General features: G+C 39.2%; 1 protein-coding gene across 1 annotated transcript; it reads left to right on the plus strand.

Moving 5' to 3' along the window:
• Positions 1-653: 653 nt before the first annotated feature.
• LOC127651536 (ATP-dependent RNA helicase DHX15) lies at positions 654-53,844 on the plus strand. The gene is made up of 14 exons (XM_052137806.1): positions 654-813; positions 2,169-2,514; positions 5,947-6,140; positions 6,292-6,451; positions 16,204-16,422; positions 24,171-24,338; positions 38,271-38,357; positions 38,632-38,781; positions 40,804-40,912; positions 47,197-47,388; positions 48,628-48,750; positions 50,487-50,677; positions 52,684-52,853; positions 53,300-53,844. The coding sequence occupies exons 1-14, from the start codon at positions 746-748 to the stop codon at positions 53,415-53,417; spliced, it is 2,295 nt and encodes a 764-aa protein (XP_051993766.1). The 5' UTR covers positions 654-745; the 3' UTR covers positions 53,418-53,844.
• The last annotated feature ends 90,335 nt before the right edge of the window (positions 53,845-144,179 follow it).

Below are 144,179 nucleotides of genomic sequence, written 5' to 3' on the forward strand. Positions count from 1 at the left end.
ATTTGGTCTGGTCTCTTAAAATAAAATAAGTCGCGTTTAAAATATTACATAGATGCTACCCTTGTAATAGCAGACTCCATAAATATTCAAAATATTAAGAAGAAATGCACTTTCTGTGACATGGAAGAGACGATGTTCATCTTTTTAGTGAATGTCTTTGTGTTACATTTTTGGAACGAGCTATGTACCTATCTCAGAAAAAAACAAATGTCATAATATGTTTAAACACTTATCATATTATTGTTCTTTATAACAATGCAAATTCTCGTATATAGTACATTGTTAATCTCTTTATTAGCCTACACTTGGTACATTTTGTATACATTTGTATGCACATTTTTGGGTAAGAATCCGCTATTGTCACTTTTTCTGGTTGACTATAACTTCTATATTATGTCTTTGATGGGCATAAAAAACAAAAAATCATTGAAAAGTCAAGAAATGCTTTCATTGTTTAACCTTATATAGATTTTTTTCCTCACCCTCTGGCTTTTGTTTTTTTAATTTAATAATTGTTGAAATTTTTTTATTACTTTTTTTACTGTTCTTGTTCTATTATTTTTGACACAATTTCCTGTAAGACGTTTGGGATAATACAAAATTAAATAAAACAATTATGATGAGGGTAACACTTCCGGTCGCCATCTTGTCGTTTAGCCGTTTAGGAGAGATAGAGAGCGCGCTGCGGCTGCGTTTTGAATAACCGATCAAACTCTCCTCGTTTACGTATTGTTTCTATTACGAGATGTCAAAACGGCATCGCCTGGATTTAGGCGATGACTATTCGTCGAGCAAAAAGAGATCTTCTGACGGGTATGTTGAGCAGGAGGACTGTGTTTCGTTTGAAAGAGCGTCTAGGCTCTGTTAGCACGTTTAGTGACATTTACGAGTGTGGTTTTGATAATGCACAGACTGTAAAACCACCATTCTTAAATATTGCAACTATTAAAACTATTAAACATCCTTAAAATGGCACACAACACCAAATATGTTGTTATCATGCACAGTACTGTGTTGTGTGCCGGTAACACGTGTGCTGTCTAAGTCTGCTCGCGTGTACAACAGCGGCTTCACGTGCGAAAGAAAACACTCACTTTTTAATTAAAGTTATTTTTGAGGGGTGTTAGAGTGTGCATAATCGTTAGATTTGATTCCAAGTAGGTTGTTTGGATGTTGTTGACACCCCGCTAAAGCGCGGCCTACTATGCTTCAATATTAGATAGTCATAAGTAGAGTACCTTTTATCGAACTAAAATTAAATGTTATATTAATGTATATGATTGATTGAAAAGTAAGTAGGTTGTTATGAAAATGGGTTTACTTTAGCTGTAAAGGCGCATAGCCGAATAATTGATGTTACCGCCGCTAGGGCGTAAAAAATTTAAGTGAGTGAGTGACTGATAGATGTTTGTGGAATAATGGAATAAAACTAAATCCCAGCTGTTTTAAGCATCGTATTGTCAGATTATACAAGTTAGTGTTTTGTAAGAGTTGGCCAACTGTGTCAAATCAATTGCATGTGAAGAACGCACAGTTGTAATATAAAATTGTCATGAAAATCCTATAAATACGAGTGTGTTGAATGTCATCATTAACTTTTGGTTTGTCAGGAGACCAAAACCAGAGTATTAAAAGGAAACGTAAACTTAAAAATGAAAATTCTTACATAATTTACTCATCCCAACCCAGATGTATATGACTGTTTTCTGCAGAACACAAAGTCGTAAGAGTCCATGGGGTTAATTCATGACTTCTGAAGTCATCTAATTGATTTTGGATGAGTACAAACCAAAATATATACAGTGTGTTTTTCACAAGATGAGGCTTATTGATGAGGAATATAAAAAAACTATCAATAGAGATTTTTGCAGATAACCGACAGTTCCAGAAAGCAACTATCGACTCTGATTAATCATTAAAACAGATATATCGACTACCTCTAAAACAGACAATTTGTGTTCTGCAGAAGGAAAGAAGGTCATATGAGTTTAAGACATAATAAGGGTGAGTAAATGATGAGGGAATGATCATTTTGGGGTGAACTATTCCTTTAAAGCAGTTTTTTGATGTGTAATTTAATGCAAGATGGCAGTGTCCATGTTTGAAAGCACAAATCAGCTTTATTTGTTGTTAAAAACCTTATGCCCTTTTTCTCATATTCCCTTCAGAAAGGACCGTGACCGAGATCGAGATGACCGGTCGAAGGATCGTGACCGCGACAGAGACAGAGACCGTGATCGGGAAAGAGAGAGAGACCGAGAGATCAAGGTCCCGAGTGTGGCCCTCAGCTCCAGTGTGTCTGGTGTCATTGGGCTGCCTACCATGAAGCAGACCGCCATGCAACAGCAGATCAACCCCTTCACCAACTTGCCTCACACGCCACGATACTACGAGATCCTCAAGAAGAGGCTGCAGTTGCCTGTCTGGGAGTACAAAGAACGCTTTAATGACATCCTCACCCGTCATCAGAGCTTTGTGCTGGTTGGAGAGACAGGCTCTGGAAAGACCACACAGGTTTGTGGTGTGTCGACACTTACACCTTCATAAAAGCTAGTGTCAATTCTCTAATGAATGTTGTGCTGCAGCCTAAAGGGGGTCGCACACCGAACGCGCCGCGCAGTGCCATGTCTTTAAAATTCAAACACATTATTCTCTATGAGTGTACACACACCGGCGGCGCCATTCAGCGTCTGTCCGCGGCGCCCAGCTACGGCTTAGGACCTTGTTCAAAACCCTGCCGCGCCACAGAGCGCCATTTACATAGTTGTATATTGAATTTACATTTATTTGTCTCAAATCGTCGTTAATGTACATACTGACTTCACCCTGTGCTGCAATATACATTTAGTTTAACATTCCTATTTTAACTGCTTAAATAAAGTCATTGGAAAAAATATATAACAAACATAGCCCTTTTAAATCTTTCATTTTCCCCTGTTGTGCCATTTTTCAGTTCTCTACCATACTAACCATACTCTCATACTTTTCACTCGGGTTAAACGCTAGCTAAATAAATACTATTGTATTATGTAACATAGTTGCCAAGACAACGGATAACATTACAACAAAATAACAGACTTAACAACGTGATAGACACTTTTACTTGATTAACGTTCAAACATCAGCTATTATTCAATTAACATAAAAAATAAATAATACATCAAGTTAAAACTCACCCATCCTGCAGCTCTTCTAGACCTCTACCAGGAGTTGATTAAAAATTGAACTCCCGCGAATAGAATGTGCGCGTCCGGTGTGCGATACCTGCGAGTTGTTCTAGACGTGGCGCGGCGCGGCCCCCTTAAGAGTGTAGTACACTGAGCTACCTATATGAAGGTCAGTTGATAATGGAATTTTGAACTAGTGAGTGAATTTAATCAAATTTTGAAAATTCTACAAATGATTGGATTCACTCTCTAGTTGCACATGGATTACAACAAGCATGTGCAGTGCTATGGATTCACATTAGGGCTGGGAGATATATTGAATAGTCACGATATAATGGCAATAATTTCGCATATTATATATAGAAGTAAGCAATATCGAGTATCGTAGTGATTTTAATTAGCTTTTTATTTGCCCATTTTGTTTCATAAAGAGCGTATCAGTAGACTCATTTTACGATCTTTTCATGGCTACACAATAAATCAAAATAACATTAAAATGGTCATATGTGATTATTAAACTGCAAATAGTTGTCTGGCTAGCACAGGCTGTAGTTTGTTGTCATCACTTTGCAACACGTATCAGTGGAGTCCAACACCCAAGCAGGAACAGAGCTGGATCTGGCCGCCTCTGGTAACCTGAAACCAGTGGTTGAGACATGGAAACAAATAACACAATATTGGCTTTGATGCCATTCAATTTATTGCAGAGTTATAGATTATGTGAAATGTTACTGTTTCCGGCAGACCTAACTAAAGCAGCCTAAATGTGAGTTGATGGATAAATTAGGTGTATGCCTGGATAAACAGATTAGTCTTTAGTCTCAACTTAAACTGAGTGAGTGTGTCTGCATCCCGAACAGTGTTAGGGAGACTAGTCCATAGTTTAGGAGCCAAATAGAAAAGGATCTAGCTTCTTTTTTGGATTTTGATATTCTAGGAGCTATTATTGAATTATACTCAATTTTGTGATCGTAATGAACGTGATGGAATCTAGTGTGGTAGAAAGTCACTTAAGTACTGTGGAGCTAGATCATTCAAAGCTTTGTATGTAGTTTGTATGAAATTTAACAGGTAGCCAATGTAACGAAGATCACATTTTGCTAATTTGATCATATTTCTTGGATCTTGTCAGCACTCTGGCAGCTGCAATTTGAACCAATTTAAGTTCAAGTCATTGCAGTAATAAAATCTAAACACTAGAAGAGAAATGCAGCCAAGATTCTTGGGACATGTCCTAAAGATAGCAAGGTGTTAATATTTAGTAGTAGTTCTGAGATTACAGGGGATATTTCTTTTAAGAGCTTAGTTGGTATTGTATTTAACATGTTGTGGCTTTTGACTTTTTGATACATTTTGTTAGCTATTCATGATCTATGACAGAATTTATTTCTGAAGATTTCAATTTTATCAATAAAGAAATTCATGAAGTCATTACTATAGTGTTGCAACGGAATAAGTGAATAAACACCTAAGGTTGTTGTGGTTATTTTCTATGAGTTTGCTAAAATATGCTGACCTGGCAGCTTTTATTGCCTGACTGTAGTGAGAGACACTATCCTTCCATACACCACTCCGGCATCCAGCCATTCAGTGACACCAATCTACTATAAACCTTGTCACCACAATGTGCAGGGAGGTGGCCTGAGCATGGTGTCTGACATTGTTTTTGCAAGATCACACACCTCTTTAACATTATATTTAGTGATCTCTGACTGGCGAAACCAGACATCATTAGTGCCCACATGAATAACCATTTTAGAAAATCTATATTTAGCATTAGCCAGCAATTGTAAATTTGATCTGATGCCTAACAGGAACTGGAGAGTGGTGTTGCTTTGCTAAGTGAGTATGCTGCCGAGACGTCACCCAAACACTGCTGCGGGGGCTCTACAGCCAGAACCAAAGTGTGTGTTGCTAGCTGTACTAACTGCGTCCAAAACAGTATCTGCCGGCTTCACTTTCTCATTGACCTCAACTAGTGTTTGGATGCAGGTCTCCAACTCATTAACCTTCTCCATCAGCCTGTCCATCAGCAACCGGAACAGGAAGTGAAAAATTTGAGCAACCCTACCAAATCTAATCCTCACAATAGAAATTATAATTCCAATATTAAAATTGACTGGGTCCCGCTGCAATTTAGTCTCATGCAAAATTCAGTTTGTTTCCAAAAAAATAAGTGGATTCGTTTTAGCACACCTTATTCATTCACACACACACACACTTTTTATTTTTTTTATTAAATTATACAAAGGGTAATAATGGTTTTTATTGAGCTATTATGTATCATTGTATATAAAATATAAATCTTAACCTAAAAGTGCATATCAATGAAAATGTAATTGTGGAAAACTGGGGGGAAACATACCTTTCTAATTTTTAAATAGATTTTTATTCAGTATCATGATGGTTACTCTGATTTAAAGAAACAACAACAAAAAAAAACTTTTGAGCCATTTAAGAGAAAAATGCATAATTATTGAGTTTTTTATTGTCAATGGGCTGAAAATGATTTACATAATTTTTATAGCCATATCACCCATTCCTAATTCACATGGTTTTGAAAAGCCATGCTGAGCCTGTTTGTCGTTCTGACAGCCAAACCTTGCATGCCTTTGTCAGGGGGCTTCTCATTACATTAAAGTTTCAGTTGGGCTGTGTCTTGAGGTTTTGGTAAATATAGTGACAATTTTAGAAGATCTGAGTAGCCTGGCCTCTCCTTTGAATACATGTAAATTGACATGAATTAATCAGTTGTGTGTCAACTCTTGTTTCCATTCAGATCCCACAGTGGTGTGTAGACATGGTGAGGTCTCTCTCAGGCCCTAAACGTGGTGTAGCCTGTACACAGCCACGTAGGGTTGCCGCCATGAGCGTGGCACAGAGAGTGGCAGATGAAATGGACGTCATGCTGGGGCAGGAAGTTGGATACTCCATCAGATTTGAGGATTGTAGCTCTGCAAAGACCATACTGAAGTAAGTTATTGTTCAATTAGTTATACAGAACACCTGGTTTACGAAGTTGGTGAAAGTGCAAAAATTGTTGGTAATTTTTAAATGAATGATATTTGGCCGTTTCTGATAACACAAGTTGAAGATGACCAAATAATGTGTCTGCTGTTCACAGATACATGACAGATGGTATGTTGCTCCGTGAGGCAATGAACGATCCCTTGCTGGAGCGTTACGGTGTCATAATTCTTGACGAGGCTCACGAGCGTACACTAGCCACAGACATTTTGATGGGCGTCCTTAAAGAAGTGGTCCGTCAGAGGAGTGACCTAAAGGTATGTGATGGAGGAAATTCACAGACTTCCACCTGTTCAACCTTGATGTATACACTCATACACACATTGGATGCTTTGTAATTAGCTTTGTTTTGGGAGCCAATCTTTGATAAATGGTGTGATAATTTGCCCTAAGTTAATTATATTAATTGACCATATATATATATATATATATATATATATATATATATATATATATATATATATATATATATATTTATTTATATATATATATATATATATATATATATATATATATATATATATAAAATTAATATAATTATTACATATATTATAATTCAGACATCCTTTGAATTTTCCACGTGATGATTTGAATCACACATGCAACAATATCTGAGCTGTGCCATATTACACAAAATTTGTGTTACAGTGTAAATGCAGTCACAGAATACAAACATTTTAATTCTTGGGTTGCATAAACGTTTTTGCTGCTTTGAAGGTACCAAAGAGGAAAGTGGCCTTCATCCGTAACTAAGTAGTTTGGAACCACCAGAACTCTTCCTAGTGCTGGCCTCCTGGCCAAATTTAGCGATCGGGGAGAAGGGCCTTAGACAGGGAGGTTACCAAAATCCCGATGGTCACTCTGACAGAGCTCCAGCATTTCTCTCTGGATAGAGGAGAACCTTCCAGAAGAACAACCATCTCTGCAGCACTCCACCAGTCAGGCCTGTATGGTAGAGTGGCCAGACGGAAGCCAAAAGCCCGCCTGGAGTTTGCCAAAAGGCACTTGAAGGACTCTTTAAGACCATGAGAATCGAAATTCTCTGGTCCGATGAAACAAAAATGTAACTCTTTGGCCTGAATGACAAGTTTCATGTCTGGAGGAAACCAGGCACCGCTCATCACCTGGCCAATACCATCCCTACAGTGAAGCATGGTGGTGGCAGCATCATGCTGTGGGGATGTTTTTCAGCTGCAGGAACTGGGAGACTAGTCAGGATCGAGGGAAAGATGAATGCATCAATGTACAGAGACATCCTTGATGAAAACCTGCTCCAGCGCACTCTGGACCTCAGATCAGGGCAAAGGTTCATCTTCCAACAGGACAACGACCCTAAGCACACAGCCAAGATAACAAAGGAGTGGCTACGGGACAACTCTGTGAATGTCCTTGTGTGGCCCAGCCAGAGCCCAGACCTGAACCCGATTGAACATCTCTGGAGAGATCTGAAAATGGCTGTGCACCGACACTCCCCATCCAACCTGATGGAGCTTGAGAGGTCCTGCAAAGAAGAATGGGAGAAACTGCCCAAAAATAGGTGTGCCAAGCTTGTAGCATCATACACAAAGAGACTTGAGGCTGTAATTGGTGTCAAAGGTGCTTCAACAAAGGATTGAGCAAAGGCTGTGAATGTTTTTTTTTTGTAAATTTGCAAAGATTTCAAACAAACTTCTTTCACATTGTCATTATGGGGTATTGTTTGTAGAATTGAGGAAAATTATTAATTTAATTCATTTTGGAATAAGGCGGTAACATAACAAAATGTGGAAAAATTAGTTGAATACTCGTAATTGAATACTTGAGTATTCGTTCTGCAATAATTATTCAAAAAATAACAACACTCAGATTTTGCAAAATTTTGCTTTACTGGCCGTACATACAGTGAAATGCATGTTAAATCCTTAACACCTACACAGTTATTAATTAATGCATGTGCTGTGACACAAGATGATTGCATTTGATGAGAGAATGGTGTCGTCTGCCTCCAGGCGCAGTGAAGTTTGGAATTACTTTGATCAATGTGATCAACATGTCACGTGCAAGCTTTGTTTGGTGAAACTGAGCTATCATAATAGCACCATCACAATGAGAAATCAAGTTTAAACACCGAACTTGACCAATCGAATGAGGAAAGATGGCAGTCCGTCACTGTATTCACCACAGCAGGTAGGCACAGATGTACCCCTGCGTGTGAAGACTATTCACGATCAAAAAGATCACGAGAGATGTGTTTTAAGTTTTGTCAAGGAAGATGGGTTTAAGCAAGTCAAACAGTTTCTTGAGCCAGACTATGACATTCCCTCGCAGAAAACCATAACTGTCAGAATAGAGCTTCAATATAAAGCATGGTTCTCTTACGAGACGTTCTCTCGTATTGCGTAAGCTAGCTTACGCTACGGGAAAGATTCATCTTTTCTGAGATATTGAAGCCAAAAAATTATCCTTAATTTTGTATCATTTGTCAACTGCAGACCTTGAGCGGGCTAGCTAGCGAGCTCATTGGTTGCTCTGCGGAAACTGCTGCAGCCTATAGACGACCTTGGGCGAACTCGCGTCCAATGAGAGGCGCCCGCGCGCTTACTGCATCAAAGCCCGCCAAAATGGCCGTGGCTAGAGTGCATATAAGCGTAGTTCGTAGGCTGGAACCCTGATTTTCATCTCTTCAGCGAAGCTCTTCGCATCTCTGAACTGGAAGCCGCGTCGCCGTTCGAGGGGCATCGAGCGCTGTCCAAGCTTGCTAGAAGAAGCCGGCCGTCTCCGCCACCTTCAGCCATCCTGCGAGCTACGCCATCCGGCGACATATCCTTTTTTAGAGCAAGCTAGTTCTTAACGAACTTCACAAAAGAGTAACGAGCGTCTTTTTTAAGATGCCTCGCACCACTTGCGCTTCATGCCGCGCCCCTCTCAGCGCCGGAGACCGCCACATCATCTGCGCTCTCTGCCTGGAACTGGGGCATGCAGAGCTCGCCCTCGCTGAAGGCGGATGCGACCTCTGCGAGGAGCTTCTGATGTCGACCCTGCGGGCTCGAAGCGCTCAGAACCGAAGCGCCGCGCCGCCTTCCGTTCCGCCGTGCAGGAAAAAGCGCCGCTCCCAAAGGCTGCCAGAACCGGTGATAGAAGCGACTGCCTCGCCGGAGCCTCTCCCTCGAGCATCGCTCTCACCCTCCCCGCCCCCCCGGGACGCGCAGTTGCCGCCCAGCGGCCTCACTGCGGCCATCTCGGAGGACGAGGCGGAGGATAAGGGCTGTTCCATCATTGCTTCGGACAGCGAGGAGTGGTCAGGCTCCCACGCCGCCGCCTCGGCCGAGGAATCCAGCAGGACCCGCGCCGGAGTCGAAGGGGAAATAACACGCCGCCTCACACAGGCCGTCGACCGCCTCGGGCTCGAGTGGTCACCGCCCCCTGAGCAGGCTCCCAACAGACTTGACGGCTGCTTTCTTCAGAGCCGTCGGCGCGCAACATCCGCGGCCCGGGCCGCTCCCTTCCTGCCGGAACTCCACACTGAGCTTGCAAAGTCGTGGAACGCGCCTTTCTCGGCCAGGATCCATTCCCACGTCTCCACCCCTCTCGGATCGGTGGACGGCGCCACCGAGAAGGGCTACTCCTCCATCCCCCCTGTCGAGGATTCGGTAGCAGCACACCTTTGCCCGCCCTCCGCGAGATGGCGGTCTAAGCCAGTGCTCCCGTCTAAGGCCTGCAGAGCAACTTCCGCCTATGTTGGCCACGCCTATTCCACCGCCGGCCAAGCCGCATCTGCTCTGCACTCCATGGCCGTCTTACAGATCTTCAAAGCGGACCTTCTTCGGGAGTGGGATGAGAAAGGCAGGCACCCAAAGGCTGTTACAGATCTAAGAAGCGCGACGGACCTCGCCCTTCGCGCCACCAAAGCTGCAGCCCAAGCTCTAGGGAAGTGCATGTCCTCGCTGACTGTGACCGAGAGACACCTGTGGCTAACGCTAGCCGACATGGGAGAAGCAGAGCGCTCCACGTTCCTCAACGCACCGCTCTCTCCGACCGGTCTCTTCGGCTCCGCGGTGAGTGGCATCGTTGACCGCTTTTCAGAAGTCCAGAAAGCCACCCAAGCCATGAACCTCTTCCTGCCGCGTCGCGCTAGCTCCTCTGCAGGCCGCCCACGTGACCAGCCTCCTGCACGAGCCTCTTCACAGCGCCCAGCTCAACAAAGTCAGACTTCTCAGCGTCGACAGGGCGGCCGCCCTCGATCGCGCTCAGACCGCCGCCCCCCCGCGGGCCTCGGTCTAAGGTTGCGCTGAAACCTGAGCAACCGAAGTCCTCCTAGCCTTGTTGAAAAAACGACGGCTCAGTCCCGCCGCGGCTGGACCACCATCAAAGCTTAGCCCCTGGCAGTCCCCTCTCTCAGGCTACTACAGTGGTGGATTCAGCAGCCAACAAGCCGGTGATACTGCCCGCTTGCCTGCACTCAAACGCCGTTTTCACGGCGACCCAAAGAAATCTTGTAAAAAGCAAACATGCCTTATGTGTAGAAAATGTGCCAACAATCCAGTGTTCACCTCTACACACAAGCATTACACTTCCGTGTCCCGATCAGAGCCCACTCACATAAAGCGGACACAGCCCGCTCGAGTGTTAGAGTCAATAAACGCGCTCACGAATACGTCGGCGCGCCCATTCTCTGCCCGCTCTGTCACACGGCCAGCAAACACTTCTCTGTATGTAAGTCCCGTGCCCGTGACTATGCTTGCGCATCACTTAACAGATGTGACTCTTTCCCCATTCACCTCAATCGGAAAGTCACTCACAGAACAGCCTGTCCCTGCTGTCTGTGAGCAGTCATGCATAAGCACAGTAAGCGCGCTCTCACATTCTGTTCAGCGCGCTGTGTGCAGCAATCAGGGCGATTTGGCCATTCACCCTCTAGCGTTACGCTTCAAAGTGTGGGAAGCTATCCCAGGGATATCCAAATGGGTGTTAAGCACAATAAAACAGGGCTATTTGCTACAGTTCGATCGCCGCCCTCCCCGCTTCAGAGCGCTGCTCGATACTATTGTGAACACGGAAGCAGCCTGCATGCTTCGTTCAGAAATAGCAAACCTTCTGTGCAAAAGGGCCATAGAGAAAGTGCACGCCTTAGCTGAGCGAGTCGGGGTTTTACAGCCGTTATTTTCTTGTTCCCAAGAAAGACGGCGGCCTCAGACCAATATTAGATCTCAAGGGTTTGAACAAGGTGCTTGCAAAAAGATCGTTCAAAATGCTTACAATCAGGAAACTCCTCGCGCATACGCGCCAGGGGACTGGTTTATCTCTCTCGATCTGAAAGATGCCTACTTTCAGATTCAGATAAATCCCGTCACAGGCCATTCTTGAGATTCGCCCGACGGCCAGGTTTATCAATACACCGTCCTTCCGTTCGGCCTGTCTTTAGCACCCCGTAATTTCACGAAGTGCATGGATGCGGCGCTCGCACCCCTGCGGAGTCAGGGCTTGCGAATTCTGAACTATTTGGGCGACTGGCTGATTATGGCACAGTCACATACGGAGCTGCTGTCTCACAGAACAGTTCTCCTCAGCCATCTGAACAGTTTGGGTCTTGCAGTCAATTGGACCAAGAGCTCACTACAGCCCAGTCAGGGAATTTCCTTCCCTGGAATAGAACTAGACTCCGTGGCAATGACGGCTTGCTTATCTACACAGCGCGCGCGCCGTGTTCAGCGACTAGCCGCGTCCTTTCAGATAAACAGCCTCACGCCTCTGAAAAAATTTCAGAGAGTGCTAGGTTACATGGCCTCAGCCGCAGCAGTACTTCAGCTGGGTTTACTGCGCATGCGCCCACTTCAGCATTGGCTAAACACCCGCGCGTCTCGCCGGGCTTGGGCCACAGGCCGCCAGCCGATCAAGGTGACTCAGACCTGTATTTCAGCTCTGCAGCCCTGGACAGTGGCCGAATGGTATCATCGGGGAGTGACGATGGGAGCTGTATCTCGCCGAAAAGTCATCTCGACAGACGCGTCGTTGTCGACACGGGTTGGGGCGCGGTCTGCGAAGGCTCTCCAGTTTTTGGCCTATGGTCAGTTCAGGAAAAGCTCCTTCACATAAATTGTCTGGAAATGATAGCGGTCGAGTACGCGCTTGTGCGCTTTCTCCCGGTCATTCAGGGTCACCACGTCCTGGTCCGTTCGGACAACAGACCTGTGGTATCCTACCTAAACCGTCAGGGCGGTGTCAGATCCAGGAACCTCTTCCATCTGACGAAACGCATACTGAGTTGGTCCCAGTGCCACCTGCGCTCGCTGAGGGCGACGCACGTGCCAGGCCACCTGAACGACGGCCCAGACAGACTGTCCAGAGACAATATTCCTCCAGGGGAATGGTCCCTGCACGCTCAAACAGTCCAGAAGTTAAGGCGCATATTCGGCAGAGCAGAGATAGACCTCTTTGCGTCAGAAGAGAACTCTCACTGCCCAATATTTTTCTCGAAAAGCGAGGACGCGCTGGCCCAGGACTGGCCCAACCGCCCGCTTTACGCCTTACTTCCCGTCTCGCTATTGCCACAGGTAATGCAGAGGATCAGGGAAACTCGTCACTCGGTGCTCCTCATAGCCCCGGTTTGGGAGAATCAGACATGGTTCCCGGAGCTTACGCAGCTGTCACTGACAGCGCCGTGGCCCATCCCTGTGAGAGCAGATCTCCTCTCTCAAGCTCGCGGCACGATCTGGCATCCCCACCCAGAGCACTGGGCACTGCACGCGTGGGTGATCAACGACTACCCGTCGCTCTGCCAGAAGGGGTAATAAACACCATCATACACGCTAGAGCCCCTTCCACGAGAAGACTATGCGTCAAAATGGTCTGTGTTTTCAAAATGGTGCACCGACAGAGACCTGGACCCACGGACATATGGGGTGTCATCGCTGCTCGTGTTTTTACAAGAGCTGCTGGATAAGGGCAGATCCCCATCCACGCTCGAAGTGTATGTGGCGGCCGTCGCCGAACCCCTGCACGGCCAGTCACTGGGAAAAAATTAGCTGGTCATCCGCTTCCTCAAGGGAGCTAGAAGGATGAACCCCCCCGCGCCCCCCATCGGTTCCTATCTGGGATCTTTCTATAGTACTCGAAACTATGAAAGCCCCCCCTTTCGAACCGCTTCAATCCGTGGATTTGAAATACCTTTCACTCAAAACCGTTTTTCTGACTGCCCTGTCATCAGTCAAATGTGTGGGAGACCTTCACACGCTGCCTGTCAGCGCTGCGTGTCTTGAGTTCGGACCAAGTGTCTCCAAGGTCATTTTAAAGCCTAGACACGGCTATGTTCCCAAGGTGATCGGTACTCCTTTCAGAGCACAGGTCATTTCCCTATCGGCGCTGCCAGCATCCGATAGCGAACGCGACGCCAATCTCCTTTGCCCAGTCAGAGCACTGAGATGTATACTGCGCGCTCCGCCTCTTTCAGACGCTCTGAGCAGCTTTTCGTTTCGTTCGGAGGGCGCACCAAAGGTCTCGCCGCCTTGAAACACACACTATCTAGATGGATAGTGGACGCTATTGCTGCCGCATACGCGTCAAAAGACCTGCCATGCCCGTTGGGCATTAGGGCTCACTCCACTAGAAGCATGGCCTCATCGTGTGCATGGTCCAGCGGGATTTCCATTCACTTCATTCAGCGGGATTTCCAAATATTATTTCCCCACTCACAAGGGGTCCCCCCACCCCCGGGGCTCATGCAGTGGATGCTTGGCGCGCACGGCGTTGACAATGGGTTCCCGTAGCGTAAGCTAGCTTACGCAATACGAGAGAACCTCTCGTAAGAGAACGAATCGGTTACCTAACGTAACCTCGGTTCTCTCTAGATGAGGGAACGAGTATTGCGTAGCCGGCCGTGCTCGAGCCACGAGCGACTTTCGCTTCATTCAATGAAAACCAGGGTTCCAGCCTACGAACTACGCTTATATGCACTCTAGCCATGCCCATTTTGGCGGGCTTTGATGCAGTAAGCGCGGACGCCTCTCATTGGACGTGAGTTCGCCCAAGTTCGTCTATAGGCTGCAGCAGTTGCCGCAGAGCAACCAATGAGCTCGCTAGCTAGCCCGCTCAAGGTCTGCAGTTGCTGCACTGCGTTGACAAATGATACAAAATTAAGGATAATTTTTTGGCTTCAATATCTCAGAAAAGATGAATCTTTCCCGTAGCTTAAGCTAGCTTACGCAATATTCATTCCCTCATCTAGAGAGAACCGAGGTTACGTTAGGTAACCGATTCGTTTCCAATCTCAAAACTACTTTAAGCTTTATGGGCGGTACAATTCGTGGCCATGACATCTAAAAGTTGGACAGCATTAACTACAGGGTCCTATATCACTATATTGTGTCATTTTTTTCGGTGATGAGAAGGTGAACTCTTTGAAAGAGCTTCAACAAACTTGGTCGCTTAGCAAACCGTTATCTGTGTGTCCCTGCAACATCTGTGCTGGCAGAGCTTGTTTTCTCTTCATCCGGCCTTATTGTTAACAGTCACACTAAGGAGTTGACTTTCACCCGAGCATGTGGATATGCTTGTTTTTCTCAACAAGAATATGACATGTGAAACAATATAAACCTGATAACCATTATATGCTAAGTGTTTATGTATGTTCTGTACATTATTTTGGCAGTCTACTTTATTAGCGGTTTCTTTTTCTCTGCTTTGGGCGAACTTAAATGTTTTGGTCTATACATTTGTTTACACAAATTGCTTATTTAAAAGTTTTCAACAGAAGAAAAACACAGGATATAATAAGCTTGTTTTGAGTATAAATATAAGCTTGTTTTGAAATGAAGCAACCATAATGATAAAAATATTAATTTCACAACGTCTCTCTCATTCATTTACTTTATTTAAATCAACAAATACTTGTGTACTATTTTCTTATGAGCTCAAAAAATCGAATACAAAATTATTGAAAATTGCCCATCCCCACATATCACAAGACATTATTTGATGGTCATTTCAATTTGTGGGTAACCACTTATCTTATTATTCAATTTTAACATGTATTTTAAGGAGTTGCATAATTTGCTTTATTTGATGTAACACTGTGATGTCATATTGTCATAATTTGTATGGTTAAAAAAAAATGTCCTAACAATTCCCTCAATGTTAAAAAATGCCCCTAAAAACAAGCAAATGTTATAATGGAAAAGTTCATTTCCGACACTAGTCTAAATAGCTTCTTTTAGAAATGCTTTAGCCAATTGATACATAAATGCTTGCTATACATTCTCAAGAAAATAATTTAAAAAATGCATTTCCCAAAGTCACCAGTATTTAATGCTTTGGTGCTACTTAAAATATGTTTTTAAATATATAACAACAAAGAATAATATATGTTGATAGATGCATGTCACAAAAATGACATTTGCATGATTTTACTTGTTACTTTTCACACTTTAACAAGCCATACATTCTTCATCTGACTATTTCTGATAGACTACCAGCACCTCTGCCTGACTGGTGTGTAGCCATTCGTTTTAAGGCAAACTTGGCCTTTCTACTCGGAAACGCACATCCAGTCACTTTAGTTGTGGCAATGTGACTGCTGCTGGGTCAGCCCATTCGAAAGCCATCAGCCCAAGGAGAGCTGAAGCGCAGCAAGTTTTAATGGCTGGAATGTGCTGAACCCAATTCTCATAAAGCAGATGGGTAAATGACTACTTGTTGTCAGGAACAAATGTGGTCCGAGACTGTTAAATAAGATCTAGTTCACTCAAAGTGTTCCCTATGCTCTGTGTCCTTATCCAGCTTTAAAGTTTAATTTGCTTCAAGAGCAATTATAACATCTCATGGTGTGGAAAGGTGCAGGGTGGACCTCAGAATGGCTCAATGGTTTATTCCCTCCATTAGAATCATAATGTCTCCAGAAAGAACAAGATGTGCTCACTCTCTCTGTAGCTGTGACCTGGGCAAAACACAGCAACTCTTACTAAGGGCTATGTGGAATGATGTCCCATTAAAAGTCAATTCATAGTCAGTACCCTCCAATCTATTCTATCTTCCCCAGGTCATTGTAATGAGCGCCACCCTGGATGCTGGGAAGTTTCAGGTTTATTTCGACAGCTGCCCCTTGCTCACCATTCCTGGCAGGACGCATCCCGTGGAGATCTTCTACACGCCCGAGCCAGAGAGGGACTACCTGGAGGCGGCAATCCGCACAGTCATCCAGATCCATATGTGTGAGGAAGATGAGGGAGATGTACTGCTCTTCCTCACCGGACAGGAGGTAAGGCAGTGTCGCTCAGAGCCTTGTGGATTTGTGTACGATGTCCAGACAGCATTTTTTCGTAGTGGTGATGTGTGTAGTTAAAATGCTTGTTTCATCTTAATATGTAGTGACCTCTGTATGTAAGCCATATGTAGGTTGATTGTAAATACTGTTGCGCTATTAAAATATTGCTCCATTTGTTTAAAGGGCTTGAAACAGCGACTTTGGCCCAACAAATAAGGTGAATTTAGGTTATGACTAATTGTTTTGCCAACCTGTGGTAGATGGGAGGTTCATGAAACTTGCTTGAAAATGTAGCTATTTTGTTCCCACAATGTTGCAGAAATTAGACAACTCAACTTAAGGCCAGGCCAACACTTAATACATTTTTGTTTGAAAATGCATTAATTTCACTGCGTTTTGGCCCTCTATCCAAAATGAGACAGTGTTATTGTCCATCGAAAATTTTGCTTTTTGAAAACACTCCAAAGTAGATAAATTTGAATATGCAGTAGTTATCACTATACCATAATTTCAGTAGTCTGTACTAATACCAGTGGAAGTTCACGGTTCTCAATATCAATTTCTATACCACAGCGACAATATAATATGCTATTGAACACACTAGTTTAGTTCTCTTTAATATTTATTATTATTTTCCAGAAATTTTATTTCATTATCAAGAGTGTCTACCGTAATTTCCGGACTATAAGCCGCAACTTTTTTCCCACGCTTTGAACCTCGCGGCTTAAACAACGACGCAGCTAATATATGGATTTTTCCCGCTTTCAAATTGTATAAAAAAATAAAATAAAAAAAACACATTCTGTGACATGCTCAGTTTTTTGGCGCCATGAAGCTTTCATTAGACCAATGAAATTGCCGAACGGGTTAAGGTCAAACAACTTTTCTGTTTACTGTTTAGATTAAATCGAGCGTGCTCAAACTTCCCATCATTCTGATTACGGTAGTCATTTTGTCACCCTCAAGACACGGAGAAATGCATATGATGCAGCTTTCAAGTTGAAGGCGATTGATCTGGCTGTTGGAAAAAGAAATAGAGCTGCTGCACGGGAGACGTTGGAAACAGCAGCGTGATGAATTGACTCAGTGCAAAAATACAACTAAAGCTGAGGCTATTCATCTCCGACACCGAAGGAGATGACTTCAGTGGTTTCATGTGCACAAGAGGAGGAAGATAGTGACCAATGACTTTCTTGCTAGGCTAATGTTTACTGCTAATTTTTAATTTTTTGTTACAAGCCGTGTGTGGCAGCGGATGCGTGGTCAAGCGCCCGTCCGGGAGAGAAAAGCGGTAAGGGCGCTTACACCTAAGCTAATGTCTAACACCTGTGTCTAATTTCAGTAAGCGTGGGGAGAGCGGCATAAAAAGGCAGCAGAGAGAGTGTGAGTGAGTGAGTGACAGACAGACAGACACACGTCAGTCTAGTGTTGGCGCATAGAAGACCAAGAATTGAGAAACTTTATAAAATTGATTGTAAACATTGCTGTGGCCATTAAAAGCCTTACCTGGAATGTCAAGTGCCCTGCTTCACGTGTCCTCCTTGGGTAAACTGTCACACTGTTTACATCAAGTGCTGTTTTCAGCACTTGATGTAAGCACCCTTACCGCTTTTCTCTCCCGGACGGGCGCTTGACCACGCCCCCGCTGCCACACCGTGTTTCGTTAAAGCCTATTTATTTTTGTTACAAGCCGTGTTTCGTTAAAGCCTGTGTAAAGTTCATTTGTTTCAAAGTACCGGTAGGCACCTGCGGCTTATAGACAGGTGCGGCTTATTTATGTTCAAAATAATATATTTTTTTTAAATTCAGTGAGTGCGGCTTATATTCAGGTGCGCTCAATAGTCCGGAAATTATGGTAATCAGTTTATTCATAAATGTCTTTTTAACATATTGCATTTTTTGTTTTGCAAAACTGTTAATCGACAGCAGTCTTGTTTGTGAGATTTTGCTTTTATTATTACAGTGAGATATTACATTTTACTATACAGCTCTAATATATTTCTGTCACAATGTTTTTTTTTTACGTGTTTTTTGCCGGAAGCTTCACTTTTCCGGATAAACCACTGCTCAGTGTGATCATTGAAGACTTAAGTCATGTCTAAAAATCTAATTTCTTTACATTAACCTTTTAGTCTGACAAATGAAATATAGGACACAGTTTTGGAGTGTTTGTATTTTAGACAACTGGTATTTGTGTACTGTATGTGGTAATTTTGAAATGTTATGTTTTAAATTGTATTACTGTGAAGCACTTTGGTTAACTTCTATTTAAATAAAGTTGAGTTAAGATTAAAGCACAATTTACTTAAATATATAGTCTACATGTAATACGCACTTTACAGTAGATTTGTGCTCTGCTTTGCCATCTCATACAACGTGAATGACTGTCTGTTTCCAGTGGATAAGCGGTCGTATTTATCCATTCATTTAAAGTATACAGCTCATCCACACTAGGATTACAGCCTTTAGCGGTTTAATAAATCCCACTAGGCCATAATTTGATTAATTGCCCATTTTAGTGTAAAAGGAGTAACAAGAGCATACACTCAAAATAAGCCTGTGAGCATTTTACAGCTGTTGTGTGTCAGTCATACTGTGCACTGGTACCGAATAGAGTCGGTGCTTGGTACTGCAGAAACAGTGGTATCAGTAAATTTTATTATTTTAGTATTGACTAGGTACCAAAGTAAATGTACTTTTGACATAAATACTTGTAAGTTATTTTCCTGCCAAACAGGCTTTTTCAAGTGCAGGATAATCACCTCAGATGTGTCAAGATCCTGCCTTTCACAAGACCATATTGACATGTTAAATTTGCTCATCAAAAATATATGCTCTAAGTAGTCAAGAAAGGCTAAATATGACATTTATTATTATTTTTACTCTTTTGATCAACATTTCAACTATTTGCAACGATGTGCTTGTCTGCCTAACTGGTTAAACTCTTGTAAACGTCATGTTTAAGACAATGCATTAGGATTATTAGACATTTCGCACAGGCATGTTTTTTCCTATCTTTTCCTATTCAATTCTTTTTTTTTTTTTTTTTTTTTTTTTTAAACTATTCAGCTCCATAATTTATGTTTAACCCTCAGTGAAATAAGTCACTCCACTCATCCCTAGCCTTAGTCTTCATTTAAATTTTACTTTGAGGCAAAGTTGACTAGTTTTTATTATGTCATCATTAACGGAGATGAGATAAAGGCACATTATGATTAATATTAAATTATTTTAATAAAAACATACTGGTACAGTTTGATAGACATAGTTGTCAACAAGAAATGTCTGACAAAGGTTGCCGAAATGTTGGTAGTGTGGAGGATTTATCTTTCCTCTACATCAGCGGAGACACCTGAATTGGGTGTGTCAGAAAAAGGAGATATATAAAACGTACAGGGTTGGGAACCACTGCCCTACATTATTGTCAACAAATGTTTTTAATTTTTTTTTCATATATTTTATTTGCCATTTCAGTCAGAGTAAAACTGACTACAATAAATTCATATTTACAATGTAGTACATGAGTACAGTTAAAGGACATTTTTGTCAAGACTGGAGAACGTAAATGGTAATATTGTATCAGAAACAAATGGTCAGAGAAAAATTATGTATTTTGATTTGGCTATATGACTTTATATCCAAGATTCTCATTGAGCAACATTTGTCATTTGTGACATTTTCCAACCTGCCTCGCACACCTACGCACAGTTAAATAGTGCAGAAGAGATCAATGCTTAGATTGATAATGGCCTTGGACACAGCTGGCTGTGGCGTGAAGGCAAAAGCCTCTGAGAGATGGCAGAGTGTGACCCAGATTCAGCCCTGAAATTAAGCCATTTATTATCTTACGTCTCTTGCAACCAGTGCTCACCTGAGTGCAGCGGAGGGTTCAGGACCCACCAAAATGATAAATACGGTCACAGTTGGAGAATCACCAGCCTTCCATGCATGCTCGTGGCATCATTTTTGCAAAGATCAGAGACAAATTAACTTTTGAAAGCTTGCCTAAATATCTTTTGATGCTTTGTATAGTTATAGGCATTGTGGTAATATTTAGGGTCAATGTCGTGTTCCTTTATAAAACTGGGTAATCTCATAAACAACCAGTAATTCAATAATCATGAAAATAGCCATCAAAGCTGGCATGGTGTTAAGAAATAAACAAAATTCTAATCTGTGTAAATATTGTAAATGGTACAAATGATGCAGTTAAACCGTAAACATGTAACAAAAAATTATATTTGCAATATATTATCATATTTATTGATTGAAAACATTGATTTGTTCATTTTTAAAAAGCCAAAATAATAAACTAATAAAATATAATTAGTTAAATTAAAATTTGTATGTCTTAGGGGTTTGGAGTGCTGCACGATTAACTGAAATTAAATCGAAATGACGATATGACCTTGTGGGATTATTAAACTGCAAAGGGCTGCGATTTAAATAATTAAAAAGTCTGCTCACTTCATAGTTTATATGTGCTGATCTGTCCTCTCCGTGTTGTGTTTGAGCATTATTATAGTGTTTTCAGAGTGGTCCTGAGCTCCACAAGTTAAGAACAAATGTGCTCTGATTTTCGGTTTCATTTTCTTACGTGCTTTAGGCGTGTTATTTTTAGGCAAAACAGGAACCGGCGCATCCCGGGTGAAGCCATTTTCATTATCCTCTGCGGTAGAAGAATCTCAGTCTCCGCCGGGCACAGGTATCATAAAATGTATTCGGGATAAAAGATATGGTATAATTCTGACATCTTTATTAAATGACTTCTGAGCAAAATGTGTTAACAGTAGCACCTGTTGAGTTCAGAAACATGAGCTTTTCCTCTGTTATTTATAACTACTTTTCCTCAAAAAGAAATGTCTATCGAAGAACAGTTGTGCCTGAAATGACAATTTTCACTCTGTAATATAAAATTTGCAGGTTGCATGTGCAAAACTACCAATTTAAAACTATCAATTAACCAGTCTTGCTTTGTCTGAGCTAGGCGACAAGTTAGGGCAAAGGAACCCATGTATAAGGCTGCTTTGATTATTTTAGTGTATAACATATATAAAAATAGACTATTATCATACTGATAATTTTGCAACATAAATGGAGGCTAAAGTAAATTTGTTCAAGAAATGCTTCTGGGGCTGTACATGACACATGATAATTCACGAGTATTCCTAATGTCCCAATGTCATTGCATGTTATTTGCATATGCATCCTGAGATGGTCTGAGAGCATATGCAGCATTCTCATAGACAACTCTTCTTACAAACTGTTCCCAGATGAAAGACAGATAAAAAAAAGTGAAGAATTCTCCATTTGCGTGTTCCGCGAGACATGGTCACGCTGCGTGCTTGAGCACCAAAGTGCAGATGAACTTCTGAACAAAAAAGCAATCATGCAAGGCAACTGAGATACATCCTCCGCCACCTGGATTGAGGCGAGTCACTATGCCACCAGGAGGACTTGGAGCACATTGGGAATTGGACATGCCAAATTGGGGAGAAAAGGATGCGAAAAAAAATTGCTATTTGTAACTCTTTTATTCCCCGGCCCTACAATTGATGCTGTTTGTCCTCCTCCGTTTTAGAAGATTGAAGGTTCTTTTTCTTGCTACCTCTAATGCAGCATAGAAATGGAGGATTTAACTCTTATAGAAATGTCTTCACAAAGTTGCAAACAGTAATTAGTTTTAAACCACACAACCCTTCTCAGATATATTGCTGTTATTTGTTCAACTTGTTCAAATCGGTCGTAATTTAGCACTGATTGTGATTATCTTCCTCCTTTATATCCATGGCAACTAATTTGCATCTGCAGCATGTAGATTAAAGGGTCTACTTTATATATATTCATGCAGTATTCTATCATGCCCGTTGGGAGAAGCAAGGGGTCTGGAGTTGGTGTCCTACTCCAGGTGCAGGCTCTTCTGCTTTGGCACAGCCGTGTGTCCCTTGGCAGCTCGGATAGCAGTCATCCTGACAGCTGCTGCTTCCCAAGGGCTGATGGACTATTAATACTTGGGCTAATTTGATCAATCTATTCAGATTTGTCTTGTCCTGCATTGTTGTGGTAGAGCTTTGATTAAGATGCACATGCCCACTGGCGCCATTTTCTGTGCACATTGTTCCCCAGGGAGCAGTGCTGTGCATGCACGGACTAACGTGTGTCCACAACCCTGCACACTTATGTGCTTCAATGCATTTATGCATAAATGATCAGCTATGGGTGCTTAGATATGCAATGAAAGGGACTTGAGTAAAATGTTCATGAGATGTAACAGACTTTTAGGGCCTTTTGATGGCACAAAGTGCACGAGTGATACCGATTAATGGTTTATTATAAGCTTAGGTAGTATTAAATGGCCTGGCATTCTGTTCCACAAAAACTTGCTGTAGATCTGTCATTGACAGTTTGAGCCAAATGATTTCTCTTTTCTACAGAAGATGCAGTACTCACTTTGGCCTGAGGATGGTGGTACTACATAAGCAGTGACTTCTGAGTCGGGTGGACTGCATTGCTTTTAATGAATGAGTGTAACATGTTCATGCAGGAAGAAAAGACAAAGCTTTCTACTAGTAAACAATAAGCATTCTTCATTTGTGTCCAAGCTGTATTTTGTTGTAGCTATTAAAGGACTAATTTCTTAGGAATAGAATGACCACTTGTAAATGTGGTCTAGATTAATAACTTTTTTGACCAGTTGTATTTTGTTAGACATTTATTTGATAAATCTTTTTTTTATTTTAATTTGTTTTCACCATCCGAAATACATGTGCTGTTAGAGTGGCTTATTAAAGGGATGGTTCATCCAGAAATCAAGTCAAACAGGTTTGGAACAACATGAGCGCAAGTGGCATGAATGATAACAGAATTTTTTATTTTTAGGTGAACCATCCCTTTAACTTGGCAAAAACACATCCGAGCTGGTTTGAACAGTGGTATCTTTAATTTTCTGTGATGACTGTCATATATTTCATCATCTTGAACCACTGTGTTTGTAATGTTCAGCTTCACTTAACTGATCTGTTGAGATTTGCTCCTGGTTATGCATCATTGCAGCTCTCTCATTTCACATTAGCCCTACTACATTGCCATCTGGAATAATAAAGATTGTGTTGGAGTATACACGTGCCCTTGTGACTGCCACTGTTGAAAGCACAACCAAAGGGTTCTTACCCAAGCACTGTGCACTCCAGCTTATATTTTCTCACTTGGTTGACACAACTGGCACATCAAGTGTACCGCAACTAACCACCCAAGTCTCAGCGGTGCTGACGTTTCCAGCATCAGGGAATTGATCCAGTAGTTAATATTGGTAAAGGGTGGCTAAGCTGAATATCAATGGAAGCCTGATCCAAAATCTGCTGTTTATATGGACTGAAAGGAATGGTTCACCCAAAAATGAAATTTCTGTAATTTACTCACCCCCATGTCATTCCAAACCCATATGACTATCTACTTCGGAATAAGAAGACATTTTGAATAATTTAGACTGTGCTCTTGTTTCCGCACATGGATGTGAAAGGTTAAAGAGGCTATCAATCCTTAACATCATGCCTAACATTAAATTTTGATAGATTAAACGAGATGTTAGGGAGAATGTTAAGGACTGATAGCCTAAGTAAACAATAATACTTTATCACAAGTTTAATACTTGGGGTTAGGGGTTTGTTCAAAACACACCCAAAGTATGAGCAAAAATGACATGCATGTATTGTTTTGGGTTCTAACATTACTCTTCTTTCTAGGAAATTGATGAAGCCTGCAAGCGAATCAAACGTGAGATTGATGATTTGGGCCCTGAGGTTGGAGACATCAAAATCATCCCACTGTACTCCACCCTGCCGCCACAGCAACAGCAGAGGATCTTTGAGCCTCCTCCACCCCGCAAACCCAGTGGAGCCATAGGCAGAAAGGTAAACATCACACTGCACATCCCTATAGGGCTGGATATTGGCAACTACTTAAAAATGATACACATCATAATTTATTACTATATTATAATTGGATTGCAATTGAAACTGTACCAAAAGTCTAATAAAAAGAGAAAGATTGTGCAGTATCTAGTGTGGTTTGCTTCACTTTTGTTTACAGGAAATTAGATTAAAGAAGATTACAAAAAGTATTGATGCATGGGTAGGGCTGGGTATCATAAGGAATTTAACAGTTCCGATTCCTCCTAACGATTCTAGTTCTAGAACGATTCCAGTATCGATTCCAATAATTATTTTAGTACCTTTTTCTTTTTTAAGAATTATATGGAAATGAGAAATGCAATTCTTATTGTATTTACAACTCTCTGCTGTCTTTTATCAAATAATGAGATCATTTCAGATTTTTACAAAGCAGATCTAACAAATCAGAAATAAATTTAATACAATTCTTGTAAGCTGTGTTTGCAGACTTTTTAATGACATAATTACAATCCAATAATACTTTACTAACTATATTTAAAAAAAATCTAAACCTACTAAATTCTACTTATTGCAACAAAACCTCTGAATCTTTAACTATACATTGTCATATGAACAAGTCAGTAACTGCACGGTTTGATTTAACAGGTCATCATTAAACAGTAACAGATCCAGAGACAGTTTAAACTGTGTTATGTTGCCTAATGTTGCACTTCATGCTTGTGAGACTTGGACATTCATAACTTGCACATCAGTATAAGATTACTATTACTACTAGACTATAAAAGGAAGTGCATATGTTTTGTGCTGTAGATTCAAAAGAGCCAACTGAAGTGTTGTTCGATCTGTAATTAAATACACTGGTAGAGCTTTGTGTTTTACACTGTAGAGTCAGTAGAGGGCAACGCTGCTCCAGAAATGTGCTGCCTGAAACACTATCATAGTATTTCAGGAAAGTGTTCTAGCCACATCGATGAAAAAAGGGGGAATCGTTAACTGAACCGAAAGTCATGAAGATCATACGAGTCCAGTATATTTCAAAGAACGGAATCTGTTCTGAACAAGAACCGCTTCTCTAATCTGAAGTATTGATGCTGTATAACAAAATATGTATCACAGTTAATAAAAATTAGTTTATCAGCTCTAGAGTTGCACATGGATTGTTACCGGCAACAAACCATCCTTTTACTCACCGAATTGTGTATTGGTGAGATGTGACCGATATCCAAATTTGACATTGTGTGTTAGTAAATTGTCGTCACTGTCAAGTTCCTAAAGGCACTTTGAAAGTAGCCCATTTCAAGTTTTCTAGAACCATTCGAAAGGTTTGTTTAAAGAATAGATGGAATATTGGTAATTTTTTACTATAAATCTTCACCTAGAATTAGGCCCTCATGTCATTCTCTATTTGGCATACTCGAACTGGCTCATTTGATTTTAGGGTATGACTGGAACTGTACAACTAATCACATTAAAATAGGTGTGAGTTTAGAAATTGGAATAGTTTTGGGAAATCTAAAGTGTTGTCGGCACAGCTCTGCAACTGTGTTCAGTTATTCATTTAAAGAAGGGAAAAGGATGATGGAATGACTATCGGTTTTTGACAGATGGAAGGATGAGTAGTTAGGAATGGTAGAAATTAGTTTTCCTTTTTTGTCCCCTTCATCTTTAGCTTTGGTATAGAAATGACTCAACATATGCTGCTTTTGTCTGAATATACAAAATGCAGTGTCTTTTTTTTCTAATTTAGGAAAGGAAAATTACTCATCCTTTTATCATTTGGAAAAGTTGGAGCTGCATTCTTTTTTCTTAAATCTTTTTTGGACCATGACAGCTTGCTTTCACTCCCCCCTGTTTTGCTTTCCGTTTGTCTCTCAACATGAATATGGTCATTTGTCAATTTTGGCATGTTGGCTGTGAAAGAATGAAATGTACTCTAGATGCTCTATCAGAGCTCATTCACTGTAAAGTGTCTTTCATCCCTTACTCTTACCAGGGGGTTGTCTGAGTTATAGCAATTATGCAGACAGCACAAACTTTCTTCCTTTTGTTTTTGCGACTCCCATTTCATTGCTCTTTCTCTCAAATGAACCTGACGATTACAGTGTGGAAACCACCTGGATGCCTGCATGACTGGCCAGAGATGTGACAGAGTATCACATCTGATCATCGACTGAGTTTGCAAATATTTAGCTGAACATCTGATGAGTTGATTAATGAGTCATCGCCCCAGCCTCCCCTACAGAAAGTGCTCCGCATGTCGTTATCGCCTCCAAAGATTACTGACGTCCTAATGAACTAAATCAACTGTTCACTGATTTGAACATTTCTGCATTCTCGTTCCCCCAGTTTGATGGCTGTATATCTGTAGCAATAACCAAGTCTTTGCTGCATGCTTAGTTTGTGTTTTGATGAACTGAAGAGCATCTGTATCTGCCTGTTTCAAATATCAAGGATCTGCCTTGTCCTACCATTCCAGCCCTTCTTTACTGAGACATTGTGCCATTCCATCTCTCTCCTGAGCACTTCCATGTTCGTAGAGGTTGTGGATTTTTCAGCAGTTTGATTACTCGTCCATCAGCCACTGTTTGCTTCCAGCATTCAAAAGAAAATTAAAGTGGACATGGATTTACAGGGCCTGGTGTGAATATGCCGACACCCATGTGATGCGTCCGCACATTAACCAAACAAACGTGGGTGAGGTAAGAGGGGGAGGGGAGGGGGGTCAGTATTTGGAGATTTTTTTCCCTTTATATACGCCCCCTTTGGCAGACACATGGGGACAGGTGTGGATATTGTGTACACTGAGAGCCACACCTGTGCAATCACATCTTCCTTCAGGACAAATACAACAGATGCTTTTGCACTGCTGATGCATGGATTTATCAGACCGCATTAAACGTCAGCATATCACTCGTTCAGCAGTCATTACATGTAGGGAAATTGAGTACAGTCGCAAATTTCTGCAGTGGCATCCCTGTTGGTCCTGATTGTAGTGTTTGTTGGGTCGTGGCAAGATCTCCTTCATGCAGACTGCAAGTTTTTTTTTTTTTTTTGCTGTATTTGGACCTGGGCTGTTTAAGTCTGCTTCTGAAGGTTTACTCTTCTGCAAAATTTAGTTCCAACCCTTATTGTTTCCGAAGACCTTGATTAACTGGTTCAGATGTCTTTGATTAGGGTTGGAGCTAAACTCTGCTGGACGGTGGCCCTCCTAGAGCGGAGTTGAATAACCCTGATTAAGGACAATCTAACTTGAAGTAAATAAAGACGAGTGCTGAAACCGAATTAGCGTACTGTCAGAGTATGTACTGCATTTGATGATGAAGAACATACTTCTCATTTGTAAGAAAAAAAAAATACAAATTTCTTTGAAAGTGGTGGAAAAATCGATTCACAGATGCATCGCAATTCTTTATCCAATGATTCTAAAGCAATTCTTATAGTCATAATTCAATTCAATTTAAATCGTGGTAGCACAGTGCCGCTTATGTGTGCACCAGGGACAGCGTAAGATATGAGAAACACGTGCATATACTAAAGCCAAGCGCACACTACATGACTGATCACAGACTGGATGTTTCAACCACACATCGCTCTTCTCATTAAAACTGATCCTGAAATTCATTCTCTAGCTCACGCACAACAATGGGAGATTTTTATTTGTGATAACATATCAACAAACAACATGAAAGATGAGCTTGCACCCATTATTCCACTGATTTGCAAAGAACAGGAAAACTTGGAGACTGTGGTGGGGAGACGTGGGTAATGTTTTTATCTTCCAAAATCAATAATTTTTGCACTTCTAATTGCTGAGGAAACCGATGGAACAAAGCATTCCACATGCTTGATTTCTTAAATAATAATCCCACTATTTGTGTCGCTTTACAGACACCTGTGATGTGGAAAGAAGCTGACATCTGCACTCTCACAGATGCAGATACAATGATGTAGCCATCCTTGACCAGCAACCTCTATAGTTAAAATGAAAAGGCTTGGAATAGATTAATTCTAATTAATAATTTCATACTTTTAAATACAAAGATTAATGCATTTAAAACATCCAGTTTACAGTTTACAACTGTAAACATCCACAAATTATTTTAAACCTTTTGCACGAGTTTCGCACTGTACTGACTAATCCCCCTTTCATAATTGATCATGATAGATAAGATGCAATCATAAATTAAATTGCTGGCTATGTGTGCTGCCATGTTTTTTACATTGGAATGCAGCATTGGATTCGGAATTCAAGCAAAGATGGTTCTAAAAACGTAGTCTTCCACTTTGTTGCACAGGTAGTGGTGAGAATAAGTGACGGATGGAACGGTAGGTTAAAGTGGACAAACTAATTTATAATTTTTTTTGTTTGCCGTCAGAAATCATTGCTGCATTAAAACAGACAGTTGAAGTGTTTTGATAGAGAACCAGTATTTTCTGTTATATATTTTCATGTGATTTAAATAGATTTCTTTGATAAAAGGTTTTAAAAAAAGAAACTAGTGTAATAGAGTATCCCAGAGGACCGTTTATTTAATTTTATGGATATTAAAAGTTTCGCTCACAACTCATTCATACTAAATGTAAAGGGCCACTCTGTTAATAAATAAAAACAATGTTTATCTGTTTTTATGATGACAATATTGCCATCCAAAACTGTAACTACACAGTACACCAACAAAACAGTTATTTGATTTAAGTGTGGATTTTGTAGTTATTGCAATCTTCTCAAAACCTGGTTATTGTATTTTACCTACAGTCTAAGAAACCCAATTTTTGTTCTGACATGATACTTATTCTTTTTGGCATACTATATAGTAGGGTAATATGCATATTTGGTCACGAGGAACATCTTGTTTACTTTTAAATGTTTATAAAATGTTTTAATGAAATCTTTTGAAATTATATTCTTTACTCAAATTCAAGTTATAAAACATTTATCTTGAGTGTAAACCCAATACAACACTGTAATGATGCCAATGTAGGATGGCTGGAGTTCAGCAGTTTGGAGTTCTCTCCTTCTCATTGTTAATAACCCATAGGTACAATGGAAATTGTAGTATTGCTGATTACATTTTTGTTCAGTTCAATACAGAAATGGACCGCAGGAGCCGTCGCAGCTTGTTCGCAACTGTGTTGGGTCCATAGTCACTTGAGTCACATGCAGGGTCACACTTTATATTAGGTGTCCTTAACTACTATGTACTAACATTAAATACATACAAGTCTATGTATTTACTGTGTAACTACACGTTGTTCTGTTAAATTCCCACATTTACTGCTACTGAATTTGAGGTACGGGTAGGGTTGGGATTAGGGGTTAGAGGGGTTAGAGATTAACATAACAGAGATGTGGTCTGACCCCTAATTCCAGCATACAGACCGCTCGTCAGACGCACAAAACCGCTTCAGAAGCAGGTGAAAACCTGGCCAGCAGGAGCCATCTCTGCTCTTCAGGACTGTTTTGAGTGTACTGACTGGCACATGTTCAGGGAGGCTGCAACATATGGCGATTCTACCAACTTGGAGGAATACACAGCATCAGTGACCAGCTACATCAGCAAGTGCATTGATGATGTCACTTTCTCCAAGACCATCACCACACGCTCCAACCAGAAGCCGTGGATGACTGCGGAGGTGCGCACGCTGCTGAGGTCCCGAGACTCCGCCTTCAGAGCAGGCGATAAGGCAGCCCTAAGAACAGCTAGGGCCAAACTGTCACGGGCAATCAGAGAGGCAAAGTGCGCACACGCCCAGAGAATCCACAGTCACTTCCAGGACAGCAGTGACACGCGGCGCATGTGGCAGGGCATCCAGGCCATCACCAACTACAGGACAACATCAGTTGCCTGTGACAAAGATGCCTCCCTTCCAGATGCGCTGAACGAGTTCTACGCTCGGTTTGAAGTGCAGAACGACGTGATGGCGAGGAAGTCCACCCCTCCTCCCAACGACCAGGTGCTCTGTCTTACCACGGCAGATGTGAGGAAAACTCTACGTAGAGTCAACCCACGGAAGGCTGCTGGACCAGACAACATTCCTGGCAGAGTGCTCAGAGGATGTGCAGACCAGCTAGCAGATGTTCTTACCGACATCTTCAACATCTCTCTGAGCAGCGCCGTCGTTCCAACGTGCTTCAAGGCCACCACCATCATCCCCATGCCAAAGAAGTCTTCAGTGTCCTGCCTCAACGACTACCGTCCCGTCGCACTTACACCCATCATCATGAAGTGCTTTGAGAGGCTCGTCATGAGGCAGATTAAGACCCAGCTGCCCCCCTCACTAGACCCACTGCAGTTTGCGTATCGTTCAAACCGTTCAACGGGCGATGCCATCACCACAACCCTCCATCTGGCCCTCACCCACCTAGACAATAAGGACTCATACGTTCGAATGCTGTTCATAGATTTCAGCTCAGCATTCAACACAATCATTCCCCAGCACCTGATTGGAAAGCTGAACCTGCTGGGCCTGGACACCTCCCTCTGCAACTGGATCCTGGACTTCCTGACTGGGAGACCTCAGTCAGTCCGGATCGGGAACAGCATCTCCACCACCACCACACTGAGCACTGGGGCCCCCAAGGGCTGTGTGCTGAGTCCACTGCTGTTCACTCTGCTGACTCACGACTGTGCAGCAATGCACAGCTCGAATCACATCATCAAGTTCGCCGATGACACGACCGTGGTGGGTCTCATCAGCAAGAACGACGAGTCAACATACAGAGAGGAGGTGCAGCGGCTGACGAACTGGTGTAGAGCCAACAACCTGTCCCTGAATGTCGACAAAACAAAAGAGATGGTTGTTGACTTTAGGAGAGCACAAGGTGAACACACTCCGCTGAACATCGACGGCTCCTCTGTGGAGATCGTCAAAAGCACCAAATTCCTTGGTGTTCACTTGGCGGAGAGCCTCACCTGGTCCCTCAACACCAGCTCTATCACCAAGAAAGCCCAGCAGCGTCTCTACTTTCTTCGAAGGCTGAGGAAAGCACATCTCCCAACCCCCATCCTCACCACATTCTATAGAGGGACTATTGAGAGCATCCTGAGCAGCTGCATCACTGCCTGGTTTGGGACTTGCACCGTTTCGGACCACAAAGCCCTGCAGAGGATAGTGAGGACAGCTGAGAAGATCATTGGGGTCTCTCTTCCCTCCATCAAAGACATTTACAAAAAACACTGTATCCATAAAGCAACCAGCATTGTGGACGACCCCACACACCCCTCACACAAACTCTTTACCCTCCTCCCGTCTGGCAAGAGGTACCGAAGCATTCGGGCCCTCACGGCCAGACTGTGTAACAGCTTCTTCCCCAAGCCATCAGACTCCTCAATACTCAGAGACTGGTTTGACACACACGTGTCCTGAGTTGCACTTTAATTACTGTCACTTTATAACTGTCTGCTACCTCAATAACTGCTATGTGCATAGAACATTATCTCATAGTATGTTATGTTTACATTTTAGAAACTGTCATCTTTTTGCACTACTGAGTACTGGTCGGCGCTGCACTGTCTATTGTCCTGTTCATTGTCAGAAATTTGTTGTACTGTCCTGTACTTTTTGCACATGTTTGCACGTGCACTTTATATAGGTATATGTAGGGTTTTTTTTTATATAGGTATTTTATTTCGTTGTGTTGTCTCATGTGGTCCTGTGTTGGTCCTTTGTTGTTTTTATGTAGCACCATGGTCCTGGAGGAACGTTGTCTCGTTTTTGCTGTGTACTGTACTAACTGTATATGGTTGAAACGACAATAAAAACCACTTGACACTTGACTTGAGTTGGGTTAGGGGTAACGTTAACAGTGTAACTACAAATGCAATTAAATGCAAGTACTTTAAATGTAATTAAAATGCAACTACATGTATGTACATAATAAGCAGTCTTGGGGAGTAATGGAATACGTGTAACACGATTATGTATTTAAAATACAGTTTAAATAATTGATAGTTGGAATACAATCATGGATTAAACCATTTGATTACCGAAGATAATCAAATGGTTTTTATTTGATTAATTTAATATTTAGTCCTTTCAGATGGACATCATTTATACATATAAATGATGCGATCCAAAGTGCATTTGAACAGCAGTGAAGCACTTTCTTATGATGTGTTACATTCATACGAGCTGACAGGGCATTTGGAGCAGAAGATATGAAAACATACCTTGTGTAAATTTGTCAGTTTTACGCAAAGCTGAATCAAGAAAATTACCATCGGATCATAATTTCTCCTTTTCTAGTAAGATGTTTTATATTAGGGCATAAATCATATTCTTGATGATAATTTTTTTATTGTTTTCCTTTAAAAATATCTAAAAATCATTTAAACAAGATCAATTTGATTTATCTTGTTTTAGAATCAACACTGCATAAGATATTTAGGTTTTTCAGAGAAATGTCTTTTTAACATGTGTATTTTGTCTTATTTTACTGGCAGGGTTTTTATAGTCAAAACAAGTGAAAATATCTACCAGTGCTGTACAGCATGTAATCTGTAGTGGAATATATTTCAAAAGTAACCCTCCCAACCCTGATAAGTACTTTGTATCAAATGTTTAAGTACATAGTAGTTAAGGCCACCTAATATAAAGTGGGTCCCAATGCAGTTGAAAGGAGGGGCTCACTTATCCGTATTAAAGTAAAATGTGAGCAATTAAGTCTGTTGTCTTTTTCATGTCTAGTGCTGTCATGGCAGAGCCACAGTCAACTGTCAACAATTTAGCTAACTACCTGAATAAAACCTTATCTGGTTTAGTGGCACTGATATTTAAAGATAATTAAAGTAATGCAGGAACACTACCATGTATGAAAGTAGTGAGTGGTGGTGGCGTAGTGGTCCAAGCACATAACTGTTAATCAGAAGGATGCTGGTTTGATCCCCACAGCCACCATCATTATGTCCTTGAGCAATGCACTTAACTCCAGGTTGCTCCGGGGGGATTGTCCCTGTAATAAGTGCACTGTAAGTCGCTTTGGATAAAAGTGTCTACCAAATGCATAAATGTATGCATGCACGCAACCTCACGTTGGCCAAGCATTCATGTCTGCGTTTGCAGACTTTACATGTTGATTGTTTTTAGCCTTACTGTTGTTTAATTGATGATCAATTCATGTTGTCTTGCTGACTTAAAAGGCTTTAATTTTCACCAATCCTGGAATGAGAGACCGACAGAAGGGCAGCTTGATAGAATTGAAATTGCACTTGTTCAAGTGTAATGCTACCAATGTTAGCCTTGTTCGGTCAGCCAGCAAACTTTCTTCCAGACAACTTGCGCATGGATCATTGCCTCCTTAAAGATGCAATTTCTCAACACCTCATGGTTCAACGAGGACGAATAAGTACTCATAATGCATTTAGTGTTTTTTGCTGTGAGACTCTTTCCATAGCACTTGCCTTTTGATAATTTCCACGACTACCACTCTGGAATACATCTTTTTTTAAAGGTCTTTCCCAGGTGGCCATATTTTAAAAAAAAAAGGATTCAGACTGGTTTTGAACTCTAAGTTGTCTTTTATCAAACTCATGGGATGCTTTGAATCTCACTGTCATTCAGTGGTCTGTTAGGAACATGCTCTGCTTGCATGGGTCATAGCCCCCTGTTTTTAATGAATACTCCCAGCTTTCCATTAATATATAGGCATAGGATTTTCAGAAGCTGAATTACATCAGGTCAAAGATTGCATTAAAAACTAAACAGCCAAGCATTTTGTGGCTAGAGACACCTACGCTCATAAAAGGATTTAAGGGCCTTGGAAGCATTTGCTGGAGGACGCGGAATTACATTAAATGCAAGGATCGTTTCCACTGTTTTTTTTCTGTGTGCCATAGAGGCCAGAAAGTTTTTAATAATTTACATTGAATTGCTTTAAATTTTTACACAATGGCTGCACCCATAAGCAGGCTCCTGTGCAAAGATCTTCTTTGACACTGTTTGCCTTGTTGTACATTACTATCTGTCCTATGGGGTGATGTGACCTGTGTGATTAGAGCAAATGTAATTCACATAAGATGGGTTTTCATCCAACTACTTATGTGCATTTTGAAATTGTGCATAAAAAATCCTGAATAGAAACGCTTGATATGCAAATAACCTTAAAATGTAATGCGCTAGGAGGTGGAGGATTTTTCTAGAGGTTCGCATTGGTTAAAATGTGCATTAAGGTGATAAACGGTTTATTATATTACATGTTTTCATTATTCGTGCATGTGCTATGAGCGTGCGATAGCTTGATGTGACTAGCCCAATGAAAGGTCTGACCTTGGCACACAGTTCTTTGAACATAGCCTTTGTCATTTGGAAATGTTTAATCCACAGCTGGTCGATAAAGTGGGTCCTCACAATCCAGCAGACCAGTTTTGAGAGTGGGCGCTCCCAGGTATGCGGAGACTGGCGGTATGTGGGCATTGCAGCCATTTCAGCCCCATTATATCAGATATAACATTTACTCTGCAGGGTCTCCTGGCAACATTTAATAAAACTAAATACAATTGCAACAATCCTGCAAAATAAATCCCTGAAGCAAGGATGTCATTCAGATGATCCATCATGACAAGGTGGGATCCCACAAATTAGTGCACATGACGTTGTTGATGGAAACGCACAAACATTTGGTTTTCCTTAAGCTTAATTTTTAGAAATGCACTTAAAAATGTGAAAGTTTCGATGGAAACCCAGCTATAGACAGCCTTAAACTATATAGGCATAGGGGGTAATTGTAAACCAAAATAATCTGATACCAGGGTTCAAATTTACATTCCCTTGCATTCTTATTCTCTCTTCCAACCTGAACCTGTTTCTCTTTCTGGCTACAAGCCTTTTCTGTGTCCCATTAATTTTCAGAGAGAGTAAATGTTGCAGCAGACTATGATACTTTAATCAGCTGAATGAAAATCTGACAGCTGTGGGTTTCTCTCTCCACTCTTCAGTTTTATCATTCACAATGAAGCTGTTACATTCAATTAGCAATTAAGGTAATCTAGATATCCAATTTGCCTTCCAACTTGCTTGTAGTCAGGTTGTTAGGTTGCAACCCCAAAATGGATTGAAGGTTTACTTAATGCTGAATGCAAATAAAATGCAACAAACATGTAATTGTACATAGAATATTAAAATGGTCATTAAACTTTTAAAAGAGAGGGAAAAATGCTTTCCATATGTTTTGTTGAAGTTCAAGGCTCTGTGTCCAATCAAACTTATTGCATTGTGGTGCACATTCATCTGTCTTTTGGCTAATAACATAGTATTTAGTTCAGTGTTAGTTCTAGCTGGTAAATCACACTTTCATTTTCTTTTTCAATCTTCGCGATGTGAATAATTTAGAATTTTGTTCAGATTTATTTGAGATTTGCACTTTATGATAATATTAATCTTAATGTTTGATTTTAAGTAAATTTGTGTTTACTTTTGTACGATAAGCAGTTATGGGAATGTGTTGGGCCGCTGTTTGATGTCCTATGTGACACAGATCCAATCTGGAAGCAAGACCAGTTGAGAACCACTGGCGTAGGTGATGGGATTGTTTTTAATATAGCCTGCTCTCATATGCTGCCTTGAGATGCCTATGAAACATCTACATTGAATTTACTGTGTCCAGTGTGACTGTCTTTTCATAGATAGAGCTGATATAGAGATGTTTCTACTCCAACCTTCTTCCAAAGTTTACAGGTCTTCACAAATACTGTCATATCAGCATATCAAAGACAAGTCAACATTCTCCTCCTCAAAGACTCTTCAGTATGTCGCTATACCACACACGAAGGGCATGCGTACTGTAAACAGGCGAGACTGAAGAAGAGGGATGTGGCATGAATAATAGTGTCTTATGGTTGGGGGTCTCCAGGGAGAGGAAGATGGCTGCATGCTGTGCACAGACCTGTATCTTGCCGCCAAAAAGAGCAGTGGTAATGTGTCTGGACGGGCTGCTCGGCGGAAAGCAGTCCAGCTCAGCCTGCACACTCCCAATTCGACTTGATTGCAGCAACTGTTGCCTTACTCCCCTGTTGGGTTGTATTAGTCTTCTATCCTGTGACAGCTCGCTGAAGTGTCCTTAAGGATTTAATTCCTACTGATTTTGTTTTTTTGCTGCTGATTTTGTTTTTTTTTACTCCCCACTTGCCATGGAACTTTCTTTTAATTAGATTTTTGGTTTCCCCCTTAGCAGTGCATAACTTTAGAATTAACCACTCATGAAATGTTCTAAGAAAACTGATCTTGTTAGTGTAAACTGAGTATCTGTGTTTAGCTTTTGCACCACAGACCTCCACAGAATTATGCACAATAAAGAAAACACTTTGTGTCACTGTGCCAAAATGCTTTGCAGTATCACCAATTTGTTCTTGATTGGTTAGGTTTTTCAGACACTGATTCGCCAAAGTCAAGTTATAAAGGCTTAAGATGTGTCTGGGAATGGTGATGCGCTGTTAAGAATCCTTTTTAGGATTACTAATTTACTGATCTAATTACTTTGCTTTGGCAACTATTACTATTACTTGGACCCCGTTTACACCTGGTATTAAGATGCATCTCGGGTGATCTGATCACATAGTCAGCTGAGAGACTTCACTGTTTACACCTGGTCGCTTAAATGTGTCTCCTGTGACCACTCGTGATCAGATTTGGAGGGGAGGGACTCTGTTTCATGACAACATACATCAATCACTATGTCAGCTTGCTACTGCATGACATTAAAGCATAACAAAGTCAGAAAAGACAAAGAAAGTGCAGGGAATTTTTTTTAATGAAATTTAATCCAAGCACAAAAGCAAAATTTCGAGCAGAATTGCCTGTTATTTTAGTGGATTACCTGTATTTCCCTGAACTGCAGATGTTTATGCTTCTCATCTATCCCTGCATATCAACATCAGACACACTGAAGAAGATCTGTGAATTTCTCATGCTTGTGTATATATCCACTTTTTCAAATTTTCTGATTGGCCACTTATTTCTTTTTAAAGCCGCTCGTAACCGATAAAAGTTTAAACTCTTGTTTTCGCGCAGTGGTTGAATGACCGGTGAGGGGTGAAATGCTGCTTCTGGGAAACATATAGGATGGATTAGGGTTTACACCTCAAATGTGATGTGTTCACATGTGTTTTTGTCCAAACGTTGAATGCATCCAGCCTGATTTTTCTATCCGCGTGTATTTGAACATGTAGAATGCGCATGCGCCTGGAATTATTTGCACGAATGAGTGGATTCACAAGGTGGCAATACTCACAGTTGAGCCATTGCTTTCACGAAGAAATGCTTGAAGACGTAATCGCCAGTGAATAACAGGAGACGAACAACAACAATGGATGTGCACCTCAAGAGCACGTGTGTGAAGAATTCAGGAGATATAGAAGGTATATAAAGACTTTGTGTCTAAACTCCTGAAAATAAATTGTCCAGCATCTCATAGCAGTCATAGCGTGCATGCGCCAACTTCCTTTGTTTGTGCGCACCGTCAAATTGAGTATACTTTGACAGGCTCGCATTTGACAGTACACAGGCGCTGAACGTTGCGTCAAAATTAAAGTATACTTTGGGCTTTAATACGCTGTGTAAATGGGGTCTTGGAGTTAGTGATTTGAAAACTTAACCCTATGTATTACATTGTGACATAACTTATCTTGCACTACTTGTGCAATGGAAATAAATGACAGCTCCACCTTTTGATGTACAGAGGGCCATTTATTATTATTATTTTTCAGCAATAATACTTCAGATTTTTGCCTGGCTGATGTAAAAATGTGTGTGGGAGAACAAAACATTCTGCACACGGTCTACTGTATGTGATGGTTTTTGATCATCCTGGTCATTTTAGAACATGGCTAAAAAGAAACTGAACTTGAGTTTTCAATGAACAAACAAATTTTGAAAGGTGATACTAGATGTCTGAGCAAATTGATCTCAATCTTAATCTTTTTGTTTCTGCTCTCATAGGTTGTGGTTTCTACAAACATTGCTGAGACATCCCTGACCATCGATGGTGTGGTGTTTGTAATTGATCCTGGCTTCGCCAAGCAAAAGGTTAGTCTTCTCCTCTCTGCCTCACTTGTCTAATCTCGCCCAATCATCTGTTTCCCTCTGCCTCTGAATTCCCCAGATAAACCCAGTGGCGGGGTTCTGACAGCTACTCGAGATGGAAAAGCTAGTTATTTATTCTGCTGACATTTCTCTGGCCCAGCTGCCGCTGTCATACATGTAATCCAGTCAGAGATGAAGGATGGCTTCGCTTTGGCATATTGCTGTGGTGCAATGTTGAGCGTTTATTATTCATACAGCTCTCTCTTTTATTGCACAGGTGTATAACCCTCGCATTCGAGTTGAGTCTCTTCTCGTAACGGCTATTAGTAAGGCTTCAGCCCAGCAGAGAGCAGGCCGTGCCGGACGTACACGCCCGGGAAAGTGCTTCCGACTCTACACCGAGAAGGCGTACAAGACTGAGATGCAGGTGAGTGAAATGTTTGTGAATCTGTTTTGAATGGTTTACATACCAGTTACATTTATTGGCTTGTATTGAATCAATATTAGGTTGACCAGGATATGGCCTTCGGATTACCATGTGCCATATTGTGCTTGAAATGAGGAATAAATACAAGGAATAGTACACCCAAAAATGAAAATTCTCTCATTTACTCACCCTCATGGTATCCCAGGTGTGTATGACTTTTTCTTCTCGAACACATTTGAAGAAAAATCTCAACTCAGTAGGTCATTTAAATGCATGTGGATGGTGATTTCACTTTTAAAGCTCCAAAAAGATAGTCCCCATAAACGTCATTTATATGACTCTGGCAGTTAAATTAATGTCTTCTAAAATGGCACGATCGCTTTTGCGTCAGTATTTTCCATTTGTAAAATATCAACATTTAAGGACTTTTTAACTTTAATCACTTTTGGTCAGAAGCGAAAACGTGCTGGCACGTTAGACACATGAGAACTGAAGCACGTGCGACACACTGAAGAGCAGCGCTGTTTACAACCGAGTAGGAGGAACACTGTACAGAAGCTTTGTTGGTTTTGGTTTAGATCTGTATTTATCTGTTTCTTTACCCACAATTGTGCGTTTGTGTGCTTATTCTGGATGTTTCAACCGAGAGGAGAACGTGAGATTCATAACATGGCAAGACGAATACGTCACTTAAGTGGCCACGTGAACACTCTCTCATGAAGCTTACCGGAAGAGATGATTTGTATTTAAAAAGTACTTAAATATTGATCTTTTCTCACACCAAAAGTGATTGTATTGTTTTAGAAGATATTAATGTAACATCCGGAGTTGTGTAGATGACTTTTATGCTGACTGTCCGTTCTGACTGTTGTGCTGATTTTTGGAGCTTTACAAGTCTGTTCACCATCCATTTGCATTATAAGGACCTACTGAGCTGAGATGTTTTTCAATTTTTCTTCAAATGTGTTCTGCTGAAGAAAGAATGTCATACACACCAGGGATATCATGAGGGTGAGTAATTGATGAGAGAATTTTCATTTTTGGGTGAACTATCCCTTTAACTAGCCTTTTGAAGATTTTCAGCCTTCTTATCATACCTGGTTATTACGAAGGTCTTCGGTGCCATGTTCTTTGAACATGGCATACTTGGTTAGCCTGATAAGTTTCTCAATAACTTGGCATTAATCTGGCATATCTTCTTGAATCAAGAAGTATGGTGTAATACATTGGATGTTGCTGGGATAACATAGCTGGATAAACGTTCAGCTTGCTTTGAAGGTTAGAAAAAATCCCATGTTTATCCAGAAACTTTGCCAAGTGTAAGCTGTGTTTAAGGAATGGGGGCACATTTACTAAAGTGGATATGGTGAATGTTCTGTGAACTATGTCTAACCCAATTCAGTTTATAGACCACATGGAATCTAAATTGGAATTTTGTGGATTTTAGTCCATGTCTTTTAGCTATTAAAGCCATATTTATACCAGTATACTTCTAAAAGTTTTTATTTAACATAATGCATTTAAAATTAGTTGTCTTTTTCTTCTGTGAAAATAGAACCAAAAATGATTATTCATCTTAAACTATATAGATTTTTGTCCAATCTAATGCTTTCTGGGATGAGAATTTTTCTCTAGCTAATACCACCTCAACTGATTAGCAAGTAGCAAATTATGTTTAATGGCTGTGACATCAATAAAGCCTTTTGGCTATTCAAAACCCAGACTTTGTTTTAATAGGAAATACATCAACACAGGAAAGAAAGCAATGCTTGTCAAGCCAATTCACAGGGACTTTGAAGTTTTGACTACAAAAAAAGCTATTGAACATTTTATGGGGTCTTTAAAATATTGCCCATCTCTATGGATGACTAATTACATTTTTAAGCCTACTACATCGCTCCTCAAATGCAGCAGCCTCTGTTAACTTGACATATGAGAATGTGTTGGTGTGATTAGTAAAACCCTGGAAAATTAATTTTCCCTTTTCTATCCATCTCTTACTGTCCCCCTTTCTACTGACAGGACAACACATATCCTGAGATTCTAAGGTCCAATTTGGGCTCTGTGGTGCTCCAGCTCAAGAAGCTTGGGATTGATGACTTGGTGCATTTTGACTTTATGGACCCACCAGGTATGCAAAATTGTCACATAGGCGTTTTTGATTTTAATTTAAGAAGCAGGAAAAATGGGCAAGCGTAAGGATATGAGCAACTTTGACAAGGAACAGATTGTGATGGCTAGATGACTGGGTCAGAGCATCTCCAGAATGGCAGGTCTTGTGAGGTGTTCCCTGTATGCAGTGGTTAGTACCTACCAAAAGAGGTTCAGGAAGGACAATCGGTGAACTGGCAACAGGATCATGGGCGTCCAAGGCCCATTGATGCGTGTGGGTAGCAATAGCTAGCCCATCTGGTCTGATCCCACAGAAGAGCTTAGGGCTGGCTATCGAATTCAATACATTTTAGGCACCGACCGAATTGTCTCTAAACAATTGAGTTCGAAAAACGTCAGTGATAAGCATGTAGCATGCTAGATGTACCCAAATCTAAAAGTGCTGGTGATTTAGGCATAAAGGAAAAACACTAGTATCAGAAAATTGTTTTAGTTCCAGGGCTGAGAAACAATGTTATCAGTAATATTGTTAACACTGTTCTACATTACAGAGAAATACTAAACCATAATAATGAGCCTTTAAAATATAATTTTTACAAGCACGCACACAAAGCGGGCCACAACGACATCGGGAAAAGCTGTAATGATTCTGAATGTGTCGGGAAAAACTGCAAGAGTCTGTCTGAACATTTTGTTAAGTTATAGAGAGAAATGCACATTCGGGTTGAGCGAACAGACGATGATCTCAGGGATCAATGATGGTCAGAGTGATCACCAATAGCTGATGACTTTATTTTGCTCGTTTTTCCAATAATCTATGAAATTATTTTAATAGACATTGACACAAAGACATGCGTTTGAAGAAACACTCTATTACATTATTAAGTACAGATGACAGAAAAGCCGTATATGGGCATATATGATGAGCTGATACAGAGGCGGCAGTCTCGTGGAACACTCGCATCTAAGGATCTCACACTTTGTTTCTGCCTATATATATATATATATATATATATATATATATATATATATAATCACTTTATTATTTATATGCTTTTTCGTTTCGTGCAATTTGAATTTAGAAATGGTATTTGATTTAAGTTTTTCATTTTTTAAATTATTTAATTTTCAATGCAAAACCAATAAAGCAAGAATATTCACTAATCACTCAGCCCGAGGTTTCCGATGTAATTGGATGGACATATATACATATATCTCTATCTATCTATCTATCTATCTATCGTGAAGGAGGGAACTAAACTAATTTATTTACACACAATATATTTTCCTGGATAACAAAATACCCGATTGGTAGAGAATGCGCAGATGAAGCTTCTTTGCCAGAGAGACGTTCACAACTGTTGTAAAGCCATCTTTCAAAATTGAACAACCCATTTTAAATGCACTTATTTTTTTTCCAGTTTCATTTTAACTTTTAGTTAAAATAAACAAAAAATAAAGTTCAAAGTTTGAAATCAAGGTGTCTTGCTATATTGTGTAAACTTAACCCTAACCATGTTTAATGAAAATTATCCCATAGTGCCACCTAGCGTCCAACCTTCGGTAATACCGGTGTTCGTCGTTTTCCAGCAGATTTATTTTTTATTTTTTCCTCGACCAAAGTAACGAAAAAAGCATCGTTTAGGAACCTGTTTCGAAGTCAAGATATCGGTATCGATATAAAAAAAAATTGAACGATACCCAGCCCTAGAAGAGCTTCTGTAGCACAAATTGCTGAAAAACGTAATTCTGGCCATGATAGAAATGTGCCAGAACACACAGTGAATCGCATCTTGCTGCGTATGGGGTTGCGTAGCTGCAGACCAGTCAGAGTGTTCATGCTGACCCCTGTACACCACTTAAGCGCCTACAATGGGCAATGGGGACCTGAGTGTCAGAACTGGACCATGGAGTAATGGAAGAAGGTGGCCTGGTCTGATAAATCCATACATTTACCTGGGGAAGAGATGGCAGCAGGATGCACTATGGGGAGGCAGTGTGATGCTCTGCTGGGAAACATTGAGTCTTGCCATTCATGTGGATGTTACTTTGACATGTACCAACTGCCTAAAGATTGTTGCAGACCACGTACCCCCCTTCATTGCTGTGGTATTCCCTGATGGCAGTGGCCTCTTTCATCTGGATAATGCGCCCTGCCACACTGCAAAAATTGTTCAGGAATGGGTTGAGGAACTTGACAAATAGTTCAAGGTGTTGACTTGGCCTCCAAATTTCCCAGATCTCAGTCCAATTGAGCATCTATGAGTTGTGCTGGACCAACAAGTCCAGTCCATGGAGGCCCCACCTCGCAATTTACAAGACTTAAAGGATCTGCTGCTAATGTCTTGGTGCCAGATACCACAGGACAATTTCAGAGGTCTTGTGGAGTCCATGCCTCGACGAGTCAGAGCTGTTATGGCAGCATGAGGGCGACCTACACCATATTAGGCAGGTGGTTTTAATGTTGTGGCTTATCGGTGTAGCTTTAAATGTGTTATTGCTTTTAAAGCAATTTGGAGACTGATGTGGACATTCATTAAAACTGCATGATGGCCAGACTTGTGATTGCTGAATAGTAACGACTGGAAAGTTTATGTGATTGGCTCATCAGCTTTTCTGAAATGTTCATGACTGGCTAGCCTCCTTAAAAATGCTCTCTCATTGAAGCATTCTGCTTCCTAACATACTGATCAATTTATGACTGCTTCAGTCTATCTGACTCTGTGCTTAAAATCAAAAAGCATACATAAATTAGGGCTAGGCAATATAGCTTTAAATATTAAATCTTAAAAATGTAATGATTTTCTCCCCCAATCATCATTTTGACTGGACAACTTGTGTTGCAAAGTTGAAATAAACTGGTGTTTAATACAGTGTAGCAATGCATAGTAATAATTTTATCCACTTGTCATTTTTTTTAATTAAACCATTTGTAAATGTAAAATGCCAAGCAGGGACTTCGGGGAACATTTTTGAGTGATTATGCAAAAAAATTCTTCAGCCAAATCTTTGAAACTGACAGTTCGAAAGATCTGAATCCCACAAATGAATAAAACATCGCAAAAGATCACCATTTAATTTTAGGTTAAAATCAGATTCTATTAAAATGTGGAAGCATGGGTTTTAGATGCACTCAAACATATACAGACACATAAAGGAGGCTGTATGAATAATCACAGGGATTTATAATGCTGGGCGAAGCTGATGGAAGCCATTTCCCCACTGACATCTGCCAAATTTTCACTTGTAGTTTCCACCCAGTAATGTACATTTAGCTTTCTCTCGCAATGATTTTGCCTCCAATTAACATATCAGCACATTCCATACTATCATTAATGTCTAATATTGTGTCCACAGTGTGTAAATATATATATATATAACCGAGATATTCTCTATAGCTCCAGTACAGACTATAGTGAATTTTGCCAAAGTGTATTGCTACATCCTTTTAAAACAAATATAAAAAGTCTGATATACAAGATCAATACTCTTAATAACAAACTGACCGCTGCACTTTTGTTTTTGTTTTTTTAAATGAAGTTTTCCTGACTCATTTATACAGACAACCACAGTCTTTTCACCCTATTCAGCAAACTGCTCCAAACCTAAGGCAGTGCTAATTTTCAGTTAACATACAACTGGCCGTTAGACCCAAACTCTCTAGAGCCAAAGGTCAGTAATTGAATTTGTTGGTGTGTGACCAGTGTTGATCCATTAAGTAGAGGTTTCTCCCTGTAATTGAATTAGTGGCTCTGCTGTTTGGAACTTCTTGCATGTCAGATGAAAAATTAGCCCCCTTTGTTTTGAATTAAAAGTTAGTTGTTGTCCAGAGGACCACAGACACAATGATTTCACTGTAAGCAAACTGCTTTAATTTGCTTAGGCATCTCTTATGTTCTTAATTTTTTTTGCATAATTTTTAACATTGCTCATACTTTTATTCAAATCCCTAACACTTAACCCAGGGATGTGATTTTTCCGGATTAATCCGGAATTCCGGATTTTCCGACCTGAAAATGTGACCTACATGAATCATGTAGATCTGTAAAAAAAACTGGTGGTGGGGGGTTAGAATCGCGAGCTCCAAACCGCGCACAGAAGAGAGGGAGAGCGTGAGAGTCCCGCATGTAAACGCCCCCCGTCTTCCAATCCTAGTGACGACGTCCCTGTGAAGAACATCGCCGGATCGGATGATCTGGGTATGTATTATTGCTTGTGTCTATATAACAGTTATAACCTATAAGTTATTAATTTGAATTTGTTGTCGATTGATTAGATGAGCGATTTTGATTGATTTTCCACTATGGTAGGATGTTTAAGCTGCATTAACATTACTTGTATTTGCTAGCTATACAATAATAAGATAGCTAAGTTAGCTACTTCTAGCCACCCTTAAAACTTTGCTGTATGAATCGTTGTATGATGTATAGTCGTTTTCAAGGTTTTGGCAACTTATAAATTAATTTCTTGTGAATGGTTGTGACAGTGTTTTTTATGTAAAGGCGTTTCAGGCGGCTTGGATCCATGAGGTTGCTCTGCGCTACCTCATATACCGTAAAACTTAAAAAAAAATAGCCCAAATCGTCGAACTGCACCGGCTTGTATATGAGACAGGCCTTTATAATTTAGTGTTGAGATGTTGTTCATTGAGATGTTGTTCCTAGAGTCTCTAATCTCTAAAAATCTCCAAATGCTCCACGTGAAACTGCGGTCTTCCGACCTACTATCGTGTCAATTGATTTGGATTAATATGCGCGAGGGAGAGAGAGCAAGACAGCGCTCGTGTTGTTTGAAGACGTGAGTGCGCGCGCGGCCGGAGCTCTCTCTCTCTCTCTGCTCGTTTGCGCCCTGTCAAGCGCAGCAGTCATTCTTTTGCGGGACACAAATATGCTTTGGCGGCCGCCAAAAAGCGGACGATCTGACGGGTTTTAGAAGATTAAATACAACCCGAAACTAAAAAACAGACCCGGCCTCTATTTGAGATTACTCGCGCAGCACTTCTGTGCCTGTCTGTTCACATGAGGAGCCCAGTGACCCCGTGGATCCAATATGTTTAATGGCAGCGCAGACATGGAAAGTATTAACTTTCTAAGCTATAGCAAGTGTTATTCCTATCTGCGCTCACGCACCTCTGCTCTAGTTTTCAACCTTTCTGAAGAGCGGATAGACATAGATAGTCAAACATGTAAATATGAATATATTTTTTTATATGGATTACTTTATGTCATTATAGCACTAGAAATACGTTATCCTGTTTTTCTTTGTCAGACCAAATGGAAGGAATGTACTATTCTACATTCTAATGAAAATTTTCCATTATTCTTGATTTACAGCATACACGGACTCATGGCCAAGCTAGCACTGAACAGCCCTGAATTAAAGTCTATCGAAGAGGGGGTCAAGAATTGGTTTAAATGGAGCTGGTTGCTGGAGACTGTCCAAGTTGAGGGAGACACTTTCTCACTCAATATGTGTAGAGGCTCTAAAAAAGCTTGCTACAGTACAAAGGCTAAAGAGTCAGTCATACAAAAATTGAGGCCTTCTTTTGACATGAAAATTTAGCTGTTAAAGTTGGGTAAAAATGTAAAACAAAAATAAGTTAAAATATATGTTGCACATTAAGCATTTTAAGTTTGGTAAAAAAAAAATGTAAAGATATATTTTATTTTTTAAATTCAAATCAGTTGTTGTCATGTGTCATACTGTACAAAAAAAGTTGCTTGTTGCACATCTAGCTGTAAAACAAATTAAAATGTATTTTTTGTTCAAATAAGTTGTTACGGGTCCTGCTTTACTATATAGATCAGCCACCAGTTTGATCGGCCGCTGGGGGGGGGGTCTCAGTATATTTTCCTGCTTTTTTGTCCTTAGCCAATCACATGCCTATTAACCCGAAGTATTATACTAAGATGCGCATCTTGTCCTGCACCATTTGTGGTATGGACATGAACGATACCTCAAACCATTTGGCTCATTGAAGTGAGTTGTACATTTTAAGTGATTGCATGCATTGTTTTCACCTAGCAGGCAAAAATGGGGGGACAAAATAATCTCCTAGATTTACATTGAAGGGACTAGAATATCATAGATATGTTAAGCATTTTGACTTCGTCCAGTACGCAATTACCCATGTAGAAACCACCTACAACACCCTAGCATGGCACCTACAACACCCTAGCATGGCAAGTTTTGCACTGGCTGGGGTTTAAATATAGTTCAACATTTCCCCTGCCAATAGTTATTTTAATTAATGCCTTGTTATTTTTTCTTTTTGCATGTAATTTTGGCTATCCCTTTTGCCAGCTCCTGAGACGTTGATGCGAGCACTGGAGCTGTTGAACTATTTGGCTGCTCTGAATGATGACGGTGACCTGACGGAACTGGGCTCCATGATGGCTGAGTTCCCTCTCGACCCCCAACTCGCCAAAATGGTCATAGCCAGCTGCGAATTCAACTGCTCCAATGAGATCCTCTCCATCACTGCAATGCTATCAGGTAATGCATGCTTGCATATGTACATATGTCTCCTGTATATGATATTACACAGTGGTTCTCAACGTTGTTCTTTTTGAAGCTATATGGAATGTCAGTTTATATATTGTAGACCTATATCTTAATTTTCAAGTTCAGTTTTTAGCATTTAAAGTTAAATTGTTTTGCAAATAGCTTTAAAATATTTTATCATGAGGCCCCGTTGGAAGTGTATTGAGGCCCCTAGTGGGAAGGCCCCCTGGATGAAAACCATTGATCTAAGAGTTTTCCAAGAATGGCTATAAAGTTTAATTTATTTGATCATGTAATTTCAGTTAATTGCATCTCAAATAATTGTTTAATTCTGAATTGTCTGAATTGGCTTAGGACAAAATAAATGGCTTGTGTTAGACTCCTGTTTTAATATTTGCATTAAGTATCAAAAATGTCCTCCTCAAACTGTAATTCTATTACAAGGCAATCATAATGGTTACGAGATTATGAGTGCAGTTGGTCTGCTTATGCATTTAGCTACTTTGCTGATAGCATTATCTAGAGTGACTCTCTAAAGAAGTACTCACAAAGAGGCAAGTTGCATCATTTAATGTGTTGCCAAATCACAATGGTACTTAAAGAGTTTAATGGCTGTAATGCAGAGGGGTGGGGGAAGAGTAGGAAATTACATACCGTATTAGTGCTTAAGGTCTCGTTTTGCCACAATTTAGAGTTTCTGGCTTTGTTGGCCAGCTCTGAGTTTCTCCAAGACCTTCAAACTCTGATTGGACTCCGGCACACCCTGTTGTGCCCTTAAGTTCCATTATAACCTAAACTCCTTGACATTCGATCCACAAAGCCTCTCCAGTTCATTATGCCACCAGCATGTACTGGAAATGAATACAAGTAGCAATGTCAATCAGGTATGACTGTGCTGGTAGGTAATTAAATAACGGAGAAAGCTCAGACAGATGAAAACACGTGCATATGAATGAAGATCAGTTAAGCAATCTCGCCTGGCTAGGATGGTCCCTCAGAACATCAGACCATAGGTTTTACTTAATTTCCCAAGCTACCATTCCTTTCTTGCAGAATGGCAATTCAAAAGCAGTGAGAAGCAGCTCTTCCCCCCCACCCCCTCCTACCATTTGGTGTAGCGTACCCTGTGCCGTGCTCTAGCCTCAGAACTAGGCCTTGTGTCCTGTCTGGGTGAACGCTTGACTCATCCCTATGGGCGGCTATGTTGGGGCCCATACCAACCTTGTTTAGTCCCACAGTGCTTTGTGCGCCCCACCGAAGCCAAGAAGGCTGCTGACGAATCCAAAATGAGGTTTGCCCACATTGACGGGGACCATCTGACCTTGCTCAACGTCTACCATGCCTTCAAACAGAGTATGTATGCAATTCACACACTCACTCACTCAATTATATCTTGTGCTCATCTGAAGTGATTCCCTCCCCCCATTTTTAATTAGCCTAATTGCCTAAATCCATTATGACTAATTTCAAGTTGTTTTTGTAGGTGGCCAAAAATCTAAATTTTTGATCAAAATCAGTGCCTGCAAGGCATCACACGATTAAAAGCTGTTCAGAGGAGGCTACTCTCTGCATTGCACACTTACTGTATAGTGTTCAATGCATTCCACACTACATTAGCGTTCATATTTTGTATCGAGTTCTCATAAGTTTCTTTTCACCTAATCCTTTAGCTATATGACATTTAGCTCTTTGTGATCATATATGTTTTTCGAAGATCATCTGTCATTAATGCACTTGGGACTGGATTATATGTAAAATTATTGTGATCCGTTTGCAGTGATTTTGCGGACGATATCAAATTAAGCAGCTTCGTGGTAATTTTAATGTGCTTTTAATTTGGCTGGTAGTTTTGCAATCTTTTCTTCGGGGTGTTAGCGTTAAAACATGTTTTGATAGCATCTCGTTTAAACTTGGAGCGTTATTGTTGGAAAGCCTCAGTCATTTCTGTAAATTACGTCAAACTAGTTTAAGTTAGTTTAAATTTATTCCAACTTTGATTCAGTCATGTATATGAATGCATTTTTTATTGTATTGAAATGTTTTAGTAAAAGGAAATGGGCAAATATTGCCATTTATTGCTATGTATTATATTAGTTAATATAAATGTCAATTATTATATAGTGTAATTTTCCTTGTGTTCAATTAGTGAAAGAAAAAAAAAACCTTGAAAACATGCCTTGATTTTTTTAATTAGATTTTACTGTATTTTACCTCTTGCTTTAACCTCCTGAGAACAGAGAATAACTGCTGTGCATTTTTCATTTCCCTTTTTGATTTGTAACAAGTAGCACCTTGTAAACAAGCAAAAAACATTAGTTTTCTAGAGAAATTTTCCCCCTATGTGTGGACAGCGGGAATAAGTTGTGAATTAAACAAAAAAAAAACCAAGCTATAGAAATGTCATGTAGTCATCAAATGGTTTAAATAATTGGCCAGCATCATCCAATCACTGCTAGCCATGTTAAAATTTAGCATTATAAATTCTGAATCCAAGTATTGATTACCATTGAAAGTGCTTCATGGATATCAATGCCATGCTGTTACCACATGACTCGGTGCGGCAGAAGTTTAATTCTTAAATAACTGTAGAGTATTTTGAACGGTATTCAGTCGGTTATTATTAATGAAAATTTGGGGTTGGTTGTGTATAGTGAAGCCAAAATACAACTTCCACGCATGTGGACACTGGGTCGTAATAAGTTATACATTATAAATGTAATTTGCAACAGTGTAGTTTGATTGATGGGTGTTTCCTCTGTTTCAACCTAAAATCACCCTTTTTAGCAGTTTCAGACCGAATACATAAATATTGAAACGTATATTAAATATTGTCGAAAGGCTGCTTTATCTTTGCTGTATCGCCCAGCCCTAGTTTCACTATATGATTGTTACGTTTCTATACTTAAGCCTGCATCTTGAGATTTTAAGTTGTCATTTAGTTTTTTTAACTGCAGATGTAGTTTTGTACAACTGTCATGGATTTATCTGTACACTTGATTTAGCAGTGCTGGTCTGTGTTTAGATATGTTTATATTTTTAGATTATGCTTGCCTTACCTGGTTTTAATTTTGAACTCTTCTTGTGCAAAGACCATGAGTCTGTGCAGTGGTGCTATGATAACTTCGTTAACTACCGCTCACTGATGTCGGCTGATAACGTGCGGCAGCAGCTCTCACGCATCATGGACCGCTTCAACCTTCCACGTCGCAGCACAGAATTCACCAGCCGAGATTACTACATCAACATCCGCCGTGCTCTTGTCACAGGATTCTTCATGCAGGTGTGTGTCTTAGTGTTTGTCCATGTCTGTTAACTGTATGTTTCCATTAGTGGATATACAAATAGGCAAAATAACTGGGCATATTATGTCTAAAATGTTAGTTACATGACTAACTTGTTTATAGATCTGTTGAACAAAGAAAATCCATAGAAATGTTTAATATACTGCATAAATATATTTGTTTACATTTGCCTAATGACTAGAGAACAAAAAACTCCCTAAAATTAATTTGAAAGACCTGCTTCTAATTCTGCCTAGGGTTATGTTGCAGATTGCCAAGTTGTTTTAAATATCTATAATGTGTTCAAATTCCGCAGAAGGCGATTGTGGATATCTCTGCATGATATTGCTTAGACACCCACTGAGATGTATTATGTAGTTAGATTATATCGTCCATTGGTTTCTTTGCCTTTCCTCTTTTTATCCTGGTGAAGTTTTACCAACCCAGAGGCTTTAAACATAATGTGTTGGCACATCAACAGAAAACCATGTGGATGTGGCCTTGAGGGTCATTTTAGCAGATCTTGATAAATACACATTGACTATGGATAACCATATAATCTCAGAAAAATACTATGTAGCATTTGCCTAAAGACACAGAACTATGAGACTTTGCAAAGCCTTATAAACTGAACCACATCCAATAAAGTTGGATGCTGAATGGTCAATACAAAATCAAATGTTCATGTTCCACAAAAATGTACAATATAGAAATCGATGTGACACAAAACACATGTTCCCCATATTGCGGCTCAGCACCCATTGAGGCCAACTAAACCCTATTTAAATTTCAGGGACTATATCTTCTAGTGGATAGATAGAACACACTTGAAATTAATAAAATAGCATTAAAACGCATTTTTATCTTTTAGCACTGTGGACTTCAGACAGTTAAGTCTCAAACCATTTTTCAAAAAATCGTAATTTACTTTTTTTCTGCTAACACTTTTAAACTGTATTATACATGAGATCTGTCATTTTTGTCAAAGTGATGAAAATTCCCACCATAGTGCATTTGCCACCACATCTCAAACTCTATATTGTGTTTATTATAATTACTTTTATTTTTTCCCCACATACGTTTATTAAGAATACTTTATTATTTTGCATGAGAAAAAAATGTGTATGATGAGCCTTGAGCTCACCACACCCGCTCCAACATCCTGATGATAACTGGTTATATTTAGATTATATTTTTGGTGTTATAAAATATCTCATGTTCATATTCCAATCATATTCTTGCCAGAATGAAGATTGTGTAGTTATAAATTCTTCTTTAAAACTTTGTTTCCTGTCACCATTTATTTTTTTTATCTAATTATATTTCCCATTTTACTAATTTTACCTCATCATTCATTTCTTGAAATATTTTCTACATTTGTTCAATTACATTTTCTAATTTGTTAGTCTTACTTAATCATGTACCGCTAAAGGCCTTAGTTAATGTATAGTCCCAATAGTTTTCTAGTTCTAAACTAGGTTAAAACTAAACTAAAATATATCTAGTTTTAAAGTAGAACTAGAGTCCCCCACTTTATTATCCTCAGAATTGAAATGTGCCATTTCTGCTGGGAACACAGAATCACTCAAGCTTGCTAATGTAATGCATGGCTTTCTGTCAAAGTGCTACCATTTAAGAAATACACTAAGAAATCAAGCCAATTTTCGTCCTGCGTAGGGAAAATAAATGACATTTTTATCGAGTCTGTCTCCTGGAAGGGGGTACCTGAAACAAGTGACCTGACTAGTTGAATTACTCCATTAATATTGAAATATTTGTCAACATTAACCTTTACTGGCAAGACAAATTTGTGCCTTAGTGTATGAATTACTGGCCACTCTGTTGTCGACATCTCTGTTTGCATTGTGCTTTTATTGAGACTGATTGCTCAGGTTAATCTCGACATCACATGCCACATGTTTAAGTGCCTGAAAATACGGTAGTTTGTGCAGGTTTGTATCGCTTGTGGTTGATTTATTTGTTAATTTACCTCTATTTTTATCAGGTTGCTCACCTGGAGCGCACTGGGCACTATCTGACGGTGAAGGACAACCAGGTGGTCCAGTTGCACCCATCTACCGTACTGGACCACAAGCCAGAGTGGGTTCTCTACAACGAGTTTGTGCTGACCACCAAGAATTATATCCGCACCTGCACTGATATAAAACCTGAATGGTAAGCTAAAACTTGCACATGCAAATACAGAATTTGTTTGTGACAAACAATGTGATGTGGGTAATTCCAAACGGTACTGCAAAAATAATCACCACTGTCAAACCGATTTCCAGAAACTCCCTTCATCTTTCATTGCTTGTACAAACAGATGGTTCAGCCCCGAACTCACACCATTGGTGGAGCCAATGTTATTTGTTTGTCTGAACGGGCTGCTAAAACAAACGGTGGAATGTTTTAATAGCGCCACAGAACCACATTGTTTAGCCTTTAAGTGAATAGTCTCAAAATGGCTAAATTATAGTTCACTCTACAAGTTGGGGTAGGAGAGAATTTTAATTTAGAAAAAAATGACACTTCAGCTTTAAGAGAATGCCTCTGTTGGCAAAGTGTGGGAAAAAAACTGTTACTAAACATTCTGTACTGGGTTTTTTTTTTTTATCCTCTAGGTTGGTGAAAATTGCTGCACAATACTATGAAATGGGCAACTTCCCTCAGTGCGAGGCTAAAAGGCAATTGGAGCGCATCGTTGCTAAACTTCAAACCAAGGAATACTCTCAATATTGAATCTCCTCAATGGTTTAAAGACAATACACGTTTTGAATTCAGTATGCGCGTTGCAATGCTTCTTTGAACTCTGAAGATTTACATCGTCACACATCATCATTCAACATTAGGTTTCCGTCTGTGCTTTCCTGTTTTGATTTGTTGTTGAGATATAATTATTTTTTTATAATTCTTTTGCTCCCATTCGCTTCCATGTGTTTCTGCTCCTGATAATAGCATATTGTTAAATTGTCACTCAAGGCATTAAGGATTGGTTGGGAGCAAATGCTAAACAGTGATACTACCATCAACTGTTTTTGCATGAGCATTCATGTGGATGTTGACATTCCTTATTGACATTGAGAATTTAATGCTATTGAGTAGAGAAGTTTGTTTATTCTGTAAAGGAGCTTTTACTTCAATAATAATAAAGAAACAAACCCTTTATCAGCTATGTTTAAGCCTTGTAATGTTAATGAGTACTGTTATTATTGCTGAAATTCTTAGTAATTACTTATTAACTGTTATGGGTTGTTCTCTTTCATTATAATGAATTGATAAAAGTATCTATTAAGAGAAATATACACACCATACAATTATGCCTTATTGCTGCCTGAGTCATTTTCAGCAGTTACTCATGAGGAGGACAGAATTTGCCCATATACACTCTCAGCTAAGTAGTTTGCAGGTAAAGCAAATTCAACAAAACAAAGCAATATCTTGGCTCCTTCTAAATGAATATGTGCAAATCACCCAAACCTTTGTTTAAAATTCTGAAAATAGAGGGGAGGGGGGAGAGAAGTACGATCATATCATATTTGACCACAGTAATAGTTTTGATTAGGTGGAATAGAATTATAAAATTGTCTTCATTGAATAGATAGGTTTGCCCTCATAAATAGTTTTAATACATTTTCATAGGGTTCTGGGTATCAACACATCATTCTGTTGCGGTTGCTTGATTAATGTATGATTGACAAGAGGGAGAAAAATAAATGTTCCTCTATTGATAAATTGTTAAACTTTTATAGTAAACCAATCAATTTACTTCTTAGACCAGAATGGTTATTAATGAGCCATATTGTTTATTAGAGAGACATCTAAGGGAGGTTCTGCCCAGCAACGATTTTTAAAAGTGCTTTTGATCTTTTATATAACAAACAGACAAAGTACAACAGTCATATTTGTTAGCATTAAAGTTAGGGCTGCCGTGTTAAAATGTCAACATCAGAGATTAATGACATGTTTAATGCTATTGATTTTTAATGCACAACCCCAGTGTGACATTCCAACTGTTTTGTGTAATCTCCAACTGGTCTTTTATCTCAAGACTTTGTAATAGTTGGGAAATTTGTTAGAGCACTGCTATGAGTGTATAAGTTTAATACATGCAAAAACCCTGAATCCAGGCAGCTGTTTGTTAAAACATTATGGAGAAAGACCTTTAATTTATCACAGTTTAAATCTGGATAGTATAAGAAAAGTAATTTAGGGGCTTTCTATGGAAATTTTTTTATCATAATTTAACTCCAGTTCTAAATCACCAGTGTTTTTGGTCCCCATTCAAAAAGACCCTTCAGAGATTCATTTAAGAATGGGGTATATGCATGACTATTTTGGAATGAACCACACATTTTCATTTACCAACATGATCATGGGATGTAGCCATGTTGTTTTGGAGAGTTCCAGTACCCTTGGTTTGGCCACATTATCCAAACACGCCGATAAGCGTTATCTCCTATCAGACATTTTTGCATCGGCTCCAGCGTGTTAACCATCCTTTGTGATGTGATGCAGCAACGTGGGTGACATGGGTTCAGATCACATGTTGAAACCTGGAAGTCATTCACAAAATTAGTGATGAGCGCAATTCAGAGTTTGCATTTTTTCCCCCCAGTAATATTACATTTTTACTCCACATGTTGAATTAGGCATAGTCAATTGAATTACACTGGCCGATCAAAATGTAGTCCTCTAAAGAGCCTTCCCATTTTTAAAAGTTATAGGTTGTACGTCAGTCTTGGTTTTATGTTGCTACATATATGGCCACTGAAAATAAATGATCCCATATTTCATAATGTTCTTCCACAGTAACTGGATATTTGATGGCTTGCATAAGTGTTGACAGATTTTGTTAGATTGATGGCAACTTTTTCTGTATTTAGTCATGTAATTTGTTATAATTTCTCAGTGATTAGCCATGTGCAATGTCTAAAGTCTATTTTATATTAAATTCATGGCCAGGTAAATGCAGGTTTAAAGATAATTCAAGTTAACTTTCACATTCTCTGGTCTGTTTATTTGAATTTGTTTGCAAAGCATGAATTTTCCATGTTAAGTCATGGTAAAAGCTGACACACGGCATATTTTTTCACAGAATTCTTGAGATTATTCTCAAGCAGAGTAACTTCCCCTACTCAGATTCTTTGGGCCAGTTCCCCAAGCCTGCTGAGCTTGCTGGACTGTGAAACCAACATCACATTGTGCAGCTGGACATCTTCGCAGAGAGGCTCCTTAAACTTTTCTGAATTAAATTGAAGCATTACTTGAAGCTTGAACTGTCCTGACAGTTAAAATAATGATATTGCTTGCTCCTGATGGTGACAAAAAAGATTAAGACCTTTTTTCAGGGTTCAGAAAGAGCACCGATATTTGTTTCCAGACATATGAAAGACAGTGTCTTATTAATCCATGGTAATGCCTTTCCCCTTGGCCCTGAGACTTTAAAGTTTCATTGTTGTGTTTTTGCAGCACTTTCGATAAGAGAGAACACATAACCCAGGGGGTCTTTTTGCTCTATTTCCATATTAATCCATTAGTTGTAGATGAAGACCAAATCCATTTTTCACCTATGGCATTATACATTATGGTTATGTGAGAGGAAAGGGGATAAGCCATTTGCAAGGTGACACGTGAGGGAGATGCAAAAACTTCAAAAGCAACCTCAAGTAAGCATTTGCCCCCAATTGAAGTTTCAAAGGAATATCACCAGAAAGGAGGGGTACTTGCGTGGAGTAGAAGAGAAGGGAAAAGGAGTCTCACATCAAGGCTACCACGTGTGTAATATGCAAATGTAAGAGATTAGCATGTTTATTTTGATCGTTTCTGACTGTTGGGAAAAAAAATGTTCAGCCCCAAGTTTTTAAATAGATGGCTTTCTACTCAAAAGCACACATGTAACCTTAAAATTGTGCCAAAGATTACCATGGTTCGCTGAAGCCAATAGAAAACACATTAGTTTGAGCTGATCTAGAAATTATGTGGAATTGATCTAGAGGGGAAAGGGGTTTTGTCATACTGAGTGTTTCCAATTGATCCTTCCCAGCATAATTACCCAAGAAAATCATTATTTTTCTAAGCAGTCTTTTATTAGACTGGCCAGTGGCTTGTTGGAAGTTGGAAGCAAAACTCACAATTTTGAGTTTCTCATCATAATAAAACAAATTATAATACATTGTCATGTGTTTTCATTTTATTTTTTTTATTTTGTTATGTGAGCTATGTATAATATATCAGTGCCATTATTATATCGGCCAAGATAAATTGGTAAGTGGACTAACTTGACTATATATATATATATATATATATATATAGTGCATCCAGAAAGTATTCACAGCGCTTCAAATTTTGTTGTTACAGCCTTATTCCAAAATTCATTATTTTCCTCAAAATTCTACAAACAATACCCCATAATGACAATGTGAAAAAAGTTTGTTTGAAATCTTTGCCAACTTATTAAAAACGAAAAAAAATCACATGTACGTAAGTATTCACAGCCTTTCCCCAATACTTCGTTGAAGCACCTTTGGCACCAATTACAGCCTCAAGTCTTTTTGTGTATGATGCTACAAGCTTGGCACACCCATTTTTGGGCAGTTTCTCCCATTCTCCATGGCTCCATCAGGTTGGATGGGGGAGCATCAGTACACAGCCATATTCATATCTCTCCAGAGATGTTCAAATCTGGGCCACTCTAGGACATTCACGGAGTTGTCCCGTAGCCACTCCTTTGTTATCTTGGCTGTGTGCTTAGGATCGTTATCCTGTTTGAAGATGAACCTTCGCCTCAGTCTGAGGTCCAGAGTGCTCTGGAGCAAGTTGATGTCTCTGTACATTGCTGCATTCATCTTTCCCTCAATCCTGACTAGTCTCCCAGTTCCTGCCGCTGAAAAACATCCCCCACAGCATGATGTTGCCACCACCATGCTTCACTGTAGGTATTGGCAAGGTGATGCGCGGTGCCTGGTTCCTCCAGACATGACGCTTGTCATTCCGGCCAAAGAGTTCGATCTTTGTTTCATCAGACCAGAGAATTTTCTTTCTCATGGTCTGAGAGTCCTTCAGGTGCCCTTTAGCAAACTCCAGGTGGGCTGTCATGGGCCTTTTACTGAGGAGTGGCTTCCGTCTGGCCACTCTACCATACAGGCCTGATTGTTGGAGTGCTGCAGAGATGGTTTTTCTTCTGGAAGGTTCTCCTCTCTCCATAGAGAAATGCTGGAGCTCTGTCAAAGTGACCATCTAGGAAGAGTCCTGGTGCTTCCAAACTTCCATTTACGAATGAAGGCCACTGTGCTCATTGGGACCTTCAATGCTGCAGAAATGTTTCTGTACCCTTCCCCAGATCTGCGCCTCGATAAAATCCTGTCTCAGAGGTCTACAGACAATTCCTTGGACTTCATGGCTTGGTTTGTGTGTATATACTTAGAAAATATATTTTAGGACACTGTATTTTAAAGATAATTTTGTAAAAATCCAAATAATGTTACAGATCTTTATTGTAAAGGTTTAAACTATGTTTTCCATGCTTGTTCAATGAACCATAAACAATTCATGAACATGCACCTGTGGAACGGTCATAAAGACACTAACATTTTACAGATAGTAGGCAATTAAGATCACAGTTATAAAAACGTACGACACTACAGAGACCTTTCTACTGACTATTAAAAACTCCAAAAGAAAGATGCCCATGGTCCCTGCTCATCTGGTGAATGTGCCTTAAGCATGTTGCATGGAGGCATGAGGACTGCAGATGTGGCCAGGGCAATAAATTGCAATGTCCGTACTGTGAGACACCTAAGACAGCGCTATAAGGAGACAGGAAGGACAGCTGATCATCCTCGCAGTGGCAGACCACATGTAACAACACCTGCACAGAATCGGTACGTCCAAATATCACACCTGCGGGACATTTACATTTACATTTATGCATTTGGCAGACGCTTTTATCCAAAGCGACTTACAGTGCAATTATTACAGGGACAATCCCCCCAGAGCAACCTGGAGTTAAGTGCCTTGCTCAAGGACACAATGGTGGTGGCCGTGGGGTTAGAACTTGTGAACTTCTGATTAACAGCCCTGTGCTTTAGCCACTACGCCACCACCACTCACGTGACAGGTACAGGATGACAACAACATCTGCCCGAGTTACACCAGGAATGCACAATCCCTCCATCTGTGCTCTGATTGTCTGCAATAGGCTGAGAGAGGCTGGACTGAGGGCTTTTAGGTCTGTTGTAAGGCAGGTCCTTACCAGACATCACCTGCAACAACGTCACCTATAGGCACAAGCCCACCTTCGCTGGACCAGACAGGACTGGCAAAAAGTGCTCTTCACTGATGAGTCGCGGTTTTGTCTCACCAGGGGTGATGGTCGAACTCGAAAGAATGAGCGTTACACTGAGGCCTGTACTCTGGAGTGGGATCGATTTGGAGGTGGAGGGTCCGTCATGGTCTGGGGGGGTGTGCAGAGCATCATCGGACTGAGCTTGTTGTCATTACAGGCAATCTCAACACTGTGCGTAACAGGGAAGAAATCCTCCTCCCTCATGTGGTACCCTTCCTGCAGGCTCATCCTGACATGACACTACAGCATGACAATGCCACCAGCCATACTGATCGTTCTGTGCGTGATTTCCTGCAAGACCGGAATCTCAGTGTTCTGCCATGGTTAGCGAAGAGCCCGGATCACGTCTGTGACCTGTTGGATCGGAGGGTGAGGGTTAGGGGCACTCCACCCAGAAATGTCTGGGAACTTGCAAGTGCCTTGGAGGAAGAGTGGGGGTAACATCTCACAGCAAGAACGGGTCCATGAGGAGGAGGATATGAACTGCAATACTGACTGATACTTTGATTTTGAAGTTAAGTTTACTGAAAATAAAAGCCGTTGAAAGTGAGAGGACGTATCTTTTTTTTGCTGAGTATATATATATATATATATATATATTAGTTATATGAGGGGCTTTCTCAGCAAATATTTGTATATGCGATTAATCGCGATTAATTAATCAGGACACCATGTAATTAATTCGATATTTTTTTTTTTTTATAGATATTTCAAAGATATATTTTGGATATACTGACAGCATCTGAAACATAAATATTTTTACACATCTTTATAAATGTAAATATACATTTATATACACTCACCGACCACTTTATTAGGCACACCTGTACACCTATAAATACTCATGAGATCACGTTGGAAAATATGTGGACAAATATGAAAATTGCTATTCAAAGACTTTCTGTAAATGTGGTATTGTGTATCAACTGATCGCAAATAAGTCTGTATGTGTACACTTCTCTATAATCTTTCCATATAACTTTATTGCCAAAGTAGAATCAGAGGTCCTTGAGATTCTTTTCTAGAACTTTCCTTCAAACACAAATGTCCTGATAAACATAGAATGGCAAAATATCAAGACTAGTTCATACACTTGATTGTTTTGTTCTTCCAGGTGTCTTCTCATGTGTCTTATTTTTGTAAATTTTTAGGTGAATATTTTTTTAATTTTAAGAGAATTTCCATGATATCCCCTAGAATGCATGCAGTATGTAATTCATATATAAAGATTTGTGTTTTATGGTATTCAGTGCATTTAAAACAAGACATTGTACACTCACCTAAAGGATTATTAGGAACACCATACTAATACTGTGTTTGACCCCCTTTCGCCTTCAGAACTGCCTTAATTCTACATGGCATTGATTCAACAAGGTACTGAAAGCATTCTTTAGAAATGTTGGCCCATATTGATAGGATAGCATCTTGCAGTTGATGGAGATTTGTGGGATGCACATCCAGGGCACGAAGCTCCCGTTCCACCACATCCCAAAGATGCTCTATTGGGTTGAGATCTGGTGACTGGGGGCCATTTTAGTACAGTGAACTCATTGTCATGTTCAAGAAACCAGTTTGAAATGATTCGAGCTTTGTGACATGGTGCATTATCCTGCTGTAAGTAGCCATCAGAGGATGAGTACATGGTGGCCATAAAGGGATGGACATGGTCAGAAACAATGCTCAGGTAGGCCGTGGCATTTAAACGATGCCCAATTGGCACTAAGGGGCCTAAAGTGTGCCAAGAAAACATCCCCCACACCATTACACCACCACCACCAGCCTGCACAGTGGTAACAAGGCATGATGGATCCATGTTCTCATTCTGTTTACGCCAAATTCTGACTCTACCATCTGAATGTCTCAACAGAAATCGAGACTCAGCATCAACAAGGCATTTTCGCCCACAGGACTGCCGCATACTGGATGTTTTTCCCTTTTCACACCATTCTTTGTAAACCCTAGAAATGGTTGTGCGTGAAAATCCCAGTAACTGAGCAGATTGTGAAATACTCAGACCGGCCCGTCTGGCACCAACAACCATGCCACGCTCAAAATTGCTTAAATCACCTTTCTTTCCCATTCTGACATTCAGTTTGGAGTTCAGGAGATTGTCTTGACCAGGACCACACCCCTAAATGCGTTGAAGCAACTGCCATGTGATTGGTTGATTAGATAATTGCATTAATGAGAAATAGAACAGGTGTTCCTAATAATCCTTTAGGTGAGTGTATGTGGGCCTCACACAAGGCACCACATTTTTAATCACACGTCACTTAGTGTATGTGTGTGTGTGTGACTTAATATCAGACACCCCTCCTTCTATCCTCTGGGCACCAGCTAAGGAGTTTCACCATAACAGTAAAAGAATGATCCAAATGGACCACTCAAATTAAAATTATGTAAATTGGAGGAAGGATTCGAGATTAGCCTCACCCTTTAGAGCTCATCTATATCATCAACACATGGAACACACAGTTAAATAAAATGTGTTTTATTTACAAAAAGATAAACAAGAATAACTATCAAAAACTTCAAAATGGTACTAATGTGCAAATAGATCAAATAAATGATTAGGTAAACAAAGTGCATAGGATGGAAAGATGTAAGTGTTTGAATTGGATGTAGCGATGGTAAAGTATGTCTATTATCTTATGGACAGATAAATCGCTGTTTTTCTGTTAATTAATAAGGTGAAACCCTTATTTCCATTTAAACAAATAACTCAAATATTATTTGCAAGACATTTGATACACAGGTTATGCAATCTGAACATTAGAAAATCATAAACTGATAGTATACACTAATGCCAAGGACTCAGGAAAGAGGTTTAGTAGTGATATTTTCATTCACCTTGATCGATCGATGAGTTTGGTTACAGCTACGTCTTTCACTAGGGCTCAGGGCCACATTACAGTGCAGAAGAAGCTGGATTCCAATTCAACAGCCTTGGACATGAAGGAGCTGAGGAATGCTGATCTCCTGGAAGCACAGAGAGGTTTATTGCAATCTGGAACACGCAGATATACAGCCCTTATATCTGTGCAAGTTTCTATATCTGGAACAAACAGATGCACGAATCTTTGTCGCTGTAGTTATCTCCCTGGTATAGGGATTCTGAACTTGGCATTGCAATAGTCTCTAGTAGTGAGACTTGGTACTTGGTCGCTCTTCTACTGTCTCGCAGATGGAGAACTAAGTATGTGTGTGACTAAGAATGGAGTGAGACCAAACTGGAGAAGTGTTATAGAAGTGTATCCTTATAACGACCCTCTGGATGTGTACACAGGATTTTGATTATTATTCTGTTATTGCATAATATAAACTCGAACAACCGGGAACTCAGAACAAAGGTGCTGTTGCAAGATAGTTTTATACCTTCTTGATGTGGGGATTTCAGTTTGGCACTTCTTGTTTCAGGGTTATGATTTGCTGTTAAGATCGGTGGGGGGTCCACACAGTGTGGTTCACCCTCCCTTCTCTGTGTAGAACATTTGCATATTTTAAAGTACATAGTTTGAACAATGTCTGTAAAGATTCAACTATGCATTGTTCCTTTTCCAAACCTCTTCAAAAATACTTTTGGCATTTTTCTGAAGATATAGAGACCAAACAAGAAATTGAAAGATTAAATATTACACATGCATTCATTTATACCACCATGGTTCAGTTTGTGTGAACTATTGTGCTAATTGAACAACTGCAATGTACATAAACAGAATGTGAACAAACATGGAGTGGATGAGTTGCAATTGGTGTCCATGTTAGCAATTAAAGTTTGTGTGTAAAGAGTTGTCTATGGTCCTTCTCACCTTTTGTATTGGGTCAAACGACCTTAGGATGCGGGGGTTTAAGATGTTGCTAAGAAACCCCCCATGAACCAATGAGAAGTATTTTCCAATGTGTTGGAAGTGCCGGGGACTTAATTTCTGAATTATCTGGTAGTTGTCCAAATAGCTTATCTGATGGCTGTGCTTGGCATTTGTTTGTGTTGGTCCTGCCACAATCCAATAAAAATGGAGACACTCTTCTTTGCCTTGACTGTTGAGGGGCTCTGCCATAAACTGGCTCCTGGAATTTCATCTGTTCCGATGGTTCACCACAACATTGATTGATTGACTAAACATTAAAAATCTACAATTAAAATTGCCTTTGTTCTAATAAAACTAAATAGACATCTCCTTCCCCTTTTATGGTTTTAATAACATTTCTGTCAAATCATACCTGTTATGGCATTATAAGATTTTTGACATTTTCCATAGTGCTTCAAAGTACAACATTCTCAAATTAATTCAGGTTATGTGGTCTGTACAATCCAGTTAATCCTGGTGCATGATGAGGATACACACTCTACAGATGGGAAGCACATTTAGCGCTTAAAAAACGCTTTTGGGATAAACCATTGAACATATTAAAGGATTATTCCACACTCTAGATCATATTTTTATTATCCAGTAAAACTAAGAGTAGTCTTCATTTTAGCTATCGTGTGTGAAGTGGCCATTTATACAAAAAAACATCATGCAGGAAATGTCATGGGGGTTCTAACACCCCCCAACACACACACTCTACGGCGCAACTGCTCTGATGATGTTTCCTCAAGTTCTGAATTTTGGTTATTGTTAACATTTCACCTTCCTTTCATGTCGTCCTCCATACGCTTTCCTGAATTAAGTGGAGACAGGTGTCTTATCTTCATCGCACAGTGTTAGCAAAGCCAATCTCAGAGGAAGATGTCGTCTGGAATGTGACAAATCCATCTGTCCTGGTTTGAATTTGTATGCTAATTTGAAGTAATGGCCCCTCTGGTGACAGAGCGATAGAACAATTCAATCATGGCATCTCTGACAGGAGCTCACCAGCCTACTTGCGATAGGTTCCTGTGCAAAGTACCGCAGGTTGGTGTTGATATATTAGCCCTAAGGGGGAGAACGGACATCTTGCTTGTTTGAAATAAATGGCAAAATGGTGAAACTCTGAGAAATTAATCCAACCTCAGTTAAAATTAATTGTTATACCAAAGTGATTTTTTTTTTTTTGTGTTTTTTTTTGGCAGTAACGTCAAACCTCATTGGTTCTTGCAAGATGATGTCTTGACATTTGTTGGGATAAGAACCAATGAGGTCATATTGTTAATGTTATCGATGAAACTGCCACATTTTATTTAGTGCTTATATAAATGATTTGATTTGAGTGAATGACAACTTTCTGTTCATCATATAAAGTGATCACTATAACTTCACCACAAGACCTGGAATATAGTACATGATTCATATTGAGAAAATATGAATTTAAACATCGAGTCATATGGATACATTTTATGTTTCTGTTATGTGGTTTTTGGAGCTACAAAGGTCTGGTCACCATTCACTTGTGTTGTATGGACCTACAGAGCTGAGATATTTCCTAAAAATCTTCTTTTGTGTTCTGCTGAAGAAAGAAAGTCATACACATCTGGGGTGGCATGAGTGTGAGTAAATGATTACATCCTTAAAGGAATAGTGTGAGAGTGTGTATGTGAATGGGTGAATGAGTTCACAGTGTAAAGCGCTTTGAAAACCGCTATGGTTAAAAAGATGCTATATAAGTGCAGACCATTTTAGCAATAGTTCACTCAAGAATAAAAGTGATGTTATTCTTTACTGACTGATTAAATTTTAATCTGGTTCAAATTCTCTCAGATAAAGTATGTTTTATGTCCACATTTGATGTGATGTGTTTAGAAGCAACATGATTTAATGTGCACAAGCACACGTGAAATTTGAGAACTAAGTCAGAGAGAAAAATTTTCAGTGAATAATGAATAGTTCACACAAAAATTTTAATTCTTTCATAATTTACTCACCCTCATGCCATCCCAGATGTGTATGAGTTTCTTCTGCAGAACACAAAGATTTTTAGAATAATATTTTAGCTCTGTTGGTCCTTACAATGCAGAATGTTGATAAAAACATTGGAGAAGCTCCAAAAAGCACATAAAGGCAGTATAAAAGTAAACCATAAGACTCCAGTGGTTTGATCCATGCAGTCTAATTGATTTTGGGTGAGAACAGACCAAAATGTTACTTATTTTTTTCTATATGTCTTGCCATTGCAGTTTATAGGCATGATCATGATTTCATGCTCGATTACACTTCCAATTGCATACACAGAGAGCTTGAAATCATGATGGTCAAGGAGACTGCTGATATTATGATTTATAATGAAACCTAAGCCAAAACCAATTAGATTGCTTAAGAAGAGTTATATGGATTACTTTCATGCTGCCTTTATGTGCTTTTTTGAGCTTCAAAGTTTTGGTCACTATTCACTTGCATTGTGTGGACCTACAGAGCTGAAATGTTCTTCTTATAATCTTCATTTGTGTTATGCAGAAGAAAGTCACACACATCTGGGATGGTATGAGGGTGAGTAAATGAGAGACTTTTCATTTTTGGGTGAACTACTCGTTGTGTTCATCACATAAATCTACGGAATGCTGTTGAGTCTTGAAATGTAACACACATGCCACGTAGACTACTTTTATGATTTGGAAAAATGACTTTTACTTTTTGGAGCTTGGCACTGTGAATCATCATCCATTTTCACTGAGCAGTTTACAGTAGACATTATACAAAACATTTCCCTTTGTGTTCCATGGAAGAAAGGAAATGGTTTGGAATGACATGAGGGCAAGTAAATGACTGAATTTTCATGTTTGGGTGAATTTACCCTCACACAAAATTGTTTCGACCACCATGTTCAAACATCATTGGATCAAACACGCAATGAGGGAAATAATCTGGTGCTACTGACATTAAAGTACTACAGGTACAGAATCTAAGTGAAGTTGGCATGACTGTGACCCAAAAAGACATCATTTGCAGTCTTTCCCCACTATAACACACTGAGTGTAAAACAACATGGGCCTAATGAATGCAAAGTAAGCCATATGCATTTTGCATGTACATAAACCGACAAATTTTTCCAAGACAGTAAACTTGCACTTGTTGATGTGCTGACTGCATCAATTTAGGCCTCAACAGATGATTTATGTAAATTAACCATACATATTCTACGATGCAAGACTAGACTTGTTATTCCTTGCAGTTTCACTTATTTTCTTTTATTAAGTTTGCGATCTTTTTGGGATTGTCCCGTTAGACATACAATTGCTTTTAGAGGTATAAGAAAGAACACGCAAACAGGCACTAAGTGTTCTAGAGGCAGTGGAGGGATCCTTTATTTTTAGGAAGAGACGTCGTGCACGTGACGAAGCGGAGCTGCAGCGTCTCACAGTTGTCTTTCGTGAACCCAAGGACGACGGAGAACCGAGCCGGCTGGTGAGAGTCGTCGTGGGACCGAAACAGACGTTTTCACCGCATTAATATCTCAAATATTTGAGCGCACGCACGTAGACGATGGATGCTTATGTGCTCTCAGAAGACGAGCTCTTCTCCTCAACTTCACATGGGAGAATGCATTTGAGCAGGTAAGAGGGTCATACCTCGAGATGCTTACTCTGGTATTTCCTATGACTCTTTTTTATTGTCTCTGTATTCCAGCAAACGAATTAGCCTACGCAATGTTTCCGTCCCTCAATTTAGCGAAAGGTCATTTAAAATAGATACTAAAGAGTGTTTTGTTTGTAGATGGAGGGGAAAAGATACAACTTAAATTTTCATGGTAAGGGAGGGATAGGTATTACATGTGAGTTCTGTGCAATGTTTGTGAAGATCTCATCGATATTAACTTCCTCAACGTGACGGGAACTTCGGGAGTCTTCAGGTGTGAGTCTGCTCACGTGATCGATTAATTCACGCGGGTTTTTACTCGGCTAATCTCACAATATCCGGTACCATTTCACCACAACATCCAAATAATGAAATACGATTTTGTACTTTTTTTATTTTTTATTTTTTTTTATAATAATCCATAATAAGGACTAGTAAGATTTCTATGCTTTTCTGACATTATCTTCAACTAAGCACACCTTACCATAATAATGATGCAAAATCTGTAATTTCTCTAAATAAATAAAGTATATGCATATTATTTGATTTGTTGTACACTCAAAGAAATATGTACAACATTATTTATTTGAAAAATAACATTTAAAAACCTAAATATTAAGTTATATTAATGTAATTTTGTTCAAATGTACACAATTAAATTTGATGGAATTTTGGTATGAAATCGAAATGCATGAATCTTAAAAATAGGCTAAAATTGTTGTTTGAGTGCACTGCAATAAAAAACTAATATATATATATATATATTTTTTTTTTAACTCTTGAAATATTTGAAATTAAATTGCACCGGGCACAAAATGACTATTATAGTAAATATTTAAAGTTCTTTTAATGTAATTTTGTTAAAATGTACACAATTAAATTTGATGGAATTTTGGTATGAAATTGAAATGTGTAAATCTTAAAAATAGGCTAAAATAGTTGTTTGAGTGCACTGCAATAATAAAAAAAAAATATTTATATCTTACTCTAGAATTATTTGAAATTAAATTGTACCTAACACATCACATTTTACAGTAAAAATTACTGTATTATACTAAAGAGAATCACCATAAGGGGAATTAGACAAGTTCTAGATACATTATGGTAATGAGAACCTTGGAGATGAGAATAAAAAAATCTCAATCTGTTAAAAATATACTTGTTTTGTTGTGTGAAATAGACATTTTCTAATGTAAAATAAATTTTATTTGTATTATTTTAGATTTTGGTTGAATTGTGACCTTGACATATTTTCGTGAGATTCACCCTACTTTCAAGTCTCATTATGGACCCTTTTCACATTTCTTGGTTTTGGCACTTGGGAAGTAAATGATTGCAGGGTAAACTTCTATAGCGATGGATGGGAGATCACGACAAATATAATTTTTGCTTACCCTTATGCTCCAGCAACAAAAGAACAATGCCAATATTACAGGTGCATCTCAAAAAGATTTTCTAGATTCATTACAAATAAAGTGAAATATTTCAAGCTTTTTTTTTTGCTGTAATCTTGATGATTATGGCTTACAGCTCATGGAAATTGAAAATCCCGTATCTCTAAATATTAGAATAAAGAATTTATAATACAGAAATGTCGACCTTCTGAAAAGTATGTTAATTTATGCATTAAATACTTGGTCGGGGCTCCTTTTGCACGATTTACTGCAAATATTTATTGCTCAGTGGTCCAAAGTCCTCTTTTCAGATGAAAGTACATTTTGCATTTAATTTGGAAATCAAGGTCCCAGAGTCTGGAGGAAGAGTGGAGAGGCAATCCAAGTTGCTCAAAGTCCAGTGTGAAATTTCCACAGTCAGTGATGATTTGGGGTGCCATGTCATCTGCTGGTGTTGGTCCACTGTGTTTCTCAAGTCAAGAGTCAATGTAGCCGTCTACCAGGAGATTTTAAAGCATGCTTCCATCTGCTGACAAGCTTTATGGAGATTCTGATTGCCTTTTCCAGTAGGAATTGGCACCTGCCCACAGTGCCAAAAATACTAGTAGCTGGTTTGCTGACCATGGAATTACTGTGCTTGATTGGCCAGCCAACTTGCCTGACCTGAACCCCATAGAGAATCTATGGGGTATTGTCAAGAGGAAAATGAGACTGGATGTTTGATTTCCATGAGCTGTACAAGATTACAGCAATCTTTATGTGTAATGAATCTAGAATATATGAAAGATCCACTTTTTTAATTAAATTACAGAAAAAAAGTAACTTTTCCAATATATAATTTTTTTTTAGATGCACCTGCATGTTTTCACAATTTGCAAATGAAGAAAAAAAAAAAAACAGAGAGCGATGGATTATGACAGTCAAAAAAAGATCGCAAATTTACTGTCACTCAGCAGTTGTATTCGAAAATGTATCGCATCTGTGATGACATGTTTTTAAAACTAATTCCAGGGTAATATAATGCAAAGTACACTGTAAACCCTAATAAGTTTGGAGAACTCTAAATTATTGAGGCAATCAGTTACATATTTTTTTCTTTAATAGATAAACTCCCAAGTTTAACTTAATATAACTGTCAGATTTTTATTTTGTACTACACATGCATATTAATTGTTCTTGAAATATTGAGTAAGCTAACTCGTATATTTTGGTGGTGCTTAACTTTAAATGAAACTTTTTGGCTAAACTTAAAATTACCATGTAATCTCAACCGAAATGCGAAAAGTAGAGTGAACCAAACTAGCTAATATGCTAGTATGCTGAATGGACGCTAATTGGTATGAGTTAAACAATAGTGATGTCCGATTCTTGAAGAATCGTTCTTTTGAGTTGTAAGTAACTGGTCGAGCCGGTTCACAAAATTGAACTGAATCGAACTTTAGTTCTGGGTTGATGATGCAAGACGCACATGCATGCAGCATGTCAAACTGTCAGACTCAAAAAGAGCTGCGCCAGGCCCAATAACAGTAAAAGTTTGCCAAGAATTACCGGGGACTTGTGTGATGCTCCTTTTCTACCCGCTCCATATGGGACTCCAACTGGCGTCTCCAGTATGGGAGGCAGGTGCGCTAACAATAAGGCTAAAGTCACTAGTGCACCTCTTGAGGTCAGGAGAGTGAGGTTTATACACATTGCACAGCCATCTATCAGCTGGCTCCCATTACACTTGCAATGAGTTGAGACGGTTATGTCAGTAGCTGAATAAAAAGTTTATAAACCTACAGACTTGTTCTGTGTTATTTCAGAAATATTAAAAAAAGATTTGCTGATGAAGGTCTCGAATTAAGTAGGCATTTTTACTTGATGATGTTAATAGAAATTATCAGTAATATATTAGTTTCCTAGTTGCATTTGTATGTGTTGGTAATTTTCATGTTATATATCTGCAACAACATACTAAAATGACGCTAAAACAGCTATGAACGAGTCTAGAAGACATTAATTTAACAGCTGGTGTCGTGTGGATGATGTTTATGCTGACTGTCTGTGATTTTTGGAGCTTCAAAAGAGAAATCTCCATTAACTTGCATTTTAAGGACCTGCTGAGAAATGTGTTCTGGTGAAGAAAGAAAGTCATGCACACTTGGGATATCATGAGGGTCAGTAAATAATGAGAGAATTTTTTTTTTTGGGGTGAACTATCCCTTTAAGCAACATAGTCCATTCTACATGAGAACCTCAAGTGCCACTATTCAACATAATAGTAACCCCCAAAACTCTAACATAACAGAAACTCTTCAAAATAACACAACAAAAAACTAAACTCTAACAAGTCTACATCTTTACATTTACTTTGCAAAAAGACACTGTAAAGGGATAATTGGAAAGGAGGAGGCGAGAACCGGCTTGACAATATAAATAATAGTTTTAAAGACAAACTTAAAAGATAAACACACACATGACGGACATGTCCGTAAACTATTTCTCGTCGCACCACCGTCTTTCATCGGCCTTTGTCCCTCTCGGAGGCTTAATTAGCCTTATAAGGGACCGGGTGTGTATAATCACAACCCGGCCCCGCCCTCCGCCCTGCCACAGACACATTACTGTATACAACACTTAATTTTAAAATGTACTCTCCCTGTTGAGTGCCTGCTGGGAATTAAAAAATCCCTGCCCAGTTTCAGTTGAATTTAAGTTCCTGTAAATTTAAAGGGACAAGTTAATTTAACTTAAAAACAACAAAACAATTCAGGTGAACAATTTCACTTAAAATGTGTCAGTTTTGTGAACTCAAAAGAAAGAGAAAGTTCTAAAATACTCATCGTTTAATTTATTTAAAATATGTTTTTTATTATATTGAATTTTTCCCTACTCAAAATCAATTATTTTGAGCATTAGGGTTTACAGTGTATTATTTTATAAATGTACACAAAATTATTAAAAAATTGCAAATATAAAAATGTCCCTAGAGTTACGTGCATAAGGCATCAACGCTCTGTGAAAAGGGTCCATGAGCTCTAAATTTTCAACCTTGTGCTGACCAGCTTTAAAAAAAAAGATGACCACATCCACAGCTGTGTGCTGGAGCAGCACTGGTTTGCGAATCTGACTGATGTGGTTCACTTTCAAGCAACCGTCAATCCACAACACGGATGCCACGATGAGGTTACATCGAGATCAAAACCCTCTCCGTACCCTTGATATCAATAATGAATAAACACAATAGACAGAATAGGAAAATCCACAGCAGCGATTGCATGGATAAAATAAAAGCAAAGACGTTTTCAATCCTGTTTTGAAGCAATTCCAACAGAAATTACATTTTGGTACAAATCTACAGAGATGTTAGGTATGGATATGTGTGTCAGACTTGCTTTGACATCAGAGCTCTGGAGATAGTTCAAATGAAATTGCATTTGACACATATCAGTTGAGACGTGCTGCACAAAGTTTAAATGATGTATGAGTCTATTGTTGGTAGGAAAAGGCATCAGGAGTATTGGATTGTTGAATTTCATAGTGCAAGGGCTTTGTTTAAAACAGTTTATGCTGTAATGTCAAGAGAGGGTCAAGGCATGTACCACCCTAAAAAAAATTGTATTATGGTCTCATCTTTCCACTTGATGCTATATACTCTTTAGGGAAATAAGGTAGTCTCCTGAATATTGTGAATCCAAAAGCTAGACATATTTGATCAAAGGCTTTTTGTATTAAGCTTGTATTAACAGTGCTTTTCTGTAAAAGTTTAAAAACATGAAAAGTTGTAAATAAGTAGATAAATAAGTTTTCACTCTTGTGATATATAGCCATACAATTGTACTGTCAGTGCTGGGTAGATTACTTCTGAAATGTAAATGTTAAATTGTAATCAGTAACTTCATCTTTTTCAATTTTATGTTATCTAATCTGATTACTTTTGGATTGCTATTTGCATATTTTGATGAAAATCGAATCATTAATGCATTAATGCGATAGGTGAGGCTATAACCTATTTCAGGCTCTAGTTCAGTCCACTCTTTTAAAATTTTGTAAATTCAGTCAATTGCGCACTAGATTAGTTGATTAGTGTAACCAAGAATCAAATAATCCATAAAAAGTGTAATTTAAATCTATAATAAGTGTAATTTGTAATCTGATTATGCACATTGTAAAATGTAATATCAAAGTACAAGTACTTGATTTTTGTAATCTGATTATGTAACCCACAATTCATGTAATCTGTCACTACCTAGCACTGGGTAAAATGTATATATATACTGTGCCTTTGGTTTAGAAGAAAAATCTTGATTTGCTTTACAAAATATGTTTGTGCAAATTAATCTTGTGCTACTAATGGGCAATTCTCTGAATCACATTGCTAGTGTCCAAATAAAAAAAATTAAATGTAAAAATGTACAATTTAACCATAAGTAACCCCCTAAGGATTCATTGTTTGATTCGTGTTCAGACTTACATTTATCAAGGTAATTTATAACCAGAGATTCTTCCCATTTTCAGATCTTACAGAGCCAATTAATCTACTAATACACTGAGGGACTGTGCTCCTTCACTGGCCATGTGCAAGCATTTATGCCACAAAGACTAAATGGGGTAAAAGCATCTAAAAAAATGCTTTTGCCTGAATAGTAGAAGAAAAGCGAAAGAAAGAAAAACTTTGTGTGGGAGAATATACTTTTGCCTTCTGCTGCCTTTTTCTTACTGTCTCGGATGGACCAGAGAAATAAATAAATAAAAATAAGTGCAATGTTGACACTGTATCCTTGTGGCCAGATTATCCACTCATGCTTGAGCAGTGGGTAAAGCCTCTACATTATTCAGTCAGCTGTGCTTGGCGTGCCGGGCCTGGGCTGGGAGAGAGATGTGGAATCGCTGGGCACTTCTCACAGAGAGAGAGAGGTTCTATAGTTTAATTCTGACTCCTCAGCCTCCTTTGCTTGAAGCATATACAACCGCCTTAGTTCATAGGGAGCGAGATGACAGGTTCATTTATGAAGTGTGCTGTATTCTCTGGGGTAGCTCAAGTCTAAGAGGAAAATTTAAACAGCAATTGAAGCACTTTTTTTTAGTGAGAAAAAGCATCTGCCTCTTTTCAAGGCCACCAGTGCTGGTATTTCTCTTGACGTTGCTGTCCATGGTGCTGAAAATTTAATTATACACTTTCACGTGCGCCTTAGCAATTCCAGACGCAAACAGTTGTCTGGTGTCCTCTGCTCTTAAAAAACAAAGCATTCGGTTTGTCTCCACAGACACAAGCCAATGTCCTCCACACGACTTGACAAAGTGCATGGCATGTTGCTTAAAGTCTTACAGAAAGAAGCAGGAAACAATTCCATACCTTCTGAATATTGGTAGAATTTGTTTAGTTCTCGTCTCATGCATTGTGTTAGTTAATTTATTTTAGGTCTGTTTCTTTAGGAGTATTTTGGGTTCAATACAAAATTTGTGGCATTATGTTGATTATCACATAAAAAGCATTTAGAAGCGCCCCTCCTATTCTTTAAAAATGGCAAAAATCAAGGTTTCAGTGAGGCAATGGAGACTATTTTTGGAGGGTTTAAAGGCAGAAATGCGAAGCTTATAGTTTTATGAAAACTATTAATTTCTTTGGTTAAAAACTGTTTATAATTTGAGCTGTAAAGTTATAATCTTTCTTTTACAGTGGTTTAAGGGTTTATTGCATTACTATCATGGCAACAAAGTTGTTAAATTGGATATAACTTCACACAGAAAAGGTTGGTAATCGATTTTATGACACCAAGTCATGTTCTCACATATTGCTTGCATCTTGTGGCTACACTTTGGAAATGGTGAGTATTTTAATGTTTAGGGATTGGCCCCATTCACTTTGCACATTGTAAACGCCTCCCTGTAACCCAGATTCTTATTTTATATTTTTTCAAGAAAAGGAGGGACAAGTCAAAATCAATTTTAATTAACATTATGCCACAAATACTGTTGATTGAGCTGAGCTTTTGAACCCAGTATATTTCTTTAACATGAAATGTGAATGAGCCAGTTTCACAACTTCATTATTCAGCTTGCTTTACTTATATGCAATAAATCCACCATGTTTTTTGTAATTTTTATTGGAGTTCAAGAAATGTTGGCTGTATTTTTGACAGACAAAATGTATTTAAGCAAACTGAATATAATTTAAAAGAACTGACTAATATATTTTAATATATAATATCAATCCATTTAAGTTATTTTAAGTTTTATTAATAATAATGGCTCAGAGGTGTTTTAGAATGAAATGGCTCTGAGTTATGAAAATAGGCCTACTATAAATTCTTAAATTGTATATTTAATAAGAACTGTAAACACACACTACTGAAGTCAATTACATTTATGACACTAAAACAGCATTCTTTGCTACTGTAGTGCGCATTAAGTCATATTGAGCCTCTCAGTATTTCTCATCCTCAAATCATATTCTCAAATTGGGGCCCACATTTACCTAATCTTGGTGTCTAACAGCTTAAATCATCCCATCGTAGTGTCTTTTTCTTTGTGCCATATTGCAGTGCCATGCAAGATTGCTTATCTAATCAAGACTTCTCAAAAGAGCAGCTGCATGTTCATGCTGACCTGTTAAACATCTTTTTGTGTCTGTCTGATTTCTTTGTGTAGCATAGAAACGTGATCTGGAGATACATAATTTTTTTTATACCACAATGTAAGAGAACAAATGGAAAAAGAAACATATTTGTATTTTTTGTTTTAAGGCTTTAAATTGGCCACATTTTTTTCAATGAAAATATTGTCAATTAAAAATGTAACCCTGCTGAATGGTATTGATATATTAATTGAATTCCATCAAATTACAAAGACCAAAAAATTGTCTGCCTTATTCCAAGTGCAACCTTGATAAAAAAAAATGTCTGAGTTAGATTAAAATGATGTTTTTAGTTACTATAGTGCACCTTCAAAATCAACTCCACATCAAAAGTTATCAGTTTGCATAATGCATTTCCACCTTGATGCAGACTCCTAATAGGTAGAATAAGCAGAAAATAATTTTTGACACCCTTGCAATAACGTTTGAGGGTATGATATGATATTTGTCCTTCAGAATATTAAGTATTAGGGGAACTTGGACATACTAGTATGTTTTCAGTGTAAAGTGCATATTTTTGATGTTCACTCAAGGCTGATAAATGGGTCTTGGCACCAATGTTTTACCTGTGCATAGAGCAAAGATGATGTACCCTATGTTTGATCATCCCAATTGCATGTTAATTGCTTTTAGTAGGCTTGGTATAAATGTGTATTGCTTTCCCCCCACTGTGTCTACAGTGCCTCATTGTGGACTATGGCATCGGATACCCATACACATTCCTGCAAGAGAATTGCTTAAACACTCCTATCTTAGTCTCCCTTGCAATTACATCCCACATCATTTCCATTTATTTATTTATTACATGTAATGTTTCTGCAGGCTCTTGTTTTGGTGGCTAGCCTGGTCAGGTCTGGCCAACATCGGTACATTAATCTCCAAGGCAAGTCTGCAGAATATAGATTAAATGATTTTGGTGCTTTCCAGCTTCTTTGCAACGTAAATGTATTTGGTTTTAAAGCAGCCGGTAGAGCAAGCTGCAGGTCATTGCGAGAGGTTGGAAGAATTTTTATGCAGAGAATATTATGTTGCCACTTCTCGAACTGTCCTTATTCTGTTATGAAATAGATTTAGGCCTTGCGTTCTGCTGCTCCAGCACTTTTTTCATTTTTCTTTCCTTTGTTTTTTCTCCCAAGAATTTTCCTCTAGTTTGTCTTGGAGACGCTCATCGCATCTCCTTTAAAAGACAATACATTGATTAGGCCAGAGGGACTAATGATTACTAAGGTTTGTGTTTATCCTGATCCATAGTCAGCTTAGCCTTTTTTTTATAATGTCCAGTAGGACTTGCCAGCACCTATATTGTGATCTTCTCTACACTGCTTCTTAAACCCAGACAACATTTTTTTTGTGGAGAATGTTTTAGTTACTCAAGGTCATACTTTCATTTTTATATCCTTCTTTTTGTTTCTAAGTGGTGTGGGAGGGTCAAAACGACCCTTTTTTTTATGTTAACATCCTGTTTAACTAGCAGAGCAAGTCTCTTTGGAACAATTCTCCCAACCCTGTTTCACTTAGCTGTGGCTATGAAAGGAATGAATTACTACCTTACAATTTAATGAAAACTGTGCAGTACAGGGTGCCTGCAAGATTTAATCTCAGGAAAGGCACAGAAACTGCTTCTTTAAGTAAGTAAAGTACTGGACCCTTAATATTTAGGGAGAGTGTGGATTTGAATTCACGATTTTTAATTCTGAATTTCAAGAATTGATTTCAGGTCTGGTGAGTTTTAGTGAAGCATTTTGAGAAGAAAAAAAATTGTCTTAAACATGAGAAGAGATTATGAAGAATGTTGATTTTGCTTCTTTTATAAAAAATAAATAAATATGGAAGTAAATGAGGATTAAGGCTGTGAATCCCTAATATTCTGCCTAACTACTATGTGATAAACAGAAGAAAAAGCCATAGAACAACTGGTAAATGATGACAGAATTTCCAGGGAATTATCCCTTTAACATCTTGCAGTCCAATTAAATAATGAGTCAAGAAAGAGATTTAAAAAATTGGATATCATATTACTCAAAGTCTTTCTAGAAAGTTAGTCCACTGGGGGCCATCTTTGGAAGGCTATTTCCAGTCATGAGAGTGCAGATCCTATCTACTTGAATGGAGGAAGACCAAAATCTCAAAAACGGTTGGTCAAGATTACGATACAATTTTATAAGCCTGGAAACATAAATTGTGGTTCTTTACCTCAGATTCCACAAAAAAACCTATTTTCACGGCTTGTATTGCTAATGTGCATGCGCGTTCTCGAGTTGATCGACAGGCAATGTCTGTATCTAAAATATGATTGGCTCATTTACCTGTAAGTCGTGACTTCCTTTCTACATCTGTTGACTGCTGGGCGTTCCAATTTCTCACATTCATTTAAAAAGAAGTAGCTCTGCTAAATAGTCTCTGTATTATTTCAGGTCCATGCGTCACTGGAAATGGAAGATGAGGTCAATCGCATCGCATTGTAACATACAGTTTTGCGCATGTATACAGACAATTCACATACAGTATGTTGCAGAAATATATTAAAAGTAGAATGGTCATATGCTTTTCCAAACATAGCTGGTGACTTTTCCTTTTGTACTTTCTGCTCAGTTACTTAAACCAATGAGTGAGGAACTCAGTCACTGAATGACAGCAACTCGTGCACAGCACAACAGTACAAACAGTCCTGCAGCTACTGTCCAACTGCCTTTATTTATTCTTTTTTCTGACTTAGCCCATCAGTTAACATCAGTGGAATTCAGCGGATCAGCAAGTATTGCCGGAGTCCAGGCTTGTTAAGTCCGGCACTGTGGGGTTCCAATCCATAAGACTGGGTAATGCTCTGAGCCATCAGGACACACTAGCACACAAATACACACTGGAGACTTGACTCCCATTCTGTGCTCTCTCTCTCTCTCTCTCTCTCTCTCTCTCTCTCTCTCTCTCTCTCTCTCTCTCTCTCTCTCTTCCTCTTCCTCTTCCTCTGTCACATTCTGAATCCCCCTTTAGCAGAAAAAGAGTCACACTGTAGTTAGCTAATTGAACTGGGAGACCCTGCAGAGAAAAAGGGACCTCTCCAGAGTTATTCCACATCACTTCCTCTCACTTCCCCCTGTAAAAGCATAATACAATCAGTGCAGTGTTGGGAAGTAAATTACAAAAATGTGACTGTGAAGAGGATGCTCATGGCCCGGCCACACCCTCCTCCTCATTACTGTGATGCTACCACAGCGTGCTGTAAAAGTATCTTGCAACACAGTCTCATGACAACTCACAATAATGCATACAAAACTTAGAACTTTGCTTATCCAAAAAGGTACTTTGATTGCCTTCGAGATTAACCAAAGAACAAACAGAATTTCAAATCAATATGAAACAGGCATAACATTTTAGCAAGCCTCCGATCCAAAACATAATACTAAGAAAGGAAACACCCATGAACAAGTTTGGTTAATCATTCTGTTATTACTTATGCAATACAAATCACTGATGTATGCCACCAACCTGTAATAGGCTTCCCAAACTCCAATGTTTTCTTTCTTCTCTGGAACACAAAAGTTATTTTCCTATTAAAACCATGGCTAGGTTTAGGTTTGGGTTAGAGATTCAACTTAGGAAGAAAATGTATAACATTGTTCCTTGGTTCATTTATTTTTCTTTATGGGAGTAAGAGTCATGTATTTTTGTATGAGCCAACTCAATTTCAACTCGACCCTATATGATTTTCACAATCCCATACTAATATTACGACATAACATGAGACTGGGTTGGTATCTTTAGTTACTTAAGTTATTTTAAATTATACACTTTTCATGACACTTGTTGGAAAACTAACTACATTGCTGTTTTTTTCTATTATTTTGCTGCTGTTCATCACTATGTGGTGTGGGTGTATTCTATTGTAGTATTCTAGCTACATTTGCTAATAGTTAGTGTAGCTAACCACCTTTTCAAAAGAGTAGCTTGACTTAAGTTTTAGTGTTCCAACTACTAACTGCTTATAAATTATTGTAGCTAGTAGCTTTGCAAGCTACGATTTCAAAGTACCTTCCCTACCACTGAATCAGAGACCATACAAGGAGGTGAAGATAGACAGGTTGTGGAAAAATTAATGGGAGAAATCTCAATGCCTAATAAGTTTTCTGTAGGAATATAATTCCCACTTTATTGTTGATTTTGAAATATGTCACTAAAATGCAAGCTTGGCCAAAAGTTTAGACATTTTGGTGATTTGCTCTATTTAAGTAGATTGGAACTGTACTTGCATGCCTGTTTCTTATAGAAAGTAGCTGGACAAGGACGTTGCCAAGATGGCCGCCAAGTGGACTGACTTGCCTTAAAGGGACTTTGGTACTACCTAGTCCTGTCTGCACTTCTTCATAACTCTCTCAAATACGAAACCAGACAACCGTTCGATGGATTCCATGCCTTTGAGTGCAGACAGCAAACTGGTATCTATATTTGGTTTCTCACAATTTTCCAAATTAACAACATTGCTAAAAACAAAGAAGTGTGGAGTGAGTCATTCAGACAAGCAGCTGCTGTTTTGCATGTGCTATATTGAAAATAAACATAGCAGCAAAAGCAAATTAATATGATCTATTTGAGTATAATAAGACTATTTATGGCTCTCTCTAGCCCTAGAGGCCAGTAGTAAAAACCAAGGCAAGCTGTCAAAGGCAAGACTAGAGGCCTGTTTAACAGTGAAAGCTTGAATGTGACTGATTTTAGATGACCAATCAGGCAGAGAAAGGCGTTCTGTTTAGCATTTTGAGCCAGTGTAATAGCTTGTGTTGTACTGCCTAGTTAGAACATAAAGATACAAGGTATCTTTTTATAACCCAGAGATGGATGCATTGTTAATAACATTGCTGGTTTTATTTCAGTCAGAAAACCATTAAACTATTGTTTGTCCTGATTGCTAATTACCTTTTTGATTTCCCACTTTAATGTAAGCAGATTTCTCTTAAGGGTGTATCTGAAACAGAATCTTTGGCCAGTGAGCCTTGCTTGCCAGTGAGAGTGGCTTAAAGGATTGTTTTTAAAGTGAAGATGCTTTTGAAGTAAACTGATTTAAAGATGTCAAGGCACTATTAAAGGATAAAGTGATTTTAGCCATTTTAGAAACTGGTAAAACTTTACAATAATTCTCCATTCATTAACAACAGTTAATACATTAGGTATCATGAACAAACAATTAAAAACATTTTTTTACAGCATTAATTCATCTTTGTTCAATTTCATTAATAAAAATACAGTTGTTCAGTATTAGTGCATTAACTATGTTAACAAATACAACTTTTGATTTAGTATGCATTAGTATATGTTGAAATTAACATTAACTAAGATTAATATGTGCTGAGAAAGGATTGTTCATTGTTAGTTATGTTAACTAATGTTGTTAACTAATGTTAACAAATGGAACCATACTTTAAAGTGTTCCCGAAACCCCACAATCCAGAGAAATGCGCACACTTGGAGACCGATGTAATCAGAGATGGAGCAGATTAGGTGAGGGGGAATTACACTTGGCGTTTCCGGGAGTAGGACCCCATACAGGCACTTATATGAGTATAAATGGCCTGCCCTATTAACGTGCAAAATGATTGACAGGGAGAAAGTCCACTGTTTGGCTAAACCAAGGACCTGACCACGGCCTGTGGGCAACATTTTTTGTCAATTTTTTCAGTGCCCAGCGCTGTTACAGAGACAGGTGATGTTTCATGACTCCTATTTCAGTGATATCTGACTGGTAATGGGGATGTTTTCTGTATGTCATTTAATAAAAACAATCACTTACAGCACCTTTAAAGGTGGGGTATGTGATTTTCTTTTTTGACCATTTTTTCAAAATAACTTGAAATCCTATTCCTAACCCACTTACTGGCTGTAAATTAGAAGCACTGAAATGAAAATTAAGCAATTTAATCATCTGTGGAACGGGCAGGACTCGAAAAACTCCAGCCAATCATTTTCAAGACCATCTAGAATCATTGGACAGAAAATGTGTCAATCAAACGGTCGTACCATGCCCCCTCCCCCACCACCCTGGCATGCGTGTCCCGTTCGATGCGCATACTCAAAGCTCGTGACCCAGTAACAGGAAGCGATTGTATTTATGTATGGAGAATAGAGCTTTTATAGTGCTAGTGGGGTTGTTCCACATTTCTATGAATCCTGTTTTGAATAGAAGACCGCTGTACAGACGCCAGGGCTGGCTATGTTCTTTTTTTTTACAGTTATGAGAAAATCAGCTCTACACCTTTCAAGAGTGGTATGCGAACCCCTCCTCCTGCTGTGTCAACAATTTGCTCTGAAAAATTGTCTGATAGGTGAATGCACTGTTTGACTAGTGAGTCTAGAACACTGCTAGAACACTGCGCATCTGAGTTTTCAGCTCGTGCATGATTGCGGCGTCCATGTTTTCGAATGGGTGGAGTCAGGGCCAGCGTTGGAGGAGAGAAGGTAGGACCTTAGAGTTGTGTATTTTCAAAATCTGCCGGCCGTTTTGCAAATCACATACCCCACCTTTAAGTCACATCATTGTTTTAGATTAAATTCAAGTGAGCTTTAGAGATAGATAACCTATGAATATTTAGATAACCAAAGTTTCTTTCTCTGTAAAAATGGAATCAAAAGTTTAAAAAGACAAAATATATCTATAATGAACTGACTTATTTCAGGAACTATTCTTTCGATCAATAATCAGCTGCCAAATCACATACACTGGGCTGTAGACTGTGAAGAACACATCTACAATGCCTTAAAATTCTACCAGATGAAGGCATTTCAGAAGAAAGGATATAAGTCAAGTCAAGTCAATTTTATTTGTATAGTGCCTTTCACAACACACATCGTTTCAAAGCAGCTTTACAGAATATCAGCATTAACAGACGATAAGAACTGTAATGTCTATAAAGTTGATTAATCATCATTGTGTAATTTAGATAAAATACGATTTTTAATAGTGTTTAAAAATAATTAAATGATAATTGTATTAATAACCCCAGTGAGCAAGCTGTAGGCGACTGACAAGGCAGTATGTTTTAATGTTCAGACACACTCAAAGAGTGGGTTAGCCTAAAATCTGGAATGTTCCGCATAGTTCGCCCCTTATCATTGTCACTAGCTGCTCAGAGACTGGTACTTTCAGTCCTTCTTCAGCAGTAGAAACACCGTTGTATAGTTGGATTTGTGCTTACTGCCCCCTGCTGATTGATACTGGTAAAAACATGGAGGTGGCACTTGAATCTTGAACTGCTCCGTTGGTAGGACAATTCCTTATAACAGAATTTACGAACGGTTAGGGGACATTATTAATACATTTTTTAACATGTTATTTTTTATATAATTAATCACACTGAATTAATTTGTTAAATCGACAGCATTAGTTCTAATACACCAGTATAAAATGAAACTACACTGCAATAATAGTATTTTTACTCTATAAATAAAGTTTTAAATAGTTTTTTAAAGCAAATTATGATAATAAATGCAAATTATAATAACATCACATGTAATTTTGCTTAAGTAAATGTGTCTTGTTTTAAAGTGATATTTTTGGTGGATGTTTTGGTATTTTTACTGAAAAAAAGTTGTTTTAAAAGTAGTTACCTTGCCTTTAAATTGTCTACATGTTAAGTTAAAATAGTGTTGTTTGAAATGCTCAAAAAGTAACGATCCTAGACAAACATGCAAGTTACAAAATTTCTTGCAATCGTTAACTTTATACAATATACTGTAGACTCTGGGTTTTGGGTACTAGATAGTAGATAGTATCTACTAGATACCCAACAGCAGCTCTTCATGACCATGCACATTGTAAATTACCTTTACCACTAGCAATTCAATCTGCAGGTCTTGAAGACATAGGCAATCTACAAAGAAACAGTTTTAAGTTACAATTTTCAGTGTCTTGCTGCCGGTCTGTCTTAATGGAAAGCTATTAATGCTGGAATGCCTGAACAAATGCTTCGCCTCGCAGGAATCAAATTTGTTATCGAGGGCATTTGTTATTGAAGTGGGGAGTGTGCTGCTATTTTGCACATATGGGCATGAATAATTTCCCCAAATCCAGCAAGTTTATTTATGGCGCGAGGCTGTGTGTTGTCTCTCTAATGCAGGGGTCGGCAACCTTTTTGATATGGAGTGCCATGTTTTATTTTCCTGGTCAATGGCTGTACCGATGCCCCTCCACCCAAAAAAACAACAACAACAAACCAAAAAACATGCAAACATTCACACTTGTGAAAATATTTTTATTTTGCATTTTTCTAATTTAATAGTTTATTTTTCATTACAAATGATTACAGCATAATTGTTTGAGTGAAATTTTTTTGCAAAACCTGATGATTATGATGTAATCATGATCCCGTATGTGAATTTTCACAGAGCATCTTAAGTGCTTTAATGAAAGAAAACCTTATTTTTGTACAACATGAGTTAACACAGTTAATGTCACAAATTTGCTTATTTGATTACTGATCACGAAATTGTGTGGAATCTTAAATATTTCTTATATTATGTCATTGTAAACATGTATTCACTAGCACGCAACAGTGAGAGAGGAGCAGGCTATTTTATTTATACAAAGTTTTTCGTACCTGCATTCCAGTCTACATCTTGGTGTAATCCCTTCTAAAAGGAAAAAAGAAACAAATGAAACACTGAATGTTGGCTGTCATCTGCGCAAAGCAGGCGCATTTAGTTGTGTGATTAACCAAACATAAAGCGCTACCGGCTCATGATGTGCGAATGACTTGCATGCGCTGCACGAGTCTGTTGGGTATACTGCAGTCTCAACACATTTTAACTTTTTGTTCAGACTCCCATTCAGCTCATGAAAATACACTGCATGACCATGAGGAAATATTACATCAATATGTAGATTGGAATGCAGGTGCAGAATTTATATAAGTAAAATAGTCCATTCCTCTCGCGCTGTTGCTGGTATGCCAGTGATTACCCCTCCACGTGCCAATGCTGGCACGCATGCCATTGGTTGCCGACCCCTGATTTAATGTTTTATTGGCTGTGAGTGTTCTCTTGCTATGAGAACATCCTGACATCTTTGTGTTTTTTATTTATTTTTATTTTTTTATAAATTGTTTGTGGCTTAGTTGTGGCAGAAAGATTTTCTAACTAGTCTGTGTAATATTAAAGGTGCACTCAGTCATTTTTTCCCCATTAAAAAGTTTTACTCCTAAAGAAATGATTTGTAATTTTGAAACCTATGTATAAAATCATGACACTCACATGAGATGAGAACTCTCAGTCATAGTCATATCAGTAACCTTATAAAAGTTGTTTTATTCTACATGGGGCAAGTGCGGCCTCATGGGGGCAGCCATTTTAGAATCACATGACCAGTTGAATACTACTCAATCTCAATAACCACCTTGTTATTGGACACTTTCACTCTTTAATTAAATTAATTATGGCTGACTGTGAAAAGTGAAATTCTACAGTGGCACCTGTAACTGAAAACTATTGATTATTCATGATGCTGCATCCACACCACTAGGTGTCCAAGTCCAAGTTGACACAAAAGCTACAAAGAGCTTCTTAAAAGACCAGTTTGTACTTATCTAGGGCCAGTCAAAAACATTAAATACACACTGTTTTAAAAGTATAGTCACAAGAAAAACATTATATATGTTAATTAGGCATGTCAATCGATTAATTACATGGTGTCCTGCTTAATTAATCAGGATTAATCGCATATATTTGCTGAGAAAGCCCCTCCTATAACAATAACTCAATATATAATTATTATACATATTTATATCAATATATAATTATACATAGTTATCTTTAAATATTTAAAAATAATAATATATATATATATATATATATATATATATATATATATATATATATATATATATATATATATATATATATATTCAGATAATTAAAATGCTTTACATTAATCATTGATAAGGCCATACAGAAAGTGGCTTTAGAATACAATGTACTGTTTACTACCATATTATTGATCATAAGTCAATCATTGGCATACAGGTCACAGCAATCTATTACACAAGTGAATTTGTCAATCAGTTGTAGATTTATTATGAGGGCTTGTTTAAGAGCCCGTCAATTTACACCTACGTCAGACGTCTCGGGTGTGTTGCGTCATAAACATAAAATGTTTAGGTCACTGTGTCAAGTTAAATATAGTTTAATACTCAATCTTTAAACACATCTTGAGATCCCTTAGATTGCATTTGCGCTCCTTCGAGTGTTTTGAATGCAAGAACGTGACGCATGTTTGTGTTGTTCTGCCTACTGAAGTGTTTTCTTCACTGTATAAACTGTGCATTGCTCATACAGCTAAAAGTTCACTTACTGCCCTCTGGAGTAAACAGGTGGTACTGCAAGCTTGCATTTCTCAGGAATCTTCCTTATTATGGTCCGTGGGCATGTGATTAATTGCGTAAATTGTTTTAACACGTTATTTTTAAATACATTTATCGTACTGAATTAACGCGTTAAATCGACAGCCCTAATGTTAACATGATTTTAGTGTGATAATTGCTTACTAACAATATCTGTGTAAAGTTCATGACAACAAAACCCTCAAATCCTGATGTTGGATATAACTTTCCACAGATTAAGTTTGTGAGCAATTTTTACATACTTAAAACATTCTAATTTGCAAAATTTTCACGTCTTGTGGCTATTCTTTTGAAATTATTTATATTTTAATGTTTATGGACTGGCCCCTTTCACATCTGTTGCAAATGAGGGGCAAATCAAAGTTCCTTTTTTTTTGTAGTAGTAGTAGTAGTAATCAACATTATGACAAATGCTATTTATTGAGCTTAATTTGTATTGAATATTCCTTTATTACATTTTAAATGTTTGATTTTAAGGACCTTTTAGTTTACTTTTGTATAATAAATATTTTGGTGCCATGTTTCTTTGCCACTTAATGTCCAATGTAAAATCTGGGTGCTGATGTTGCAAACCATGATTTTTGAGCTTGTAAAAATTAGCATTCAAACATGCCTTTGTGTCTTCTTGACATTCATATACCTTTTTAACCATGAGGACGACCCTCCCATCCCCCAGCAGCACTCTAGCAAACCTGTATAAAGTGTAATCTCAGTCCCATACCTTGATCCTGCAGTGTTACATTAGCTAATGAGGAGGACGGCTTGGAAGCAACGCCTCATAAAATGCTGCAATGGCACTTTTATGGAACACCACGTCCTATATGTTCCTGGTTGAGGACACAAACAGTCTATAGAACTAGAGAGAGAGAGAGAGAGAGAGAGAGAGAGAGGGAGAGAGGGAGAGAGGGAGGGAGGGGAGAAACTGGTCACCTTACCCAGGGCTCATTGTGACAGCTGGCAGCTACTGCAGAGTCACCTGAGACGCCAATAGGAAATCAATATGCTCACTCTTTAATTGTGTAAGAAAAGAGATTCACCATTTACGGCAGCAGATAATCTGTTAGGACAACTTCACTTTGGTTCCACCATCACAAGCGCTACCTCCGACCACTTGTGATTGCTGATCATTGGACAGATTATGAAAATGGAGCGATCCAGCTGTATTTTCAGAGTATATTTGAAATGCATACTATAGAGCCAAAGTGTTCCTGTATTAAAGGGGAAAGCTACAGGTATTTTAAACACGGAAGCATTTTATTTAGTTTACGGCAAGCATCAATATTATTAAATCTCCTCCTTGGGGTTTGGGATTTGAAGAAGTATTGCACTTTAGCATGTAACTTGTCCCACATGTTTGTGCTACAGATTAGAATGATACCTCAAATCATGTTGATTATTGAGGAGATGTATGCTGTTACTTTGTTCTGTGATCGCACTTAGAAACTTTGCCTGGCGGACAATAAAATGGGTGGAAAAAAGAACATGGACTTGTAGACATTGACGGAAGGACCCAAGCCATTTCCAGGGACCAGCATATTGAAGAGACTAAGCATAGAAAGTTAGAAACCACCTAGCAACCCAGAAAACCTTAGCAAGCACATAGCAACGAGCGGAATATCTTTCAGATCACCTCAGCAACCGCATAGCAATGCCCTGGCATTATGTTTTTCACAGCCAATGAGGGTTATGGGATTTGGACATTTTGTGAGCTATATTCAAACTTGCATCATCTACCTGAGCACCATGAGCCAATGTTTTGAATGTCTGAAAATGTGGCACTGATTTGATAAATCATTTTTAAATAGATTTTTACCAGTAAGTGTTCCTTTGCTGTAGCTCAAACAGTCAGTACATGTGATTTTAATTTCCTCTTAACACATGTTCCACTGTGTATCTACAAAATGCAATTTAAAGTGTAGTTCACCCAAAAATTTTAATTCTCTCATAATTTACTCACCCTCATGCCATCCCATATTTGTATGACTTTCTTTCTTCCACAAAATGCATTTGAAGAAAAACAGAAAAATATCTTGGTTCAGTAGGTCCTTAAAATGCGTGGATGATGATCAGACTTTAAACCTCCAAAAATCACAGACAGTCAGCATAAACGTCATCTATACAACAGCAGTTACATAAAAGTACTTTTTAGCTATAAATCATCACTTCCGGTTAGTAGCAGTATGCAAGTTCATGTCACAAGAGGGCTAAGTTCACGTGGTCACTCGTGTGAACTATGCATGTTGGCATGTTACGGAAGTAATCTCATACTTTTCACATGGTTGAGACATCCAGGATTAGCAAACAAATGCACCATTTTCAAAAACCAAAATCCAAAACCAACTAATTTTCTTTCCAGCGTTCCTCCTACTTACATAGTTGTAAACAGCGCAGCTCTTCCGGGTGTATCGCACGTGCGTCAGTTCTCGCATGAACATGCTGAAGTGATTACGCCACACGAATATACTGCTGCGGACTGGAAGCAATGATTTATATTTACACAGTTCTTAAATATTTATCTTTTTTTTGCCGTAAAAGCAATCGTTTCACTTTAGAAGACATTAATTTAACTGCTGGAGTCTTTTGGATGACATTCATGCTGACTGTCTTTTGATTTTTAGAGCTTCAAAAATCGGCTCATCATCCACTTGCATTTTAAGGACCAACTGAGCTAAGATATATTTCTATTTTTCTTCTAATGTGTTCAGCAGAAGAAAGAAAATCATATACATCTGGGCTGGCACAAGAATGTATAAATTTATGAGAGAATGTTTGGGTGAACTAAGCCTTTTAAGAAATACATTATTTAATTAGACAACATAATATGTTGTATTCCTTTCTTTTAGGCACATCTACTGATTTTCCCCAGAAGTTACTTGCATACAACTTTAAAATATGAAAGTCAGATTTCATTATGTTTTGTTTGCTCTTGCATTTTTTTTTTTACCGTTTGTTCGCTTCATCAGTGTCACCGGTAGGTGCTGAGATGCAGAACCATCCAGAATGTGCAAGCTCTCCTGCCACATGCTGTGTCTGTACCTTTTCATGCATTTCTTATTACCTATTGCCTAGGGAGTCAGAAAGATCCAGAACTCTGATTGGGCCCCTGGTGCCTAATCAAGTGCCGTAGCCACAGTTGTCCATTTGCATCACTTGATAAAGGGACTTTACCACCACAGCTGCCCTTCATCTGTCACTTGTGTGATTTCTGCCCTTTTGCGCCACAAATTTATGCTGTAGAAGGCATAAATAGCTCCAACAAACTCTGCATTAATGGCAATCATTATATTAGTCTCTAAAAATATGAAGCAGACTATGTCTCCATAAAACAAACAGACGTTTTCGCAGAATAATGCACAATGCAGTACTTTGCAGAAAAAAAGCATCCTTGAAATACCTGAAAATACATGCTAATTACAAGCACACTGGAGTATTCATGGACACTGGGAGTGTGAAGGTCTTTCTCTCCCTGATTGTTTTCTCTCCATTTTTTTCTTTTCCACTGAGCCAATTTGAGGTTACAAGGTGATTAATAATGTATACCTATCTGTTACGCCAGGAAAATCATAAGGACACTAACATCCCTACAACAGGGTAAATCTAATATTCACCCCATCATGTGTCAAGTTTGGATGTTATTCTTGTTGAAATTCCTTTTCTGTCAACTCATGCTAGTCTGGGGATGCACAGATCTGATTTGAATTCTGAGCAGGTGATTTGTTTTTCACCTGTGTTGGGCCTCATGTGCTCAGATAGGAGACAAAGGCAGGCCTACACACTGTCATAAAGCCTGACTGAGGCCTGTAGGAACACTCAAAGCCTGACAACATAGAATCAGCTGCCAAAATCAAACAAAGGGAGTCCAAACAGACTACAGATCCCATCAAGCCTTGCTCACTTTACACCTAGGTGTGAAATGCTGAAGGATCGAACTCTCAACTCGTATTGGATGAAACGCACGACAGAATGCGTCCCTCAACCATGATGTCCTCAAGAGTATAAAACTCCGGAGATTCCTCCTAAACTTGCTTCCAGCGACAGTATGCAGCATTTCTAGTTGCAGTCCTGCTGCTTCCTTCTGTAGCCTTGTTGCCCAAGGAAGTAACATACCTGAACTTTGGCCATACAATCTCCATCCATGTTCCACCGAGCATGCAAACGGATACGAAGGAGACCGCCGAGCAATTCCTTCTTCCCTTCCTTCCACTGAGTCGACTTCACTGATATCTGCCAATCCGCCGAAAATTTGCCGCCATACCACCTGCCGACAGTGCGAGGAAACGGCCTCCCGTCATCATCTGAGCTTTGAGGAAACAAGTCTAACGACGGATGAACACACATTCTACCAGCGTCCTCGCGTGATTCAAGTAAGAGATTTACTTCTGGGCAGAGATATATTATTATACTGTGTAATTCTTGTGTATCAAGGTTATTGCTTGTACAGTTTACGGACTGCTGAGTCCGCTCATTACTGCTAATAATACTCAAAATATTACTGTAACTTTTACCACAAACGAGATTTGCTGTGTTGTCATCTAACCACGTTGGACTCTTTGTGCATTTCCTCCATTGTGGGTGAGACCGGCACACTGAGTTTATCCATTAAAGAACCAACAACTGCGGCGGACGGAATACGAGCCATTCACCACGTCTTTAAGTGATAAAATTAACTAATGGTTGCCATCTCTCCCACGATCGCTAAACCGGCTTAGGTGCCATTAACCGGTTGTACTGTCTCTCTCTTGTACTAACCGCACACACACACAACCCCTCACAAACATACCCGCACACACCTTCGGCGAACAGATAACTTTGCTATAGAGCCTAACCTTGTCCCTAATTATCGCACCAGCGGAGGTATGTGTTATACGAGCAGAGGCCATAACCAGTTTCTCAACCCGCATTCGCTGCCGCATTCTCTGGCCGGAAACCTCGCGTGACACTCTCCATGAGAGCCATGTCCGCCATTTTGTGCACTCCTTCTCTCCTTACACACCCACACACACACACACACACGCACCTCTGCCCTCCTCATCTATTATAGGCTTATTTGTTACCATATCTAATCATGTTACTGTTTAGTTTGTAGTTGGAAGTCGGAAGTTTATCGACTGCATTGTATTGATTATTAATTGATATTACTGCATCAATAAACTTTGTTATAATTTAAAGAAAAGTGTTTTGATATTGTTGTGCATGCACCAGTGCCAAGGGCTGGCAGGGGAGTGCTCGGATTCATTGTTTTCCTTTTGAATGTCGATGTTCTCCAGATGTCGACTTTCCTAAGAGAACAATCCTACAGCTACAATCTGGGAATACAGCTATACTGTCTGGTTATTAATCGCTGATTCCAGGGTAGTGCCCCAGCAATATTAATATTCTGTTGATTTTGATAATTGATGGTTATCTATCTTATTATTGTTGATTTCAAGGATTAATAAGCTAATGCTGGTTCTAATCAGTGCTCTATTGATTTTAATAATTAATAATTATCTTTAGATAATTATTAATTAACCAAACCCACTCCTGAACAAAGCCCCAACACCTGCGACGGCTCAGATTCAGTCTCAATATTTAGATCAATGTCTTTCTCTTTTTTACTAGTTTACTAGTCTCTTTCACTCACTCATATTTTCTTCAGAAACTTTACAAATTTAATTTGATAATGTGGCAGCTTTTAAAAGACTTATAGGGCCTACTTTTAAAACAGTGGTTTGCCATTCTTGAGGGAAAAGCTCTCTCTCTCTCTCTCTCTCTCTCTCTCTCTATCATGCTAAAAAAAGTCCATGATTTGATATTTTACGCTAATTTGGGGTTCAAACAATCTGGCCATCTGTCCAAAAAATAAAGAAAAAAAAGGATCAGTGCACTCACACTGAAAATGACTTCATTTGGTATTCACTAAAGATAGCTTTTTAATTTTGTAACAGCCTCACAATATAAACTTCCTGCCACTCATTGCTCCCCGGGAATTTACATATAAAGTGTCTGATAAGCATATTTATGCATTGGCTGTGTGAGTTTGCACATTATGATGCTGAACATAAAAGGGGGGAGGGAGGAAGCAAGCGATTGTGTTTTGGATATCTATTTAAAAAAAAAAAAGACAAAAATTGATGCGTGAGGTATGGGGATAAGGGATGGGTTGGGGGTGATTGTTGGAGCGAGAGAGAGAACCCATGCAGGAGATCCGTCTCAGCATTGTCAGGAGGATTTACAGCGCAGGTGTGCAGCCATCAATCACACCAGCGTATGCCAAAGACAACTTTGTGTCTCGCTACCATTTGTACGGCTGTCCACACAAATTGATCCTTAACAAGATGCCTCTTCTCCCCTCCTAAAGGGAGGCTAGCCTTTTAACAGATCCATGAGTGCTGTGCTTGTTTACCCTAATGTTGGGGAGAAATTAAATGTGACACTTTGCAAATGGTTGCTTCCAGCACACCAAAGACAATTCTCTGATGTTAACCAACTATGATTGTTTTGCTACCTTAATATTCTGCTTCTGGCTTTGATTTGTAGGGGGTAAACGTATGTTTGGTTTACATAGTTTAGATGAATATTATTTACTGAACTAAGTTTTTCATTTACTGAGATGTTTTTATAACCTTTTATGGTTTCACAATGGTTTTTCAGGGATCAATAGGGGTTTAACCTTAAAGGAATAGTTCACTAAAATGTGAAATTTCCATCATCATTTACTCAATTCAAAATTGACCAATGTTGTTCTAAAGCTGTATGACTTTCTTCTGTGGAACACAAAAGAAAATGATTGGCAAAATGTATGTCATCCTTCCCTTTACCAGGACTCTCTAAAAATTCACTGCTTCTGTACTTGTGTATCAGTATGCATGTGACAAATAAAACTTGGAACTTGAGCTTGAACTAACAGCATACTGATATTGGAGGATTTATTAGGTATTGGAAGTTAATTTAGTCATAATAGAATAAAACACTAAGCAACGAGTGGCTGTGCATTACAGTGATTTCACCACAGTTCACCCTGTTGTTATGTTCCTGTCATTTTGACCCGGACAATATTGTTTTTCTCTGAAAACATAAAACCATTTGGACAATTTTCTTAGTTTTATTGGTTTTATTTCATACGTGGGTGTGTGTTTGCACACACAACGTCCTTGGACATATGCACACTCTCTCTCTCTCTCTCTCTCTCTTTGGTGCCCTTTTGTGAATCGTCTTTCCATGTACACTCTTTTAGGAATATTTCAACTTTTCATATTATGTTGTTAGGGCTTGTTAGAATAGGGATAGTCTGCTGTAAGTACGTCAATGTCAGTATTATATTGTTTCAGTAAGTAATGAGGAAGAACGTGACAAAAGGCCAGTGTGTCAGTGGGAATTTTATACACTAATACTCACTGCAATTTGGCCTCTGACTGAAATAGATTTGGTCATTGCATTTTACTAATTTAAACCTTTTTAAAACTAATTTAAACCTACATTTTTTGTTTTGTTCAGATCAAGCAAGTAGTTATTATGTTATTATGTAATTATTTTTATATTGTTTTTCTTGCAGAGAGTGCTCCTCACTGGCCCAGTATAAGCTCAGATCAATTAATCCATCAATAAAAATACATTTATTTAATAATGTAAAAAATAAGTTGACAAAAAGATCTAATGCATTATAGTGTGATAGTATTATGCAATATGAGAGATTTATAAACAATCTTAGTGGGCCTAGATTGGACAAACTCAACACAAGGGATAATGGGTGTTCTTGGGCGTGGAGTTTTTTATTTTTTTTTAATAAATAGTCACATTTCTTATCATAATAATTGTATAATTGAATAAACAATTCTTCCACTAGCTAAGAATGTTCATGCTGTTTACAGTTGTTAAGGAAATTAGCAATATGACGTTTTATATAGAATGTCACAGGTGTGCGTATATCTAGCCTGATATCACTATTATCCATTACTACTCGTACATAACATTTAATTGTACAATTTTGTGCGTTTGAATAGGTGCTGAAACATACATATTTTTACGTATTTAGTTTTAGAAATGTACACGTATTCACAAATTCTTTATAAATATATTTGTTTAGTTATATTTTTACAATTTTATAAATGTTTAGATCCATTATGCCTAATTCTAAACCTAACCGATTTTTAACTATTTAAAAAAAACAACTCCAGTTAAGCATGCAACCTCGGTTCCCTGAGATGAAGGGAACAAGACATTTCTATGGGAAAGTACTTTCCTCGACGACCTAAGTGAAACCCTTGTAGGAAAAACTACTACCCTTTGAGATGTTTTGCTTAGTTGAAGTTGCAAAATTGCTAAAATACTTAATAAATAATAATGGCTTCAAACAGGTTGTATGGCTGTTGGAATGGCTGTCGATATATTCTCTCCATCACTCTACTTTGTCTACCTTTCAGTCTTTATCATATTACCCAAGTTAACTTAAGCAAACTGGTGTAGCTATGAAGAAACCAGAGCCCAGCTTCCTGCTGATGCTGCACATGCTCGGTCTTGTTAGCTTCAGCATGATTTGAGATGAGGAGAGGACAATAGACCTCCAGAATCAAAGAAACAGCCTGTACTTGTGAATTATTGATGCCGATGATTTACCACCCTCAATGGATCTGCCAAGAACTGAAGGCTTCCTTCCGTAATTCTATACATATGAGTGTTGCTAATTCGAGCTTGTGAAATTGGAATGTTTTTGCGGCAAAGATTGAATGATCAAGAAAGTATTTTCTTTGCCAAGAATTAAGCTAGTGATTATTCCCCTAATCAGTCTAGCTTATTCCTTAATGCCTCGTTTTAGAGTGGGTCTTAAAACTTTAAATTAACATTATCTCTTCATCTCTGGAGGGTGAATCGAAGCCCAGGGAGCGTTTAGTCTTATTTCACTGACACATATGACCAGGATTGGGAATGTGGTAAGCAATAGAATGACTTTGTCTATGGCTGCAGGGAATTGATCTGTTCAGAAAACTGTTTTAAATGGAACACTTTACAATAAGGCTTTAACATTATTAACATTAACATTATTCACATTATTTAATGAAATAGTTTACAAAACTCAACAATAAACAATATTTCTAAAGCAAATATTTATTTTGTTTTGTTAATTTCTATATTCCAATATCTATTTATTTACATTATAATTTGTAAGTGTTAACTTTAGTTAATGGATTATGACCTGACAATGAACAATAAAATATATTATTAACATTAAACAAGATTAATAAATACTGTGTACATTTTGTTCATTATTTCATGATACCTAATGCATTACTTAATGCTAATGTATGCAACTTTATGTGGTATTACCCTGCTTTTTAAGTTTTTGAAGCAGGTGTTGAATATCTTTAACAACATAATCAAACCTCAATCAATGTCCTCCGTGATAACCTCAGTAACTTAACATATTTAATATATATTGAATTTCATGAACCTATCCTTATTTCTATAATAATTATAAAAATGTTTATGTCTTTGGCCATTTGTGATACACAGTATCTCACAAAAGTGAGTACACCCCTCACATTTTTGTAAATATTTGATTATATCTTTTCATGTGACAACACTGAAGAAATGACACTTTGCTACAATGTAAAGTAGTGAGTGTACAGCTTGTATAACAGTGTGCATTTGCTGTCCCCTCAAAATATCTCAACACACAGCCATTAATGTCTAAACCGCTGGCAACAAAAGTGAGTTCACCCCTAAGTGAAAATGTCCAAATTGGGCCCAAAGTGTCAATATTTTTTGTGGCCACCATTATTTTCCAGCACTGCTATAACCCTCTTGGGCATGGAGTTCACCAGAGCTTCACAGGTTGACACTGGAGTCCTCTTCCACTCCTCCATGATGACATCACGGAGCTGGTGGATGTTAGAGACCTTGTGCTCCTCCACCTTCCATTTGAGGATGCCCCACAGATGCTCAATAGGGTTTAGTCTGGAGACATGGGGTTGGACATACATCTGGGTCTGGCGCTGATGTGGGGGTCTCATTCTTGGTCGCAATGGGGTTCATTCCACTCTATGCTGAAGAAATCGGGTTTGATGTGATGCCACGTATCTTCTAATGCCAGCCCTTTGTTTTGAGAGGTAAGGCTTGAGACTGGCGATGCCTTGGGGAAATTTCTGGAGGCAATTCTTTGTTTAACAGTTTCCGCCACACACACTTGACACCATCTGAACCAAATACGTTTATCTTGGTCTCATCAGACCACAGGACATGGTTCCTGTAATCCATGTCCTTAGTCTGCTTGTCTTCAGCAAACTGTTTGCAGGCCTTCTTGTGCATCATCTTTAGAAGAGGCTTCCTTCTGGGATGACAGCCATGCAGACCAATTTGATGCAGTGTTGCACATGACACCAGGGAGGGAAAATGGCTAATTGGACCCAATTTGGACATTTTCACTTAGAGGTGTACTTGCTTTTGTTGCCAGCGGTTTAGACATTAATGGCTGTGTGTTGGGTTATTTTGAGGGGACAGCAAATTTACACTGTTATAAAAGCTGTACTCTCACTACTTTACATTGTAGCAAAGTGTCTTTCTTCAGTGTTGTCACATGAAAAGATATAATCAAATATTATAAAAATATGAGGGGTGTACTCACTTTTGTGAGATACTGTAGATACTTTTAAAGGAATATTCAGAGTTCAATACAAGTTAAGCTCAATCGACATATTTGTGGCATAATGTTGATTACTACAAACATTTATTTTGTCCCTCCTTTTCTTTAAATAGATCTGGGTCACAGTGAGGCACTTATAATGGAAAGGAATGGGGCCAATCCATAAATGTTAAAATATTTACTGCTTGAAAGGATAGCCACAAGATGTAAACAATATGTGTGTTTAACATGATTTTAATGTAACTTTTCTGTTGTATATCTAATTTGACCTCTTTTTTGCTATGATGAGGATGTAAATCTGTAAACCATAAAATGTCAGTAAAAACGATGATTTTTTTCTGCGCTACGACTTCCACACATGATGGGGAGTCGCAAATCTCCCTTGTGGAAGGCCTCGCTTCAAACCCCCGCCTGATCATTCCAGCACCAAACTATTGCAGCCATGATCTTAATAGATATACAAAAACATTGACAGAGATCAACCAGAACTTTCTACGGACCCAGCCAAAGAACCAAACAATGCAATGAAATGCAAGTACACCTCCAGACTTTTGATAGAAAGTGCTGGAGATTTTTTTAAATACTTCAGATAACCCGATTGCAAATCAAGGTATACTAAATGAACTATCGATGGTTCAGGGCATGGTCTATAGACTTCATAAAGTTCAGTTATCTGTGTTACAGATAACTTCAAATCACCTTCTGTCACAGCTCACCTTCTGTTACAGCTCACCAACCTGTTTTATGTTTGTCTATGTGTGTTAATTTAGTTTGATGTTGTAGATTAGCATTAAAGTCTTGTTTGTATTCAAAGATAATTTGACTGTGGTATATTTTGATAAATAATCTTTTCAATTGATTCACATTTTTAAATTCTCTGTCTCCCTCTGACTTTTCTCTCCTTTCTGTTTACAGTCTAGAGACCAAGCCTGTTAAACCACTGATAATTCTGGTTAAAATATTTGTCATTGTAAAGTGATTAATGGAAAGGAGGAGGCGAGAACCAAACTGTCCCACTGCAGTCTCCAGTCAGCCTTTATCCCTCTTGGAGGCTTGATTAGCCTGATTAGGGGCCGGGTGTGTAGCATCACGATCTGGCCCCGACCACCGCCCTGTCACAGTCATCAATAAGAGCCATCTTAAAAGTAAAATCAGTAACAACATTTTGTGTGTTCTCCTTAGTCTACCCTCAAGCAACTACTCTCTCTTTGTGTTTATCAACGCAATCCAAAATCTGGCAAACAAATGAAACCACATCTGAAAATAAATTGCAGAGAGAAGCGCCAGGTAACCATCACTGCTCCCGCCCCCAACTGTGCCTTTGTGTCATCTTGGGTAAGCAGATCAACTGTACCTCAGAAAACAGGTGTATGGTGTCAGTCGTGCCAGATTGAAAATAAATTAAATTACACTTCACTAGCTGCCCACATTCACTGAAAACAACACTTAGCTTTTACTACCCTTCATTTGTGTCTCCACACACTGAAGCCAACACCTAGCTGTAACACTACATCTAGTCCCTTAACCCTGTGCAGATCTGTGGCAGCTCTCTTCCTAGTCATCCACTACAGTGTGCCAACCAGTGTCATGCTGGGAAAAATCTGATGAAACTGAGCAACAAGAACACCGCCCATATGACACAGGAAGTAAACGACCTAAAGCTGCAGTCCACAAGTCCACGTGACAATCTGGCATTGTGTGGGTTTCTGCGATCGTGAGTGCTTTTAGGTTCTCCCTACAACATGAGCGCTCTCTGTGTCAATCAAACATGCATGCTCTCCAGGTGCTATGCATGCTCTCCAGGTGCTCTCAATATCTCATCATTAGTCACACGCTATTCTGTGATAATTAATGTTGGTCACAATACCACTAATAACAGATGTAACGGTTTAAACTTCAAAATGGCACAGTGTCGTCACACATTTGCTTAATAAATAGCGATTTGTGTAACAACAAGATGCCTTAGACAGTAAACAAATCATAGATATTAAAGATTTCTCAATGGAGCAGTTTTAGCGCTTGTAATTGATATATTGTTCTTATTTTTGAAAGTATCTCTGCTGTGTGTGATGCTCTCATGATTTTTGGTTGCCAGTATGTCACAATGACCTTTTTGTTTAAAAACATTTATTATTATATGTTGTAACTAACATTAAGTTCATTCTGGTCTTTAATGAACCAAAGAGAGCGCATGTTACACCACTGTTTGTCTCTCTCCACTGGCTGCTGGTTGATGCACGTATTAAATTCAAGGGTTTGATGCTGGCATACCTAAAATCATTTATGCAGGTCTACACTCCTGCCAGAAGCCTGCGGTCGGCTAAGGAACGTCGCCTTGTTGTACCAACACAAAGAGGCACCAACACACTTTCCCGGACTCTCAGTTTCATTATGCCACGTTGGTGGAATGACCTTCCCAACTCCATCCGTGAAGCTGACTCACACTCTGTCTTCAAAAAATGACTAAAAACACATCTTTTCCATGAGCACTTAACCAGTCACAAAAAAAATTAAAATAATTCTTGTTGCACTTAAATCTGTTTTGAATGCTATTCTGATGCTAGTAAAACTTTTGTAGTATGGAACTTTTCATACAAATGTCTCCTTAAGATGATTCGCTTATGTTTTCCTCTTTTGTAAGTCGCTTTGGATAAAAGAATCTGCTAATGGAATAAATGTAAATGTAGTTCATCTTATCTACATTTATGCAAAATAATGTTAACAAATGGAACCTTTTTGTAAGTGTAACAATAATTTTACTGTGTGGGGCATAAAAATATAACTGCAGCATATAACTTGCAAAAGTGTGGCAAAGGGCACTTTAAGAAAAAAAATGTATCGGTATCGACCAATCTTGGTGTTAAAAAGTCTGAGATCATATCGGCCTCAAATTTCCTGATCAGTGCACCACTAAACACATGCCATGTGCTGCATAGACCAGCTAGAAGCTGAAGCCCAAGATCAACGCAAAGGGCCCGAACAATTGAAACTAACATCAACAAGAGAAATCGAACGACTCCAGGAATCCCTGACAGCTGCCAAGCAGCAGGCTAAAGCCGCCTAAGCCACCCTTACGGGTTAAGGCGAGTGCTTAGAATGGACCGGCATCACATAGCAGCACCCCTGTTAAACAAAGCAGCATCCTCCAACCATAGGCTGCCATATGATGAAAGAAACAAGGGCCTGCAGCACAAAACCCCACTGGCTCTCTTCCAATAACCCCTCGCCAACAAAAGTAAAAGGGTGAACATCCCAATGAACCCTGAAGCAGCACCTAGAATGGATTTTAAAGACCTCAACAAGCTGGCAAGGAACATTGACAAGTTCACGCCAAATCTGGCTGACGGCCACGAAATCCATGCTTACCTCCGTGACATAGACATCCACCTCAATATGAGGCCTCAGATGACTAACATAGACACTTTCTACATACTGTGGATAACATCCAGTCTTGAGGTGCAACGTTTTCTTGACAGACAGGAAGACCACACAATTTCTGACTACCAACTTCTAAGAGAGGCCCTGATTAAACAATTTTCAGACTCAGAGTCTGAGAAAGAATTGCTTACCACCCTGAACACCAAATAGGGCCAGAAAGAGACCATACACACCTACTACAATCAACTGTGACAAGCCTTCTTCAAGTCCCGGAACAAGCCTGAGATGGAAGAAGAAATCAACTTAAAAGTCATCTTCCTCCGAAACCTGCATCCCACGGTGAGCTATCATCTAGGAGTCACAGCCTGTCCTCACACGATGACAGCGCAACAACTGCGTGACTTAGAACATAAGGCTTATGTTAAACAAATAATTGCCAGTCTCAAGCCTTACCTCTCAAAACAAAGGGCTGGCATTAGAAGATATGTGGCATCACATCAAACCCAATTTCTTCAGCATAGAGTGGAATGAACCCCATGGCGACCAAGAATGAGACCCCCACATCAGCGCCAGACCCAGATGTATGTCCAACCCCTTGGAGAAACTGTGGAATAGACCACATCCCTCAAGAAATCCAAGAGAAAGGACGACATGGGAACCCATATGGACGTTTCAAGGCAACCGACGATGAAAGTAATTTCAACAATGTGCAGACCTACACAAAACTGAGCCTGCACAAGATCAAGATATGCCACCTGCAGAAGATTCACCAGAAATGCTAAAGCTAAACACAGCATACTTCAAGCAGAATCCACCCAAGGCAGACCATAAATACAGTTCATATGCCTCCTGTATCGAACAATGACAGGAACACAGGTGCCAGGCACAACAGTGACCGACATGGCACCGGCTTATGGACCAAAAACTCAGCCAATAGCCTTAATCACATCCTAACTCACAACATCACTCATACAGAAGCTCATGACGAGTCATATATAGACATCAAGAACTGTATGACAGACTTCCATGAACTGTGGCTTCATCAGCACCCACAGTCACCAAGAGGATCCAGATTAGCCAAGACACAAAGTGCCAATCTTCAAATGGGTCCACCGAAACCAAGTCAACAGACGAGCTCTGAAAGCCCAGAAAAGGGGGAGCTTGAAACGGTCTGACACCCAGCTAAAACAGTCTGACATATTCATACAACACATGTGTTGCAATACACCACTAACACATCCAATCACTATAGGCAAAATTCAAACTGTTTTTCCCCCTAGACAAAAAAAAGCAGACATTACTTTAAGGTTCCCGAAAACCCTATCTACCCTACACTACGTTCATACAAGTACACACTAACCACTCAACACTGGTTAACTTACCACACATTATGATCACTCTAGATTCCTCTTAAATAGGCAAAATGCTAAAGCTAATCCAATTAGCCAGCAAGAATGTCAATGGCACTACATCAGGCTTGACTCCTTATGCTTTTCGTTAACGAGCCACCATGAATTCATAGAGCATTCCGAAAATCTTTTGCGAATAAGACATTTATCAAGTCAAGTCAACCTTTATTTACAGAACACATTTAAATACAACAGAGGTTGACCAAAAGCTTTACAGATCAAACAAATAAATAATGACAGTGATGACCTAAATTTACAGAGAATGTCCTTTCTTTTAGATAGGAGGAAGACCACTGGAGGGCCATACCCTGGATGCCAACCATACACAAAAGTCGATTGAGAAGAATATTGTGATCAATAGTGTTGAAAGCTGCACTGAGATCTAATAAAATGACAGGTGAACCTGAATCCATGGAGAGAAAAATATCATTATTGACCTTCAACAATACAGATTCAGTGCTGTGCACGGGTCTGAAACCAGACTGACATGTATCTAAAATGTTAAATGTATTTAGATAGGAGTAGAGCTGTGAATAAACGACTCTCTCTGGAATCTTGGAAATAAAAGGCAGTTTGGAGATGGGTCTGTAATTGTTGTGTATTGCTGTATCCAAAAAAGTTTTTTTTAACAAAGGATGTAGAATTTCATGTTTAAAACTACTTGGAACAACTCCACTTGCTAAGGAGCTGTTAATTATACCTGTTAATCAGGAACCGGTAGTTATGAAAACTTCTTTAAGAAGGCATGGCAAAAGAATATCCAGCTTGCAACTGAAACACTTTATCTTGGAGACTACATCTGCTAACCGTACTGACGTAACTGGTTTAAAATGAGTCAGGGAGCTGGACGGGCAGGGTATTAGAGGTTGATCAAATTACCTACAGGTACAATAGCTCATTTAATCTGCTCAATTTTGTGAGTAAATTTGTTTAAAAATGTTTCACAGGTCTCTTGGGTGGTGTCCAGAAAATAATTTCTTGTTCGATTGTAGAATTGATTGTTTTGAACAATACTTTTGGCCGATTTGCATTATCAGAGATTAATTTAGAGAAAAATATAGCTTTCGCCTCCTTTACAGCTCTCTGATAGTTAGTTTAACACCTGTAAAATGTCATAAGAGACCTGAAGCTTGTCTCGTTTCCACTTGCACTCTGCTTTTCTGCACTCTTGTCTAAGAGTGCTGGTGACATCATTTAGCCAAGAAATGAGAAAAAGTAGGGAGAGGATAAGTAGAGGCAGACTCGAAAATTATTGAATAATGGTCTGAAATGCCAATCTTAAGACCTCTAAGTTGGATACAGAAAGACCATAAGATAACAAAAGATCTAATGTATGACCCATATTGTGAGTAGGACCAGTGACGTCTTACAAAATTTAAAGACTCTGTGTGGGAGAGAAATTAATTTACCAGAGGTTTTGATGGACAACATAAATGAATATTAAAATCCCCCAAATCAGTAGTCTATCCCCATGAGACACTAATCCAGAGAGAAAGTCAGAAAGTTGTTGGATGAAGTCCTTATTAAATCTGGGATGTCTGTACACAAGTGCACAGAGAGCTAGACACAATATGTCAATCTTTAATAATTGGACCTCAAAACTGGAATACATGTTCATAGGCAGCATTCTGCATTTAAACGTGTTTCTAAAAACAGCGACAACATCACCTCCTCACCCTGATGTCCGTGGGAAATTTAAAAAGTCACAGCCTGGTGGTGTTAGATCTCCCAAGGCCATTTGTTCACCAGGATTCAGCCAGGCCTCAGTGATGAATAAAAAGTCCAGAGAGCGAGATATAAAAAAAGTCATTCAGAATAAAAGACTTGTTCAGTATTTATCGTGCATTAAAGAGGGCCATCTTAATTGTGGCGACATCTGTGTTTTGCGGTGAAATAAAAGATGTGCGTTTCAGCAAGCTGGAAGATTGATACCCTGTTTCACATCACGTTCACCAGTCGTAGGGTGACGGCATGAAGACCAGATGGCCAATATGTGGTGATTGTCAGAGGGATCAGTTGGAAATCTGCAGGGATGTTGGTGTGACCCTTGATGGACATACCTGGGGTGATGCACAATTCCAAGAGCAGCGCAATAGTTGTAAACTCCATATGACAGGCGGTCCGAGGAATTCAAACACCATAAATCCAGAGATGAGTTGAATAAATCCATGTCGGAAGAAAGATGATTGCATGAACCTGCAAACAAGCAGGGAGCTCTCTGCTGAAACTGGTGATATCCAATAGCAAAACTCCAGCAGGCCAAGATGGGCAACAGAAGGCAGAACATCCTCAATGAATCCATCAACACGACCCAAATTCAAAGTCCATGCGCTCCTGCAACACTGGACATAAACGATGGACAGTGAATAAAGCAGCCTATTTAAGACCGCACGTAGCAGTCTTGGTGAAGACCATCGGCAATTTCAGCAGCGTTTATTTACTTTGAGGTAATCCAGTCAAACGAGAGGTGTAACATAGATTTCAGAAAAACTAAAAAGTCAATAGTCCATAAAATTGTCCATAAGAGAGAAACATAAAATTCGATATCCTGAGGTCAGTACTACAAAAGGCCACTAAACAAAAGCATCTAAAAACATTGAAAAGAAGTCAGAGAGCAGTGGCAGACAAACATGCCAGCGTTCACTCTACTGGAAGTGAGGAGTAATTTGCCCGTGATATGCCATGATAATGTAAAGAAACAGTCCCAACTAAATCGAAGAAACTTACTACGTTATGGTACACAACTGAACCACGTGGATCATTTTCTATAAGAACACGATCCTTCGTGTTTATGACTAGCCTTTTAGTACTTCCAGAGTGTCAAACTAAGCTCAGTCTGTCTTGTTTTATATGGGTACTCCTTCACCCTTAGTTCTGAATTGCGACAGAAACAAGGCGGAAGGAATTCACCTAACTGAACTGACTCTAACCGATTAAATTTCACAAACGATCTCTCGTATTCACGACAATTCAACCCAATCATATCAAAATGAGCCTTTACTTGTTTCCGAACCACTAAAGATAGTTAACCTGTTGATACGCAATTTCATCGCACTCGGGAGTGACGTCACTCTGCTTACATTTAAAATATAATTTACTGTCTATAAATGTAATTAATGTTAACAAATTATACATCTTTTCAAAGGTCTAAGGTTCAACATTTATATCCGTTCTCTGTTTCACGATAGCAGTGCTCCATAAACAGCAACTTAGTTATTTGTGCCAGGAGTACAAATGAAAACATGTAATATACCTTTGTTATGAAATCACGATCGCCAGATGACTCCAGTTCGCCACACTTGGGTCAATTGTCCATGTCAAGCGTGTAGTTTTATTCACAGTAGCCAGGAAGTGCGGTCTTCAGAGAAAAAAGCTTGCAGGAACCTCATTTTTTGTTAGATTATTTTCAAATTTGAAACGTAACTTCTTTAGACGTGTGGCTTTGAGAACATTGTATTTCTGGGTTGTCTTGGCACTTTTATTATTGGTTTTTTAGATTATAAAAACATGTTTAGCACAAAATATTTCCAATACTTCAGCTTCTCTAACTTTAAAAAATAACAACATATATTAATACTGAAACTTGGGAAATAAAGCCCAAAGTGTCTTCTTTCAAAATATACTACAACTGTGTCCATACACCAAAGGGTTCAGAAAATACAACCATTTAAGTTCAAGATGATTCTAAAACCTGAACATTATCCATGTTGAAGAGTCCAAATAGCACCAAAATGGCACCAAATCATTTCATGATTCTTCTGAACACCAGAACACTTACTGAATAATTCATTATTTTGCACCAGTGCTTTAGATTTGATGGAGGTGTTGTCTTGTTTTTTGTTTGCGTTTGTCTTCTGCCTCTTTTCCAGCAATCGCAGATGATTGTTTCCACTTCAACCTTCAGCGATCGAAGGGGAAACATGTAAAATCTGAGGATCTCAGAAAAAGAAGAAGAGTAAGATAAATTATACAGAAAATTATTCCGAAATTCTTCATTGTCATAAATTAAAGTCTCTGCCAAGATGGTGCCATAAAATCTGAATCAACCCTGTGTCAGAATGCACATCTGTCTATTCTGAACCATCGTCACAACAAAGGAAACTATTTAGGATAGCACATAAACTTCCTTCAGATCCTCACTCAAGTTATGAATCTGGAAATACACCCACACTTAATGGTCATCACATGACATGGCCATCTGGGCCATCTGCAGGAGACTCCCAAGAAACCCTCAGGATTGCAATGGAAAGCATATAATCCTAGACTAAGGTTTATTGGCACCTGCTGTATATTTAATGGAGGAGAATTGTTATTCAGATTTCTAGTCTGATCATCTGTCATTTATCCTTCATATAATGGTGGTCGAACGCGGCCAAGATTCCTAAACTAATTTACAGTTTAAGTCAGATGTTTACATACACCTTAGCCAAATACATTTAAACTCTCAATTCCTGACATTTATTTGTAGAAAACATTCCCTGTCTTAGGTCAGTTAGGATCACTACTTAATACTTCATAATAGTAGAGAAAAAGCTTTTATATCTTTCATTGCATCCCAGTGGGTCAGAAGTTTACATACACTTTGTTAGTATTTAGTAGCTGTAAGAGTCATAATTTGAATAATTAAAATTTAACACCAAATGTATAAAGATTTGAGTAGATATTTAAATTAGTTTAGGTTTATGTTATCTATGTACATTTGTCAAGCACCCCCCACTGTTTATTGTATAATGGTTTGCTCCGTTTTTGTATTGGACTGTCTTAACGCCTTTAAGATTGGGCATTTCCTACTTGATTAGCACGTTTCCTTAAGAACGAAAGAAAGACGGAGCAACACAGTTTTTGACCGGAGTTTATTTTCGTCTCTGTTAATTGTGCAAGAATTTTCAGTAAACGATTGAACTTGAATGAAGACCCGAGGCAGTTCTTTGCCCGAGAGAGAAATGAGGGTTTGCCACCCCCATGCTTCACGGTTGGGATGGTGTTGTTCTGCTTGCATGCCTCATGCTTTTTCCTCCAAACATAACGATAGTCATTATGGCCAAACAGTTAAATTTTTTTCATCAGACCAGAATACATTTCACCATAAAGTAATATCTTTGTCCCCATGTGCATTTGCAAACTGTAGTCTGGCCTTTTTATGGCAGATTTGGGGCAGTGGCTTCTTCCTTGATGAGCAGCCTTTCAGGTTATGTCGATATAGGACTTGTTTTATTGTGGATATAGATACTTGTCTACCTGTTTCCTCCAGCATCTTCACAAGTTTCTTTGCTGTTGTTCTGGGATTGATTTGCACTTTTTGCACCAAAATACGTTCATCTCTAGGAGACAGAATGTGTCTCCTTTCAGAGCGGTATGATGGCTGCTTAGTCCCGTGGTGTTTATACTTGCGTACTATTGTTTGTAGAGATGAACGTGGTACTGTCACGATTGAAGGAAGTCACGAGAGAGGGATCTAGATGCAGCTAACTTTAGTAATAAATAAATCAAATACCAAAAACAGGGTAATCACTGGAACAGGGCATGACTAGGGAATAAAACAATTATTACAAACAAGATAGCAACCAGAAAATGAACTGGAGAAATACACACAACAACTGACAAAGACTGAGCAAACATCAGAGCATTATATACAAAAGGATACAGGAGGTAATGGAAAACATGTGAGAACATTTGGGAACAGCTGGCAGTGATGAGGGCAGTGAATTATGGGAAATGTAGTCCAGAGAAAACAGAAGACAGAGGCTAAACACAAGGAAAAACAATGGTGAATCATGACAGAAACCCCCCTTTAATGGGCAGCTCCTGACGCCCAAGGAAGGCTGGTAAAGGAGGCAGGGCAAAGATGGAGCCTGAGACCAAAGAGGCCAGAGCAGATCAGGAAGCCGGCTAGGAGACCAGAAGAGAACAGGCAGATGACCAGAAGACCCAGGAGACCAGAGTAGATCAGGCGGACGGCCAGGAGACCCAGAAGACCAGAGCAGATCAAGCAGATGGACAGGAGACCAGAGCAGATCAGGCGGATGGACAGGAGGCCTGGGAGGCAGCCATGGACTAGGGACTAGTTCAAGAGGCCTAGGAGGCTGCCGCAGACTTGGGACTGGAGCCGTGGAAGACTCTGAGGTCTCTAGGGGCAGAACCATGGAATGCATAGCTGTGGGAGACTCAAGGGGCGAAGCCGTGGAAGGCGGAGCAGTGGAAGACTCGAGGGGCGAAGCCATGGAAAGCTTGAGGCTAAGAATTCTGGACAACTGGGAACTGACCTCCATGGTTGTGAGCATGGACAGAGACTCAGGAACTACCTCCATGTTCGTGAACATGGGTAGAGACACGGGTATGACCTCCGTGGTCGTGAACATGGGCAGAGACTGGGGAACGACCTCCGTGGTCGTGAACATGGGCAGAGACTGGGGAACGACCTCCGTGGTCGTGAACATGGGCAGAGACACGGAAACGACCTCCATGGTTGTGAACATGGACAGAGATTCGGGAACAACCTCCTTGGTCATGAACATGGGCCGAGATTTGGGAATGACCTCTGTGGTCATGTACACTGGCAGAGATTCTGGAACGACCTCTGTGATTGTGAACATGAGCAGAGACTCGGCAAAGACCTCTGTGGTCGTGAACCTGGGTAGAAACTCGGGAATGACCTCTGTGGTCGTGAACTATGGCAGAGACTCGGGAACAATTTCTGTGGTCGTGAACATGGGCAGAGACTTGATAGTAGAACCCCTTCTTCTCCTCCTCCGCTTCCAGGCGGCAGTGGACACTGACTCAGTGACAGACAAGGCTGGTAACACTGGCTCTGGGATGGACGAGGCTGGCAACGCTGGCTCTGGGATGGACAAGGCTTCAAGCTTGGTGGCTGTGGCATGCGTGGGTATTGGCTTTGTGGCCGTGGCAGGCATGGACATTGGCTTGGTGGCCGTGGCAGGCGTGGGCATTGGCCGAGTGGCCGGGGCAGGCATAGGTGTTGGGTCGGAGGCTGGGGCAGGCGTGGAGCAAGGAGTTGCAGAATGCTCAGAGCAAGGAGCCACGAGAGGCTTGGCTATGATATGGCATGGAGCAGACTCTGACATAGCTGTGACATAGCATGGAACTGACTCTGGGATGGCTGTAACATTGCAAGGAGCAAACTCGGGCATGGCTGTGACATGGCGTGGAGCAGACTCCAGCGTGACTGTGACATGACGTGGAGCAGATTCCGGTGTAGCTGTGACATGGCATGGAGCAGACTCAAGCATGGAAGGCTTGGAAGCCGGGATCAGGGTATGGAGAGGAGGATCCTTTGAAGCAAGAGTTTCTAAAGTTACCTCCACGTATTCCTCTCAAGCGTAGTCTCATGTATCCAGCAGTTCCCTCCACCGGTGAGCTGTGAGTCCGATCCGATAAATGGATTGCAGGTTGGAATAAGCATATCCTGTGAGGCTGGCAAAGCAGGCGACCTTCCGTTGATGTAAGAGTTTCTTGCATTCCTTGAATCTATCACGTTTATCTCTTGTCGAATTCGCAAAGTATTGGAACAAGAAAATGCTGTGGTTCTTCCAAGAAAGCCTTCATTTATTCCTCACGTAACACAAGATCTTTAACGGATGATCTAAAATTTTTGGCCAGAATTGATTGGGGCCTTGGAAAGAGCTCGTCTAGGAATTTTACCATATCTCGGCCTTCCTTATGCTCAGGAATTCCAACAATTCTGATGTTGTTTCACCGATTAAGATTCTCCACATCCTCCATTTTTTTTCCCATGGAAGTGATCGATCAACGTATTACAGCAAGATCCTCCAAGTCTGCTACAACCTTCATCATCATTGCTAACTCATTCATCAATTCATGCCGGATTTCTTTCAGTTCACCGACCGAATTAAGTCTGGAGCTTCCGGCCTGCCACTGAGGTGAATCTGCCTGAGCACATAAGTGTATTTTAATATCTCCAGAGCCTGAGGATTTTGAATTCCATGAAATATTGTCTCCCCAAAACAATTAAGGATCAGGGTGTATTCAATCTCACCAGTTTGTGACACAAATATTATTAAAACTAGCAAAGTGTGCAGTGCTTGCCGTTCACATGTCTGACCCTCGCATGGCACCCATGAGACCTCAAAAATTAGTTTTAATGACTTCAGCCTAAATATATGTAACCTCTGAATTCAACTGTATATATAAAATCCTACATATTATTGGTGGATAAATGCAGGCATGTTTAAATCTGCTCATTACATTTAACATTCCATTTATACAATTCTTACATGTTATTGGGGATAAATGCAGGTAGTTGTAAATATACCCTGCCACAAAGTCACTAATTTCCTTAAAGTGTCACATCTTTAAACCCTCCAAAAATGGGCCCCATTCACTTTCATTGTAAGTTCCTCCCTGTAACCACAATTTTGGCTTTTTTTTTTTTAAGAAGGGACGTGTCCAAATTCTGTGGAAATCAACATTATTCCACAAATTCGGTTTATTGAGCCTGGAATTTTCCTTCAAACTGTATTTTCATAGCTTTAGCTTCAGTAAATGCAGATGTAGAAAACTTTAATATTTTCAAGAATATTGTTTCTAATACATTGCATTAATGCTACTTCAGCTGAAGCTTTGACAAGCTGATATCCCAATATCTCCCAACATATTTTGTCACTGAGGTAAGAAATATCAGCATCTTTAAATGAAGATAAAATCTGCAGGGAGTCAGTATGCAGGTATTAATTGAAAACGCTCTCTTATCTTCATTCAAAACACACCAGTGGTGATTGTAGAGGGAGTGTTCTTTGCTCACTTTCTGTATATAATTTAATCACAACTTGAATAACAGTTGTTTTTCATGCTGCTAAGAGAAACAATGTGAAATCTTGATGTATTGATGCATAGAACAGCAATAAACTAATTCAGGAACACAGTTCTCAGTTTGTTTGGGATGTGTAGCTACATACATAATACGGCATGCAATAAATGTATATTAATCAATATTAGTAACAGAGATTACAGTATTAAGGGAAATAATCTTAAGGGAAATAATCTGCGGAGGACATGGCGCATTCTAAAATTAGAAACAACTGCTTTCTATGAATGTATGCCCTAGCTACGACTCCGGAGGCTGCTCAAATTTCTACCGTGCCATGGATTACAACTTGCATATTTTGCATTAAATTCGAAAGGTATCAAAGGACATAGATTATTTAATCTAGTGTTGTTCATTCTTGAAGAAGGGAAAAACCTTGGTAACCTGAACCGCATCAACGTGCCCTGTTTGATACCTGTGTCATGTCCTTGCCGCGATGCGCCTTAAGAATACTGGCCACACCCGTAATGTAACAATTGAGTCCCGCAGCTACCGTGAATAAAGTCATAGCCTCTAAATGGCAGTTATAAACATAAATCACTAATAATTGCTTTGTGTTGTTAGACCATGGTACTTGCTCTTACATTTATGTGATGAGAGAGATAGTGCTTGCCGAAGCATGTATGCTGACACACAGGCAGAAGTTCTTACAAATTCACAGTAATGGTGAAGATGCCACATCAATTTGTGGTTGAAATAATTATTGCCTTTAGTGCACTTGTATACTCTGCGATCTTGACTAAGACATAGGCCGAGACCCAGACCAAGACAATGAGTAATGAGATCCAGACCAAGACCACGTTTATATGGTCTCAAGAGGGACTACAAAATCAAGACTCCAACTCTGGTTCCATGGAATAATATCATATGGGTTTGGAACAAAATAACGATGAGTAAATGATGACAGAATTAAAAATAAATTGGTGTGAGCTAACCTTTTAAAGGAATATTCGGGCTCATACAAGTTCAGTTCTATCAACAGCATTTCTCACATTACAGTGATTTGATATCCACTGGTGATAACTTGAATCCTCAATAAAAAGTTAACACCATTGGAATAGAATTAACCTAAATAATGTTATTGAGGGTTTCAAATAATGTTTATTGTTTAAGCTGTAAAGTTGTAAAATCAGTGATTAACCTTTTTGACTTCAAGGTTTCATATTGTCCAAGAAAATATTGAAGGCCCCATCCCTCTGAAACTAGGAGTAGTGACAGATTATACGTTTATGTGGTGTAGATCTGCATCTTGATTTTTAGCTGTTTTTATCATTTAAATTAAGTTTGATTATTTTAATATAACACATTTTTATATTTGAAGAGCCTAGTGGGCCTGGCCCCCTGCTTGATAATTACTGATCTAAATCATTATTTTTGCGGTGGGTATATTGTTCTAGGGGGATGAACTTCACCACCAATCTTATTCTATTTCCTTCTCTTGTATACTCAAGGTTATTATTAGAGTTAACCAGTTAACTGGCTTTACATAGTCCTGACAAGAGTGGAAAGATTGAATTGTAGCTTTGTATAAGCAAGATTAGTAAGTGACTCTATCACTAGTTTCATGTCAACACGGATAATGTTATAAACACTTGTGGCTATAACAAGATAAAAGGCTGTGCACTTAATTTATTGCATTGCCCCATTTACATCCATTGTATATGCCTTACTATAAGCAAGATTGTTTTGGAAAGAAAAAACAAAATGAGGGATGAGTTGAAATGGTAATCCACAGATGCTGTCGATACATCTTACCTTGCATTGAACCTGTAGCATTCCATTAAGCACAATGTAGTTCACTTGTAAATCACACTAGCACGTGGTGCTCTATTTTCGTGAGAGCGCTAATTCTTAGCAGAATTGTCATTCAAGCGCAAAGTGTAAGTGGGCATGGGTGAGAGTGTTTGGGCCATCTGCTGGTGTATGCATGCAAACTGTGGGTGTATTTGCTCGTTACCCAAGATATAGGTCATTACGTGAAGACGTTTTAAAACCACCTCTGTTTTCAGTGCAAAGTCTAAACTCTGTTTCTGCATTCGTAGTTTGGAGATTCCACCAGCAGGTGGTAATAAAGTTCATTTCCAAACTCTAAAACAATTGTATTTATGTAATTCTCCACCTGTTGTCATAGTGATTTTTAAGTCACTGTAAATGGGACCAGTGAAAGAAGATGGGTAGGGTAAAATGTATTGATTTGGGGAGGTTGTTTTATATGTTTTTTTGATCACTTTGTTATTTTGATTATATTTTAATTTCGTTTGAAGTGTAATTTGAAATAAGAAATATTTTTGGTATTAAGTTTTTGTGTTTCAATAAACTAATTACATTTTTAAACCAAAATCGACATTTAGAAGTGTGTGCAAAAAGCAAACAAATATAAAACGATCCCTCGATCTGATACAGTCACTGTTAATACTAGCCTTAATCGGGGGCCTGGGTAGCTCAGCGAGTAAAGACGCTGATTACGACACCTGGTGTTGCAAGTTCAAATCCAGAGCATGCTGAGTGACTCCAGCCAGGTATCCTAAGCAACCAAATTGGCCCAGTTGCTTGGGTGGGTAGAGTCACATGGGGTAACCTCCTCATTGTCACTATGATGTGTGGCTATGATCTCGCTGTCAGTGGAGCACATGGTGAGTTGTGCGTGGATGCCACAGAGAATAGCATGAAGCCTGCACATGCGCTAGGTCTCCGCGATAACGTGCTCAACAAGCCTTTTGATAAGATGCATGGATTGGAGGGTCTCAGACATTGAGGCAACTGAGCGCATTGGGAATTGGTAATTCCAAATTGGGGGAAAAAGGGGAGAGAATAAAAAAATACTAGCCTTGATCAATGATTTATAAAACTTACATTATCTATGTAAGAGTCTAAATTCAAATCCTTAACCACATGTACCATGCATGCCACTGTCAGAAATATGCCTGACATTCTACAAGGATGTATTTAATGCACAAAAGAAAGCAATTCCATTTCAATTCCAATTTCTATTCTTCTAATTAATTTCACACAGTCCATTTACTCTACCAACTTCTTATAAATGTGTTTTCTTTGTTTATATTGTTGTTGCTTGACACAGAATGGACTATATAATATGATGCAGTTGGTTCAATAACTGGAGAAGAACCTCACAATTCAATCGCACTTGACCCAGCACATTAGCGCTTTGCGTGCACAATTTCGCCAAGCCCACTTGTGCCTAAACTTAGTGCATACTTGCATGAAAACACCAAAACTTCATGGCAACCCATTGACTTTGCATGCATGACTTAAAGCATAGCGCTAGCACTCTTAAAATAGGGCCTGTGGTGTTAAGTTCCACTAAAATAAAGTTGTACATTGGATGATGGCAACTAAGAAAGGCATGAGAGACTTTTATTCTCAAATGTTAGCACAAAAACGATGCCTCAGGTATTAAATTGAAATGTATTTCCCTTTATCGTCCCTTTAAAATGTCACTGTTTACAGCTTACTGGCTTTGTGTCAAATTAAATGAACCTTAATGTTTCAGAGCAGATGTAGTGACTTGACAGGCCTTCCTTCCTGAAAAAATAGCACACTTTAAGTAAAACTTCTGCTTGTCCTCATCGTGAAATTGGGGTGGCAGCCATAACTAAGTCAAAACTCTTTCATGGCCTTGGCAAAAAAAAAAAAACTGCCATCTGCCCTAAAGTTGCTTGAACCTGTCTAAGTACTAGAATACATGAGTGCTTTATCAGCATGCAAACAACAGCATGAGCTCTTAGAGAGTGGAAGAATTCACATTCTCTCTCTTTCTCTCTTCCTATATATATATATATATATATATATATATATATATATATATATATATATTTATCCATCCATATTCATTCTACAAGCCTTGTTCAAAGCACATGAAATGAATGTGGACATTCTCTACCTCTTATGTCTCCTGCAGCTATACCTACAAGGTTGTTCAGCAAAGATATTTTGATAGTACCCACTGAATTCTTATTAGTGGTGCTTGGCAAGACAAACACTACTGCTCATGCTCAGGGATTTGAACAAATTCTGAACCTTAGGTATAACACTATAATGGACAAATATATCTCAAATATTTTTTTGTATATAACATTACAAAAATGTTCCCCTGCCAAACAATTAAATGTGTATTCATGACTTGAACCATAGTTAGGGAACAGAATGTTATACAGACTTAGGGGTGGGCTGTTTTAACATGGGCCAATTAAGCAATTTTCTAGCTACTACCTAAAAATGATGGGCGAGTCAAAATTATAATTTTTTGGTACACAATATTATGCCACAAATGCTGTTAATTGAGCTTCATTTCTTTATATCTTGTACTATTCCATACATAAGTTATACTATTTTATTCAGGTTGAATTTTTAAGTATATTCTCTCTTTGACAAAGCTCAAAACATATTGAAATGAGAACGTACGTTTTTGGCAGCCGACGTGTTATTTTGTAAACTATAGCTGCTCAAAGGGAACAGCAGTAAGTCAATTCTGTTGAGGTGACAAGTGCACAGGAATTGCCTGGTAGCTAATCATATGCTTGTTCATGACTGTCTAGATGAGCAGCTGCAATTTACACCAGGTGAAATGAGCTAGGTATATCCCTTATCCTTGAGCTTATTTACATCTCTACATCCCGTTCACCTGCCATCACCATAGCTTATCGCCACACTGGCCCGTGATTTAATCACCAATGATCATTTACGAGCCTCGCCTTTGGTGATAAATATTCAAATGAGCTGTCTTTTGTCAAGCTCTGAAGAAGTGTGTGATTTGTCCCTCTCTCTCACCCCCTTTTACACTGCAATTCATTGCCACCAGTCTGCGTCACCCATTTTCTGCAAAGCTCTCCATTTGCCAAAGTATGATTAGAATGGCTGGTGATGATGTACCTCATGCAGGTTACATATTCAATCATCTACATGCATGTCAGTTTAATAGTCTTTTACAATTTGAAGATAATAATTGAGCTGCTTCTAAAATACCACAGATATAGACAATATATGTTCATTACAGGAGGAAATTCAGGTGGTGTCATACTACATACAGGTATATCCAAAAATCAGGTCAAAGAGCATGGGATGGGGCCCACTTTGGAACCATGTCATTATGTACTTTCATTTTGATTTTGCATGATCTTCGGTAATCCAGGTTAGATTTCTTGATATTGGAAGGATCTTTATTTTGTTGAGTTTTAAATGATTATGCTTTTGATAAATTAAAAGTTCCAGAATGGGCAATTTTTTGAACCTAAACAATCTTCAAGTGCACAAATGGACCTCATTCCTGGGTTTGGAACATGCAACTAAACTATAGAAGGGTAAACAAAGAATTAAATGGGAAACCACAGAAAACATTATTGTTTGCTCCTAGAAGCAAAAGAAAAACAATAAATATTTGTCCACATTGAATTTCATGACATTCCAAAATAGGGGAAAAGAAATGGAGCGATGGATTATAGCAGTTATAAGAGTGAACAATGCCAGAGAATGATTCCAAATTCACTCAGCAACCCCAATTGAAACCCCTTAATCCCTCAGCAACCCCAATTGAAACCCCATCGCCATGACTAATTTGTTGTTTTCTATTAGTAATGCCAGGGTAATACGACACAAAGATATAGAGATATTAATGTACATTAGATTATTTAAAAATAAAGTTTGATAGACTAACCCTACTAAATCCAGGTGGAATGTATCATCATTCAGTGGAAAATTCTATTGCATATGAGACTGCTTTGTTGCTCGAGTGCTTACATGAAACAACTTTTTTGTACCTCAGCATTTTTTTATCCTCTCTCCTGCTCACATCTTTGCTGACAAGAAATAAGTGATAATAGTAATAGCCTTTTATTTCATTGTGCCTTTAATTCCTTCTTTATCTCTCAAGAACTTAATAAAGCCTTTCTAACTCACTGTCAAGAACTAAAACAAACAAGGTGTGCTGGACCTGATGGAGAGGACCAATTTGGGCCCATCTTAATAGAATCTATAATAAGCGTTCAACTCAGCCATGATAGAATGCCACTGTATCTCTTGATAACGTTCCAAGCTCTGAGCACTCGTGACACAGCCTGATGTATCTCCACTGATGGGTTCCGTCTGAGACTTGAGGACAGAAAAAACTGGGGCAAGTGTCCCTTTGGTTTGACCACTCTATTTGAGAATGTCAAGGCTCTCCCTTGTTTTCAAGATATTTTGTCTGTTTCTTCACAAATTTCTTACAAAAGGTTTCAAACGGTCTTGCAGCCTGACCCCATAGGAGAACCTTTTATTTATTTATTTATTTTTGTTTATAAGTTATGTGGTTCTTTAGAAAACCACCCATGTCCTGATACTTCGAAGAATCCAGGAGGGAATCTAGTTTGATACATAGAATCAATACACCGATCTGAAGAACCTACTGTATAATGCAACATCAAGAACATTTGTTATCTTGAAAGAATTATTTAGCCAACACATGAAGTTTTGTGGGTTATGGTTAAGGTTACTAAAAGTAGTGATGATACTAAATTACAGTATATACATTTCTATATATATTTTTTAAAGCGTGTAGCCTTTTCTGTGACAATGTAATGTTTCCAACAAGTATTTGGTATTATTAAAGAACATTCCTCTCTGTATCTCTCAAATTTGAGAGAATTTGGTTGGTTCAGACAACTATTTTTAAGTACAAAAATACAGGATATTCAAAGAGACAATAAGAATATTGTTGTTAATAGTGCTAGTAGTGAAAGAGTAGAATAGTGCAAAATAAAAGATTTGGTTAAATACTGTTATTTGCTTTTTCAATTCTGTGTCTTTTAGTTTTACTAGTTACTTTTATTGTAAATACATGCCCAAGTTTGACTGTCACCATAATTTAATGTATTCACAAATTTTACTTAGAGAAAAAATCAAGAGAGAGAGGAGATAATGGAAGAGATGATGTTTTGGCCAATTACATTGTATGTTTGTACATTCAAGACTTTGCAATGGATTGCATTTGTTGCATGGGACGAGAAACATATGCAACAGCAATTCTGAATAAGTTGGGACAGTATGAAAAATGCTAATAATAACAAAAAGGACTGATTTGAAAAAATTTATTCACCTTTGGAATATTGAAAGCACAACAACTAAACATTATATTATGTTTTAACTTGTTAATTTCCTTGTTTTTTTTTTAAATGTACAGTCATTTCAAATCTGATGATTGCAACATGCTTGTTGAGATGGGCGATTTAAGACTAATAACAATTTGACGAGTTAAAATAACAAGGTGATGTTAAACAGGTGAGGAAATTGTGCAATAGTATATAAGGAGGATCCAAAACAGCCTAGTACTTCAAGAGCAAGGATCATTTGAGATATGTCAATTTGCCAAAAGATGCTTCAGCAAATAATCCAGCTCTTTGAGAACAATGTTCCCCAAAGACAAATTGAAAGGAGTTTGGGCATTTCACCCTCTACAGTGCACAATATAGTTGAAAGATTCAAGAAATATGGTCAAATCTTGGTGCGTAAAGGAGCAAGACGAAAACTACTTCTGAATACGCATGATCTCTGATCCCTCAGACGTCACTCTCTTAATAAACATCATTCATCTGTAATGGATATCATAAACATGGGCTTGGGGTTACTTTAATAAACCTTTGTTAGTCAACACCATTCGCCGCAGCATCCACAGATGCAAGTTAAGACTTTACTATGCAAAGCAGAAGCCATACATCAACACTGTCGACTTCTCTGGACTTGATCTCATCTTAGATGGAAAGTAGAACAGTATAATTGTGATTTTTGGTCCAATGAGTCCATATTTAAAATAGTTTTTGGAAAACACAGCTATCATGTTCTCTGGGCCAAAAAGGAAAAGGACCATCCAAGCTATTATCAGCATCAGGTCCAAAAGCCAGTGTCTTTATGGGCCAGGGGTGTGTCAGTGCCCATGGCATGTGTAACTCACACATCTGTGAGGGTACCATTAATGCAGACAGATATGTACAAATTTTGGAGCAGCATATATTACCATCCAGCAGCGTCTTTTCCAGGGACGTTCTGGAATTTTCAGCAAGACAACTTCAAACCACATACTGGTCAAATAAGCAATGAAGTGCACAATAAGGCAGCTGAAGACCAACATAATGGATGAATGGGGTAAAATTCCACTTTTTAAACTTAAAAAACTTGTGTCTTCTGAGCCTAAGTGCTTATGAGTGTTATTAGATGAAATGGTGATGTTTCACAATGATAAACACTCGACTGTCCCAATGTTTTTGGAGTGTGTTGCAATCATCTGAAATTACTGCACATAAAAAAAACCAAATAAAAAACAATGAAATTCACTTGGTAAAATGTCATATAATGATTAGTTGTAGTGCTTTTAATATAGCATTGAATTAATATAATTCACTCATTGTTTTTTATTAGCATTTTTCATACTGTCTCAACTTTTTTGGAATTGGTGTTGTAGAAAGATCAGAATAATAAAATGATGGCTTGAAATTGCAGGCTTTCAGAATAAAGTTTTTGACAATAAAATGCTGATATTTCTCACTTTGTGCTCAAAGTTTTGAATGAATACATCACATCTGGTTGGGTGGTTGCATAAGGTCTAGTCACATAAATTATATTTCAATGCATCCAAAGCTCCGGATCCAAAAACTCCTTGATAATTTTGCTAGGATTGGTCTCCTTTGTATTAAGCCATTGGTCCAGGGAGTGTCAGAAGTTTCAGACTTCACTACAATCCTATGTTGACAAAAAAGTTTCATTAAAAGTAGAGAAGGATTTGTGTCCTAGAAACAAGTCTGGCAGGCTTAAACAGCTCGAGTTGTTTCATGTATTGACGTTGCTGACCTGCTCATTCTCTCTTTGCCTTTTCCACAGTGACTGCAAGTTTCAGACTCTTTTCTTGCATCTACCACTTGAAATCTGAGCAAACCAACTTTAATTTCACGGGCACCTGTTCCACCGTGTTTGGGGGGAAGAAACAGACAAATTACTGTGCTTGTGTAACCACTGGGTTCTGGCCAGAAATTCACAGGAAGCAGAACATTTTCAACACAAGCCTATTCTCCCATGGCTTGCGCCTTGATTGCGTGTGTGCAGAGTTATATGAGGTGTTCACGCTCGGCATAGACTGCAGAATGAAGAAGGCCAGAGAGTCAGTCCATTTCAAGTGTCCATTCACTACCATGCTTGTTTAATGTATAGACATGGACCAGAAGACAAATAGAAGTACAGCCACAAGACTTATTTTCTTGCCCACAGAGAAATATGCATTGCAGAGAGGTTAGGCTGTGGTGTATGTGCATAGTAATGTATAAAAAAATAAATAAATGAAAACCAAACTAAGCAAGCATAAATGTGTGTTTATAAATTCTGTGTGTTTTTTCCATCTTTGTATTATTGACTCCGGTGCCTTTTCCTTATCTGCACATAACAACGGAAAGAGACAATGGCAATTGCTTTTTGAAAACTAAAAAATCAGCATTACTCTTAATGCATTGATGCCAAATGTGGATAACCGTGTTTTCATGCATGACCACAAACAGCACGACTAAGCATTTATCCGCTCATGCAACGGCCCAGATGAAACGATAATGAATTTGGCCAATCAAGTCTTTTCCAATTGGATTAAGACAAAGCCAGTCAAATGACAGGCCATGGCCGTAAATGGGGTTTTGTTTGTTTATGCCGCTGAAATTTACTGACTCATCATCCCTCGAGGCACCAAGTCAGCGATTGTGTGGAACTAGTTTATCCATTTAGTATTTAACATTTTGTGCAACTGGGATGGGCAGCTGACTTGTATGTTAATGGGAGATGGCTAAGACTCTTTCATTTAAAAGGGAAGTCTGTATTTTCTTATGTTAAAATACTAACTCCTATTCCAGCTTAATTGGATAGTTCACCCAAAAATTTAAATTCTCTCATTATTTACTCATCCTCATGCCATCCTAGATGTGTATTTCTTCTTCTGCACAGCACAAATGAAGACCTTTGAAGGAAATGCAAATGATGCAAGTGAAATGTGACCAGAACTTTGAAGACCAAAAAGGCAGTATAAGAGTAATACATAATACTCCAGTGGTTAATTCCATGTCTTCTGAAGTGATATGATAGTTGTGGGTGAGAAACAGGTATTTAAGTCTTTTTTATATTGTAAATCTACACTTTCACTTTCATATTCTGGAGTAGAAGTGACTTTCACATTCAGCCACCTTCTGGTTGGGGCAGGTCATTGGTGGAGATTGATGTTTAAAAGGGACTTAAATATTGACCAGTTTCTCACCCACACCTATCATACTGATTCAGAAGATATGGATTTAACCACTGAAGTCAGATGAATTACTTTAATGCTTCATTGATGTCATTTTTGGACCTTCAGAGTTCTGGTCACCATTTTCTTGCATTGTATGGACCTACAGAGCTGAGATACTCTTCTAAAAATCTTCATTTAAGTTCTGCAAAATAAAGTCAGTCATACACATCTGGGAAGGCGTGAGGGTGAGTAAATGATGAGAGAATTTTAATTAAGGGATAGTTCACGCAAAAAACAAAATTCTCTCATTATTTACTCATCCTCATGTTGTTCCAAATCTCTATGACTTTCTTCCATCTTTGGAACAACAAAGGAAATGTTGGGCAGAATGTTCAGAATGACGACCTCAGTCACCATTCAATATCCTTGCATCTTTTTGCCATACAATGAGAGTGAATGGTGACTGAGGCTGTCAGTCACTAATATCTGCCTGGTCATCCATTACTTGGTTGATTTCCCTAAAAGTGTAAAATGGTGGCTCTGTGACACTATAAAAACATTGCTTTGTTTTGTTGAGCATCCTGACCAGCCCAACATGGCAACATTAGCTCAACCAAGAGTTCGAAATGGGACTATTTTGGCTAACCAATAGACGTTAGGGCGAGTGTTCAGAAACCTCTTTGCAAATAATCCTTATTTTTGCAATTCCATTTGGTGACACTAGTGCTGCAGAAATTACACACTTCACCTTTAAGCACTTTAAGTCTTTCTTTGCATAATACCATTCACAGACACCAGGAGGCAATGTTTACATTGAGCAGGTATGTTAGCTTGTCTCAAATCCCTACTGCATGTTTTTTTTCTCCCTCCACTAGACCCCACTCTTCTTCTTTTCCACTTCCCCCCTCTTTTCCTTTCTGTTTATCGGTAATGTACACCCGGTTAGTCACTGCAGATGTTACTGTAATGATGCAGAAGGCTCTCACACAATCAGATAGAACGGTGAAGGAGTCAGGCGAAATTAGACAAAATTACTTTGTCATTACCCTCCTCATTGCTCCTGTAAGTAGTCTGCATTTGGCTGCGATTTTAGCAGAGTTGTACATGTGGTGTAATGTGGCTTTTCCCCAGCTAAACCTTTGACATTCACTGGTTTGAGATGTTTTTTCTCACTTTCATTACATTATTACTATTCAGGCTCTGAGGATGCTGATTGCAGAATAACAATGTGTTACAGAAATGATTCACAGCTGTACCACAAGCAAAAACACACACATGCACACACACACTGTACTATTACTCCCAAACCGTTCTTGTGTTCCCTCTGTGCTCAGTCATGACATCTAGTGGGAGCTAATTATTGCATATTGACTGATTAGCAAGGTGTGCCTCATTTAAATCTGTTTTATGTTTTTTTGTGAAAATATGCTTTAATTTTCTAAATCACGGCTCTTATGCATCTGAATCATTCTCCAGAGATGTAGTCATTGAATACATTTTATTAATTTAGCACGAAACAACATTCACAAACCCTTTTACATACATAATATGGCTTATTTCCAAGTGAAACAGGATATTCAATGAAGAAATAAAATTGGGTCTTGATTCTATCAGGAATTGATTGGGTCGTGAAAAGTGGCCGTTCCATACCAGAGTTTGCTGTAAATTGTGGAGGACTGCTCTCTTCCTGAAACACAGCCTGGACCAATTGGTTGAAACTTTAGAGGCCTTGGTGACATCAAATGAAATGGAATTACGTTTCACAGCAAGTTATTACATTTTGATGAAAGATTACGAAGACTTACATTTATTTCTTTTTTGAACTGCATGCACTGATGTATAGCGCACAAAAAGAACATGAACTTGTATTAAGAAAGTAATAAGGGGTTATTTCAATGTTGACTCTACAGGTAATTTTCTTAAAATACTTTTCCTATCCCAACTTAATATGTAGAGACAACTTTAAGTAAAGCATTTTCTTGTTGATTTCCCCAAAACGTGTTAATACTGTGACACTGTGGTGCTGACAAAACATTGCTCTGTTAGTTTGAGCATCCTGACCAATCTGACCTAGCAACACTGGCTCAAGCAATGTTAGTTTAGGGGTGAGACTGTCTGTTTAGTGACAGTGTGGTGCCACTATTGGTGCAGAATGTGTGGTGCCACTATTGGCGCAGAAATGACATAATTCACCTTTAAGCACACTTTTCACTTGAGTTTCCTTAAATCAAATGGTTCTAGAATTAAAAACGAATGCTTAAACTCTCTCAATGCTGCAAGGCTTTCCAAGAACTGTGATTGTTATACAGATTAGAGTACCTGAAGATCACAGTGATTGGTATAATCCTACTCCTTGACTAGATACCAGGCTATGTGCCAAAACTCTACAGTATATGCTAGAAATACAAGGATTTTTAAAAGACTGCAGCTGGTATTACACAGGCGCAGGTTCTAGCCACCATTTCAGCTTCACTTAGAGGAATGATGGGCTCACTTTACAAAGAGCCTTGGAAATGAAAGAAGCAACCTTCTCACAAAGTGCTTCAATCAGATACCTAGAAAGGTGGAAGCTGGCGGTGCCAGAGATATAGATATGAGCTACGTAAACCATGTCTTTCATATGATTGCTCACATGATCAGTTGTCCAGCAGTGTGTATATGAGTTTATGCGACCATGATACACAAGCTGTATTCGGTCACTATGAACATTTAGAGATAATTAAAGGGATAGTTCACCCAAAATGAAAATTCTGCCATTATTTATTCAACTCCATAATGTTCCAAACCTGTCTGATTTTCTTTCTTATATGGAACACAAAAAAGAGATGTTGGGCAGGGTGCTGGCCTCAGTCACCAATCACTTTAATTGCATCTTTTAAAATATAAAGAATGTGAATGGTGACTGAGGCTGTAATCCTGCTTAACATCTTGTGGCAGGGCGGAGGGCAAGGCTGGGTTGTGATTATACATACCCGGTCCCTTATCAGGCTAATTAAGCCTCCGAGAGGGATAAAGGCCGATGGCAGACGGTGGTGCGACGAGAGAGAGATCGTTTACGGACATGTCCGTCGTGTGTGTGTGTGTGTGTGTGTGTGTGTGTGTGTGTGTGTGTTGTTGTCGTCTTTTGTTTAAGTTTATAATTAAAATATTATTTATATCATCAAGCCGGTTCTCGCCTCCTCCTTCCCATTGAACTACATTACACATCTCCATTTGTTTTTAACTGAATAAAGAAAGTCATGGGAGTTTGGTACAACCCGAGGTTAAGTAAATAGAATAAAAGTAATTAATCTGACTTCAATGGTTAAATCCATATCTTCTGAAGCAATGTGATAGGTGTGGGTGAGAAACTGATCAATATTTAAGTCCTTTTTAACCAACAGTCTCCACCTTTAACCTGCCCCAACCAGAAGGTGGCTGAATGTGAAAGTCATTTCTACACCTTTCTAGATGGACTGTGATGGCTTGAGTGACAATCTGTGACCGCGCACAGCTTGACTTCTGCTGTTGTAGAAGTCCCATTCAATAATCTCTCAATGAATTACACATTATTTAGAATAAAACACAGTAATGTAAAGACAGGAATGCTGTCCATTGTAACAAAGTAAAAGTATTTTAGTATAAGTATAAGTTACTCAAGAACATTTAACAGAGTAAATGACACATTACCAACCACCTCTGATTTTTTATTTCTTTAAAAAGCCCTTATTTTGCAATGTTTTTTTAAAGCATATTACCTGTAGTGTGTACTTTTTATAGACCCCATTTCCTGTGTTGTTCTGTTATAATTAGCTTTGTATTGCAGCCAGAAGTCTTACTGTGAGTTACCATAACCTCATCTTCCACTCTCAGACACCCTTTCCCTCTTCCAAGTCAGCAGGGGTAGACAGACACTCAGATAAAATGGAATGTGTTCTCTTTCACCCCAGTGGAGTCTCTCTCCAATAGTCCTGTTGGCCTTATATAGCACACACTACTCCCAAAATAACTTCCATTTCAGTAGAGTACAATGGTGGGAAGGCATCTCACCCATGCAGCCCAAATAATTCCATGCCAGGCTCCGAAGACCTTGCGTGCGTCATTCCAAAATTACCCCTTCCTGACGTCATGGCTCCATACTCTTGCGTGAGTGGATATAGTGATTGGATCCTTGCCAGCTGTGGTAGGTGACTGCAAGTGAGGTCTCTGTCATCTTGTGCCAGTCTCTTGGAATGGGCACGATGCCAGCAAACACTTGCCTTGCAAAGACACACCACTAGAGGAGGTGATATTTGGACAGATCAGTTACCCAGTTGGTATACCTGCGAGAAGTCATGAATAAACCCTTAAAAAGCATATTCTCAATCAAACGTAAAATATTTTAACATCCTCAAAACATGATAAATATACTATCATTTTAAATGTTATTTAATTTTAAGCAAAATTACATAAGACCAAGATTTCTTTTTCTTTAAGAGAATATTTCCTCTACCCTATCCTTTTTATTTTTCTTACCACACTGGCAAATCATATTTATTTTTCTTGTTTTAAAGCCGAAGTGTATAACGTATGCACTACTAGAATCACAGTATGTGTGTATACATATACACACATATATGTGTGTATATATATATATACTGTATATATATATAAATACACACACTGGCAGCCAAAAGTTTGGAATAATGTACAGATTTTGCTGTTTCAGAAGTAAATTGGTACTTAAATTCACCAACCTGTTCACAACTGATCACAAAGTATAGTCAGGACATTACTGATGTACAAAACAGCACCATCACTATTTGACCATTTTTATTTTTGATCAAATCTAGACAGGCCACATTTCCAGCAGCCATCACTCCAACACCTTATCCATGAGTAATCATGCTAAAATGCTCATTTGATTTTAGAAAATCACTTGCCATTTTATCAAACAGTTGAAAGCTATTTGGTTCATTAAATGAAGCTTAATATTGTCTTTTTGTTTGTTTTTGATTTGCCGTAGTATGCAGTAGACTGGCATGTCTTAAGGTCAGTGTTAGGTAAAAACACATTTTGCAAAAAAGGAACAGATTTCTCTAGAAAATTGTCATTCAATCGTTTTGAGAAATTAAGTCTATTTATTTGATTTGTCACAAGTTTTTACATCGGATGCCCTTCCTGATGGGACACACATACACAGCAATTTAGAGTCTCCAGTTCACTTATACTGCTTTTTTTTTTACTTGTGGGGGAAAGCAGAGTAGGCCAAAACAACTAAACAAGAGGATAAGTACATGAGAGACTCTAGTTTGAGAAATAGATGCCTCACATGTATTCAGCTGACAGCTTCATTGAATTCTACCCGCTCAACACCAGCTTAATGTACAACAGTAAAGAGAAGACTCAGGGGTGCAGGACTTATGGGAAGAATTGCAAAGAAAAAGCCACTTTTTAAACAGAAAATCAAAAAGAAAAGGTTAGAGTGGGCAAAGAAACACAGACATTGGACAACAGATAATTGGAAAAGAGTGTTATGGATCTTAACCCCATTGCGCTTTAGTGAGATTATCTAGACTGTAAGGTGCGTGAGAAGTGCCCGACAAGACAGACACATCTATGGCAAGTGCTACAGGAAGTGTGGGGTGAAATGTCACCTGAGTATCTGGACAAACTGGCAGTTAGAATACCAAGGATCTACAAAGCTGTCATTGCTGCACACAGAGGATTTTTTGATGAGAACACTTTGAAATAGTTTTTTTTTTCTTTATTGTAATAGTAATTTTTCATGTTAGTAATGATATGACTATACATTGTGATCTGTTGAATGCCACTTTGGTGAATAAAAGTACCAATTTCTGTACATTATTCAAAACTTTTGGCCGCCAGTGTATATATAGTGTTAACAGCATTTATACTGTACATCTTGGTTTAATGTAAATTAATGAAAACATTGCTCGTTATTAGTTCATGTTAGATAATAATGCATTAACATATGTCAACATGTACAAATTTTAATAAAAAAAAAAATAGTATATGTTGCAATTAACATTATACAACAGGGCTCAGTGCTTGGGCCACTTTTCTTCTCTATATACAAAACATCAGTAGGACCCATCATTCAGGCACATGGTTTATCTTACCACTGCTACGCCGATGACACAGAGCTCTACTTGTCTTTCCAGTCCAATGACATCACAGTGACTGCTCGAATCTCAGCCTGTTTGGCAGACTTACTGTTCTTTATTTATTGGTATATATGCAGGAATGAATCCAGGACAAATGAGTAGTACTACATTAACACTCTAGTCACTCCTATTAACTGATATGGATATCACATATCATTAACACAATAAACATATTATTAAGTATATTCCCTGAAAACAAGTCTCATTATCTTACATACATTTTTCTTCTCAAGTAAATTAATCCTGTTTTAAGGATGTATAGATACTTGTACTGAAAAACAAGACAAAATACTGTTTTTTGCAGTGTGGATGGATTTGATTTGCCACATGCAGTCATGGGATTGCATCCCCACCCTTTGGTTTGACTCCTTCCTTTCCAATTTCCACAGCTCAGTCAAGGGCAAGATATTTGTGTCAGTGGTTCATCTGACGTATTGAATGTCTGTGATGTAACTGAGACCACTACTTAAGCTCGATCTCCATCAGGCACCGGTAGAGGACTCAGCAGGGGCGTAGAAGTGTGTGTGTTTGTGTGTGTGTGTTTGTGCATTAGGTTATGGATGTGCCCCCTAAGAATAGCACTGATCACAGAGTTGCGTCTCTTTTGCTCCCTGCCATTTTTAAATTATTGACTGCAGATGCTGCCAGCCTCCCTAAGATCATTGTAACCCCCGTCTCTCCCTCAAGCCAGGAAAATAGCGGCTAGGTTATTAAAAGAAAAGAAAATTTCCCAGGATTGTTTTATCATCCTGTTACTTTTGCTGCTCACACATACACTGAGGTGTACCTGTTTGAAGATAAGCTATATATTTAGCTCCGCACATGTACTCAAATTGGTAGCAGCATACACTATGTATGTTTATCAGCAGAGACTGGATTTCATTTCGCTCACAGTAGCTGGGGTGTTTACCAACAGAACTAATGCCATCTCCTCACCCTTCTAGAACTTCTTATTTCTGTAGTAATGAAAGCAAAATAAGAAACTACAGCCACAAAGTTCTGACAATGCTTTTGTGCTTGTTTTTAAACTATGATATTACAAAATGTGACCACTTTTATAGTTAGTTTGGCTTTTGTCTCTTTCTGGTATCTTATTTATTTGTTTAAATTCTAATTTAATCCTACAGATATTCAGCAACAGCATTCAAACTAGATTTTTACATTTTCTGAAGAAAATGTAAGTGGTGATTGCCTGTGCAAAACTCGGTGCCATGATGTTAGTGTTCAAAATTGGTGCCAGGGCATTGTTGTGATGTTGCTTACTGGCCAAAGTCCAAAGAGCCCAACCTTTCTATATATTCTGCTTTGTAAAAAGTGCAACAGTTGTGTCATGATATAAAAAAACAATATTCTATTTATTCTTAATTGCTTACAGACTTACTGCAAGTTCCAAAGTTTATAATAGATGGAATGGGCTTCTGCTGAAGCCATCAATCAATCTGTGTTATTTAAACTTTTTTTTTAAATGGTGCTAATAGCTAAATGTATGATAAAGAACTACAATACCTATGATCTAGCAGAGAAGATCCACCAATCAGTGAATCACGGGAAAAAAACGCAGCAAAGGAGCTCAGCAGTGACCGCCAACTTCCATGATGCACTGCAAATGATGGAACCGAGTCGGTTGCCCTACTCTCTTAAAATGCGATAATAATTGTATATTTGAACGTTTTGCAATAAATTTAAATTTTTTTTTCTATACTCATCAGCAATAAATTAATAGCTTAACATTTTTCCAGCATTTTTATTTTGATTACGCCATTCGCAGTATTGAATGGTATTGTAGTTCATTCCCTTATTTTAAAGAGGCTAAGTACACAGTCTTGGACCTTTGTATTTCTGTCTGAATTTCAAATACTTTTTGTTCTTAAAATCAAAGTTTTTTAGAGCTGTTTTGTTTGGTTTATGACTTAGAACTGTCAGGAAATGTAGATGAGGACCCAAGTTGCAGAGGTGAAAAGAGGAGTTTATTGATGCAAACACACAAAAAGGCGACTGAGCAAAATGTCCATAAACAAACTGTAGAACCGAGCGGGCAGAAACCGTATTTGAGAACAGGAGATGATAGATGAGGGACACCCCGGCGGCGTGCTGCAACGATGGCATTAGTTAAGTAAACAAACATGTAACAGTCCAGCAATAATCCACAGAGGTAAATCCAAGTGGTGAAATAAGCATAGGAATTGTCCAGACTAGAGAAACAGAGCGAAAGCTAAACAAGACATGCAAGACTACACGAAGAATCTGACAATGAACACGACAAACGAGAGGAAATATATAGGCAGGGATAAGGGGACACACGTGAAGACAATCAGCTGTGAGCCGCGTGAATGAGCATTTCCAAGGAAACGCAAACTGTGTCGCCCGCATGGCAGAACGAACACATGAGGGAAACAAAACAACAACACGTAGACACACAGGAACTCCGAGTGATCTCATCCGGACCATGACAAGAACTCTTTTATAAAGAAATTAATGACATAACTATGGATAAAATGAATGGGACAAAATACTTATGGAAAGGAGGAAAATGCACGCATATCCAATTCTTCTACAACTGGTGCCGAAACAAGGCAAAAAGCATTGAAAAAAAAGTAGATCTGCACACTGTTTTACAATTTCCTTTTATTAATTTAGAAACGTTACTGTTGTTTTTTAATAAAAAAACGGAAATAATTAAACAGTGTGCGGATCTACTTAAGTTTGATAAAAATACTTCTGGAACCAAGATGACTGAAAAAGTGGGATTGGCACTGAGGGTCCCTCCTTTAGTGCACATTTTCAGCTGGCGAAAATCACAAGTGCAATCCCTCAGAAAAGTTTAATACTTCGTTTGATACTATCGAATCCCTAATCCTATATATGAACAATAGTAATTGAGATGCTTGTCTCTGCAAGTGCCACTAATTAGGAACAACATTACAGATGCAGTAAATGACCAGCAGAAAAATCCTGCATGGGAGTAAAAATCCTCAGCTTGAAAAGCTTAACCTATTGCCTTCATTTATTGAGTCTTGGGGGTGAATCATATGATCTCTTATCAGAGAGGCTGGAACAGTGAGAAGACATTCAGACCATTCAACTGGGTTTAAGAGAGATAATAACAGGGAGGCTAGCCATTTATTTTGCTTTAATATGGCAACTGTGTCAGCAGCTTTTACTTGCCTGAGCAAAATATGAGAAAATAAGCCATTTTACTGTGTGGTAGCTCGCTGTAGCTCCGGGGTCTATCAGTTTAATGCCTTTGTCTCTTGCTGGCTTGATTTTAAAGTCAGTTTAAAGGATTTTCACATGATGACTCTAATTGTGAACATTACCTTTTACAAGATTATTTCAAGATTCTACTTTCACTTGTATTTATGTAATGGCTGAAAGTGCTCTTCAGCATTTATTTAAGATTAAAATTGCATTTTGCCTGGAGTCCTGTTCCTTTTAGATCTTTCATCTTGGCTCTTGATTTCAGTGTAGGTAAATAGACGTCCTTCAAGCCTTAGAGGTTTTTAACTGTTCAGCTTAACCAGAATAAGAGGCACCCTAAGTAAATAGGAACTACAGAGAAAAATCAGACATAAGGCTGATGATATGAATCGTGTGAATGAATCACAGGGCTGATCAAAATATCATGTGAAGGGGCACACACGAACAAAGAGCTAAATCATGATTAACCGAAGTTTTGATTGGCTACTGCAGGCCAATTCTTTCATCATTTACTCACTCGCAGGTTGTTTCAAACCCATATGACTTTCTTTCCTCTGTGTAACACAAAAGGAGATGTTAGGCATAATGTTACATAAATTTATAATTTTTTTTCCAGTAATATGTATTTGAAAGGGGGGTGAACGCATAAAAGAATCACTTTCTTTATCTATGCATGGTTTATAACGTGTGCATTGTACATACTCAATACATACTCAAACATATATTCTTGTATGTAATTTATAGTGCAGCATGTTATTTAAAGTGTTCTTCATCACTTATTCTTTCTCTGTCACATCCACACAGACATATTGAGGGCACTCCACCTGACAGTGGACAAAGTGACAGCGATGACTGATACAATGACTACAGGCTGTCACCATTAAACCGAATGGCTCCTGAGCCACATGAAATGCTTAGCGAGAGGGTGTTAGAGGTACATGCAGTTTGTGCTATTAATTCATATCCATTTCTCACCTGACACTTGTGAAGAGTACGTTTGAAAATGTCAACTTTCATGGATCACACCTGGGAGAAAAGATTATCTAATTTTTGTGATTGGCACATACAATTCCTATTAGCAAAGTATACACAAGCTCATTCCTCTAATTTGATTGGAAAATAGACATTCTAAGAGCCATGGAATGTTTTATTGTTTCTATGGCCATGTCCACACTTTTTTGTTTGAAAATGCATGGATTTGACTGTTTACACTTCTCATACACACCGGGAAAGCATTTTCCTCCAGTGAAAATGGAGACTTTCGAAAACGCTCTCAATAACCACATACTTTTGAAAACAGTGGTGTTATAAAACTGAAATTGTAGGAAAACCTCAATGGATTAGTCTGTGTTCGCTACGTAGAATTCTTTTGGAATTATATTCATTAGTGGAGAAAAAAAATAAACAAAATAGCTGGACGTATTGCATCTGACACACTATCTACACAGCTATGTAACTTTCCGCAACGGCTTGAGGCTGCCTACTCTGGACGCGCCAAAGCGAATGTTCTAAACCATTTATTTGTGTTGTTGGCAAGAATAGCGGCAGTGCTTGTAGCGCAAAATGGAACGGGACTTCCGTTTACCTTCGGTGCAACGCGATGCGCAGCAATGGACACTTCCAGTGTAGACATCGTCATTGATAGTTATGGGAAAGATATACTTTTGACTCGACATGATGCTCGCATCCAATGTAGACGGTGTGATATGTCAGTAGCTTGATATTAAATGAATTGTTTATCCCAAAATTAAAATTCTGCCATAATTTGTCGTAACATGTAGTTTCAAACTTGTTCCAAATATTTGTTTTTAAGAGCTTCTCTCATGCACTCATTAGTATGCAATGGATGACAAGATTTTCACTGAAAAATTATTTAAATTGTTGTTGCTCTTCAAAGGTCTTTAGACGACTTGGAATATGAAGTTAAATGGGCTAATTTTATGATGCATTTGGGTTATTTTTAAGCTTTGAAGAGAGTCCCTATCATTTGTAATTGTATTTAAAAGACAAGTATTCTTTTAAATTTCACCTTTTGCATTTGCAGAAGAAAAAGGTCACATGGGGTTTGAACAACTTGAAAATAAGTAAATTACCTCACAGAATTGTATTTATTTATTTTCATGCCGTGAACATTTATACTCTTGTATAAACAGACTGAACTCACAGTAAAATAGGAAACCGTAGGTTAAGTTTCCTTTAGCTAAAAACTGTCTGTTTACCAAAAAGCCAAACACTGTCCCCAGTGGCCACAGCGCTTAGTGCTGTAATGTCCAGAGGGACACCAAAAGCGAGTTGTGAAGTGGATTGTTTTCAGCTTTAAAGACTGTAATACAGTGAAGAGGAATGCATATTTTTTAAACTGTACCTCCAAACTCAAACCCCAAACCAATTAACCCTCAAAACCCCAAACCATTAGCAGAGTAAAAATGTAATGTTAGAGGTAAACATGCAACCTCCTAATCACAGTCATCACTGATTATGCAAAAGCAAAGGGGAAGGTAAAGACACTGGAGCCGATGCAAAAATTTCTGATAGGAGATACCACTGGTCAGTGAGTTGTCATAATTTTGATTATCCTAGGAACTCTCGAACTCCCATGTAATCATGTTGCTATAAAAGGCCCGTGGCTCTGTGCCTATGGCCGAATCGGAGCCATGATCATATATAATTACATTTTGGCTTGGTAGTTATGTGTATAATAAGGTATGTGTTATTATTTTATAAGCATTTATACCATAGCCATATAGGCTGCAGAGAGGAGGAAAGACTAACATGAAAGACTGATTGTGACTGGAGCATTTGTATGATCTGAATAGACCAGATCGAGCACTGCTTTGACTGAAGCATCATGAAATATTTATGGCCCTCATAATTTTTAAGTGTCCATATTCCAGTCTTTTCAAGGAAACTAAATGGAGAACCGCAGAACAAAATGTATTCTTATGACTCTCAACCTTCTTTATGTATGCTTTTCCTTATTTTATATATAATGCCTCTCGTAAATGCTTGCAGACTTTAAGCCAGAGAATCGGTTTGTATCATCTCAGGTCACAATGTATCCATCTCACAAAAAAACAGCCATATTTTTCCAGACCACATTGTCTAACATGCATTGTGAATCTATTCACAATTCACAATACTTGCATGCTTGTGCCAATCAGCCTACCATCCTGCAGACAGTATGCCAAGACCTACAGGAAACCCAATATGGGCCATGCTGGGTGTAGTTTATCTTCACAAATAATTGTGGCGAGGAAATGGGAGAAGCCGCAGTGTGAGTCCAAGGAACCCGAAATAAACATTGCAGGTATGGGGTATGTGCTGCAGTGCTGGTATATTAGAATAACAGTGCCAGCTTGAGTAGACTGTGATTGCCTCTGCCCTATACAATATATCAGCAGGACTTACTGCTCTGAGCATTTCACTGCCAGGAAAACCTATTCTAGAAATATATGAAGAGTGCTGCATCCTCATGGATTTTTGGAATGGGACTTAAAGCATTTCTCATTGTGATCAGTATGAAAGTGTACAGTAACTTCAGCCTGGCTTAATGGATATGGGGGAATAGTAGTGTAGAGCTGGGCTGAAACTAAACATCCTCAGTTCAAATCCTGAAATGGATTATGAATTAACTGCAGTAGGCGTCAGCAAACAATTCTGAGTTTTGTTTGTGCAAAATGCAACTGCATGAAAAGGGAAACAAAGAGCTTGTTAAAGAAAAATGTGTCCTCTGTTGTATGGAACTGAAACTTCGCTGTCAAGCTTTCCTACTAGTGCTTATTTTCTCCACTGGCAAACATTATTAATTATATAAAGAATTATTAGAAAAAACATATTTATCACCTGTGCCTTTATATCTAGTAATCATATGTTCTTCAGAATGCCATCGTAGCGCACATCCAAAATGGGGATTTGGAAGAAATATTTGGTGGAGAGCTTAACTTCAGAATCAAAGCTAACAAAAAGCGGTCAAATTTAAAGCCTCATTTTTGTCTTAGATTAAAAAAAATTATGTTTGTTTTGATACATTTGTTCATTACTGTGAAAAATTGTGACATTATTTACTCACCCTAATGCAGTCCCAAATGCAGTTTTCAAATCTAAAGTGAAAAGACAGCCTGCTGACTGAAGCCCCGTTCCCAGATAGAGGTTCCCTTGATACAGTTTTGTGGCAATGAAAACACAACGTCTCGTTCCCTCCATCAGGGAATGGGGGTTACACTAGTAACCTAGATGTTCCCTTCTGTCTCTCACTCGAAGTTGTGTCGATTGTAGTTACACAAGGGGTCCCTATTCAATAGCGCCACCTACACTGATCCGTGTTACTTGATCTGCTGATGCTGGTGCAGCAAGCTGTAGCGTGACAAAGAAGCATGAGAATAAGACTGCACGTAACCCTCCCCAACGCTCCACTGGGACGTCATATTGTTTTTATTAGGTTCCCAGCATCCGACCAAGGATTTCCCTTGAAGGGTGGTAACAAGCAACGTGGCAAGCATGGGAGCAGGCCGCGCCAGCCACTTCCTCTCTATGTTTCTCCTTATCGAGTGTTAGAGTGGGGCCATCTAGCTATAACATGCATCGGGGAAGGCATTCTTTTCCAGTCCTATTCTTTCAGGGGGAAAAGACCCTGTGGAGACCACATCATGTCCAGGCTAGGGGGAGGAGAAATGTGGCAAATACGTCACATAGGTTTTCAGGCCACATGTGGAAGTGGTGCGGTGGTAGATCCTACCTAGCGATGGAGGAGTTGCTACAAACACGGCGACCAGGGTGCAGAGGGGACTGCCCAAGGGAGACGAGGGTCCAGTGGCAGGGGCCTGTACCGCAGAAAATACACACAGGGGGATTAATCCGTGATGGCCAAACCATGGCACCTATTCCAGTACAGAATAGGTAGTACCTGTAGTGGGTCTGGTCGGTAAATCCTCCGCTGAATTTGCGGACCAGAGGGCTAGGGAGGAAAGACATCCAGGGAGTGCAAGTTCAGTGGACGCGCCTGGGAGTAAAATCATGTGTTCGCCTCAGTGGAGGGGAAAGGCGCTAGCATACGTGGTACACCCAGTCGTTCGTCCCGTGTTACTGATGAAACCGACTCAACTCGGACATTGTAGAATCTCACAAAGAGATTGCCCAGCCTGCTGCTCTACAGATGCCTGCTAGAGAAGTGCCGTTGGCCAGTGCCCACGAGGATGCCACACTTTTTGCAGAGTGTGCTCAAACCCGCAAGGTGGTGGGCACGGCCTGGGTCTGATAGGCCAATGTGATGGCGTTGACAACCCAGTGGGCAAGCTTTGTTTGTAGACAGCGTTCCCTTTCTGCTTTCCGCCAAAGCAAACAAAGAGCTGCTCAGAGAGTCTAAAGCTCTGTGTGTGGTCCAAATAGGTACGCAATGCACGTACCGGACACAGCAAGGATAAGGCTATATCTGCCTTAAATCTCTTAAATACAGGGCTTTCAGGTTCACTACCTGGTCCCTGAAAGGGGTCGTAGGAACCTTGGGCACATAGCCCGGTCGAGGTCTTAGGACGACATGAGCATCTGCCGGACCAAACTCCAGACAAGTGTCGCTGACAGATAACGTTTGCAGGTCTCCAACCCTCTTGATGGAAGCTAGCACAATCAGAAGGGCCTGCTTCTGGGAGAGGGCACTTAGCTCGATTGATTCTAGAGGCTTGAAGGGGGTTATCTGGAGGCCCATAAGGGCAATGGAGAGATTCAATGAGGGGAACAGGAATGGCCTGGTATGGTTCAACCTCCGGGCACCTCTTAGAAACCTGATAATCAGGTCATCCTTTCCTAGGGACTTACTGTCCACCGCATCAAGGTGGGCCGCTATAGCGGCAACATATACATAGGTGGAGGGGGACAGCCGCCTCTCCAGCTTTCCCTGTAGGAATGAGAGCACTGACCCGACTGCGCAACTCTGTGGGTCTTCAGATCAGGAAGAACACCAATTTGCAAACAGGCGCCACTTTAGGGACGTAAAGCTGCCTGGTGGAGGGAGCTCTGGCTTGGTTGATGGTGTCTACGACAGCTGTTGGTAGACCACTCAGATCTTCCACATCCCATCCAGAGGCCAGTTGTGGAGGTTCCAGATGTCTGGGCACTGATGCCAGAGGGTACCCCGTCCCTGAGAAAGAAGGTGCTATTGCGAGGAGCGTAATATCCAAGAACCAAGTCCGGTTGGGCCAGTAAGGGGCCACTAGAGTGACATCTTCCCCGTCCTCCCTGACCTTGCACAGCACCTGTGCAATTAGGCTCACTGGGGAAAATGCATACTTGTGCAGCCCCCAGGGCCAGCTGTGTGTCAACGCATCTGTCCCGAGGGGACTTGCGTCCGACCAGAGGGAGTCCCAGAGCAGGCAATGGGAGTTCTCTTGGGAAGCGAACAGGTCTACTTGTGCTTTGCCACAACGGTCCCAGATCAGCTGAACCCCCTGGGGGTGGAGCCTTTACTCTCCGTTGAGTGGATCCTGTCTCGACAGCGCATCTTCTGTCATGTTGAGGCTGCTCGGGATATGAGTGGCGTGTAGTGACCTCAGTCGGTGCTGACTCCAAAGGAGAGTTGTAACATATGATGAGAGCGCACGGCGCTTGCCGATTTATGTATGCTACCGTCGCGGTGCTGTCTGAATGGATCAAGACATGCTTGCCTCGGATCAGCGGGAGAAACCTCAGCAGGGCAATAAATACAGCCGCTGTCACTAAAATCGACACACATTTCATATGTACCCTTACACATTTATCACATGGTTCATAACTGGGCCCCACAGAGTAGCATCACTTATATGTGTTGCTGCAACAGTCATTACAAGCTGCCAGATTCAAATCGGCTTTCGCGTAAACACAAGCAACACTGGTCAAGCGTTTGTAATTTATATTTGAAAAATTACCCTCAGTCTTTTGAAGCACAGGATATGTTTATTTTATGCACATACATTCAACTTGTCACCAAAGTACCACGTTAAATAGTTTACAGCTCTTATATGCAGTCAATACATCAAACGTGATCTTCCTCCAGTGCATTCTGCCATTGTTTGCATTAGTAGCGGTTGTCATTTATCACACTAACAGCTACTCAATCAGTCTTTTCAAGCACATAATATGTTTATTTTGTGTAACAAACAGCCTAATTGTCACCAAAGTACCTAGATGATTGTTCACTGCATATATATGCACAGCCGTCACATCTAAATGCGATCTTCCCATGCATGCAGCCACGTCTGCTGGTTAGGTGCAGATGTGATTTTCATTCTCACAAACAGCAACTCAAACAGTCTTTTCAGGCATATAATATGTTTGTTTTCTGATACAGGCAGCCAAACTATCACAAAAGCACTACAATAACAGTTTAAAACTCATTTACACACAGTTAACACATGATAAGCGCAATTATTATGCAGCCACCTCTGTTTACATCCATGCATGCACACACGCAAACTTGTTTTTATATCATTGTGGGGACTCTCCATAGACTTCCATTCATTTTATGGATTTATACAGATCTAATGATCATTTCTATCCCCTAACCCTACCCCTAAATCTAACCCTCACAGAAACCTTTTTGCATTTTTACATTTTCAAATAAACATTGTTTAGGATGTTAAATAAGCCATTTCCCTCATTGGGACTACTGGCTGGGCCATTTGGTCCCCACAATGTAGTATAAACATGTACTTATTTGAAATTTTGGATATGCATTGTTTTGTCATTTCTGTATGTGCCATCATCCATCATTCAAATATTTTAGTAAAACACGTCTATGTCACATATAGGACAGAGAGCTAAATGTAATATATTTGATTCATACATGAATTATAATTACCTATGAATACCAGTCCAAGTTGTATGGACTGCTTTTATGGAACTTTTTGAAAAATAGTTTTTGGAGGTTAGCCCCAATAACTATCTTGGTTTACATTAACATTTACATTTAGTCATTTAGCGGATGCTTTTATCCAAAGCGACGTACAAATGAGACACATAGCAAGCAATTTGTCATACAAAGTTTAACAACATCTGCAGTATAGGACTGCCAAGTTCTCACAGTGGCTGGAGTAGTATAGATGCTAGAACAGAAGGAGACAAACAAGGATTTTTTTGTGCTTTAGATTAGATGATTTTTAGATTAGATTCAACTTTATTGTCATTGTGCAAAATACAAGTACAGAGCCAATGAAATACAGTAGAGCCAATGAAATGCAGTGCATTTAGTGCAGGTTAAGTGCAGTCGTAAGTGCAATTAGTGTGGGCTGGTTAAGTGCTTGTGGAACAGATGTGTTTTCAGCTGGTTCTTGAATGTTGAGAAGGTAACAGCAGATTGTGTGGAGGTTGGAATTTCATTCCACCACAGAGGAGCAGAGAAAGTGAACAAACGTGAAATAGATTTTGAAAGTTTTTGTGATGGGACCACCAGGCATCGCTTGTTCATAGATGGCAGAGAACAAGCTTGAGCATAGACCTGAAGAAGTTAATTGAAGTAAGAGGGTGCTGTGGCTGTCCTGAAAGCCAGAGTCAAAGCCTTGAATTTGATGCGGGCAGATACAGGTAGCCAGTGGAGTGAAATCAAGAGTGGCGTGACATGAGCCCTTTTTGGCTGATTGAAGACCAGATGCGCTGCTGCATTCTCTACCATCTGTAGTGGCTTAATTGTGTTAGCTGGAAGGCTAGCCAACAGAGCATTGCAGTAGTTCAGTCTTGAAATGGAATCTGCAAGACCAGACAGTTGATGAGGTGTGTGCAGTGAAATTAAGCTGGTCATCTACCACCACTCCCAGGTTTCAGACTGTTGTGTTTGGTGTTAGTGTAGTTGAACCAAGATGAATAGTGAGGTTGTGGTCAACAGATGGGTTGATTGGAATCACTAGGAGATCTGTCTTGGCAAGGTTGAGCTGAAGGTGTCGTTCCTTCATCCAGGCCGAAATGTCAGAGAGGCAGGCAGAGATACGAGCTGAGACAGTAGGGTCATCAGACTGGAATGACAGGAGAGCTGTGTATCATCTGCGTAACAGTGATAGGAAAAGCCATGTGCCTCAATGACCGGTTTGAGTGATGTTGTGTACATCGAGAAGAGGAGGGATACAAGCAATGACCCTTGAGGAACCCCAGTGGCCAGCTGGTGTGTCTTGGACACCTCTCCTCTTCAGGAGACCTTGAACATTCTGCTAGTGAAATATGACTCAACCATCCAAGCACAGTTCCTGTGATGATGGGTGGACGTGAGGGTCTTGTGTTTCACTGTGTCAAAGGCAGCAGACAAGTCAAGGAGGATGAGGATTGATAATTTGGAGTTAGCTCTCGCTAGTTGCAGGATTTCAGCTATTGACAAGAGGGCAGTCTCTGTTGAGTGTCCTTTTTTAAAGCCAGACTTATGTCTATTGAGTAGGTTGTTCTGTAAGATAAAAGTAGACAACTGGTTGAATACGAACCTCACAAGTTTTAGACAGGAAGGATAGGCGACTGTTCTGTAGTTGTCGACTATTGTGGGATTATGTGTTGTTTTATAAGCAGTTGGGTTACTCAAGCCTGCTTGAATGTATTGAGAAAGATTCCAGTTGTGATAGATGCATTGATAATGTGTGTGAGTGTGGGTAAGTTTGATGGACAGGCAGCTTGCATAAGATGGGAGGGAATAGGGCCAAGTGGACAGGTGGTAGGATGGCTAGAAAGAAGCATTTTTGAGACCTCAGTCTTGGATAGAGGAAAACAGAGGATGGGATGTTGGAAGAGAGTAGCTGTGTGTGTTAAGTGTAGAGAACTGGCTGCTGATGCTCACTACCTTGTCAGTAAAAAATGTGGCAAAGTCATCAGCAGTCAGAGAAGTAGTAAGATGTGGTGGAGGAGGATAGAGAAGAGATGAGAAATTTGAAAATAGTTTAAGGGAATCTGTTACTGATCTGATTCTGGTAATAATAAATTTTAGCAGCAGAAACTATAGCAGAAAAAGAGGAGAGAATGATTGATACTTATACAGTTCAGCAGGGTCTTTTGACTTGAGCCACTTTCTCTCCGCAGCCCTCAGCTTGGTTCGTTGATCACAAAGTATCTCTGACAGGCAGGGTCTGGAGCATGTGGCATGTGATGGCCTGGAGGTAAGAGGACAGACACTATCAAGTCAAGAGGTTAATGTTGAGCAAAGAGAATTGTAGCTTCATTTAAATCAAGTGAAGAGAAATGGTTAGTGGAGGGAAGGGAAGAGAAGAAAATGGGTGAGAGAGAGTGAAGGTTGCGGCGGAAGGAGACCATTGTGGAGTAAGATGTAAAGAGGAAGGAAGAGTAACAGAAAACTGGATAAATAAATGGTCAGAGATAACAAGGGTAACAAGGGGATTACTGGAGATATGGTTACATGTATGGATGAGGTCTAGCTGTTTCCCTGCTCTGTGAGTTACAGGGGTGTGTGTAAGGTCAATTGAGGTCAGAAGATCTAGAATGTCAGCCACTTGAGGTTTTTCCAGATGGATGTTAAAGTCCCCAAGGACCACCAGCGGAGTGCTGTCCTCAGGGAATGAGGACAGCAATACATCTAGCTCTTCAATGAAGTTGCTTAGTTGAGCTGGGGGTCGATTGATGACCAAAAATTTTATTTTAGCAGGATTAGTGGCAGTAATGACATGATATTCAAAAGTTGTGTTATTGCAGAGAGAAGAGAGTGTGGAGTGAATTTCCATGATTTTGAATTGAGCAAACGGTTCCCCCACCCAGCCCAGTCAGACGAGTGATATGGGTGAAAGTGAAGTCAGTTGAGGGAGCTGAGGGAGTTGCAGTGTTTCTCTGCAGATCCATGTCTCAGTCAGAGCCAAAACATTGAGTTTTGACTGACTGGCAAAGACCAGAATGAAGTCAGCTTTATTGACCACTGACTGGCATTTCCACAGTCTAACAGAGATGGAGAAGGGCTGTTGAGAGGCAGTGCTAAGTGAACTAAGGTGCCCTGGAGTGCGTAGTCTACAGCATGTACGTGTGGATTTTTGACAACAAGAGAACAGGAATGTACTGAAAACACACCTTCGAGTAGAATAAAGGATAACTATGAGAAAAAGAGAGAAGGGGCAAAATGTAGCGTAGTGGCTGGCTCCTTGTCAGCGTCTTTGCTCAATGGACTCAAGCAGGAAGACTTGCAGGCCTTTACCCAAGATTGGTCTTCACACGAAGAGGGTTGCACACAAGGGCTGCTGCTTCCACTGCTTTAGATAATAATAAATAAAATCTTGATTAATATGTATTCTACTGAACTGGAAAAAGTAAACCCAATGTATTAGAAATGTGGGCAGTAGAACTTGGCTTTGGTTATTCGGTCTTTGTCAACAGACTCAAACCCTTGAGGGAATATGGCAGTTTTGAGTTGATGCTGAAACCAACCTCAACCTACCCATACAACCAGAGAACATAGAGGAGGTGAAATAAGACAAGAAAGGCCTATTAGTTCCTCTGTCAGCATGCAACTCCTCTCCTTCACCTCAATTTGTTCCCAACTGGTGGTGGCGTAGTGGCTAAAGCACAGGGCTGTTAATCAGAAGGTCACAGGTTCTAACCCCATGGCCACCACCATTGTGTCCTTGAGCAAGACACTTAACTCCAGGTTGTTCCTGGGGGATTGTCCCTGTAATAAGTGCACTGTAAGTCGCTTTGGATAAAAGCGTCTGCCAAATGCATAAATGTAAATGTAAACTGAAATATTGACTGGGTGCTGTCAATGTACATTCAACCTATCATCGACTGCAACACTTTAGGAAATATTTTCCCACCTCTTTCTGATGCTGTTCAGTTTTAATTTACACAGCACTGGCAGAAAGAGTCACCTCCACTATCAAAAGCCTATATTTTGTTTAGCCTCCTCTGGATTTTGCTATATTGGAGTCATGCTCCTCCAATAATTCTCTGATAAGCAATAATGGCAGCAAAGATTAATTGTGTCCATTGTGCACATGAACTGATATTCCGTCCATGCATCCATCTTGGCACCCCTCCCATTCCGTTGCCCTGTCATGTGACCCGATCATGCTCTCAGACTATTCTTATGATTTTCTGAATTCAGCTGGAGAGCTTGATGAAAGTCGTTTGCTCACCAAAGCCTTTTGGCTAATGTAATGTACAGCTCTGAGAACAATTGGTCCTTCTGTAGTGATAAAATAAGTCATTTTTAAAGGGGAGTGTTTGATAATTGAAAGTGATGGAAGGGAACAGAATTGAAATAGGCAGAATTTGCACAGCCCAAGCGCCTGCTGCACTTACTGGGTATATCTCACTGCTTTGTTCATCTTTATTTCAATAGTCTTGGCGATTTAGTATGATTCATTCTTGTCCTGCATGCATCACTCTTCATTCAGTAGAAGTATTTGGCTGCTGCTCCTTTTTTTTTTGACCAGTGCTGTGAGCGTTGTTTGACACACTGGACTGATTAAAAAAAGATACCTCTTCATGCACTGTGACTGCTTGTTTGCTCAAGAGATTGCTGAGTTATTACTGTGCAGCCTGCAATGCTTGCTGATGATGTATGGAACTGGGCTTTGGGAGAATGTGAGGTGAAGACGAAAGGACCCTATCAAGGAGTTTAAGGTAAACTTGCAGACAAACTGAGTTTATTTCCCTCTTTCTTTGCTTTTGTATATTTTAAAAATGGTAGAGAGGTAAGCAGGGTGCCATTTGGAATGTACAAAGCTCTAATAAAAACAAAATGGGCCCTCAACCAAAACTGCATTTCCACATCACATTCAGTGTTCAGCTTGAAGGGAAACAATGTAGAAACAACCATTGGAGACTAATGTGTCAAAATGGGAATGTTAATTATATTCTATTTTTTTAAATTGGCTCGCCTGGTCTGCAGAGACACCCCAAACCAAGTAAAACGGTACCCTTTTGAAAAGTTGGGGAATGTTTTGTTGGAAAAAATTAATTTTATGGTTTGAGACCACAAGCATCATGGCTTCACAGGCAAAATAAGCTTCCCCAAGGGCACCAAACTAATTATGATTTTCTCTGTTGCTGCAATTTTAACGATATGCATGATTAGGTATTTGTTACACACGCCTGGCTCTTGGCGGGCAACATGAAGAAGAGGCAATACTCAAATTAGCATAAAGAAATACATTTATTTAAAAGAAAAGTATAAGGTTTTCAAAGCATCCAAATAATAGTCAAACTAACCCCCAAAACGTACTGAAAGCAAGGGGAGAGAGCTAGCACTGGAAGGAACAGATTTGCCCATCACCCACACCTGCTGCCACTCTGCGGAGGAGAAATGGAACACAGAGAAAACACCAGAGAAGGCCATCACATATACATCAAGACAGTTTTTAATATTTGTTAATTTTCTGGTTTTGTTCAAACACCACTGTGCTTGAACAAGACATTCTCCTTTCCTACTCAGTTCTATATCACCTCAGAAAAGACTTGGTTATATTTTTGTAAATGTGAACTTTGTTAAAGCCAAAAACAATGGCTAGATTAGTTTTCATAATGTATCTGCACCCGATGATCACTGTTGGCGGACCTGTGTACAGTACCATTTAAATATGATGTTAAAGCTAATTTAAATGGATATTTTGATATTATTCTGAATCATGAAATGAGGAAAAGATTACAATTTAGTTTAAGCAGTGGGGTTGTGAGAGATGCATTGATAATGTACACTTTAATGTCTTTTATGTAATAAATAATCATACTTTATCATAAAGCATTGCAAATGATCAAGAGGAACCCATTGCAAGTAATCCAGATGTTCCCAAATTGATATAATCATATGATTCTCCAAACCAGTCTCATGAAAATTCGTACATATTTTACGAGTTGGCTCTTACGTATGATTTCATATGAGTTCTTTTGTATAAATTTGTACGATTTTATCACATGCAAATGCATGGATGTCTAATGCGGAAGTTAGTGCGAGTTTAGCGCATGAGGTATTAAGGACATGCTTATTAATATTATGTTCTTACCCAAACCCCTTATCTAAACCTAACTGAGCAGTAGAGTGTGTAAACATGATAGGAAGCTGTTGTGTGTGACTAAAGCAAGCAATTGTCACATATTGATGGAAACGATGTCCAGCGACTTCATTGGCTGTAGTGAAAGTCGTACGAATTCATACGAATTAGCCAAATCGTTCAAGGAATCCATGTCTCACTTACAATACATGCACAGCCCTCATTTTGGAAACGTGGATGTAATAATATAATCAGTCTTCATACACTTTCAATTTAATTTGCAATCCCAAATTCTGACCAGCTTTATTTGTAAACTGAACGTTTTATAATACATTTCTTAATATAGTATTTTTTATGTATATTGAGAATAGTTTATTGTATCACCATAAACTATTTTATTACAGCCTAAATGACGAGTGGCCCATCTGTAACTCCACTTTCCTGATTAGCCATTTTGGCAGTGCCTGACATTGTGGAGAGGCATTTTAACAGCATACAGCTACATACATACATGCCTTACTTTTACCCACCTGTATGTCTGACCTTTAGGTTGGCTCCCTGTCTTGCTGGGAGTTAAACCCCCCCAGCAGGCCTTAAGCCTGCTGAGATGATGGAACAACACAAAATGTCGCCACCACACGTGCCTCGCTGGCCTTCCTACTACTGCTATATTCTACTGACCCGTTGCACAGCAGGGTTTAAAAAGTGAATCTGCAAGTCATTAAGCACATTGAATGTATGTATGAGGTAGCCAATCCAGTCCATCAGCTTTCCATCAAAGGCATCCATGGCTGCTCATGGGATTAAAGTCAAAGCTTGTAATTAGCATGAAAGGCCAGCATGAGAAATAAGAGGAGGATGAATGGAGGGAGAAATGACCCCTACTATCGTTCCCCTCACATGCCTATAGCTTATCTTCCCTCCATTCGGGAGGAATGTTTATGTATTACTCATGCAGTTCAGAGATGAGCAAACGCCTAAGCCTCTGTGTGACGGTTCAGTTATGAATATGTGTTTGATTGTTGGCGAAAAACCTTGAGAGGAGGACTTAGTCGAGAAGTGAACTGCCTTTATGTGTGTGTGCGATCTTTTCTTTTTTTATGATTGCCTCTTGCCTTTGCCAGCAGCTGCTGTTCATCATTGCGTGATGTTCGACCTTATGATTTTTTGGAATGGTGTAATGATGATGTATCTCTATCAGACAGAGTAATTGGGAGCTGTTTTTCTCACTACTTTCATATAATTTGCTGTTTAAATTACAGAGGAACGACTATGCATTTCATTTTCATTCACTCTGCCCTTCACTGTCTGGCAGAGTCAGACAGCGTTCAAGAGGGAAAAGGGACCACTGTTCTTAAGGGCTCTTGAGCTGATTTTGCAGTAAATACCATTTTGTTAACAATATGGTGAATGCCGATCCATCTTTGAATATTATATTGGGGAAAATAATTTAGACAGAAAATTAACAACAAATGAATAAAGAATACATTTAGATTAGGACTGTGAATCG

This window comes from Xyrauchen texanus, chromosome 1 (assembly GCF_025860055.1).
Source record: "Xyrauchen texanus isolate HMW12.3.18 chromosome 1, RBS_HiC_50CHRs, whole genome shotgun sequence".
NCBI lineage: Eukaryota > Metazoa > Chordata > Actinopteri > Cypriniformes > Catostomidae > Xyrauchen > Xyrauchen texanus.

Excerpts from the sequence above, each read along its gene's own strand:
- LOC127651536 (XM_052137806.1), top strand. The coding sequence starts at position 746 with ATGTCAAAACGGCATCGCCTGGATTTAGGCGATGACTATTCGTCGAGC. Across the intron at positions 16,423-24,170 it reads TCTTCCTCACCGGACAGGAG|GAAATTGATGAAGCCTGCAA; the intron begins GTAAGGCAGTGT and ends TCTTCTTTCTAG. Across the intron at positions 38,782-40,803 it reads CGTACAAGACTGAGATGCAG|GACAACACATATCCTGAGAT; the intron begins GTGAGTGAAATG and ends TTCTACTGACAG.